Consider the following 144179-nt stretch of genomic DNA (forward strand, 5'->3'; position numbering starts at 1 on the left):
TAAGCTTCAAAGCATGATTGAGTGCGCAACAATAGCTTACCATGTCATCATCCATCCCTGCCAATGTAAGCCTGTTTTGAGGAAAAGGGGTGTTACTCATCCACATGGGACGCCTTGTTAGAATCTCATAAGGGGAGAGACCAGTTGTCTTATGTGGCCGGCCTCTCATGAACATTAATGCGAGAGGTAACACGTCAACACATGATAGATTAGTTTCAGTCATTAGTTTAGTTTTTAACGTCTGGTTAGCCCTTTCCACTGCACCTCCACTTGCTGGGTGATAAGCACAGTGTGTTTTTAAGTTGATCCGAAGGCTTTCTGAAAGGCTTTGAATGACATTATTTACAAAATGAGAACCATTATCACTTGTCACTTTTGATGGCAGCCCCCATCGTGGAATGACTTCTCTCAACAGTGATTTCGTAACTGAGACAGCCGTTGCATGCCTACATGGGAAACATTTGATCCAACGTGAGAGCATGTTGACAATCACAAGGCAATACCTGTATAATTAGCATGGTTGCATGGCAAAGTTCAATAAAATCCATCATCAAATGTTCAAAAGGACCTTCAGGTTTAGGGAGGGCTGAGAGAGGTATTTGCACACATCTGCCAACATTGTTAGTAGCACAAATTACACATTTATTACAAAAATTTTCAGCAAAAATTGAACAACCTGGTGCATACCACAACCTATTTAAAATAGACATCATCCCTCCTTTTGACACATGGTCAGGACAATGTGTCAATTTGGCCAAGAAGGGAAAAATGGACTTAGTACTGGGGGGGGGGTGTCTGCATTTACCCAGACTCCAGAGAAAAGTTTTGTGCACCCTTTCCTCTGCCATAATGCTGTTTCCCCAGCATCAACTCCTGTTTGAAGCAAGGAGACATCATTATGGGAAAAAAGATCCTTTTGTACAGAGAGGGGCATCTGCAAAATGGGGGAGACAAGAGACAGAGCAGCTGCTTTTGCAGCAGCATCAGTTGTTGCATTTCCTTTTGTCACTGGGTCGTTAGCACCTGTATGGGCCTGACATTTGCATACGGCAAGAGAAGAAGGTAACAGTATTTCAGACAAAAGATTCATGATTAGAGTTCTGTTTAGGCAATAGGTTTACCTGTGGAAGTAAGAAACCCACAATTTTTACACAAAGCGTTGAAGTTGTGACACACATTGAATGCATACTGAGAGTCAGTGTAAACTGTGATGTCTTGTCCTTTTCCTAAGATGAAAGCACGGGTCAATGCAAATAGTTCGGCTGCCTGTGCCGACAAATTATTTGGAAGTTTGGTTATTTTTCATGTTGTTACTTAGCAGCATAACAGTCAAACTGCATTACTTGGATCTCAGACTTGCTGAAAAATAAAAAGTGAGTAAGTAGGCTTTCAAAGGTTCTGTGTGTAAATTTTCTTGCTCTCCCCTTCCTTTCCAAACATAAAATAATATATACATACACGTATGCACCCCGAATATTTTGCAGTGCATTTTTTAAATATAAACAGCAGCAACAAGATAATATTGTTTCATCTTCATTTAATGAGTCTGACATTTGGGAAACAGTCCATCTTGACTGAGTTTGAGCACCAATTACCATCGATTTTGTCTTGCTGGAATTGCGCTGAGAGCTCGGAACATGGACCACCTGCCGAGTGCCTGATCCGGGATGTTGATGGACCAAGTCTCCGTAAAGATGAGAGTACAACAGTCTCTGTTGTCCATTGCTTGGCCAACGTGTCCCATTCTATCCACACCTGACCTTTACTAGCAGCCTTGAGCTATTATTATTATTGTTATTGCTAATTCATAGTTTTCACGTGATGATTCAGAAGGGGGACATAAAACAGACCAATGGACAAAGAAGATGATATTTCAATACAACAGATGAATACAAACCAGAAGACATAACTCTGGACCTCTGAACAACTGTCAGACTCTGATCTGAAGACCTGAGACTACAACAAAGTTGTTTTGAGCCAATGAAGTAGGGCTAAAATAATATAATGCTAGTTTTAGTAAAAGCAGAGTTCTGGAACAGTTGGAGCTGAGCCGTTGCAGACTGACTGAGGCAGGTGAACAGGTTTTACAGCAGTCAAGACATGATGTGATAAAAGCATGAATGCTTTTTTCCAAATCCTTGGTTTTCATCCTGATAGATTAGTTACTCACTAACACACTCCATCCATTTCTGTGAGTCACATTAGAATATGTGCCCACTCTGAGAGATCAATGCCTCTGTCCCTCATCCTTTCTCTACCCAGATAATGGGGTCTCAGATAATGCGGCCGCTCCCCTGAGATCAATCCAGTATGAGATGTGATGAGGTGCAGGGTTTCTGTGGGCTGGAGGTGGGGTGTTCGCCATGGGTTCGTTTTGGGACTGAAACTAACACATAATTTAATCAGCATATTTAATCGACAAGGCCACATTGCAGTATTAATCAGAGTAAGGTTACACAACAGATCATCTGCACATGGACTAAGAGAGACTGGGGTCTCCATCTCTGTCACTCCTCACAGGAAATCAATATGCACTGTAGTCAATGGACAGACAGGGTGTCCTCTGTCTTACATTGAACGCTGAACCAGGGGTGTTCAAAGTCTAAGACTGTGGGTCTCCCCTCAGACAAAGCTTGGCAAAAGGCGCCCTCTTACCCCCCTTTAGTTGACTTGCTTAGTTTCACTCAGTTCCTGTCTATGTCTATGGGATCACAATTATGTTATTTGATCTCATAGACACTTACTGACAATTGAGCCAAGATAGGCTAATATTACTGTTTGAAAAACAGACAAAACTGGACATTGCTTGGAGAAAGCGAGGAAGTTGAACACCTGGTGAGTTCATCAAACATGTGTCTATACGTGTTACTTTATTCTAGGCATCGTTGTACTTTACTGTGAACAAGTTAGCATATCATAGCCCTGACCGATCCAAACTCCATTCAGAAAACATTTTAAGTTGTTGTTCTGCCCTCACAAAGCATGAATTCACATGTTTAACAAATCTGTATCATGTTGTAGTTATTTCTGCATCAGTTTGATCTGTTTCTTGCTATTTAAATGTTTACTTTGGGTTCAAACAGCTGTAGTAATCGCGGGTTGTGTTTATTCGCATTATCGCGTTGTGAACAGTAGTCCGGCTATAAAACCCCCTCGAGGAAAGTGACGCAAGGATTAAATTCAAGTTTGGTCTGAATGCACAGAAAGGCATTCATTAGGTTCCTGCCCTTCAAAACATCTGCTTTAGACTTTACAGCACGATTAAACATGATTTGAATCTCAAATATTCAAACAGTCATGTAGAAATTTGATTTAAATTAGTTTTGGTTAACTTTTGTAATTTTTTCTATACAGTCATTTTTGTCGGTCTATACACCAAATATATAGTTCTTTTTTTCACCAGGTCTGACTTATCATTTTGTAAATCCAAACTGCTAGAAACAAATTTGAACCATTGATGTAGAAATTTGGAAATCTTGAATGATAATCATTAAAATAAATGTCTGTTGAGTCTGATGTCTAATGAGGCAATACAATGATGATTAATTAATCTGACCAAACATCGGCCATACAAAGCAAATAATCCATGTAAATTGCTTCACATTCTTACATATTGCGTCTTTATCCACAAACAGGCACAAAATCTTTGAATCGCCTGATTTCTCACTCCACTGGCAGCCTCCACTGTATATCTCTCCAAAACCAAGAGCACAGCTGCTTTCCAAACACAAATTCCACTTAACCTAATTGTAAAACAATGCCAAAAAACTACTTAAGAGAACTAAGATCAAAAGTAGATTACTTTGTTTTCTGGCCAAGAGAAAATTCTGGATTGGCAGAATATCTCTTTACTTTCAGGGGTTAAGATGAGAAGCAAAGGCTCCGAACCCATTTGGCAAATGAAAAGGAGGATATATCTCTGCTCAGCTGTGAATGATGCTATGAAGTCTAACTGTATAACAATTTTTTAACAGCATAAGGAAACTATTTTATAAATGAATTTACTGTCTCTGACAAACAATTATTGAAAAAACACCTCATTGTTTTGTTTTTTTAAATAATATATATATATGCACTAGGGAAGAAGGGTAGGTCAGTGACACGAGATGTGTCTGCTTCCTCTCCTACCACCCTCCCCGATCCTCAACCCAACCCCCCACTACTTACTCAATCACATCTTTTAATCTTTTACTGAAATCTCTGTAACAGACCTGTCCACCATAGTCACCAGCATCAAGTCCTCAACCTGTGTCCTTGACCCTATCCCTTCATCTCTAGTCAAGACCTGAAATAAATCTGAAATCTTCATCATCGGCTGTAACACCCTACCCAGGCAGGCCTTTTGACTCATAACCTTACCCTAAATTAAAGTCTTCACTCTAAAATATAATGATACATTGTGGGGACTTGCATTTTGTCCCCAGAAGGCAGGTGAGTCCCCACAATGTGACTGACAGAATATCTTATCTGCAGTAATCTGTGCCAGTTAAGAATACATGCACCATTTGTTTGTTTAGCAGTTGGAAGTAGAAGAAGTTGCCACATAGAATGAGCTGCACAGATGTACTTTATATATTTAATATTTAAGTCAATATTTTTTGTAGTTTTGCTTAACATTGGGTTTGACGTGTTTACCATTTCAATAGCTGTGTTGTATCTTGCATTGTATCATTTCTTACACTGGAGTCATGTTGAACCCTGAGCTCCTCACTGTCAGTATGGAAAGGAGGCAGGATTGCAATGACCACTAATACTTTGCAGTATATTGTATGAGTATTATGTGAACCCATCCTTTAAGAAGATTTGAGTGAGTGAATGAAAAATAATACAAATAGGATTTTTAAATATGGAAATTATGCCATACTTACTTAAAGGAGCCCTGTGGATTTTACTTCTGTCTTTTTTATGTTTATATTCAGTATTTCTCACCCAAACGTATTGTGTGTATCCTTGAGGTCTGAACATGAATCAGTTTCCTTCCTCATAAAACATTTTCAAAGTAGATTTTTCAAAGTTTGAAATCTTGCATTGTTCACATCAATAGTTGCTAGCTTGCTTTTCTTCACAGTCTTTGTTATCTATTTTTCTTGGTCCGTTACCTTCACTGACTCAATAGCATGAAATCAATGGCAGAACGTGAATTACATTGCTCCTGTGTGTTTGAACAATACATACAAACTGGGGACTCATTAAAACATTGCTAATTTCTAAAAGTAGTCATTTAACTGTTCCGTAAGCCCCACCCCGTTTAGTTACTGCTGCTATTCCTCCCAAGCATTCTCACATGCACTTGATGGTTAAATACATGATGCTAGAAGTCTGAGGCTAAATCTACACGTTCCTGTCAAAATGTCAGTATCCTTATTATCTTAATAATCCAGAGAAGACATAAGAAGAAATAAAAGAGCAACAATGTTTGTCTATTACTCTGGTAAAACTAGCATTACGCTATGTTTTTAAATAAATATGTGATTCAAATGTTCTTCATTCTAATATAAGCCTTGGATGATTTGGATGCTTGCTATAGAAAAACTAGAAAACAAGTATCAGTGGTTAGATTTATCCTTTTAATGTTGTACAGTATATATACAGTTTGCTTCCCTTTAACAAGAGAAAGGATATGAGGATGAGGAATAACAGAAAAGTTTGGCAAACATAACACCATCTAACACAAGGACAAGGCATGCTAACGTTAGCTAGAGCAGATAAAAACACAGGCCCAATCTCAATGTCCCCCCTAAACCCTAAGCCCTCAACCCTTAGACTTAACTGACGTCACGTGGTGATTGAGTGCAAGAGGCTGTAAGGGTTCAAAATGCTGTAAACAAGAATGGGACAGCACTTTGCCACGTCACGTTACCTTGATGACGCTAAAACATGCTGCAAGCTCTTGCCCGACAGAGTGGACGAAAGATAAATGTCAGTCTACATTTGTCAGTAATCAATGCACTAATGCGTCATTAAAACTAAAACTAAAATAAATAGTTAAATAAACTTAGTGTGAAATAAGGTGATTGCATTCCTCTGACTTCATGTGTTCTATGTACCATCTTAAATCGATGTAAAAAAAAAAATAGAACAATTTTAACATCAGCGTTGGTTTCCATGCTTATTTGTTTACCGTTCTTCTTCTCTTATTATGCGGATTTGCCGTGATTTTTCTCTCGCTTCCGGGCTTCCCCTGGTAACCCTCGTGTTTCATGTCACAATGCTATGAACTGTGGGCAATTCCCTCAGACTTAAAAAGGGGTTAGAAAAGGCTCCAAATGTCCGCAAGAGAGCCATCGTGCACTTGACAATTAGACAGTGGGACAGTCCTAAGCCCTCACGGACTTACCAGGAACACGCCTCAAAGTCGGGCTACAGTTTAATCCATTCCTTAGACTCTTGCACTGATGTTTTTGTCTATGAAGGGTTCTCAGTCATCCAGGTCATAGTTATCCAACGAAGGTTAAAATCAAGGTCAACTGGACTTTGTTGAAGATACTGGAAGACGTTTCGTCCCTCATCCAAAGGACTGCTTCAGTTCTGACTGACTGGCAGGGGAAACTCAGCTATTTAACCTCAGTGGGGTCGTTGGCCCGGGTCATCGATACCGCTGGTTCGTTAGTGTTGCTGGTTGCTGTGACAACAGTCGTTACAGTCGTTAAGACTACCGGTGGCCAAGACTGAACGACCATCATTGGTATCTTCACCTGAGGCCAATAGGTTACGTTTGTTGAGTTTCCTGGGAAGTGATGAATGGACAGCATTGTAAGTGGGGGATAAGTGGTGGCGTAGACCCCCTCCCCTGTTCAATGACGGCTTCTCAACCCTGGTGTAGATGGCTTCCTTGACACCTCTTTCAAACCATCCATCTTCTCTGTCTAAAATGTGCACCTGGTGGTCCTCAAACGAGTGTCCTCTGTCCTTCAGATGTAAGTAGACTGCAGAGTCTTGACCTGAGAAGTTGGCCCTTCTGTGTTGAGCCATGCGTTTGTGTAGTGGTTGTTTAGTCTCCCCAATATACAGGTCTGTGCATTCCTCACTGCATTGGACCGCATACACTAGATTGCTTTTCTTGTGTTTGGGTGTGCGGTCTTTGGGGTGTACCAGCATCTGTCTTAGTGTGTTCTTGGGTTTAAAAAACACAGGGATGTTATGTTTGTTGAAAATCCTCCTGAGTTTCTCTGATACTCCAGACACATATGGAATCACAATGTTGTTGCGTTTGACCTTCTTTTCCTCCTCCCCTGTAGTTTTTTACTTGGATCTTGTGGCTGTTTTCACAAAGGTCCATTTAGGGTATCCACAGGCTGTAAGTGCCCCCTTCAGGTGGTTCTGTTCCTTCTCTCTGGCTTGGGCGCTTGTTGGTATGTTTTCCGCTCTGTGGTGCAGTGTTCTCATGACCCCTAGCTTGTGCTCCAGTGGGTGGTGTGAATCGAAGAGTAGGTATTGGTCTGTGTGTGTGGGTTTTCTGTAAACACGAATCTGCAGGCTCCTGTCCTCTTCAATGTGTACAGCGCAGTCCAGGTGGGCAAACTGTTGTTGTGAACATCTTCTCGTGTGAACTTGATGTTACTGTCCACAGAGTTGATGTGTTCTGTGAAGGCTTGCACTTCATGGCTTTTAATTTTGACCCAGGTGTCGTCCACATATCTGTACCAGTGGCTCGGTGCTATTCCTCTGAAGGAGTTGAGGGCTTTATTCTCCACTTCTTCCATGTAGATGTTTGCCACAATCGGGGATACCGGTGAGCCCATGGCACAGCCATGCTTCTGTCTGTAGAATCCACCGTTGTACTGGAAGTAGGTGGTGTACATAGGTCGAGTAATTTGTAGATTTGGTCAGGGCTGAGGCTAGTTCTGTTGTGCAGGGTGTTGTCTTGTGTTAGCAATTTCGTAACGGTTTCTACTGCCTCTATGGTGGGGATGCAGGTGAACAAAGAACATCAAGTCATAGGATACCATGGTTTCATCTGGATCCAGTTTTAGTCCTCGAACTTTGTTTACAAAGTCAATAGAGTTTTGGACGTGGTGAGGCGTGTTTCCCACCAATGGAGCTAAGATTGTAGAAATGTGTTTGGCAATGTTGTAGGTGACCGAGTTAATGCTGCTGATAATCGGCCTGAGTGGGGCTCCTTCTTTGTGTATCTTGGGTAGTCCATAAATGCATGGAATGGCTTCTCCAGGATACAAACGGTAATATTGTTCACGGGTGATGGTGTTGTCCTTCTGTAACTGTTGTAGACATTCTATGGCCTTTTTCTTGTATCCGCTGGTAGGGTCTCGTCTCAGTGTCTCATATGTGTTTGTGTCCATTAGTAGTGTGTTGACTTTGTTCTGGTAGTCAGCTGTGTTAAGTACTACCGTGCATCTTCCTTTGTCAGCAGGTAGGATAGTGATGTTTTGATCCTTGCTCAGAGATGTCACAGCCTTCCTTTCTTGGATGGTGAGGTTGGAAGGGGGGGCCTTTGCATTAGAAAGGGCTGCAGATACCTTTAGTCTGAGCTGTTCCGCTTCTGTTTCTGTTAATTTGTTTTTCCTAATGGCCGATTCTGTGGCTGTGATGAGGTCTACTATAGGTAGTTGCTGTGGTGTAATGGCGAAGTTTAATGCTTTGGCCAGAACGTCTTTCTCTGGTTGGGTGAGTTCCCTATCTGACAGGTTTTTCACCCATCTGTTGTCTGTTTCAAGTGTTGTGGGGTTGTTGTCCTTTCTCGTCCAAGACAATTATCCTGTTCTGTTAGTGCAGCTCGCTCTGGACTGTAGGTTTTGGAATTTCCGGGTCTGTCTTTCTTTGCTTTTGTTGTGCTGAGATAGCTGTGCTTTCTTGATGAAGTCCATGACCTTTCCCAGTGATGTACTGGGCAGATATGTTTCTAGTTTGTGGTGTATGTTGTCCATTTCTTTGTTCAGGGCTTCAATTGTGAAGTGTATCTGTCTCACTCTCTTGTTCAGTAGCTGGTGTTGTGCTTTCTCCAGGATTATTCCGGCTTTGTGTCCTTTTACCGTGGAGCCTAAGTGTAGGCTGTTGGGAATAAGTTTGTCTTGTCGGCACCTCAGGTTGAATCGTAGATGGTTCCTGTAGTCTGCAATTTTCCTGGCTGTCCTTTCATACTCCCGTACCAATCTGAGGGTGTTCATCCCAAAATGATTAGCAAGATGTCTATGAAGATTCTCAGTCATCCAGGTCATAGTTATCCAACAAAGGTTAAAATCAAGGGCAACTGGACTTGGTTGAAGATACTGGAAGACGTTTTGTCCCTCATCCAAAGGACTTCTGGTGTTTTTGGTTTTAGAAAGGGGATTTAAAAAGCTCCATGCATGTGGAGAAATCCAGAGTTTGACAGGCCTGCCGTGCCAAGATACTGCTGCTAAGCTATGATTTGACAATTGTTGTTAGGTGACGGGGGTTAAGTAACCTGTCAACTCTGTTTGCACAGTTAACAGGAAGCATATATTTGTATTTATTCATTTTTATTAAAATGTGATATCTGTACATATAAGAACTCCAAAGACCACAGAGACAGCTCTATTGTTCTGTCCACTAAAAACATGAAGCTTAAGACTGTTCTCCACAGGTTGACTGATTTTTACACTTGTGACTCATCACAGGAGATGGGCTGCTAGTTGCCAAGATGACCAGTCAGTCTCACCTGCCAAATTTCTAATCAGGCATTATTTAAATAAATTGACCATTAGAAATTTAAATGTTTACTTTCTCACCTGAAAAAATATCTTGTGTTGTAATTTTTCTAGTTTCTCTTTGTGTTTTGTTTTCCCTCTGTCTCTGGGCCTTTCCAAAACTAGACCCTTGCCACTTCCACTCTGTCACAGAGTGGACTCTGGTCAGAGTCACCCTTACAGCCCAATCGAGATCCCTTAATGTGTAGGGTATAAATACAGCGGCCAACTATCTGATGAACTTCCCTGTCCCTAGTGCAAATAGGATCTGAATGCACTGATATCACCCACTGATATCATATATCTTTATCAAACAAACAACAGTTGTATAAGATTCAGGACTGATGTTGAGGTGAGTGTTTTGCAGTAACAAAACTGAAACTATTTGTCATTTATTTTATTATTGTATTGGGACCAAATTATTTTGGTTGGATTTAGAATATTTCTTTAGGACGTTGACTGTTTCAGCTATTAATTTATGAAAAAGAGACATTATGTTATTTTAATATAAGATTGATATAGATTGTAAAAGACTAGGCTATATATTTTGAACCTCTTTATCTCATATGGAAAACATTACATTAAAAAAAAAATAGCAAACAACATAACCTTTAGACTACGTTGCTAACCTGTGTACGGTAAAATTGAAATGTTAGTGTATTTTCGGAATTTAAAAATCACACATTTTTATGGGCATAGTCACACGGAGCTCACATTTGAGAGAAGGGTCCTCCATCCACTACTACTCAGCGCTAATTGGTTTGGATGGCACTCAATGTGGTGGACTCCCCACGTGAACGCGCAAACACAGTGCAAGTAGGTAGGGGGAGGGAGAAGATCCACTCCAGCTCCTGGATCCTGGTTACCTGTTGATTATGCACACCTGCCTCTGTTCTTCAGTCACTCAGCCAGATTGTTCAGTCAGCTACCTTGGGAGTTAACTGTCAGGCCTCCTCGTAAAGTCCCTTGCTTGTTTTGTATGAATTACCTGTAAACTTGTTTTCCATGAGTGACACCTCTCTTGTGCTGCAGGACCACACCCACCTGCCTGCTCGTTGAAACCATGCCCCTCCAATGCCACCAAGCCACACCAACTATCCTGCCAGCTCTGATTACTCCAGTCCAGCCCACTATCTGCCATCCTCTGCGTGTTCCCAGCAACACCCATCTCCCTTTACAATAAACACATTTTACACTTTTACACTGCCTTGTCTGAATTCTGCTTTTGGGTCCTAAATCTGCTAAACATAACATATACACAAGTTGAACCCATTTAATAATTACTTTTGCAAATTATTTACAAATATTAATTATAGCCATTTTCAGCACATCCACAAATCATATTGAACATCTTAAAGTCATTTAGACTTCTTTTTCATCCTTTTTTAATACAATACACTTTAGTTACACAATACAATTTCATATGCATTCCCACTTTTACAATGCATTGCAACAGTTATTTTACTTTTTATTTATTATTGAAGACACTCCAATACAAATAATAGTAAATCAAATAAAAATGCAAATCATGATTCTCACTATTTAACCATTAAACTCCTGCACAAGAAGAGTGGTGCTCAGGAAAACAGCTGAAACCCTGAGATGGGTTGATGGGGTTAAGAGGACCAGAAGACACAACTTGCCTAAACACAACTTGGTGACTAATAGTCACCAAACAATAAGAGGAGAGGGAAATATGTGTGATAGAGAGATGAAAATATCTTATCATGGCTCAGCACAACACTGCTAAAATTGACGCAGTTAATTAGAAAATAATTGGAAATTTATTAAATGCAAAAAGTGATACTGAGGATACATTATATGACTGATGTTTGACTATTGTTAATCAAACACTCCACACTGCAGCACACACTCTGCTGTGTTTCTACTTCTATTTTGAACCAATTTTAACTTTCATCTTCAATGCTCATTCTGATTGTGCAGCCTGTCTTTCTGTCCCACAGCAAAAATGACATGTTTGTGTTTTACCAATCTCCAAAGCAGACAAACAAGGCAGCTGACCATTCAAAGATGGGGGGGGGACTGTCCTGGCTGCAATCAAAGCTCCCTGCTGGCAATCTCACTCAAGCACAAGAAGGCTTTGTAAAACAAATAGGTCGAGAGTGTTCTTTCTTTTACTTTTTACTTTTATTTTACTTTCTCTCTCTATCTAATTTTAGCCAAGCAGGAGCTGGTTGTCTCAGCAGGGAGTTTTCTAACATTGTAGCGGTTTTTATATACAAACTGAAGATTAAACCACAAACCAAAGATTAACATTGTTTAGATTTCCTCCTATGACCAAAGAATTTGGTGACCACAGCACTGGACATCAGTTTTTTTCTACACAGTTAGCTTAATGTGGGTTTCACACCCAACTCAAATTTTAAATTGCTATTGCGTTTATCACGTGAGCTCAACTGCTGGACTACTCGCACAAGTGTTCACACACATCGTGCCAACGCGAATAAACATAACCCGCCATTAACACAGCTGTATAAACCCAAAATAATCATTTTGCTATGATTTAGTTGCAATAAACGGATCAAACTGATGCTGAAAAAACTACACCATGATGCAGATTTGTTAAAAATATTAAGTCATACTTTGTCAGGTCTGTCACCAAGGTGACAAGCTTACAACTTTAAAAATGCATGTTTTCTGAATGGAGTTGGAGTCAATCAAGACTATGCTATGCTAACTTATTTCATAGTAAAGTACAACGATAGCTGGAATCAAGTAAGAGACTATTTTATATATATTTTTAGAACCTACCCTGTAGTTCAAGGTGTTCGCTGACTTTTCTCCCAGCATTCTCCTGTTTCGTCCAGTCTGTATAAATATGAAGTAGTCCTTCAGAGCTCAATAACAACAGTAGCTGTGTTTCCATGAACGTTTTTTAATGCACATTTTGAAGTATCGCATTAGAAAAGGTTGATGGAAACAGCAAAACTTGAGGTGGTTTTTGCCTTTGTCGAAAAAGAGTAAATGCGTTAAATTGGAGATGGAAAAACTCACGGCTGTTAACGCTCATTTGTGCTGAGGAAAGAGGTGGATGCAAATCTCGGCAGGTAGCCTTCATCATCTCAGATTCTTTGCACACTGATCAAACGTGGTTATCACCACATATTCTCAATGAATGCTACTTCTACTGAGTGTAATTAAATATTAAGGACTCTAGACGTTCATAGAATAGGCTATATACCCCACAAAGGATATTATAGCGTTAAAAGCATTATTTGGAGGTGCATGCAAAACTCGGGAGGCGCTGGATATTCCCATAACGTGCGGAGACATGGCTGGTAAGAGTTTGTCCACTTGAAACACATTTCTGAGGACCTCTCTCCATTTTCAGTGGCCTTCAGGTTCATGCGACTGGTTTTGTTTCTGGTTTGGAACTCATTTGTCTTGTTTATTACAGCCATGTATAACGTCAACTACTGACGTAACGACGCTTGCCGTAGCCTGGTTTATTCGCTCCTGCTGATGGAAACGCACATATTTCGCAACATATTTCTGTTTTGCAAAATTTCAAAAGTACGCTTAAAATTTGCATGACAATTGGATGGAAACATCGCTAGTGGGGACAGAAATACAGCAGCTTGCTGCTGAGAAGCGCGAGTGAAAATAAATCAATGTTTTAATCCCCAAAAATACAAGTAAAAAGTTAATTTAATAATAGCAGTTAACTCTGAGCTCCTCCTCCGTTATCTGAGCAGAATCCGACTGCGGGTGTTGATTTGTCCAAATCCTCTGCACTGTCCCAGCTCTCTCCTCCAGAGCTATCCGTAGCTCAGTAGCTGTTTTCCGGCGAGCCGAGGCTCTGTCCCTCCGCTCTGCCTGGTCTCCTGTGACAGAGCCGACCCATTAATGCAATGCACTGGCAAACACTGCGGCTAAGCTGTTAATCAGAACCAAGAGTAGAGAGCACATTAGTCCAGTTTTTGCTGCTCTGCATTGGCTTCCTGAAACATTTAGAATACATTTTAAGGTCCTACACCTTATCTACAGAAACCTTAAATGGCTTCATAAAATTATTGGTAAATGGAATTAATCAATCAGTTCTTCGGTGTTTAGAATTCTCTTCATGTTTTAAATTATGGTGCAGGTCACTTTAAATAATCAGCCAGGTACAAAGGAACAGATGCTGTGAAATATCTTTTTGCAACGTGACACAACATGAATTACCAGACTTAATTCCTCTTAAACCTGCTGGAAACCTGTATCATAAACACCTTTTACAATTTTAGGATGGTGATGGAGTGCTAAAAGCGTCTCTGGAGATAAGTAGAAATAGTGTTTATGAAGATGTGGCTGCCATATGCCTGTTCCTGTTCCAAGTCACTTCCAAGGCTCAGATGGACATGAATCTCTCCTGGTTGAATCATACATACAATAAGATGTACACCTGCTTAGTATAGTATTATAATTATTATTACTTTTTGGTACTTCAGTGACCAGTGACCAGCAGATCCTGGGGCAAAAGCTGCTCTCTCACATTCCTTGTCAGTCTGCTGGTGCAAGCAGCAACCTTCAGGTCTCAAGTTCAACTCCACTGCTGACGTAAGTGCTATGAACATGAAAAACTTCAATCCCAAAAAACCTCGATCGATCCTTGGGTAAGATGTTGTACTCCAAGTCATTATAACTGGAGTATAACCTTTTCCTTTGAAGACAACAAACAAACTTTCATGGGTGTCTGTTTCACTGATCACTGGAACACAACAAACAGATTTACATTAAAAAGTGATTTATTACCATACTAATTAACTGGAAAAATAGTGTTAATGTAGTTGGTTGTTCTCTGCAATGCTATTTCAGTCTAACCTGGCATCTGCCCTGGGACACCATGCCCTCATGGGCACCAGAATACCCCATGTTCTATGTGTGTATGGTTAGTGGTAATTTGATTCATTCCAGAAGAGTTTGAGAATGTGCACCAATATATTACAGTGTGAATGAGTGAGTTTTTACCACTAGTAACAGCACGAGTAAAGATTTTATGAGCTTGTCCAGAGGGATATGAATGACGACACACATGAATCCGCGCTAGCATGTGGTGGCGCAACACACTTTCCTGCAGATGGTATCATATCATCCTTAATGAAGGCTGCTGGCAGTAACAGGCCAGGAAATATAGGGACGTGCCTGCTAGGGGTGACCCTGGGCAGCCTAAGATTTAAATAAACATGTGAAAAGAAAGAAGCTTTTAATAAATCTTTTTAAAGTGCGTGAATAAATCCAAAATTGTAACTCTAACCCTTAAGGGGTGTGTGTGTGTGGTAGAAGAGGAGGAGAGACAGAGCTCTAGCTGCGCCTGTGTTGTGCTGAGTTGTGCGTGTCGGTGACACCTATGGGCTGCAAAAGGTAACGAAGAAGGCGACTGCCGGCAAGCAAACACGGATGTAAATAATACAAGTCACAGATGTTTTTTTTTTTTAAGGTTTTGCAAATGTTATATGATGGAAATGCATGTAAATGTTTGTAAGGCCTCAATGAAGCATACAATGCGTTTTGGAGAGAAACACTTAATGTTTTACTTTTTATATAACTTTTTTAGTTGGAGTAGAGGTTTATTTCTCTGACTTGAAAAATTTCATTGCACAATCACTCTTATAGAAACCTCATCCGTGAAAATGACGATTACACAAAAGGCACAAGCTGGGCCTACATATCAGCCAACACTGATATTCCACCATGAACCCTTTTTGGGTTAGCTAAATCTGTCTTCGTTTGACCAGTGAAAGGACGGATAGCCCACCAGGGTGACAGCATTGGCTCTAGGCTAAAAGAGCCTCTCAGGTTACGTGGCAGGCTTTTAGCCATCATTAACATCAGCAGTATTGATTGTGCTGCTCTGATCAACAGATGGAAGCAGCCTTAGGGGAGAGCAGAGTCTGGCCTGTCTGTCATTCACCACCTGCGAGTATGATACTGTAAAACATGAACAATGGTGGACTGGCTGAGCCATCATTAATGATATAAGTCACTGTGAGAAGGGTCTGTAATACCCAATTGTCCTACCAGAGAAACAGACTGTAGTTACTGTGCTTAAATGTACATACGTTGGTAAAAATGAATGCTTTTATGCCTATTCTGCACACTTCATACATTTGGGGAAGATTATGGCTCGCTGGGAATGTATCAATGAAAATTGTTCTCTTGCACCAAGAAATGTTTGTGTTGCCTTAGGTCAACAAGGTGCTATAAAACAAGCAAGGAAAGTCGGATAGTTTAAGAACGTTTATTACGTGAAATGCTGTGCATTTGAAATAAGCACTCTTTTCATTTGGTATAGTATTTGTTCAGAACATTTGTTTTGTGCAGCAAACAGTTTTGTAAGTGAATGTCACCAAGAAGGCCCAGCAGAGGATGTACTTCCTGCTGCAGCTGAAGAAGTTCAGCCTGCCAAAGATAATGATGGTGCACTTCTACACCGCCATCATTGAGTCCATCCTCACCTCCTCCATCACCATCTGGTACGCTGCTGCCACTGCCAGGGACAAGGGCAGGCTGCAGCGCATCATTCGCTCTGCAGAGAAGGTGATTGGCTGCAATCTTCCATCTCTTCTGGACCTGTACTCCTCGAGGACTCTGAGGTGTGCAGGAAAGATTGCAGCTGACTCCTCCCACCCCAGACACAAACTGTTTCAGACTCTCCCCTCTAGCAGGAGGCTGCGGTCCATCAGGACCAAAACCTCTCGCCACAAAAACAGCTTCTTCCCGTCTGCAGCTAGCCTCATTAACAAGGCCCGGGTCCCCTACTGACACTCCCCCCTTGCAAATGATACAAATGTCTCTACACATGTAAATACTGTTTCATCTCGTGTCGGGCTCAGACCCGGCACGTCACACATATTTGTTGTTGATTGTTGATCTTTGTTGTTGTATATTTTTATGTTGTCAGTTTATATATTTATATGTACACAATATTCTCTTCCGTTGCGTTACTTCTGCACGGCACAGACCCAGAATAATGCACATGTATATATCTGCAACGTTGTTCTTCTATTCCATATTTATATATTTCTACATTTATTTATGTTGACTGTATGTTTGTCTACGTGTAGCACCTTATCACCACAGCAAATTCCTTGTATGTGTAAAACACTCCTTGGCAATAAAGCTCCTTCTGATTCTGATTCTGATTCTGATTCTGAATTGTAACAGATTGTGCAGAAAGTCAAGATCTTCATTTTCCATTATGTTACAAGTCCTTTACTGAGCACAATGCTACTCTGAAAAACAATAAAACAAGCAAAGAATTACTGATTTAGACATTTTCAGAAATGCTCCAATAAAATATAGTTTAAGATTAAAATTTTCTCTAGTGAATCCCCAAATGTCTTCTCAGCACACTGTGAGCTGTTTTGTTGTATTTTTTAAATTACTATTGAACTTCATTACAGTGCCGGCCGTGGCATAGGTTGCCTAATATAGGTTGCCTAGGGCACAAATTGTCAGGGGGCGCAGCAAGAGAAGGTTTTCGACTGGGCATGAATCATCTCTGCCCAGCTGCTGCGACACCAGTGTACACCGTGATAGTAATTAGAGAGTCCAGACAGTTGTGATGAGTCGTGTCGTCTTGTAAAGTTTTGCAACATCTAAAACCTGAGGCGCAGCCTTGCTCTGTTTGGGACTGTGAGCTGCTTAAATTAACTTACGTGTGGATTTGTGGTGTTTTCCAGTTGGTTTTGGTTTCGCATGCAGTCTGTGCGCTGTCAAACAGTCTAAAGGGGATCCTTTCAGCGGAGCAATAACCAGCCAAATGCACAGCAGAGTATAGGACAGGTAGAGTTAAAAAATATTATGAATTCTAATTAAATAATGATGCCAGTCTCGTATTGTTATGACTTTGATATTGGGAGAGATTCTGAATTTGCAGAAAGTTTTGAACATGAGCAGAAAACATTATGAAACATAGGAGCTATTAAAGTCCAGGAATTTATAATTAAAATGAAAATTAACTTATTTGAGGTGAAAAGGTGCCACATGCACATCCCCAAACAAGACACAAAAGAGGAGGGAAGACTGAATCATGCCTGCATGTATGCTGACTCTGCAGGGATTTTATAAATTAGAAAAGTTGATCTACAGGAGAAACAGAAGCTACAGAATGCATGACTGCATTAAATTCCATAAGGTTTTTACATTTAGAATTGTCACCAGCTGCCTGAATTTTGTGTTTCCCTTTACATAAATAAAGACTTTTCCACCATAAATTGAGGCAGAAAAGGCAAAAATTGGTGCAGATATTTTCACCAGAATGCAGGAAATTAAGTCTTCAGCGCTTAAAATTTTCTGGGGGAGGACAGACCCTCCTCTTCATTTCTGTCCCATCCACCATTGAAACTAAACAAATGCTCTTGCATTTCAAGAAATCTACCCGATACCGCAAGAAAATATTCTCTGGATTGACACACAGTTTATGGAGGAACACATGTAGGTTTGGTCTCCCAATTTAGGCTATGATGTGATCACACATTATTGAAAATGATTACTGACTTGGCTGTTACATTTTTTGCTGTACATGCTAAAATTGTGAGTTTGGCTGCTCAATGTTTAAAACAATTCCTGTGGATAGAGGAGTGATGACCCCAACCGCTGCGGTGGACTTGTAGGATTGGACATGGTGGTGAGGGCGCCAATTTAAAATCTAGCCTAGGGCGCCAACATTGCCCTGCTTCATTACCATGTTGCGGTACAAAGAACAAGCCAAATCTTAATAAATTTCCATATTTCCTTATTCTCCATGATTCTCAGAGTTGTGCTGTTGCCTGAACTCTAGTGCTGGTGCACAGACAAACCAGTGTCTCTGGCGTCTGGTATGCTGTGGCAAGCTGACAGCTACCATCCACAGGTCACACAGAGTCTTCGTGTATGTTATAACATTGTTAATACATAGTTTCAGGATGTCCCTAGGGGTTAATAGCTCTAGGGGTTAATAGCTCTATGAATGAAAGCGCTATATTAATGCAGTCTATTTCATTTTTTAATGTCTTCATGCATTCTTATCTCCAGATCAAAGGAACCCGCAGACCAGCCTCTCTCATGACTTCTTGTACATATTTTTATAATATATTATGATATGTTTTAGCAGTCAGTTTTCACTATAGACTGTGGTAGACACAGGTAATTGAATCAGTGTGGTTATGTACCAAACCAATCATGTTTAGATTATGACATGCCACACTGCCTCTCCAAACACCTGAACCTCACTACAAAACTATTGAAAGCACGGCAGATAATAAATGGAGTATGATTATGGAACTGAATTGCTTGGTTTTTCCTTCAAACAGCTCTAAAACGAGCACAGGAAGAATTAATCTTGATGTCTGAGTGAAGGAGAGAACTGTCAATCATCTGGTGTCCAGCCAAAATCAAATGAGATCTGCCTCAAGCTGATTCATCCGTGTGTGTGGCCAACAGACCACAATTAGCAAAACAAAAAATGCGGGATTGGATTTCCTGACTTATTATTTTATAACAGTGTGGGGGTGTTATCAAAAAGTACATCTAAATATTCAAATTTTTAAGATGCAGTAAATGATATTCAGTTATCTAACGTGGCAAAGGTCAGCAAGTCCCTGATCTAGTCCTTGTATGTATGCTAATAGAGTGGAAGACACATAAGGTTACAAATTATATTTCTTTACACTGTCACTCTAGGAAACAAATATCTTCAAACTTAATTTCGTCGTGATACATTTGTCACTGGCGACATATTGAATTAATATGCTCTTGCTGCACATCACTGTTTGTCAACCTCATTTGATAAATCTGACATCACCAGCACACACACACACACACACAAACACACATACACACACACACACGACAACCAGCCCGGGGAAGATGACATGTGACAGTTGGTAGATAATTTGTGGATGCTGATGGCTGAATTGTGTGGATGAAGCACAAATGAAAATTAATAGGACAGTAGGGAACACAGAGGGCAGACAGTAGAGGGGTGTTGGGGGTGCGTGGTGGTGGGGCTAAAACACAGACAGGGATGATTAGGTGAGGAGGTGAGTATAACCAAATACCCAAAGGAGGAGCAGTGAGGCAGACAAACAAAAACCAACATATTTTGTTTGTATTGTGTTTTCACAGTATGAATAGACAACTTTGTCTCCTTCAAAAAGCAAAGTTGAGACTACACCCGTAGTGGCAATCTGTCCTCAAGATCAAACCGCTACAGTGGCACCTAAGGAACAAATCTTACGTAGAGGAAAATAAGTCCATTGTCCAGGAAAACGTTTATTTCCATTTCCACCAAGCAAACAAACAAACAAATGGCATCTGGAAGAGGTCCAAGGGGAGAGGGCAGGGTGGCTAGCCCAGCTGATGGAACGGAGGAAGGAGGTGAGTGAACCTGGAGGGGAGACGGACAGACAGGGTGAGACATTGGGGGAAACAGAGTACAGGGAAACAGAAATGACGCAGAATATTCAGAGCTTGAGTGGTGAAGTGGCACCGTGTAAGGAGCAACAACGATCAAGCAGGGGTTGACTGGAGAACCGGGGTAGAAGTACTTTCAGAGGTGAGGCTGACTGCTTTCAGAGGAGGTGGCTGACGAGGTGCAGGCGCGGGTCGTTGGCTGGGCTCAGGAGCAGAGGGAGAGAGAGAGGGAGAGCACACGCAGGGGAGGAGACACAGGGAGGCAGGCAGAGTACAGGAAAACACCATGGGAAAACAGAATCACAAGCAAAAAGAGAAATAAACAGGACACTCACCGTCAGCCGGGCGATGAACAATTGAGTTTGCAAAAACTAAAACTGTTATGCTTTCAAGAAGGAAATTAATTTTCATAGCTATTACAAATATAACTTGAGCAAAAAACAGGAAAGCTGATACTTTACTCCTCAGTAGCCTACCTTTGTAGTGTAATAATGAAAACCATTTATTAAAAAAAGAAGCCAGCAGCCAGCTGTTTACTGAATGGGGTTGGTACCTCGCTACAGCTCAGACCTCTTACAAGTTTACACCCCCTCACGGTCAACTCAACTTCAGCTGGTCGCTCCAAAAACCAGGTTAACTGTGTGGTCTTATGATGTTTTATGTGTTCTATGAGTTTTTATGTTTTATTTCTTGTCCAGCACTTTGTAAACCATAGTTTTTTAAATGTGCTATATAAATAAAATGGATTGGATTGGATTATATTATATTCACACCAACACAGCCCAGTCCCTGCCTTCATGACGTTTTTAACATTGGAGTTACTTGCTGTAATTTTCCCCATTGATAGACTAACTGCTTGTCAGTGGCAATTAAAGAACAAGAAGACAAGAAGTATTTTGCCTTGCCTGATGATTTAATGTCAGTGTGAGGAGTAGGTGTTTTCAATTCAATCACTGCCTTTCAGCAATTCAGCTGCTTCATCAAATGGTGTGTTCGTTGCTGCTGAGTTCTGTCAACCCATTAAGATAATTAAGAATGCCAGGGACCAGGTCTATATAAGGGTCAGACAATGCTTGACCAGATTCGTATTCTCCACAAGTATTATGTCCAACAATACAGCAACTTGTGCACTTGCGTTGTGGGATATGCTCCAGAGACAACAAGAGCAGTCACAACGCAGGTGATGACGATTGCTGCGTGCAATCCTGTTTAACCTACAGATAATCATCTCACAAATATAATACTTTTCAGAATGTAAACTAACACAAATACAGTAGACACACTGAGCTGTTGGTTGTCTAATCAGACATCATGGCATTTTGCTAGAGTACATGTAGCCTACAAGCTTTGACACAAAGTGGAATATCTGAGCCAGGTGGCTAGATGAAAGAAAGCCTTACAATATGGTTTCATATTTTATGATCCAGGTAGCCCTGACAAATGTTATTCCATGAAGAAGTGTGGGAAGCAACACTTTTCCTTAATTTTCTTAGATTGACCGTTCTACAGTCTGCAGATTTCAGCCCTTCGCCAGGAGGTCATCAAAGTGTCCAAAGCTGAAGCACTGGGTGAGGTTGGCCAAGACTTTGCATAGCTGGCCAATAGCCCAGTGTTCTCCAGGTGTGTGGGCTCCATTGATGGCTGCCATGTCCGCATCAAGACCCCACCAGGACCCGGTGGCCAGGATTACCTCATCAGAAAGCTCTTCCCATCCATAAAACTGCAGGCTTTATGCGATGGGAAGGGCTCCTTCATGAACACCTTTGTGATGTATCCTGGCTCTGTCCTACACTAGAGTCTTAACAGCAGGATCTACAGAGATGCTCTGTATTCTCTCTTAGGTAAGACGTAAGTAACTACCTAATAAATTAATATCCATCTATAACTATAAATATCTTTCTCTTTGGTTTTTCCTCTCTCTGCACGTGATGGTGGCTACCCTACCTGTGGCCATCATAACCCCATACAGAGAACCACTGCAAAGGAGGGTGCAGAGCCGCTTCAACCACCATCATAGAGCAGGCCTTTGGCATGTTGAAAGCACGTTGGACAACGCTGTTCTTCAGGGCTCAGGAGGTCAACCACACCTTTGTCCTGTCATTCATCACAACCTGTGCAGTGCTACACAACATCTGCCTCACAGCGGGGGACTTCATTCAGCCTGAAGATGTCCAGGACATTGGTGTGGTTCCACCACGTCCAGTGAAAGGGGGGGTTGGGGGAGGCGGACATGGCCAACGAGACCGACTGGCAGGGCTGCTCTCTGCTCCACGTGTGCACCCTGTGGAGCTGCAGGAACATGATTTGTAGATCTTGGGGACATGCTTAAGGCCTGGGACACCACACTTTACGATAAGCAGTGCAACTTAAGGCCCTTTGTTCAGGTTATTTTCCTGAGTTTTGCTACACTTGTCTGTTGAGCATTACCTGGAAAAGAAAGACTGTAGTTTGTTATGCTCTTCAACAGCCGGTAAATGTCCTGTACACATAGTTGAAAAGACAATAATAGTATGTGCCCTTAAGTTAAACATGGTAACCCAAGTAATTGCTCAGTAAATTCAATTGCTGAGTTTGGATTATTTGTAGGCTAGAATATGTTAACACAATTGCTTGTTTTACACAAAGAATCTCAACAACAGATTCAAGAATGTTTAATGTTTAACACATTCACGCACATATACACACATAACACGTTCCTCTTCCTCCTCACATGCCTAGTACCGGCTCCAGACCCAGGAGATGATGAGCCACCGCCACCACTAAAGACCACTTCAGCCACAGGCTCATGGTTTCCCTCAATGCATGAGTCCATCAGGACTGGGGGCTCCATGGAGGGCCGCATTGCGATGGCCTCATGCATTAAGGAAAACCGTGGCTGCCGTGGCCTCACCCCCATCTGTCCCTGTCGGTGGATGTTTGAGCTCCTGGATCAAATCAAATAAGGGATTTATCAGTGAGTTGTAGACACACTGACACCACTAGAATGTGATGCACTATGTTAAATACATTACAAATGCTAATGGATGCACTGCGGTCATATTACATACAAAATCTCACCTTATATTTCCTCTTCAAATTGTCCCACTTTTTGGACACGTGTGTGTGTGTTAATTGGCCCTCCAATCCCTTCATCCTTATGACTGCACTGTGGAGCACAACATGTCACTTTCTTGCATCCCAGTATGATTAGATGTAATATTGTTTTCAGTAGCCCGTTTGTAAAAGTGTATCTGTTATTACGGTAAGTGACATGCCTAAACATTCAACATTCAAATGTGGAACTTTATTATTAATAGGCATATATTAATAGGCATACTGTTATTAGTAGGGTTTATCTTCACATGTCATTTTACTCACGAGTCTCACATGCAATGTGACAGGAAGAGCCTTAATGAACAAATAGCAAAATAATTAGGTGATTAATCAGCAAACACGGCATGTGGACAATGGTGGTAGCACAGGTAAATGTGCTGGTAAGGAAAATAACACTGAGGACTCACCCCTAGGCCTTCTTTGCAGTATGTCTCTTTCCTGTAAAGAGGTGGTCATTTTCTGACCTGTGCTTTATTAAGCAGGTTGTCTGTCCCTGTTAAATGTGACATTTCAGAGACATTTCTTTTATAACCCATTATCACTCACATAATGCAGAACAATTTCTGATAGGGCAATATGTATGGTTTACATCACTGACAGTTAATGAGCAGCTGAACAAAACAGTTTCTAACATGACGGTAAATTACAGCAATTCAAAGCAAAGACACAAATAATAGGCACTTACACTTAAACAGTTTTTCTGATATCCCGTTCAAATGTGCCAGATGTAGAGACGGACTTGGGCTTTTTACAGGCTAGTCGTAGCGTTCAGCTGATATTGCAAATCAGAGCTTTGGGACGGTCCGCAAGATGGCGGAGCAGAACAACTTCCGGTTTAAGCGAGGATCGAGGAAACGACAAATAAGAGACTTGAGAAGCAGCCTGTGGCACCTTTTCACCTCAATGATAAATTAATTCATTTTAATTCAGTTAAACTCCCTGACTTTAATAGCTCCTGAGTGACATGTCTGGGTGGAGTTGATTCACTCTGCAGGTGGACGTTATCAGTTATGTTTTGAGAAAACTGATGTGTGGCGTGACAGCGTGGCATGTTAAATATGTTAACTGCGTGAGTCTCTCAAGACAGCTTTTAACCTGAAAATCTCATCACGGTTGTAATCTAGTCCCACCTCTAGTTCTCAGCATTAGTGACTTCTTAATTTTGTGTGTTTTCTGTTTGTTTCTTGTGTATCCTAAACGCTACTTAATACACAAGTGCCAGAATAAACTGGAACCAGAGGCTGCTATACAAGTATAGAAATGTAAAATTGTATTTATATTGCATCAAAACAAAACAAAAACAGAACACACAATTCAGGACTGGACTGCATTAACAGGGAAACTGCTGTAGAGTTGAGCACAAAAATCAATTATAACCAAACCGGTAGGCAAATTAAAAAATAAACCACACACTCAAACCAAATTAAATCATACCATTAAATTACACTAAATTTAACTGCATACAGCACACAAAGTTGCCCCAAACTACACATTCTACCCTCCAGTTTCCCCCTTTAATACAGCCAGAAACACAAGATATGACCCATTCAATGACCTAGGGGGAGCGCAATAAATCTACCATAGGTGGGAAAAACAGTGGTTGGCTCTCCTAATAACGTCTATTTAAAACATAAAAGAAAAACAGCAACACATTAGTACAGAAAAAAGAAAATTTTAAAAGAAACATTCCACAAAACATGAGCAATTTAACAAATATCATACCTTGCTTGACTTGGAGGCACTTTCCCCTCCCCCAGCTAAAAATGATTCATGGCTCTAGATCTAGACATGCATTATTAACATTGGGTTTTAAAACATATTTTTAAAAATGAAACCTAAAAATAAAGCCTACCAAACAAAGGCTGGCCTCAGCTGCTCTCTCAGGTGTGTCTGACTGCAGGAAGAAGGAGCCAGGTGAGCTTCCATCCTCACTGCCTGCTTTCAAGCAAAGAAAAAATATGATGGAAAAAAGTCACATAAAAGCTACACTGCGGAGACTAGACATATAAGTCTTTTGCAAAATTCAAAATTTTTTTCGAGTCATTAGATGGCGGGCCAGAACATAGTCAATTTATCATTTATAATTCCTAATTTACTGTTAGCTGTTAGCTCAGTCAGCAGTGCAAAGGACTCCAGTTTGAAGGGTTGTGTGTTCAGTTGCAGCTGGTATTATTTTACCAAATTGAATATGAAGAGATCGTTTTACATGTTCACAATTAAGCATGTGAAGGAGTGTGTGCCTCCCGGCGATTGGTCCACATCAACTTGTGGAGCTTATTTTCATTTCCCCAGTATCTCCAGGCAGAGGAAATCCCTGCCTTCTCATTCAGGTGAATCTGATTTCTCGATGCCTTTTTCAGATGTGTGTCAAGCAAGCCAGAGACTCTTTTCTTTTCAAAGTAAAGGATCTCAATTAAACACGGCTTAAAGTACTACTGCAAAGATGTTCTTGCGCTATTATTTTGTAGGCACAATCACTTAAGAGGAAGTGATTATGTGAGTAACTTTTGCTGTCATGACTGAGGTCTGTTTTAGCACCAGCCACTATAATGTTCTTTTGTATGTGTTTTTTTGCTTCAATCAAAGTATTCTGGCCACCTGCCATTTATTATTGCTGGCGGGCCAGCTTTGGCCCACGGGCCGCCTTTTGCCAAACACTGGCCTAGACACTGAGAGATGGGAGGTCTGGAGTCCAGCAAACAGTGCTATGAAGTCAAAGTCTGGAAGTGGCCTGTGAAAGCAGCAAGAAAGGATTATGGGAGTTGTGATAAAAAGCAGATGAGTAGAGGTGTGTGTGTGTTTAACTTACTGGTTTCCGTTTGTGTTTTGGATGTTGAGATCTGAATAATCATTTAAAGAAGCTCAGATGGGAGTGGTTCAGAGAAAAGATGGCACTCACATCAAATACGTGTGTAAAAGGATAAAATCAAGAGCGGGCAAATAAAAGCTCCTGGGACATGGCCCAAAAAAATGTATTTGAAATTCTTCCATGGCAACCACTCAGGGTATTTGATGTCATCCTGTACCTCGTTTAACTCAATTGCCTGTGACTATAAAAAGCTGGTACAGACAGCAAGCATTTGTTGACATGACAGAAAAAACTGACATCCCACTTAGCATAAATCATTCTTCCATATAGATATGTGCATATTGGAAAAGCTTAATATAACATTAAAAAACATTTTTAAAATATGTAACTACTGTTTAACTTAATATCAGTGTAAGTAGCCTATGCTCTTTACCATGCTCAACTATTGTTTAATTTCTTTTTTTTTTTTTAAATAAAGCAATATTACAAAGCAAACTGGAAAGCAATACTTGATGATGGGTCTCAAGCAAAAGACCTAGTACATTACAAACATAACTACAATATAGAAAGACCAAAAAAGAGAGAAAAATCAATAACATCAGCATTAGTTAGCAGGTCTACCATCTTCATAATTTAGATTATTAACATTCTTAACATTTTCTTGTTAGCACTAAACACAAAGTACAGCTGAGGCTGATGGGAATGTCTTTAGTGTTATCTTACATTATATTTAATGTCATAGACCTAGCATTCGAGAGATGGCTGCCTCGGTGTGTGGTGCACATTGTTTTGGAGACTCGGCTGTGATAGCGCTTTCTCCACAGAAGAGCATATGAACATCAGAGAAACAACACCAGTAGATTTATTTTCCTGCTTTTCTTGCGTCATCAGTGGAATTATTGGAATTATCCGCCAGGTCACATTGCGCTACCAGGAATATTTCTATCCAACAGGTGCTCACTGTGCAACAAACTGGAAGAACTTCAGCTACTCATATATATAAAATGTCTGACAGAGTGAAACATCTGGCAAATGAAGCGTGGTATGTTGGAGAAGAGTTCACCATATTTAAAGAGGTCATATTATGCTCATTTTCAGGTTCAAAATCTTATTTAGGGGTTTACCAGAACAGGTTTACATGGTTTGGTATTGTTTAGCCCCATGGTGGAAGGAGGAGACATGGATTCAGGAGTTCTTCAACTGGTGCTCTAATTTATTTCTTCACCAGACACGTGGAAAGTGCAGTAGTGCACTATTCAAATTATCATTACAAATTGATATTGAACAACAAAAAACACTATATTATGCCCCAACTAGCACAAGTGTCCTTCCAGGCCAAAGCTGTTCTGCCAGAGGAGCCTCTGCCTCCTTCCTTTATACAGGAAGCCCCTCCTACTAGACAAACCAAAGTTAATTGGAAATCAATCACACAACATCATGCTACCTCAACATTTCTGGCTGCATCAATAGACAATATATCAACTATAAAACCAGAAACTAAATGTTACATGCTGAACAAGTTTCTCAAAACAGAAAACTTTAGGTAAGCCAGTACACCCCTCTGTACTGGCTTACACTTGGACCATTCCAGGTCCTCCCCCCCTATAAATCATTTTGCCACTTTGGCCCAGATCCCTGCTTGAAGATGAGAACAGGTGAATGAAATATGCAAACATTTTGATGACCTTGGGTAAATCCAATAACCTGAGATAAATGACTTGTATGTGTTGTGTTTATCTAATCATGATTACTATTCTTTCGATTAGTACTTAACTAAAATGACAAGCCATGTGTCCATTGATGCTAAAGGTAATGCTAATGCTCACGCTAAAGTTAGCTTAGCAAAGACCAATGCTACCACTGGTTTAAATGAAGGCATGGGGCAGCCCCATGACAGGTTTCATTTTCAAAAACACCATATATTTCTCAAACTGCACATTGCTGCAGCTCCTCTTTTCACCCTGTGTTTTGAACGCTTCATTTTAGCTATGTAGTGATACATCTTGCCTCTACAAGATCTTTGTTGGGAGTTGCACATACGCAGTTCCTCCTACTACCACTACTAGCCAATCAGAAGCAGAGTAGGACGGGCCGTGTGAAGCTGGTAAACACGGCTTCGGTTCAGCTGTACATGTTCCCCTTACCAACTTAGCAACATGGACTGGAGCAAGAGTTTGAGTGGTGAGGTTATTATTTTATAACAAATGTATGTTTCATCTTTAAAGTTTGAACTGAGCTCTGTCTCTACATCACAGTAACAACTTTGTCATTTGACTGCCTGGAGGGTAGCTAGTGTTTGGAAGGAACGGGGAATGCAGCAGGCGGACGTCTTGTCACCGTGTGCTGCAGCTCGGAGTGTTTTTCACCAGTGCTTTTGAGGGCTTGTCGGACTAGCCGCTTGGCGAGCGTTAGGGAAGAGGCTGGACTACAAACGAGCTGTCCGGCAGTTCAGAGCAGTGTTTTCTGTGGGAGACGCAAACTCTCTTTGGGGTGGACTTGGAGCTTTTTAACTTTGTAAACCTAATACATGCACAAAAATGTATATAACTCAATAAAGGAGAGGGAAAAGCCAAAAAGCATAATATGACCTCTTTAATTTTGATGGACCTTTATATTATGGAGTAGCTTTATATAAAAACTTTTCAATCAGCTTCCTCCCACAGAAGACATTTTCACAAATCACAGTAGGGAAAGCAGATGTTAAATAATAAAATGAATGATGGTGGAATTCCATGCAGCTGCTTCAATTTCAGGGTCCTGGTATCGTGCATGCTGGCCCACTTTCACACTGTCTCTGTCTAACTGGGACAATTTAATTGAATCAAGCCATCATTAATGTTGTTGCTGATGTGAAGAGGACTAAATACGCCAAACAAATAAGATATTAGCACAGTTACCATTGTGTGCAGATGCGGTGGCCATTAGCTCTTTCAAACAATTTTTCCCCCCACCTTTGTTACTGAATTATGCCTATAGCAGAAATACACTCATCGGCATTTGAAAAGATAGTGTCAGGATTGGATTAAGTGCAGTGGAACCTGGGCAACATGTTCATCAAATATGGCAGCTTGGTCAGTGGCCCTTCACTATAATGCTCTACGTACGCCTCCAGCATCAGTTTTGCATGTGCAGGGCTCAGTGGTCAAGTTACCAATAATAAATATGCATCGTCAAGTTAGCCACATATTTTATTTTGGAGTCTAACATCGAGAAACTTCTGCAGCTTGGTTAGGTTTAGGCACCAAAACTACATGGTTAGAAAAAGATTATGGTTTGGGATGGAGATCTCATCATTGTATCTTTTTTTGAGTTCATTAGTATCTTGCTTATTGCTCCTAAAAAGCCGTTAGGGGCACTGGGGAGATTTTAATGAGCTTGATTGTACTGCGTTACAGTCTAGCGGGCAGGACGCGACACAAAGCTGGTGATTTTCTATTCAATAAATATATTTGTTCGACAGGGAAGCTGTGCACAAACAAGAATATATGTATATTCATTTTTTTTTTTTGAAAAAGCACCCCCCACTTTCTCTCAAGGAAGAAAAAGGGCAGGTGCTCAAACCCTGTTTGATGTCTATGTGTGCATGCGCCTGCTAGCTGGTAGAATTTTGCAAACTAAACATCTAAAATCTGAGGTTCACTTTACCAGAGGTGCTGAAGTTAATGTGTGTGGGATCGTGTGTGAGATCTGAATGAGCGGAAAGTGATGAAGATTGTGATGGTCATGACGTTGAGAGAAGGGAACAGGATGCCGTGGGAGGCATAAAAAGCTTTGAAGCTATTCCATGAGTGAAGCCCTGTATAAGGTAGTACGAACTGACGATCTGGGTGATTCTTTAAGGCTGTGGCCAGTGCATGGATTTGAACGGGGGTGTTGAGATACTCACACTTGCTGTGCTGGGTTGGGTTGTGGGGCAAGATTGTTCTGGCGTGGGTCTCGCCGCAGAAACAGCATTAGTGCAAAAATCTGCAACTAGAAACAGACCAGCCTAGGTCATAGAAATTGTTGCACACCATCCTCCCTGCCTGGAAAAGGACTGGTCTGCCTTTCCTATCTACGCCTTGAGGGAGAGTGCCACGGGTGGTGGGCTGCGTGCAGGCTGGTTTGGGGGTGACTGACGGTGGGGGGGCTTTGAGGGGCTGATGGTTGAACGAAGGGTTGGGGGATGGGGCATGAGGCAGAGGGACGGCGAGGGTGCAAGGACAGATGTGATGGCGCACCACAAAGGTTGCAGTTCAGGGAGGGTCATGCTGCAAAGACGTGGCAGTAAAGCTTGGGGTCTAGGGTGCCCCAGTATGTCGCTTGATTAAACTGCTGCACGCGTCCAGCAGCTAGGGATGAAAAGAGGATGTGGTAGGTGTAGAAACCATTTCCACCGAACCGCAAGGCTAAGTCTAAAATCAGGGACAAGTAATCGTCCAGCTCTGACCTGCGGTCGGGAAAGACTGAACAAATGGTGTCGCGGTACAGGGAAAAAGAGAAAGCAAATTCTGCTGGCGTAAGCTCTTTTTGGTTGCTTAAGTTCTATAGGGCCGAAAGCGGTTTGTAGTTCCCTAGGAATAAGCGGGTTATGTAAAGATGGAGTGATGAGGGAGGCGAGGTCAATGTGGTTACCGGCTAGAATCTGTTGCCTGAGTGAGGGTGACACTGGGGATGGTCTGGCTGGGCCCACGAGGTGCATGGGAGGTGTTGTTGAAGACCGGTAGTAGTGGCTGTGGCTGGAGCTGAGGAGAAAAGGAGTGCGTTAGAGGAGGGAACAATCACATCGGATGCATTTGGGATATGGGGTGGCTGCGGGGGGATGCATGTTGTAGCGATTCCTTGTACCGTACTGTCAGAGTGATGGAAGGAGATGTCTTTCCGATTATCTCGAGCGCATGGACCTTGAGCGGGCCGGCAAACGGTGACTGGTCGATGCTGTGTGCTCGGAGCGGCGAAGCCTGTATCTCCCCCTGGTGCTGCTGGCAGGCGAAGGCCCGACAGTGTCGAAATTGTCGGAGATGGCTGGCGGAGAACGCTGGGGATTGTGGATTGCTGAACGCAGCCGACGTTTCAGATGAGGTTGGTCGGGGGAAGAAGAAGACTCCGATTTCTCTGATGTCGGATGCTCGTCGAACATGTTGCTGAAGGATTTAGGACGAGTTCAGATTCCATTGATGAAGTTAGGTGATTAGGTTGTTTGTCACACTCATGAGAAAGCTGAGTCAAGGGGAGGTGTATGGAACGGGTGTGCTTAAATACTTGGTGTGTGGAAATTAGGTGAGTTCAAGGCGTGGTCTTGGTTCCCGAATCTAGTTTATGAAACTTAATTTACATTTTAAATTGTCACTTGCCATCTGAATTTTGTGTTTCCCTTAAATATCAATAAAGATTAATAACACCCACAAGATCCCCTCTAGCAACCTCAAGAAAATGGACTTAAACACTGGTCAGCAGCACATCACAAGTAATAGGATGCAGCTGCAAAGATGATCACAATATAAAAAGCTACGCATGTGAGTCTCTGTTTACATTACTATTATTATCATCCTTCCAGCTGACACATCCATATATACAGTATTTCAGTTCTGTACACAATTTGACCAATACTTTGATCAATGCAGCCCTAAAGATTGAATTGAAAGGTAAAAGTAGGAATGTAACTGTCACAGTCTAATTTGAAAGAATTTTTTTTTTATTAAAACTGACTTGACCTTTTGTGCTTTATAATCATATTGAGTATATTCTCTGTGAGCAAAGCAGAGCATGGTCTGGATGAGTCTACAACGCTGAATTTGGAAATGGTTGTTAGGGACTCCATGTTTGATGTTTAAACGTGTTCAAAGTTGATGGACAATATTCTCAACAGTATCTTGTTGCTGCTGTTTACATTCCCCCAGATGCAAGTAAAAAATGCCTCAGAGAATTATTACATTTTGTGTGTATAAGTCACATGTATATATGTAAATAATAGTATGTATTGGTTTTTTTTATACAATATTTGTGTGTTATATATGTGTTTAGCATGAAGGGGCTACAACTTACGTTTCAATGTGTGTGTTTTAAAATCAGCTTGATTGAAGAAAAAATATTTTTGCACCAAAGGATTACATCAGCAAAAGAAACATTGTGTGACTCCTTGAGTGGTCTGGATGCAGGAAGTTGCATGCAGGCTAATTATTCAGCAAGCAAAACAACAGTGTGAATTATTGCTGATTAATTAAGCACATACCAGTCTTCCTTGAGGCAGTGTAACTTGACTAATTACCAATTAGCCAGGACCCGATCATGCTGTCTCTGCATGCTGTCTGTTGCTGTGTGTTGTCATAATATGACCCTGTCTGTTTAATTTGTGGCACTTTGCATGTTGCCTGTTCTGCTCTGATGACCCTGTGGGTGAAACATGGAATTATAAAACTGGATCAGTGCTCATTACTCACTCAGTAATGCATTCTGACAAGATTCCACTCCCATGCTGTCACTTTTACAACTGTTTGTTTTATGGTTTTCTCTCCTGTGAATGATCACAGTTGCAATGATAAAGGGGTTCATAATAACAGTGTCAGTGTTGCACCCAAACATGGTCAAACGTTTGTTATTCTACATTCTCCCCTTTTAATATTAACTAATACACAATTCTTCACAAGGACAACAGGGCTGTGTATTGTTATGTCTTATTTAGTGCATGAATATAATATAAAAATAATCTTTGGGCGTCCTGCAGTTTGCCTACCAGGCAAACAGGTCAGTAGAGGATGCAGTCGCCATAAGACTCAATACATCCTGCAGCACCTCAACACCTCAGGGTACATATGCAAGGATCTTGTTTGTGCACTTAAACTTGGAATTCAACACAGTTGTCCCAGAAATCCTCCGCTCTAAACGGACCAAGCTCATTGTCCTAGCCCCCACCTGTCAGTGGATCACAAACTTAATTCCACAAATCACCTGGACAGTCCTCTTCCTTTACTACACAAACAACTGCACCTCAGGACGTCTGTCTGTTAAACACCTGAGGTTTCCAGATGACATCTGAATCGGTTCTACACTGCAATCATCCCGGCTTTTCTCCGTACATCCATCACTGTGTGGTTTGGATCAGCCACCAAACAGGACAGGAACACACTACAACAAAGAGCCAAGGCTACAGAAAAATCCTTCATGCCAAACCGCCCTCATTCAGAACTTATACATGTCCAGAGTCAGGAAACAGGCCGCGGACATCACTGCCGACCCATAACACAGACCCATAACACAATGGACACAAACTGTTCATCTCCGCTGTGGTAGGCGCTACAGAGCACTGGATGCCAAAACAACCAGACACAAGAACAATTTCAATCATACAGTGTCAATAACCCTGTCACAATAAAACAGCCACTTACCTACAAATTAGAAGTTATATTTACAGTTTAAAATACACACTATTTTCATCATCCATCAATGTCAAATAAAAACCCTGCATGGCTATAGACATGTATAGTGTTTATAACCGTATGTAACCAGCCACTTCATGTATTTCCTTTCATTGTTTTTTTTTTTAAATATAAAACACATAATTTAGCCTTATTGTATACTGTTGGTCATTGTTGCTTTTTAAACACTTGTTTTTTTTCACCTAGTAGTTAGGTTATGTATATAATATATAATTTAAATTTTACCTATCATTGTTCTGCTCTATTGGAACTAACATTGACAGCAACGAAAAACCGGAGTCAAATTGCTTGTGTGTGCACATGCTTGGACAATAAAGCTGAGTCTGATCCCAATCTGTCTCCTTGCAGTGTTTAATTGGAGGGCTCTCTTTCTCCTCACGGGTCCCCGGGGAGCAGGGGTGTGGAGGAGGCAGGGAGACGCACCTGGCGCCTCTGTGCTTCACTTTCAGGCAGCCGAGCGCACACAACAAAAGGAGATGCAATCTGCAGCCGTTCCATTTAAAACAAGTTGGATCAAGCTTGCCGGGGAAGCGAGAAAACCACCGGAAGCTTCTCCTTCAAAATAAAGGTCTGGGATTGACGCTCTGTGCCGAGGCTTTATTCTATAACCTTCTTTGGTTTATAGTAAAGAGGCGCCCAAGCTCATATAATACTGAAAAAAACTATATGCACATGAAGACAAAAATTGTACGATTGATTGATTATGGTGTTCATAGACACCAAAACGTCCATTTTAATATTTATTATAAAAATGAACTATCACAGCAGATGTGTGAAGAACTGTAGGCCCACACTGTGGTAAGATCGTTCTGACAAAACTATGAGAAGAAACAAATATTTTATTTATTTTAATTATTGTAAAACATTGGAGGCCTACTTGTTTTTCACATTGCTTTGGCAATTGGCAAGATAAACCAACAAGCTAAAAACAACTAAATAGTGCTGTCAATATACAGTCTTTGATTAAAGCAGACAGAATACGTTACTGAAATACACTGCTGCAAAGTTATTCATGGGCACCCCATCAGTAGCCTACATTTACTCCACTGGCCGAGGGGAAACACCTGGTGGTAATAAAAAAAATACCAAGATTACAGGGTAGACAGAGGTCTAACAGGGTGCAGTAGCATAACAGGGTGGACAAATGACCACCCAATTAATGTCTACCCTGTTGAAAAACTAACAGGGTGGACATTTTGAGCTAAAGTTAAACTTTTCCTGCCTGTGTTAGCATAACGGCTCGCAGGACCTCCCTCTAATTTTTCACAAACAGTTGTTGAAATTATTTTATTTGACTGATCTCCTCAAAACTTAGGCCTAACAGGATGGACACATTATGTTCAAGCACATTAAACTAACTTATGAAAATGTCAAAATCCGATAGTTGAGCTAGAAATTCACACAGCTAAATTTCCCTCCACTGGTGTGGTGCCACCAGATCACCTAATGAGAGTGATGTCAGTTAAAAAAAAAGCTTTTCCACTTAAAGGAGCAGTGCAACTCAGCAGGGTGGACATGGTCGTTGGTGACAAATATAAAACCTTATTTTTTTGTACAGAAGTGAACAATTTTGATAAAAACAACATTTGATGAAATTGATTTTGACTAGGAAAACTAAATAATAATAAAATGTTTGCAAATACACATTTTTATAAGTTATTTTTTTTAATCTAAGTTCAATGATTAACACTGGGGACATTGCTAAATCCCATAGTAGCCTACCTCTTAAACCAAAGCTTTTAAAATGCACAAAAACAACAACTTAGAAGCCAATCTCATTGTAATCATAAAAATGAACATGAAAAACCAAATGGAACTAGTATTTGTTTAAATTTAAACAAAATACAAGATGATTTGGACTGGGGACGCAAAAGGCACCACATAAAAAATTGACCCTAATGTATCTTTAAAAATGCTAAAATTATAGTGATTCTAGCCGGACGTGGAGAGGTTTACTATGCAATGGACGCCGGAAGTACTTTTGCTGTTTTTCGCGGGCTTGACACTGGTGAAAGGAAACCAGAAGGTGCTCGAAAGAAAGCAGGGATGCAGAGCAGAGTGAAAATTAGAGCGACAGAGAGGGAGGGAGAGAGAGAGAAGCGCACCATCGCTGAATGCGGCCCGGCTATAATTTCCTAGCGGAGAGGAGGAGAAGAGAAGACAGGGCATCCAGAGAAGAAAGACAAGACAGAGAGATAAGGAGGGGAGACGAGCGCTTCTATCATCTGAAACACTGTGTTGTTTTCACGGACGTAGCGTGCAGCATCACCTCGCTTTCTACGCATCATCCGCCCGGGAAGAGGACTGTCCGCATCTCGGTAAGGTAAACAAACCCACCTCTCGCACAGTTAAACATTTCGCCCTCTCTTTTTCTCATAATAAGCGCATGGAAAATATAACGTTAATGGCAGACCCCAGTTTTTGTGCGATGTTGTTGAAAGCTGTTCTTGTCAATTTCACCGGGCCAATAGTCTTCAGTACGGACGGGTATCCCGCGTATTACTGTTTTTGACGCAATAGCACAAGTGTCCCTCTGCAAGACAGGGAGAAACCCAACAACAGTTAACGTTACAAAACGTGTTTTTTATTGTTGTTTTTTTTATCCCACGTAAGGTTGCGAACGTTACGCCAAACTTCACATCAGTGCAGCCTGTCTTCGTCGGCTTAAATAAGCAGCGTTTCATTTGGTTATATTTCGACTGTGAACGTCTTTAATGCCCTCATATGTGCACGTGCGTAATGTTAGTGAATGAACTGACATTTTATTGAAATAGGTGCTGCTTGCTGAACATGTCGAACACTAAATTAACTGTTTCCAGCTTGGCTTAAATACTGTTAAATTCTACATGTGTAGGCCTAATCTACGTTTCGCTGTTAATCAACGCGAATTCCCTTTTTTCCTACCAGTTTTGGTTTGACATCCAGGCATAAACTGCGTGCACGCTGGGAGCACGTCAGGAGACCGTGTTGTACTCAGACTGGCAGAGCACACAGTGGGTGGCTCAGCTTTATAATTACGGTTTGTGCTCATTTGGGGAACTGAACCAGTCTGAGCAGTGCTTTCCAAAAATGGGGCCCATGGGAGGTTTATTAAGGTGTGTGTAGGAGACCTGGACAGCAAAATTACAAATCATTTATTTCACTATAATGTCATTCCATATAAAGGCTACAAATTAGAGAAAGAGTTGGTAATTCAGTATCTGTTGGTATGCCTCCGTACATGTGAAAACAACTTGATAGTTATTTCATGAATGATGCATGTCACAGCATGAGAAATGCTTTTTGAAATTATAGTGTGGTTGTAATTACACACAAGAGTTGTTTCCCATGTACTTCATATCTGTGCTGATATAACACTGTAATAATTAGCACTATAATAATTGCCTACCTCCCACCCCATCAGTGACTCTTGGCATCACAAGGTTCAGGTTCTGAACTATTGTTACCCACTGTAGGGAGCAGACAGTTATATTCAGTGCTGTACAAATACATTTCCACTCCTGTGAACCTTTATGACCAAATGGGGTCTTAAATGAATCTGTCTGGGGTTCTGAGACATGGAAAGGTTTGTGTTAAAGGATTGGGTTGTCGCGTCTTCTTCAGTAATCACATGATGTGTCGGCATTGATGGTGTGGTATTGTTGTGCACTGTACACCCATTTACAGTTACATACAGTTACACCCTTTTCCTTCTACTTTTAGTGCGCTGTACTACACACTTTTAGTAGGCCATAAAAATAATATAATAATTTCATAGCGCATTTTTTTTCAAATACTGCTCTATTGTGTCTTCACAATATCTACTTAAAAATATCTTATATATTCTATTATTAGTATAAATAAAAATGATGTGGAAGCTACTGTTCAGTTTTTTAATCGGTCATCCTAAATGCTGGAAAATGCTCCAGGTTCCTTTAGTGTGAGAGTACTCCGCTGTCAGCCAGGACTGGAACAACTTCACAAGCCAGGACTAGCACTGTGTGTAGAGAATGGAAAGCATACATGTGCTAATTTTTGTGCATTAAAAAACAGCACAGTAAAAGTCACAGTGCAGTGTACGATATTGATCTACAGCCGTACATTTGATTTAATTAAAGGCAGTGGTAAAAAGAAAGGTCTTCAGTCTTGATTTAAAAGAAACTGACAGCTGAGTTTCAGCAGACCTGCAGTTAGGAGCCTTTTCTTCATACAGTTTTATAAATAAGGACCCAGGTCTATTTTGAGAAAAAAAAACCTTGTTTTATTTTTAAATCACAGTGTTCATTGCTGTGTTGGGGGAAAATGACCTCAGCAAATATAAAGACCTTTATTGCCTTCACATAGTCAGCAGGTGTTTGCTAGTATACAGAATAACAAAATGTAGTCTGGTGTTAGGCTGGTGCTCATAAGTCACTTATTCATGTGTAAGCAACTGGTATGAAACAGAGGAGGTAAATAACTGCGAAGACCGCAGAGATGCCCATCACGCTAAGCTTAAGTTACAGCGACTGGAATCGGGTGGTTGCTAATGATTTCAGCAGTGCACTGAAGCTGAAAGCAGTCGTGGTTGCCAATCATTTTGTAGGCCCATTGTCCTGAAATCATAATTAGATTATATTGTTGTCAGAGCAGCATTATTTCATTGTACCAAATGGTGGCTTTAATGGTAACATGCAGACAGACATCCTCCTCTGAAGCGCAGCTGACTTTTGTTCTGTTCATCTTCTGGGACGCCTCTTTCTCTCAAGGCTGAGAGGAATGACCATGATGAAACCTCTTCTGGCATAATCCTGAAATATCTGTAATAAGCTGCAATTGGCTAATAATATTGTCTATGTCAATGTATCGGTCCATGTAACTGTTATTTAGAGATGACGACGCAATGAAGTTATGCTCATGAAACAGTAGCCCGTTATATTAACCCAGATAGTTAAGTCATGAGCTTGAGATAACAGGCTTTAAAAATAAATATGAGCAACCACAGGAGCTGTCAGCTTCTGTAAGAGTGCTATCTGCTTTTTCTGTATTTTATTCCCCATGTCCCTCACCCTTCCATCTATGCTGTCTGCGACTCTGCTGCCTCATGTCTCCATATCAAGGCTTCTATCGATCCACCAGTTGAATGGACCAGACTCCATTTATGGTTCACATGACATGCTTTGAGCTGGAGTGGATTTTCATGTCAGTGTGTCCAGCCTGCTCAACAGCTCTTTGTGCTCTAATAAGGGGTATGACCAGAGAGGGCAATCCCTCCATCTCAAGAAGATATGAGCCACAGCACCCGGTCATGACTGCTGAACCTCTGTGCTGCTCAGATAGATGTGGAGATATGGAGCTGACAGGAAGGAGAATGCTTTGCTTTGCTCAGAGAAATCACCCTGATAGCTGATTAAGGAGCACATCTGCAAGGGGAACGGCATCTTCTGAAACTAGACATTCCACAGTGAGATTCCACAGCTTTTTTTTTTATATATATAGTACAGAGATGGCATTCATACATTCTCCCTAAAACACAAGGCACAAGAACAGCTTTATGTTGTCTGCTGGTGTGTTTTTCAAAGCGCTAAGTGACTTACTATAACTTCAGATGCAAATATTTCATAATAACTTAATAACAGCTGCATGGAGTTTAGTCACAAAAATTAAATGTAGAAATCAGGAACAAAATGTCTTTAATGTAAAATATTCAGCGTTAATCAAATGCATCACCTGATATACAGGTTGTTACCTTTACAGCACAGTGTACTGTATAAGCAAATTACGTCATTTTGTCTAATATAGTTTTGGTGTTGTTGTTATTTTTTAATTGTCTTATGTCTGCATGGCAGAGGACACAAAGACTCACACTGTGGGCAAGTCCTACCTGCTCCTCAAATTCCATGTTTATCTTTCACTGCTGTTCTCAGTGGCTGTCATACCCAGAGTGCACTGAGGCCTGCGTGGTCACAGTGAACGTGAACACACACACACCATGAGGGGAACGGTTATATTCTAAAAAAAAATATTTAAACAAAGTCAACTGATATTATTCTGCTGCCACTGTTGTGAAATCAACGTTAATTTAGGAAAACAGTTATTTATATGCACATGTTGCTACTACAGTCTGTGTGCGCACTGTGTTGTGTAGGCTTGTTTAATTTAGTTGGTATCGTGCGGCTGTCATGAACCCATATTTTGCTGAGGTGCACACAAAGCGTGTGTCATGATGTGATTATTTGTAAGGAGAATTTGCGTTTTGCTTAAGAAATTAGCTCTGCTGTTTTCTCATTTCATTAACTGGACTGAGTTAGCGTCTTAGTTTTGATTCAGAGCTGGAATTATCATAGCTACTTTTGCAGTGCTATAGGAGAGGAGAGAGTAAGTTGTGCTGGTAGTTTGCTTTTTTTCCTAATGAGCGAAGGGGGTCAGAGGGCCATGTTTAAGAATCACTATTTGTTATTAAACGTAATTGTTAGAAAATGTCAGCCTTTATTTTGTATTTTCTCCAATACTAACTAATTTGGTGCAAATATAATAAATAAAAAATATGGTTATTTGTGGTGGAGGGAGGGTCATGCATTTTCCCCCAGTCAAGATAAAAATAAGTCACCCTAAATTTAGGTCGGTAAGAGATTCACCGTGTCGGTTATCCAATAAATTCTGTTATCTTCCAGACCAGAGAATCAGAGGACATTAATTGACAAAAAGTGAACATATCTAAAAACCTCTGTTTTGTCACAAAATAACCTTTAAATAACCTCCTTAAAACCCCTCAGTCAGGGTGGAGTGTGATTATTATAATGTACTTTGAACTCAGTTTTTTTTTTTTCATTTATATGTGATTGGCTGATTGCTTAAAAGCCTCATTTCCTGCTTTTGCTTTATTTCTATCATTTCTTGCTAATGTTTTTTTCAACCACACACACACCAAGCGGGTTAGAAAAGTGAAGCCAATATGGAAGTGCCTTGAATCTATATTCTTTCTAACTGCCAGCAGGGTCCACGCGGTGAAGTAATTTCCACCGTGGCAATATGTTGGGGCTCAACAGTATGCGGTATTTTTGCATTTTTCATCAATGAAGTAATCTGGTGCCACATTGCAGAGTAAGAGTGTCTGTATCTGTCACCTCACTGCACAGCGTGCCACTAACAGCAGCTTTATGGTCGGAGCAAGCTAGCTGCTGGGTGCTACTCAACAACATTGCCAAGCAAACTCCTTTTTGTAGTTTGACAGTGTCTTTTTCAGACGTAGCTATATATATCATTACCTTCAGGGCATGTCTATCAAGTCAGTTTAAATACTGCAGCAACGCAGGTGATTTAAAAATAAAAACTTGTTTTATTTTTAAATCACAGTGTTCATTGCTAGACAGATGGAGTGTGGTGTGTTGTAGGACTCTATCAAGGTATTATGGCATATCAGGTATATAAGTATAGACATCCCAACAGCGTGACTTTCGATACCGTCAAAAATACAGACGCTCTTCATTTCTGTTAATTTCTGACAATTTACTATAATAAACAAAAATGTTTATTAAAGTAAATCTTTTTTTTTAAATTTGAAGCTTGGGAGGTCCCGATCCGTGTCATTTAAAACTGAGTATCTCCAGTGTGTGTTGCTTTAGTGCAGCCTTTGCCTAAAGCAGTCGATATTGACTATTCTAACATTGACACAAACTTGAGGCTAGGGGCGGTTGATTTGGCAAAATATCATATCACAATTTATTTCAGGCAAGATCCCAATTTACGATGTTATCACAATTCATTTTCATGTTGGTTTTTAAGACTATTTTGCAAGTTATTGGTTTGTTGGTTTAAAACAGAAAAATAACACTACTTTATTAATCGTATACATTGTAGCGTAATCATTCATTCAAACAACAAAGAACTGATTCATTTTGAATACAGGGCCGAGCAAGGGGGTTTTCTTGGCGGGTTTCGCTCTTTGCAACCCGGCTCTGACTCAGCTAATAGGACAGCTAGCAGTACGGCTAACCGAGCTAACTAGCCACCGATAAAGATGCAAAAGTAAACGTATCTCTTCATCAAGAAACTCTGTGAAGCACCTCTGTACTACATTCCCTATTGGTCTCTGTGTTTAGTCTCGTTCATGCCGTGTTCACTGGGAGGCTGCTGAATGCGGTTTCTTTGCCCGCTAGCTCAGCTCTGGTTCTGGTGCCCAATCTGGCACCGCTCGACATTATCCCGGCCTAAAAACCTTCAGTGCTTGAGTAGAGGTGTAACGCAGTAAACACAGTAAACTCCCCAGTAGGGATACACAATACTGAAAAAATGTGATGTTGCGATATTGATCAGGAATATTGCAATAATGATATTGATTTTGATATTCTTAAACATAAGTAAAAATACAAGTGTGTGGGCCTTGTTTCTGATATATTTCCTCTTTGATCTCTGTTGTTTTGTTGTCTCCCTGAGCCGCACTATCTTCTTGCTTTTCTGTCCTTTCTTTTCTTTTGCTTCCCTGACACGCTTTGCTTTTTTTGTTTTCTCTTTCTCTTCACTCACACGCTATCAAAGTATGCACACACCTGTCATGTGGTAAGCCCCATAGTGAAGTGGACCTATTTGCTCACACTTTAATACGATAGGGCAATGAACTAAGCTCTAAATCAAACTCAACCAAACGGATGCATTTGTCCACAAATGAAATGGAATATTGCGTACTTTCTGCAACATTTTTGATATGATATTATCCAACGTGATATTGCAGTAACAATATTGAGTCAATTTATTGCGCAACCCTACTTCCCAGGTGCTCCAAGCTCCCAGTCCGGGCAGAGTTAGCGGTGACCACTAGGCTAACTGAGCTAATTAAATAACAGCCGCTAGTTAGCCAGGGTTAGCAGTTACTTTAGCAATAAGTCAATCAATCAATCAAACACAAAATGTATTCATAGAGCACTTTAAATATCCAAAGTGGACAGAAAGTGCTGTACAGAAAAATAAATACACATAATACATAGTTCACATGACGTTAGGCATTTAAAAGCAAATAAAATAATCTTAAAGTGGATCCTATAATGTACACTCAGCTAGTGGAGTGAGGCTAAAATGGGGGATATGTGCTCACCCCCACGTACAGTGCATTATAGTAATCCAATCGAGTTGTTACAAAGACGTGGATTACGGTCTCAAAGTGCGACCTAGAAAGAACTGGCTTTATTTTGGCCAGTGGCCACAACTGAAAAAAAGCTTGTCTTTACGACTGACCTTATCTGTCAAAGTAAGTCAGAGTCTTAAAGTCGATAGAGTCGATTTTAAACCCGAGGTTAGTGATCGTTGGCTTGATGTACTGACTCAAGGAACCCAGATCGACACGGGGTGTCCCAGTGGTGCCACCAAAAAACATCAGTTCTGTCTTACTTTCATTAAGACTTAAAAAGTTAGGAGCAATCCAGGCCTTTATGTCGTCAAGACACTTAAGTAACGGTCCAAAAGTTTCATTCTTTTTAAGAGGCACATAGATTTAACTCGTCCACATAACAGTGGAATGACATACCAAGCTAAGTAGGGAACCAAGCGGGAGCAAATATAGAGAGAAGAGGGCCTAAAATTGAGCCCTGTGGGACCCCACAAGAGAGAGGATCAGAGGAGGACACAGAATCTCCACAGTTGACACAGAAATTTCTACCTTCTAAATAAGACTTGAACCATTTGAGTGCTATGCCCTTGATGCCCACCCACCGCTCCAAATGAGAGATCAGGATTTCCAACAAACAATCTAATTGTGGTTCTCAAGGTGTCTAGGGGTATCGGGACATAAACATAAACCAGATATATTTGGTATTGAAAGGATATTTATTTAAAATAAAGCTAACAGAGCTCACAACAGAAAATGGGCCAATGGGTGCTGTGGAAATCAACAAAGGAATATAACAGAAGGAGGTTCTCAAAAGGAGGATTACTAATCTAACTACAGGCAAAAATAAAAGCAGTAAACCAAAAACCTCAATGCTTTGCCAAAACCAAAACACAAAGCGCACAGCACCCCTGAACCTAGTGGCAACTAACATAAAAGACAACTACTGTGGGTGCAAGAATGGTGTCAGTTTTTAGATCTTAAACCCTGGCCCACTTCCTTATTTTTACACAGTTTTAACAAAGTCACGTACACAATGTCTAAACAACACTAAATACAACAACAAGCTCTGAGACATGTGGCACCGAGGCAAGCAAATCGGGTGTGACAGCTGCCTCGACTGGCAGACCAAGCAGGCTTTTTAAACAGATGGTGGACTTCGCTGGAGCTCCTTGATTGGCATGCTGCACCAATCAGCGTCAGCGTCAGGGTCACAGGAACCCAGGAACCCAGGAAGTAGGTGGGACCTTCCTTTTTCGCACAGCCAATCTGCAGCGTGGGTTGGCACAATCTACTCAGCATAATAGATAGAAATGCACAGCCAGCCGTAACAGTCCACTGTGTCAAATGCTGCAGTCAGATCAAGAAGCACAAGAATAACACAATCCCCAGAGTCAGTAGCTAAAAGGATATAATTAAAAAGTTTTAGAAGAGCTGATTCGCTGGTATACAGGTTATGTAAGTAACACTTCTGTTTCTCAGCAAACTCCGTAAATCACAGAGAGTTGAGGCAGAGGCAGCCAGGGGACATGGGGAACTTTAATGTTTATTTTATGACGTCCAACAGTTACAGTGCTGCCTTTGTAGACAGCGGAGGACCCAGGCAGCGAGGCTGCTGATTTGCTATGTTGACAGAATAGTGTGGGCACTGTAACACAATATTAACGATCTCTCTGAAAAGGCAGATTGTGGAGACATTTTAATCGTTCACGATCTAATATCGTAAAATCGCACACCGCTACTTGAGGCTTCAAAATGGTAGTTCACAAACCAATGGGTGACGGTGTGGTGGCTACGTCCATTTCTTTTATATAGTCTATAACAAACAATCAAGTGCAGAGAGACATGCCTTTATTCCTAAGTCACTCTGTTTGATAAGTATATTTGGTTACATTTAGTATGAAGCTTCCTTCTTTTCTGATCTGCTCTCTTTTGCCCTGTTAAAGATGCCGTTTGTTCAGTTTTTGTAGTTTTTTAGCTATAAGATGTTCGCAGTAACCAGGCAAAGGCTGCTATGGTTTAAGTCTCTAAATGATCTCTGATGATGAATAGTCTCTGATGATACACGGGGCAACTTTTTGAGCAATGTTGCTGGGCAGTCTTGCTAGTGGCAAGTCCGACTATGTTTTGAACGGATAGCGGCGGTGCGGGACGGGTGGCGGAGTGGTGGGAGAAGGGGATTACGGTAGTAATCTTTACTCATTACCATTGACAGCAACGTTGCCCTGCACGATTGCTCTTTAGAGAAAAGATAAAAACTAAATTGAAAAAAAAATCAGAAACACTGTTTATTTTAACAGCAGTAAATAGAGTAGAAAAATTATCTGCATTTGAAATTAATTATTTTGTCTAAGAAAAAATCCACAATTAAGGCAACAGGATTAAACTTTTCTTTAGGCCTCTATCAGTTTTGGGCACTTTGGATTGTTTGTTTTACATCTTCATTTCCTCAGAGCTCTGACAGGATTTATGTTTATCATCATGAAGCTCTGGTTGCTCTGAGTAACTGGAGATACGTCCACAGATTATACAGATTATTTCCAGATTATTCCCATACAAATGCATGTCCTGCTTTCCTACATGGCATTATAACTTTTATTAAAAATAGAATCAACTCTGGAAAGGTAGCTGTGATATGACGATATGATGTTATATGAGGGCTGCCCTGCTAGTAGTAACACTGTGTCCCTTAATCATAAAGACATCTGTAATTTTACAGCACTTAACGGCACTTTCCTCCTGCCTTTTCTCCATCTCAGCTCTGCCTTTTCTCTTTCTCTCGTTCTCCTGCGCATTTTGTCTCCACACTGCTCGTCCACTCACACTCACGCACTGACTGAACGCTGTGTGATGTGTGTCGCGTGTGATGACAGAGATCATACCATCAGGTTAAAAGCAGGTGGGAGGCTGACAGTCTACAGATCTGAGCGACTGTGGCTGCCCTGTGACAGATTCAACTTTTATATTCTTGTTTTGCAAAAGTCTGGATGTCGTATTTGGCGCAGCGGCACTGCAGGAGAGAGAGACACGCCTGTGATCTGGATTCTCCTATTAAAAATAGGATAGCTATATCATCGCTGCCACTGGTGAAGCTGATAATAACAGTTGATAATTAATAATAACAGCAGACTAAAACAGCCCTCGGACCGACAAGGCCAGTCCGCGAGTTTAATCTCCACAGAGTCTTCTTGTTTACAGTGTCGTCGGTCACTAGCATGCAAAACAATAGCCTTCACTCTTGGACTCTTGGATTTTTCAACACGCCTAAGTGGCCAGTGGGAGTGACTGTGTTATCCGTCACGGCCAAAATCCACCCACCAAACAGTTGGGTTGGCGGGTGTTAATGTGAAGCCCTGATTGTTTTTAGGACTAATTAAATAAATATACAGTACACTGTATAATGCTACATGATAAATATACCCACAAATAGACCCAGTGATCGATGATCAACCCAAAAAATCCTGATTGGACACCTCTACTAATAGCCTTCATAAAGAACTCAATGGCGCTGTGGAAAACAAGTCTGGAAGCCAACTCAAAGCCAGTTGCACAAGATCATCACAAAGACTGGCTACGGATACCAGTTCCGAAGTGAAAGATGTATACCAGGAATGAGCGAGACATCAACATCTCACTGATCCACACTACCAGGATGTATAGCAACGACACTGGAATGTCTTTCAGACTGTACAAGTGATGTCGGATGGTATCAAAAAGAGGGAAAAGAATGAAAACTGAGGGGATTGAACTACCAGAAAGCAACATTGCAGATGTTCAGGACAGCTGCATATATCTTTGGGGTCCCACAGGCTAACGGAAACCATGAGGAAAAGATGGTAATGTTATCCTGTAGGATTCAGACCAGATTGCTTTTAATTCTCAAGTATACTGTATGCCTTTGCTGGAGTATTTGTATTCATAAATCTTCTCAATTAATTATATAATTTTTGAAGTTTGAAAGTTTAAGTCTGAAGTATGAGATAAGTGGACTGAATGGAATCTACAAATTACAGTAGTCTCTTTTTTAAACTACTTGTGTAACAATTTCTGTGTAAATAACAACTTTGAAGAGGGAGGCGGGAAAATGATGAACATTTTTACCAACATTGTAGGAGTCCTTACGCACGGAATAGGGAGAGGTTACATTTACAGTCTACCACCTGTGAATTCCCCACTGTCCACTTTGAATAAAAGGCAGTTTTATGGAGTTTTACACTGACTGGACTATTTTTACTTGCCCCTGCCCCTATTCAGTATAATGAAACATTCAGTTTTAAGATGAATACGAAGTGGAAAGTAGGTTTAAACATCACACCTTGTTTACAATAACGTTATGAGGATGAGAACCTGGATAAGGTAGAAGGGATCTACCTGCCATCTGGGGTCTTGTGTCTCATTTTACCACACGGGGTAATACTCTTTACTTCGCTTCTTCTCGCTCCATCCATTGTATCAATGGGAAAATTTAAAAATTTTCCTTCAAAACTACACATTCTGTTACTTCTGGAGTGGTGATGAAACTTCTGTTTCCTCATCTCAGCTGGAAAAGCTGTAGAAAGGTGACACAGTGGTTGGCTTTTTGCAAATATTGTGAGATTTTACTGAAGATACCACGTTATGTGGGCAAGAATTTCACAGGCCATAGTCGCAAAACATCATAAGTCAAAAACTAGCTCCTAACTGGCAGAGTTAAGAGGAACTCAACTAATAAGGGCAGTGTCAGTTCTACTTTTCATACTCTTAAGTTTTTGGTCTAAGAGTAATTTACAAAACATTTCAAATTGTATCACTTAAAGAAGCCCCTGAGTAGGCTTCTAACAGCATATTTTGATTGTGGCAATTTTATTGGGATCCAATCAGCTCGCCAAAAAAGCCATTTAAAAAGACTTCTAGAGATCGCCTCCTTGGATCTTGCATCTTCCAGCCTAGTTGAAGGAAGACAATTTTTTTCTGATTTGTGTGATTACAGAGATATTTACTGCTTTTATATTTCACACAGCAATCAACTTGATTGAACAGAAGTAAATTTATTCTCTGTAGAGATGAATAACTGTTCAATACTTTACAGGCAATTGTTTTTGCAACTTTCAGAGTTTTAATGGGATATCAACAGACAATCCGATTTATGTTTCTCTTCCGATAGGACAGTAGTTTCACAGGTAACTGCTACACTTCAGTTTATTCAAGGCAAACATTTTCTGTTTGGTGATGCTCTGTCTACACTGCGGTTGTGAAATGTTGATCAGGTTTGTCGTGTTGCACAATACGTGTCTCGCTAACTTCATCAACCATGTAAATTACATGTATACCTTGAAAGGTTACTGCAAGCTATGAAATGTTCCAGACCAACAACCACAAGGTAAAACAGCTTTTGTCTTTGTTATAGTTTCACCTATGGAATATCACAGATTTGAGCCCAGCCGATGCACTTGGATTGGATTTCAAGGCCGATACCAATAACGACATTTTAAACTTTGAAGAAATCTGCAAATGGTATATTGATCAATATAAATTTTTTAACAAAACATAACATGGTCAAACTTTTAATCCATTTTCTGTAAGGATACCTTATAATTTGTTATCCAGTTTAATTGGTTATTTTTACCAAGATAAGAACTGAATAGGACATTTTGCGGTTAACAATACACTTGCCAGCAACACTGTTTCTAAATTACCTGACACATATAAAAATATACAAAATACACTTGATATGATAAAATCAGCAGATAATATTGGCCAGGCTGATGTATCGGAAAACAGAATTCAGGTTTAACTAGAAAAGCTGGGAGGGTTAAAGATAAAGTAGAAAATGGGAAAAATACACAATTTGAAAATGTCACGTTTTCTGCTAGAATGGCAAAATAAATCATGATTAATCATTGCAATATACTGTAAACTCAAGATGATCAGGTGTTCACCATAATCAGTGCCTTTTCTGAGTGCAGTTTTAGAATCCTGACACAAAAAAAATGGGTGTTGTGTCTCATTTTACCACACAGTAAGGGTAATGTGAGTGTAGGTATGGAACAAGTTTACTCCTGGGGGGAATAAAATGACTTAAAGGTCCATTTTTATCCTCTTCAGGCATTTCACTAAAGTCATAGCAGCATGTCAGCACAGATAGTCTGATCTCTTTCAAGGAACATAACGTGATACTTTCCATTTTCAGCAAGAGTGCATCTCCTCTTTAGTGTCATGCGTTGGGGGTGGGAGGTGGCCAAGTGAAAACACAGAAATCTATTATCATATTATAATCTATTTAACTCTGTTGAGTTCTTTCTAGAGCTGTAGTCAACCAAAGAAATTCTTGGTCAACTGGAATTCTTCCAGTCAGACAAGGGAATGCCCACATAAAATACTAGTGAGGGCAGAATAACGCGGCACAGGTGAAACTAATAAGGGCGGAGCAGACAATGACACAAACACATGGAGACAGGAAGTGAAATAACTGAAACTAGACGAGTATAGTATATACTTATATGTATTACTAAATACATCACTAAATACTGTGTGTCTTCTTCTCGCTCCATCTCTCTTGGCACTGGTTGTGTGCAGTGTGACAGATGAGCTAGGACAACCAGACCAATATTAAAAGGGATGGTTCTCCACAAGGACTCAGAGGTCTCCAGATGGTATGGCTGGGTGGGGGAACTTACCTATTTTAATGCTGACTGTGTGACATGGGGATGCAGGAGATAAGCAGCATCATCACTAGCAGTATTACAGTTAAGTGTATGTCTTGATATTGTATTGTCTGTTTTGGCTTTATAATGATGCTGCACGCTTTTCATGAGGTTTGGTGCAGGGATATACTAGGATTGTAAAGATTTACAGTCTCTCCGTTGAAGGCAATAACTGAAGCCATACGTGGAATTGTTGGGACTTGGGAACTGGCCTAAATGAAATCCTGTTGATAAAGACCCTGATGTGTGGCAGGAGAAATGCTGTAATTGTCTGTTTTATGTTTGATTTAGCACATCATCTGAGAGGGAGAGATACACACCCCTTCAATACACAGGAGGAGATTTTAGACCTAACTCTGATGTTACCCTAAGGTTTTTGTTAATCTGCCTACACCATTTAAAAAAAACAGAAAAGAAAAGAAAGCCTTCATTAAGAAAAATATGGGATTATATTAATTATTGGAAAATGTTCCTAACTAGAAAGTGTGACATTGTTGCAGTAGTTGCAGTAGTTGTTCCTCATGTCCAAAATCCACAGCCAAACAAAAATACATTCTGAAGTTCAGCTGAAGATAATATGAGGCTTCATCAGTCTGTGTTAGACAAATCAAGTTGATATCTTTTCTAAAAATTAGTTAGAAATTGTGTTTCCTTGCTGAGCTGTGGTGGAGGAATAGTAACACGAAGAGGGACATTTACACTAAGAAGACTTCAGAATACCCACCTGATGTGCCTAACTAACTCATATTCACTTCAGCTGACCTTCAGAATGTATTATTGCACATAAAGATGGTGGATTTTGTCCCACATTGCTTTGATTCAAACTGTGCTATGGCCAGAGTCAGACCCGTTGAAAAAGAGAGTTGCAGCACATGGTTCCTGTAGATCTCAATAGTTCGAGGCAAAGCGCTGCTGTCAACCTGTTTGAATGGTTTCCGATGGATGATATATAATGCCAAAATCAAAACAAAGAAAAGTCATGGATATTCCACTTACAATCTAATATACATGACTATCTTAACTAGTACCTTTTACCTAGTTTTAGATTGATTTTTTTATTACTTAATGAACTAGAAAAATACATTGGGTTATACTTTAGATTTCAGAATGTGACTGGTATGTCATTCAGCTGCATTATTTTCTACAGCATAACAATAACAATAGCCATTAATGGTTTTAGATTAGATTAGCTGTCATTTAGGATGGGAGAAACATGTTAACATTTAGAAAAGATGATGGTGACTGAGGAAATTTAAAAATTTTGCGTACGTTAGCTAGCTGCAATTAGAATCTATCGCCACTATCATATGATAAACATGAATTAATGTTGGCAACAAAAAACACCATTATTGACCAAAGTCATGAGAGGTCAGGTAATGTGTTAAAAAAAAATTGCATCAACTTACCAGTGTGCGTTCTTGGGAAACTTGAAATTGAATGCGGTTTAATGCTGGAACTATGCAGTGTTTGGAATTGCTGCTTGGCCCATGACACACAAGGCTTGCTGGAAGTGTCTCAACTCTCTGTTTCAACAGTTCTGGCCTGTATCGAATGCTTACATAAACCAAATACGGTGTTAATGTATATATGACCATGTGAATATTGGATAAAGACAGACAAAAATGTGAACCTGACCTTCAAGTATCCAAATGGTCACTGTGTTTGCTCTTCATTTTTGTTGCCAAATGCCAGCACAATTGCAAGAACACAGTTTATTTCGCTGAATGGATGTGATTGCATGGCCATTGATAAATCATGCTTCTCTTCTAAATTCTGAAGCAGGAAGGATGACTTTCCAAGGTTAAGAAAGCATACGCATACTCTTATGTCTAAAAGTAGGACCAAATGTGTGTCACTAATTTTGGGTCACTTTTTGGGCTGGTTTCCTTCTCCGAGACATTTGATAAATAAAGGCCCTGAAAGAGAGAACGGTGATCTCTTAAGAACTTCAAAGGCTGAACTGTCCATCCATGGCACCGGGTGCACCGCTGACCTTATTCCACCAAACAGCCTTCTCTGGCCTGAAGTTGGCTTTAAGTCAGTCCTATCTGTAATCAGGACAGGAAGTCAGAGGAGATGATGATGACATCTGAGGTCAGAATTCTGTGGTCCTGTGGCTATAGGCCACAATACTTCACGAGTTAATTTGTCCTGTTTGTCTAACCAACAGTTCAAATTTAATTAATTAATGGATATCAGTACACATTTTCTATCAGCTGAAACATTGATTAATTGTTTTAGCTGAATTCAGGTAGAAATGATTTCCATTATTTTGTTTTGCCCACAACCCTGTACGCAGGATAAGCGGTTGATGATGGATGGATAGTTTGTTATGGATCTAATCACTACCAAAATTCATGTATTGTCTTGGTGACAGTATTGACTACAGAGTAATGTGCTGAGGTAGAGACGACAAAGAACCTGTTTTCATCAACCCAGTTCTGCACTCACGTCATGTCAAGTGACTGAGATTTGACCATGTTCTGTGAGTACTGCTGCAATGGTACCGTAGCTGGCCGCTGTGTAAGTGCCCTTTGTGTCTGTGTGTGTGTATCGGTGTTGTAAGTGTGGATAGCACTTCAGTCAGTGGTTCTGTTTAACAGGGCCAGAAGTGGCAAAAGGGACTCACAGACCCACTATTGTCCCCTAATGATCAGACACACACACAGACTCACACAGATAAAAGATGTGTTTCTCTGTGTCCTGATGAAGTCAGCCGCAGTGTGCATGAAGTCATTCTGCTCTCAAACGCCACGCACCCCTTGTTAGTGGATGGGAAACTAATGGTTGGTTCAGGGTGCAACAAGCAGCCGGGAGTTTTTATCTCACCCTCGGTTGGCGGCGTGGGTACAGACTCTTTAGCTAGGAACTACAGTTCAGCATGTCTCGAGATAATCGCAGCATGGACATTTTTTCCATACATTAATGTTGCAGTAATTGTATCTTTCCCTACATGTGGTCAGTCAATGAATGCCTAACTTACATAAAGTGGTGCAGGAGTTACCCTGGGGTGCTAATTAGATGCTTGATCTGCTTGTTGGTCTAAATTTATATTCACATTTTATGGTACTTTATTTTTTTGATGGATAAGAACAGGATGCAGCTTGTTTTAGGCGAAAAGATTAGCTTTGTTTTAGTCAAGTGCAGCTGTAAAGGCTTTGTTCATTATTTTTTAATGACCAATTGTAACATTTAGTTGTGTGGTTGTGTTTAGTGATAGTAATCAATTAATTACAGCAAAATGATTTGATTATTAAGACTCAGGAGGTTGAAACATGCACGGATGTGTTTCCAAGAGGTTCTCCCCCCACATCCCTTCAAGTGGATCCATCCATCCATGTAATGTCAGAGGTCAAGCGGGAAATAATAAAATGAAATCAAGACAGAAAGAGTGGAGTTTAAATTGAAAATTCAAATGAAATGGGCAGAAAAGGTGGAAAAGACTCTCTCTCTCTCTCTCTCTCTCTCTCTCTTTCTCTCTCTTTCTTTTAACTATTTGACAAATAGAATCACTCCAAGGCAGTGTCAGAAATACCACCCCGCTATTTGAAATATATCAGAAAGCCATGGTCAATAGTACCAAAGGCTAGACTGAGGTTAAGCAGCTCTGTACTGATGGAGGCATTGGCGGCATTAAATGCACAAAAGCTTCTGAAAATGTAAGCAAGGAAACTAGCAAAAATGACTTGCTAGGTTAAAACGGCCAGAAAGGTCCACATCTAAATAGTGGTAAAATGAGTTTGTTTGAACATCAGTATGCCACAGAGAGATTGTAGTCATAGCCCTCTTTTTGTCTGGTCCTGACTTGTAAAACCAAGAAGTCACTTGGCAGAATTCTCCAGAAAGATAAATGTGTCTGAAGGACACTGTGATGAGACCGTAAAGGACAGTTCTTTGGGCCCTGGCCCAAAGCCGGGGCGAGGTTTTAATCTTTAATTATGAAATCAGCTTAATGGCACAAGCAGTCTACTAGCCAGCTGATACATATGAAACCTCATTTGAAACAGAAAGGACCTTTTTTTCTGAATAGAAGCAAAAAAAAGAGAATATCTCTGCTTCCTCCTGGCAGTAATGCTCTGGCATTGTGTAAGCTGAAGCATAGAAATACTGTACTTTCAACAGAATCGCAGCAGTGGTGTAAAGAGCTGGTTTCTAGATAGAAAATTCAAGGAAGGGCCTTGTGTGAAGGTCAACTTCAGAACAAACTTAGACATATAGGCTACATAAATAAAGATCTTTAGAGAGAATTTAAAAAGTCATACACACTTGCAGACCTTACAAAGGCTCCAAATCATTTAGCACAGACATTTTGATTTTTGAACTAGGCATTTTCAGATGTTGAATTTAAGTATTCTCACAAAGATAGAAACCCCATGGTGGGGTCAGATGCACAGTTAACCTCACAGACATTTGGTCTAAATGCAAAAGAATCCCTCTAGTGATACTTTTCAAAGGTCAAGTATTTCTTTTCTGCTTTTCAAAAGGGCAACTTCACACAACAGTGCTTGACAGGAGAGATTTAACTAATGTGATTCATTACTAACACACACATATATCCCTACACACTCTCCACAGTGTATTCATATGGTCAGTACGGCACTGACCAACAGAACTGAGCATCTTGCTGACCATCTGCATTGTATGAGAGATGGAGGGACCGTAGGGATGAGGTCTGCTGGCTGCCCAGCTATTTCATGCATGACTGCCAGACAAAGGAGAGCAGGGCAGCTGGTCCACCACGTAGCCATACCAGTGTTTACAATTTTCAGGAGAGCCAAATACTGGTAGATACCAAACGTGATGGGCAAAATAACATACCACATGACTAGGAATTCATCTTAAATTGGAAGTAAATAAATCAGAGTTAGTGGGGCAGCTTGGTAGCGAGTTTAAGTGAAGGTACCAATATCAGTTTTAAAAGTAAAAAAATGTTTATATACTGTTTATATATGTCTATGTTTATATACTGTTGTTCACTCAGGGAACATAAAATAATTGTGACAGCAGAGAAACCAGAAGATGGTAACAACAAATCTTGTCTCTAAAGCTACATTAGATGTAGCCAGACACCACATTGCTCTATCATGTGGAATCTGGGCCCAGCACCAGCCACCGTGTGGTAATGGCCATACGGTGGCTGGTGCTGGGCAAACATTTTAATTAATGAGTTCTGCAGAGTGAGCTGACAACAATCATTATCATTGTTTGATTTGACTACAGTGACTTTGTGTGACAAACTGCACAAATTTACAAAATTTTAAAAACATATACATACAATGATAAACACTAGTAGAGCCCAACTGATTTATCAAATATTATTGGCAGATATGAGCTAATTGCAGATAAATCGGTATCTGCATTGTTTACTTTTAAGAATTGCTGGTGAACATAGTGGAGCCTTTAGCTTGGAATCGTAAAAGAAAGAGAAGCCACAGTGAAGGGATTTGCCCTTAATTGACCCTCTCTTAGTTACTGTTGCTAAGTTCGACAAACTGTCGGACCTGTCGAATTTATCACGGCGCTGCCACTGTCTGTAACTGCAATAAATTCTGTAAATTTTTAGAAAAATGAATAAAGCGATCTCAGAAAGGGGACAGAAATGCTTGCATTATACATTTGAAGGTTGTATTCAGGCTGTTAAACTGATGTGAAACATATAAAGACAGAAGCAAAATCACAGAGAAAAAGGGAACCACCGCATCACCTGGCGACTGAGACAAAGCTGTGCTCTCAAACTAAAGAGTACAAACGTTCATCCCAAGTGCTGTCAGTCCAAATAATAAAATCGAGAAGCTACGTCTTAACGTCCTAACTGGACTTTTCCAACCTTAATAAATACTATTTTGCTGCATTGATGAGTGAGTGTGTGGTCCCGGAGGGAGTGTGTGTTTCATTGGCAGATGTCCACACAGCCCTAAAAGCCCCATGGCCTTGGGGCTCCTTTTATGGAGCATGAAGGGGAAGAAAGAGAGAGAGATGCATTGTAGTGAAGGACAGATAAAGAGAGTGTCCCACAGTTTAATTGTGAATTTAGACCTTTCCTGCTGCTGTCTTTAAGTGCCCTTGAGCAGCTTCAACTTCAGAGCAGAAAATAAAGAGTTAAGGACAGATTGCAGCTTCTTAAGATGAAGCAGCCGCTTTGAAGCAATGCACTATGTTTGTGGGTTATACCGCCGGTCAAATAGCCGTTATTTGATGACACCAAAATCATCAATCTGTGGCTCTGTAGTAGGTAACATACGGTACTGTGCTATGCTACTTATGCAGGTGTGGAAAAAGTAAGAATGCTTTCAAAAATAGACATGTAAATAGATTATATTTATCAGTTGACCAAATGCTAAGTAAGTGAACATAAAAAGACACTACAAATCAGTCATTATTTGGTGTGACTACCCTTTGTCTCAACACACCATCAATTTTGTAGGCCTTTTCATCAGGTGCATGATTAAACAATTATACCAAACAGGTGGTCAGCTGGGATTGGCTGCCACCCGCGACCCTGTACGCAGGATAAGCGGTTGACGGTGGATGGATGGATGGATGGATGGATGGACCAAACAGGTGCTCATAATCACACAGTAAGTGGAAAAACAATCATTAACTGAAACAGAAACAGCTGTGTAGGAGGAATACAATTGGGAATGGCCAAACTCAGCTAACAAGGCGAGGTTGCTGAAGACAGTTTACTGTCAAAAGTCATACACCATGGCAAGACATTTCAAGGGAGACGGGGGTTTCTGGATGTGCTGCCCAAGTTCTTTTTAAGAAATACAAAGAAATGGGCAACACTGAGGACCCAGAATTGGAAGAGGTCCAGCAGTGCCATCGGCTCAGAACTGGCAGAAAACAGCGATCTACTGTCCAGAGAAGTCTGGTCAGAAGTGGCCTTCATTGAAGACTTGCCTACCTCTGCCATGAAAACAAGGCCAAGAGACTTAATGATGCACAGAAACACAGGACCTGGGGTGCAGAAAATGGCAGCAGGTGCTCTGGAGTCAAAATTTGATAGATCTGGCTGTAACAGAAGGCAGTTTGTTCACTGAACGGCTTGGGAGCAGTACAAGAATGAAGGGTCTGCAGGCAACAGTGAAGCATGGTGGAGGTTCCTTGCAAGTTTGGGGAAAAAGATTTGGGGATTTGGTTGGATTTAATGCTGACAAGTACAGACACATACTTATTCATCATGTAATACTATCAGGGAGGCATCTGTTTGGCCCCACATTTATTCTGCAGCATCACAATGACCTTAAACATACAGCCAAAGTCATTAAAAACTGTCTTCATTGTAAAGAAGAACAAGGAGTCCTGGAAGTGATGGTATGGCCCCCACAGAGCTCTGAGTCTGTCTGATATTACATGAAGAGAGAGAAGCGACCTGGTGCGGCCAGAACAGTCTGGAGCTCAACGCTCTGAAGACAGTGGAGATGGTCGTGGACTTCAGGAAGAGCCCAGCCCCACCCTCCCCCATCATCCTGTGTGACTCCCCAGTCACCACTGTGGACTCTGAACATCACCTCCCTCACCAAGAAGGCCCAGCAGAGGATGTACTTCCTGCGGCAGCTCAAGAAGTTCGTCCGGGCCACGCTGCTTACCTGTGCATTTACATGATGGCCACCTCACTGCTGCTGGTCACACACGCATGGCACTTCACAGAGATAAGCTGGATAAAAAGAATAAATAAAGCGAGAATAACAACAAGAAAATAAGCAGGCGGCTCAGATAAAAACAGGATATGCTTTCTGATAAAAGTGCGTTATTAGAACAGACTTAAAAGACACTGATGCGTGCTCAGCCCTCTCCCGAACTCCCTGCTCACGCACAACTGTGTGGTCACCCACAGCTCCAATACCATGATTAAGTGGTGTGGCTGTTATCGGCCTGCTCACTGATGACAATTAGATGGCCGATAGAGAGTAGGTCAGAGACCTGACATCTGTGTGCCAGGACAACTTCCATCTCAACATCAGAAAAACAAAGAAGCTGATTATGGACTAGTACAAGTGACAGGGAGAAGGACACGCCCCCATCCCCATCAATGGGTCTATTATAAAGACAGCGAGACAACGGATCTTCATCCTCGGCAGGCTGAGGAGGCTGAACATGGACTCAAGATACTCTGCTGCATCTCAGGTGCATCACTGAGACCATCCTGGCTAGCTGAATTACCGCCTGGTATAGCAATTACACCGCCCTCAACCGAAAGGCATTACAGAGGGTGGTGAACTGCACAGCAAATCACCATGATGAAGATGCCATCCATGAAAGAGCTCTACACCCACCAGAGCAGGGGGCACAACAGTTTCCAGTCCTGTAACACCACGGTCAGGGACAGCTTCATCCCGCAGGCCATAAGACTCTTGAACTCTTCTGCTTTCAAACTCAACCTAGTTACAAAAATAAAGCCTTTGGTCTCCAATTCATTTAGCTGATTCCATTTATTACTGAAACATATTAATTTGCAAAGAACACTCCTCTTTGTACACGCTAGTGTATTATAAAACAAAAAGATAAAAGATTGATGAAAGCGGATCATGTTTATTGGGATATAGCCTCAACAGATAAAGTAGTGAAAAGTAAAATGATATTAATAATAATGATAGATATTAAAATAATAAAATATAAGAAAAATAAAGACTTATTTAATATCTGATGTGATATGATCTGATATGATATATGTAATGTTGTTTTTATTTGGTATATAAAATGTGAGAGTGCTAAAATGCAACTCTCTCATCCTGTTTAGTTGCTCCAAGCACATTTAATTGTCCAATAACAGACTGCACTAAAAATCTAGGGAAGTGTGGAACAACAGCTGCTATCCTGGCCACACAGACCATCTCTGCCCAGTATTATACAGACATTGTGGAATAAACATTCTGGATCACTGCTACATGCCATTCAAGAACAGCTACTGAGCACTACATTCGTGAAGAGCATCATGCGGCCATCTGGCTGCGGACCAAGTGTGAAAAATGGCTGCCTTGCCTGCCCCACTGTGACACGAATGGTCACAAAATGGTCAGGCCAATCAGAAGCCACCCTGCAGAGTGTTACAAAAGTTTCTCTTGTAGGCTTAGAGCCACTGGGTTATTAGATGTATTGACACATGAACCTACCAAGTCTCGACTGAATAACAAGGGTTCTTTCATGGTACAAGCCTGTAGAACCACCTCCAGCGCTCTGTATAGAGACATTTGTGTTAGAGAACCTTGGAAGTATCTTGACTGAATATTTTACAAGGTACAAGTACAAGGTACAAGGTTATTTATTAGTCATTTTGATACATAAATTAATTTTAGGTTCCTACAAAGTTTTGAAATACTTATGTGGGAATGGTTGTGGTGGTGTGTGTGTGTGTGTGTGTGTGTGTGTGTGTGTGTGTTGAGGGTGGGAGGGGCTAGACCATTGGGAAAAAGTGTAGTTGAAAAAAACTTGAATGGATCACATATCTGGGCACAGAACAGAGACAAGGGTACTCTGATGCTGGCAAGTCTAACTAATTCAGATTATCAAGATTCATTCACAAAACAAAATCACATGTAGAGTTTAAGATGAACCGATGTTTAACAGGAAAGGAAATATTTTCAGCTGCTAAAGGGAGACACTGCTCAACAGTATGATCTGTGTCTGCCATGAGAGCCATGTCACTAAAAATGTATTTTCAATCATAACTGGACAATACTTGAAGAACCCTACTTGGATAGCAGAGTCAAGCTTCACTTGTAATGTAATGAGAAGTTCCAATGTTGGTACCTACTTGTGTTAGATATGAAATAACATTTAATTATTAGGACAGTTTGATAACTGGATGATTAAAGAAAAAGAAAAATATATTAATGTAGACATCTACAGTAATATATTTTTCTTTTGTTAATAAGGGATCAAGGCTGTCTCAACAAAATGCAAGTTGGACATAAAAATCTTTCTGTTATTATCACCACCTTGACTTATTTTGAAAGGTGGAGACTAAAAATACCATTGCTTTGAATTAAATCTGGGAATAGTCAATATATTATGCTGATAAAATGTTAATTGTAATGCTTTCTTGCTAAAGAACATCTGGTGATTTTAGTCATGAATGGGATGTCGTCTTTGATTACACATCACGCAATCAAAGCTTAATTCAATCAATTCTTCCATATAATTGTAGGAATTCTCATGTAGTCTTGTTCTTCTTTTTCCTGCACAGGCCCAGGTTTTGATCCCATCTGCTTCTGATCTGTTTGTGATCCTGCTGAAATCCACCGGGATCCAGATGATGGAGCGCTTGCTGTGTCTGCTGGTCCTCAGCTCAGTGGCCCTGAAGGAGGCTCTCTGTAAGTTCTGCTTTAACTGAATCACACGCATATTCACACACACACATGCATGTCCACAGAGGTTTTCAGACTGATTGCAGAATCAGTGTTGGTGTTGATGATTAACATTAGAACTAGGTTAAACTCTGATTCTCCAGTTGGTGCCATTAAACCAAAAGGAAGAAGATGAGATGACATATTAAAAGAGTGCCAGTCAAATCTGGTGAATAACCGTTTCTGTTTATTTTATGTATTAATCAGAGGATGTTACAGTCTCCTCATCGGCTCCTTATGTACGTCGTGATTTTTTCGCTGTTACATTTTGTACTTTCGCTGTTACATTTTGTACTTTCTAAAATATTTATGGTGTTTGCATTCTTATTTTTCTAATTGAAAATAAGTGTAAAAACAGGTGGATGGATACACACTTATTGAATGAAATCCTAATGTTACTGTAAAGCAGCTGACAAATAGGGCTGGCCGGAATGTCATTTCCCCTCAGCGGTCACGTTATGCCGATTGCTTAGTCTTTTGATAAGCAGGTTGTCATTTCACGACAACATGTTATTATACAAAATTGCCTTTTAACTTTTATTATAGCCTACTAAATGATCTCCTTCTACAATGGGCCTAACATAATTATTTAATCTGTTCATTATGTTGTTTGTTTGTTGTAGCCTGAAGCAAACTGATTGATGGCATAACTGCCACACTGCCGTTGTCATCACCAAAGTTAAAGTGCTCCCACAAAGCTGAGGGCTTCATATTGTTTTCACTTTGATGTTAACTGGAATGTTACGTTCACTGCTGTGAGTGGAGCTCAGGCGTGTTCAGAATTGAAAGTTCAATGCGTACCCAACGATCGAATATTTGAATATTCGGTCCAGCCCTCGTGACAAATGCAAAACACTTCCTGACATTACTTTTCAGATGGTTTGATATCATCATTATCTCTTCTGCACAGCTTATTATAGTCATCCCTACTTTGTTGGCACAGCTTGTTGCACTTGTACAGTGTGAACTATGAATTTAACATTAGTGATAGACCAATTAATCTGGCCAATATCTGGCATTTTGAGATAATCAGCATCAGCTGGTACCTGCACTCATGAGGCTGATACATCATGCTTAATGACAGCATATCTAATCTAAAACTATTACTGGCTACCATTATATTGTTATACTGTTTAATTGTTATACCGTAGGGAATAATGCAGTTGAATGACACTGTACCACACTCTCCCTTAAACACCAGTCACATTCTGAAATCTACAGTATAACTCATACCCAAGGAGGTGTATTGAGTCAGGATGCTGTTTAATAAGTGAAAATATAAAGTTAACTATCAAAGAAATCACATAAAATAAAATATAGGGGACATCAGATTACTGCATACCATGTGAAAGATTTAATAACAATGACATTGATCTACTAATTTACAGTAATCCAATTATTAATGTACTCATTCATATTCAAAAACACACCTACATGTCATCAGAACTTTATTTAGCATGAAAATAACAAAAATAAATGACATTAACTTTAAGTCTGGCACTTGGTGGCCATGGTGATAAAGGTTATTACTAATAATCCAGGGTTTCACCTAATAATTTATTAGCCTGCTCACCACAGTAGTGCACTAAAGTAGACTGAACACACATAACTCCATACACCTCGTCTGCGGAGGTCTGAGCTCTACTGATCACATTTTCTAGTTTTCTATTTAGTCAAAATAGATTTTAAAATGACAACGAGAACAGGCTCTGTTGTAAAGTTGTTTACAATCTACAGTAGATAGGATATTTTCATTTTTTTATTTAATAACAAAGGCATCCTATTGAAACCATAATTTTGGTATCATGACAACACATCATGATTATCATTGCTATTATTGTTACAGGTTTTTAATATATTATTTATTTTATGTACGTCCACCTAACCATGGATGTTTTTTCATGCACCAAATTATTGACTGCAATGTAAGACTATATTCAATGAATACAAATCAGTGACAATGAGATGTAGTTTTATTGCCTAAACCTAACCAAACTTTCACAACGTTAACCACAAGTTTGACGTCACGCCTGTCTCTGTTTTAGGGAACATCATATAAGTTTGGGAGTCATTAGCAATCAGCCTAAATGTCGTTTAGGTGTGAAGACGTGTTGACATTTCTTGCTATTTGCTGCTGGTGCAGTGTTCATGCTGAGAAGTATTGTGGAATCATTAAGCTTTAAGTTTCCAAACAGTTACGTGGTCAGGTTTTACTCCTGCAGACAATAATGCTCTTTGCTTCAAAGAGAGACTGTAGCACCTGTCTTTAGTGACTTCACTTAAAGATGCTTGTCTTCCAGTAGACCTGCATTGAAAGCTATTTTAGCAGTACAATGTGATTCTATCTATAAATCCATTTAGAACCGCTGTATTGTTTTGTCCAAATCTCTGGTAACCTAAATGCTGTAAAGATATACATTTACCTACTTTTACTTTTACTTTTATTTATTTACATGCATGTTTTTTGCAATGGTAAATATACTGTACATTTTTAAATATACTTTTTTTTTAAGAAGAGAGAGCCTTCCTTCTTTATTTGATAGAAACACAGAGAACAGGAAACAGCACAAACATAGGCAAGATTGTTAAATCGTAGGTGTAAGCTTTTCAAAGTCAGAAATCAAGGATTAAGAAACTTCAATTAATAAGGCTAAAATATATTTAAAAAAAAGATCTAGGAAAAAGTCATGGCTGATAGGAATTACTGTATATGAGTCCACAATAGAAATGTCCAGCAGAGCTTGGTGTCGTATTATTGTGTTGTTGAAAATGTTGTTTCCAGGTGGAGACGTGTGTGTATCAGGTCATGACAGTGGGCCAGTGTTTGAAGAACAGCCAAGCAGTTTAATTTACCCAGAGGGCCTGAGTGAAGGCAAGGTGACCCTCAGCTGTCAGGCCAGAGCCAGCCCAGCTGCCTCTTACAGGTGGGTAAAACACACACACATCACCCCAACTAAGTATTAACTGCTGTACATGCTCATACTTTTCATGTTCATACTTTTCAGTTGGCCAACATTTCTAAAAATCCTTTTTTTGTATTGGTCTTAAGTAATATTCTAATTTTCAGAGATACTGAATGTGGGATTTTCATTAGTTGTCAGTTTTAATCATCACAATTAAATGAAATAAACATTTGAATTATATCAGTCTGTGTGTAATGAATGAATATAATATCCAAGTTTCACTTTTTGAATGGAATTACTGAAATAAATCAACTTTTTGATGATATTCTAATTATATGACCAGCACCTGTAATACTAAATACTCAAAAAAGTACACAAAAAATGACTTTGTTACAGTAATGAAAGTGTCAGGCTCAGCCTTTAATTTTGTAATGTCAGCCCTGTTTATTATGTCCTGTTTGCTGTGTTCTTATCAGATTGCCCTGCTCTTTGTCTTGCAGATGGCTTGTGAATGGCACAGAGGTCCCGCTGGGTTTGGACCTGCGCTACACCCTGGTGGCCGGCAACCTCGTGATCAGTAGCCCTGAGCCTATTCGAGACACAGGCTCTTATCAGTGTCTGGCCATCAACCGGTGTGGCACCATCATTAGCCGAGCTGCTAACCTCAAATTTGGCTGTGAGTGAAAAAAGGCCTTTTAGTCCTTTGCCCTGAGCCGCCTGAATGGCTCACTGTGGCAGAGATAAAAAGCATTAGATAATCAATAAAGATTCAGAAGTTTTACTTTACACTAACTCTCCCCAAATGTACTTTGTTTACAGTATTAACTGTGTATAATTGCTACTTCTGCAACGATCTGAATGTAACAGTTATCTTTTTTTCTGTTTCTTTGCATGCATCACCAGACCTCCATGACTTCCCTCCAGATAGCAGGAGTCCTCAGACAGCATATGAAGGCATAGGCACTTTCCTGGCCTGCCAGCCCCCTCCACATTACCCAGGTATCCACTCTACTTCAACAATCCTCTGCATCCTATGACTTTGCTGACTATTTCCATATTGAAGTGTGAACACCAGCAGGATGGCATTAAGTACAACCCTGTACTTTCTGACTGTATGACCAACTTTTCCCTTTTCCAGCTCTGTCCTACCGCTGGTTAATCAATGAATTTCCCAACTTCATCAAAAAGGACGACGGCCGCTGGTTTGTGTCGCAGGTAACAGGGAACTTGTACTTGGCCAAAGCAGAGCCAAATGATACCGGGAACTACTTCTGCTTCACCACCATCAACATGGAAATCAGCACCAAGAGCACTTTCAGCAAGGCCAACCAGCTCACGGTGCTTTCTGATGGTATGAATCTCTTGCAGATGCAAGACTGATCCACTAGCAGCCACATGTAGCTTCACCATGGAGGTTTGCAGAAACTCTGGCTGTGTAATTGTTGACTAAATATGAATAGAGGAAGATCTGAAAAGATTTTGGTTTGGTGGTTGTATTATTTAGTGGTTGTATTGATAATGCAAGTGAGTTATTTATCAACCTACTGGTTATTCAGCAGGCCTGGTTTTTGGAGTTAAAATGTTTTCGATGGTTTGGTTTTTCAAAGCTTTACTTTGCTGAATATATAAGACAATGTTAAATATGTCATACAAAATGTTATGTATTTCTAAAATATATATTTTATATATTATATATTTTAACTTAAATCACTTAAGTATATACTTCACAATTCAGTTATTACTCAACAACTATTGAGGTTTGATCCCCAGCCTTAATGGGTAACTTTGTTCTTTTTCAACCTGCCACCTTATTGTCCCCATGTTTTTGTGTCTATGTGACTAATTGCCACAACAGTTTTTGAAACTATTCCAGTGGGAGCAGGGGTGGGCATTTATGTTTGTGTACAGTAACCTTTGCAGACATAATTCTTAAATAATGACAACCTGTACTTCCCCTGTTGTATGTTTCATTATCACCTCAAAAGATTTAACTATTTTATCTTATGAACACAACAATGCCAAAATGGACTAGTAAAGGCTGTTCTCAATTATTCCTGAACATCTGAAAGTTTTAAGAGTTTTAGTGTTAACAAGACTTAATGTTTAGCCCTTCTACCAAACCCCAGCAATTACAGTGTTTATTCCACCCCACACTATGAAAATGCTGGATTGGTAGACCAAGATACTGACAATTAAGCTGTGGTTAGAGTCTTGCTAGGGCTGACTAGTGTTCAGATGGACAGGGTTCATAATCTGAAGCACATAATGTGTTCACAAGATTTCAAGAAACATGGTGAAATCACTAATGGCACGTTTAAACTAGATAAGAGGTGCACAATCTGAGGGGGATTTAATCTAAATATTAACTGTGTTTTATTTCAGCCAACCCCAGGAAGTCAGCTCCGAGCATTAAAGTGCGCTTCCCAGCAGAGACCTATGCCCTAGCAGGACACACCACTCAGTTAGAGTGCTTCGCCTATGGAAAGTAAGTTTCCAACTCTGAAATCATTGCACAATGTGCTATTTTGTTTTGTCTATCTTCCTCTCAGACTTCTTTAATTATACTTAATTGTACTATACTGTGCTGTTTAATTTCACATTCTCTTCCTTTACTTAAGCTTCAACTCATCTCGCTATTCTTTGTCTCATAGTCCAGTCCCAAAACTGCGATGGAGGAAGGTGGACGGTTTGATGCCGTCCAAGGCGGGCTTCAGTGCTAATGGTCCCACCCTTATCCTGCCAGATCTCTCCTTTGATGATGAGGGTGTTTACGAGTGTGAAGCCTACAACTCAGAAGGAAGTGACACTTACCAGGGACGCATCAATGTGCAAGGTGAAGGAAAATGTTTTCTGTGAACGTCTGTTTAAATTGTAGCAAATCACATATTTTATCAGGTTAGTGAGTAATGTTTTTACACCCCCTTTCACATTGGTTTGACGTCAATTTAACATGTCAGGCTCATGTCTGAATAATCATCCTGGTCAGCGGTCACTTCTACTTAAAAGTCACGATGGCAATCTTACTAGGCCAGATCTCGAAGCAGAGTAAAACAAATTTCACAGCTTTTCCATTTTCAATTTTCTCTGGTCATACAAAGCTCTTATGAGTATGTGAAAATGGAAATGCAAATTGTATAAATGCTTTTCTGAATGACAAAAAGCCATCACTTTAATAGATAGATGAAGACAGTATTGTAACATATTCCATGTCTGAAAATGTTTTGTTGCTTTTTTTCCCCCTTGTCTTTCTCCTTTAACCTTCAGCTCAGCCGGAGTGGTTGCAGGTGATGAGTGACTCAGAGGTAGAGATCAGTTCAGAGCTTCACTGGAGTTGTGTTGCTGCTGGTAAACCACGACCTTCCATACGCTGGCTACGCAATGGACAGCCACTCCGCACACAGGTAACACACAACAAATACACAATATGAGGCATCAATGAGTTTGTGGTGTACTTTAGAACAGCCACCATAATGTCTGCTTTAGACTACTGTTTAAAATTTGAACTGAAACAGACACATGAATGATTCATTTTACACCGCTGAGCTCTGTGTCACCTGCCTTGTGGTAACAGCACATGCTGTGAGTACTAAATGTGGGATGGATCACAGAGGATTATGTTTGCCTCTTTAAGTATACACTGTTCAAAGACAGACTGAAGGTTATGATGATCTTTCTGAGCAATGAGTTTCATCATAGTCTGAACCAAATGCGATACATTTTATTTTGATGTTACAGTAAGTTTCCCAAACCAACCTCATTCCCTACCCGATTGTTCTCTCCAAAACTAAGACAAATTAAAACTCTTTTTATTTTATTTTAAGTTTTTGTGGTGATTTGTGCACCAATCAGAAACTGCCTTATTACTGGATGCTAGATGTTTTTATCATCATGCCTATAAAGTAAATTTAACATATCAGAATGATCTGAGTATTTGACCGATCTATGTTATCCGAACTTGTGGTGGTTGGTTAACGTAATCATTTACGTTCCTCTGACTGCCATCAGCGTTAATTATTATCGTCGGCTGCAAACAGGTTACAGGTTTATTGTTGATCATGCAACATCACAGTTTTATTTAGTTAACGTTACACTTGGTTTGAGAGTCTGGGGAATGTGTTGACTTACAGTAGTTTATAAGCTGTCATTAATTGCATTGCACATAACATGGTTGTGCTCTGTGAAAAACAGGTTACAGTTACAGAATTCCTTAGCTATGCAGTTTTATAAGCAGACTGGATTGAACGCAGCAGGTGATACAACATTCATTAAAACCACAAGAGACTTGTGAGCATCTCTGATCTTGATGGACATGTAGCCAACCAAACCACTTCTCCAATAGCCCAGACGCACAATACAAAATGATTGTTCCTAAAGCAACTGTGAACATAATCTTTACAATGTAAAAAAAATATTGTCGCAATGACACAGGAGCAGCCCGTTGTTGAATAAAGTAGGTAAGCCCATATACAGAGGGGTACCTGTGCGTCACTCGTAAAGCCCAAAAGGTCAGTTTTATCCAGCCATATTTGCCGTCTCCTTCTGCTTCTAAAAAATGATGGAGTGCTGGACAGCTGGAGTGAAATCCAAGATCGGCAGATCTACAAGGGTAGATTTAATATGCACAACATAAGAGATAACTATACATATGCACAATACATCTATGCCATCGTCATTTCCCTTCACTCACGTCCTTTTCTCTCTCTTTTCCTGCCTCCCACATTCCCTTTCCCTCTGATCCCTCAGGACCGGTTAGAGGTGAACGGAGCTCGTCTTAAGATCAGTAACCTGGCCCTGGAGGATTCTGGGATGTACCAGTGTGTGGCAGAGAACAAACATGGCACCATCTACTCCACTGCTGAGCTCAGAGTCCAAGGTAGAAGTCCAAGGAGAACTGTCTTTAGTTTCCCTTATATGAACCAACATTCAACATATTGTTGATTTTTATGTATTTTCAAATTTGAAAAGATGTATTTTTTATTCCCAAACTTACATTTTACAATGAAGTCTCATGTTAAATCTAATAACACCATTAAAAAGTCAGACCAAATCAGTAAAGAACACAAGGTGTAGTAAGTTAATAATGTGCCACTCTCTTGCCCGTGTCAGTGTCTGTGCTGTAATTCTGACTCCATCCGGTCTTCTCTCCTTCCAGTTCAGGCTCCAGACTTCAGGTTAAATCCAGTAAGGAAACTAATCCCAGCAGCCAGAGGGGGGCAGGTAATGATCGAGTGTCGTCCTCGAGCTGCCCCAAAGCCCAGCCTGTTCTGGAGCCGTGGGACGGAGCTGCTCACCAACAGCAGCAGGTAGAATTGAGTCAGCTTGATTACCATTCATAGTGCAGTGCAGTTGCTTCTGGTCATTTTGATATGTTCATATCCCTCAGCTCCTTCATGTGGGTATTTAAGTGAGGAAGACTTGTAATTGGTCGATATGTTGCTAATTAAAAGGAGCTAAATAACATACAATATAGAATATACACAAAATAGAGAAAATAAAAAGTTGCAGTATAACATACAGCATAAAATTAACAGGATGCCAGAGTACGCATACTGGAAATTATAGATTGCTGTATCATATACTGGAGGGTAAGGCCATGTAACTCAGTGCTTTACTAAATGACAATGTGCTACACAAACTTCCGAGTCTGAAAAGTGCAGAAGTGCCTTAAACCCGTATTCTTTATAATGGCCAGCAGCGGGCGACTCCACTGGTTGCAAAAAGAAGTCCAATTGTATTGCAGTCAATGACAAAACTACTTCTCACTTGATTTATTATCTATCTTTAGTCTATTAGTTTCTTTAGATAGATATATTAAGAAATTATATTTACTTAATTATTCAGTAAAAACATATGTTATTGTGACTTGGCCACCGACAGATAACATGGAAAATGTAAGCCAAGAGTGTCACTGTTTCTGCACCACAGTCCATTATAAACCACACATTAGATAAAGTTTATACAAACATTGACAAGAGAAACATGTTAATTCTCTCTGTGATTATGGACCCTCGCCAAAACTGCCCGCCAACAATATCATCTGGCCCGCTGCCAAATTATGGTGCTTTCACCTGCAAAATAAAAGCGCAAGAGTGTTTTTTGCAGCTTTATTTTGAGTTTAGTTGAGAGCTTTTACTAAAAATTCTGAAGGACATTCAAAAGAGTTTGTAGCCTGCTCGACACACCTCTGAAAGAGCCAAAAGCGTGATTCCCCTAAATGTCCTCTGCCTGGAGATACTGGGGAAATGAAAAAGCGTCTACAGGTTGTGGATCAAACACCAGAACAGAACCTGTGCAGCACATGCTTTGTTGTGAGCATGTGAAACAGTCGCTTCATAATCAATTTGTTGAAGAGGGGGGAAAAAAATTCTCCCGACGTGGGATCAAACTTGCAACCTTCTAGGTGAGAGTCCTGCACTTTATCAACTGAGCTAACCAAACTCCGTATCATTTAATTTAAATTTTATGTCTTATATTCTCACCCATCATCTAATGGTTAAAAAATTGCTACGATGTAAAACATATTTGCAGAAACCAGTTGTAGATTATTACTTCTTCTTCTTCTTCTTCGAATTTACACATTGAACGTTATGAGCATCTACACTGCCAGAATTCTACAAAAAGAAGAACGTAGTGACGAAACGTGCTCTGTAGAGCAGTTTTTCAGTTTTGGGCCTGCTGTAGAAACATGGCGGTGCAACATGGCGACGTCCATGTAAGGCGGGACCCATACTTATGTAAATAGAAATGTCTCATTCTAAGGTAATAAAAATATAATGGTTTATTTTTTAAGGTCTTTATACACCACTGAAAACATAGTTATGGAGATTAGATTGCATTTCTGTCAATAGATCCTCAGAAATACTAAACACTGGACCTTTAACTACGAGCCATGAAATTTTTGGTCTAGTCGGTGTTTACTTTGGTACTCTCACAGTGTGTTTTCAGTTCATGAAAATTAATTGTAACATTTTGGTTGCCTAAAAATGTCTTGTTCAGCGTTCAGCTGTACTAAAAGACTCTTAAGGAGTCGGCTGTTCATTTGTTTAAGTAAGTACGTCTTGTTTTAAGCCTGTTCCTTTGATAATGATTATACCATGAACAACAAGAATTCTGCATTCTGATTGGCTGGAAGGTCTAGATTAACTTTAAGGAGCCGGACAGTATATCTGGACACCTATGATGTGCATGTTTGAATGCAAAATTTAAATGTTTATTTGTTCATTTAAAGGATCCCCATCAGCGAGGGCCTTAGCAATCAGATGATCTTCCTGGGGTCCACAGCTGACATACTACTTAACACAATAAATTGCATTAATAAAACCACCTCAATATATTGTACATTAATATACATTTTAAAAAAGAATGCATGTATACAATTTAAAACATATATAATACTGATATATGGAATACTGATTAGATAAATGAATGTGCCAGTATTAAACTCTAGGTAGAGATACCAACAGTGAGGCTTAGAGAGCAAGTGTTATTTATGTAACCAACGACAGCAACATGAACATTTGGATAAATAGTAATTAGTGAAAACCAAGCAAGTTAACTTTAAATAGGGTTTGGCGATATGTTAACATTTGGCCAACTAGCCCAACAACGGTATATTCATACAGATGTGTGTAATAGTTTTTAGCATTTTGCACATGAAGACAGGGTTGTGAAAGATAATCTTTGTAGAGATAGTCTCATAAAGCAGTTCATACAGTTTGCCCGACTTCTCTTAATATAAATCAAGATCCAGCTAAGGTGGAAACCTGAAGGCGTAAGTCCCAGACGCACACGCATTCACTGCTTCAGGTGCAAGTGACTAAGCTATGATGAGAATGTTTCTGACTGAATTACAGATTACTATTACATATGTCTGTAATTTACTCATGTAGCAGAAGACACGTAATTCTCTTGATAGTGAGGTTAATGCCTCAGTCTCACTCTACTTCAGGCAAACAATAAAAATCACACCTGTCTACTCTTCCGATTCAAGCAATCAACCAAAGCTACAATAAATGTCTGCAGGATGAGCAATCCCTCAGTTTCTGCAGCACCTGACAGGTGTACTCATGCATCACTATCTATCACTCGCTATTGAAAGATTTAGGAAACCCCAAGGCGCTCATTACTTCGAGGTGAGATCAAAAGTGACTTCCCACAGTGTGGTGTGTATGTATCAGAGGATTGCTGTTGATTTCATCAGATTTTGTCGCAGCTGCATGAAAAATCTGTAACCACCCCAGTATTTGTGTGCATCATATTGACTCAGCTGTGCATTCATCATTGTCTCTTTGCTCAGAAGTGTCATCTGTTTGACATCCTTTCACTCTTACATTGCTTGTTCAACTTAAGAGGCAATTACTCAGTTACCCATTTAGTTTAACTGTGTTTAGATTGATAGCGTCTAATGGACTAGCGCTCCATGCCATCCTCCTTTTGTCCACATCAGTCACGTTCAATCATTCAGTGCTGAAGCAGCAGCGTGGGTGCTAAGACGAGTAGCTGTTCATATCAGTCTGCAGCATGTTAGTGATACTTATATCCACTGTTTAAAGTTATGAGTGAATATGTGGTATGTACAGGAATCCATGTGTTCAGCCAGCCTGAGTCTTGCAGTCTATCATTCCTAGCTGTTCAGATAATTTACTCACCAAAGTCTTTGCTGAGATGTGAGTGACATAGCTTTACCACAAAATCCAAAAGGTAAAACACAGGTGACAGATCAGATTTTTTCTGAAATATCTAAGGCAGTTATTTGGCAGTGAAGCTGCATTCCGATTGACCACTGCCCTGTGAAACAGCAGGCGTGCACAGATGAACCAAAGTTACACTGCTACATCTAATCTAATCAAATCTATAAGATGTATTAAAGAGGCGTTGTTCCAACTTGAGCCCCCTTTTTCTTTGTTCCCTGCTGTAATCAGGTTTCTCTTGTAAACAAGATCTTCATATCAATGATATTACTTGATTAACTAAAGGTTATATATGATGCTCATCATTAGCTCCCTGTATGGAAGCATCTGCATCTGTTATATTTCTAAATTCTATTATTCAGCCTTTTCCTTTTGTTTATCACTCATCTGTACATGTAACCAACACCCTGTACTGTATGTCCAAGGCATTATATGTAAGCTGCCATACTTCTGCTACTCCTCTCACTGCGTGCAATACTGCGTTATTACACGGCGTCTGCTCTATGTGCTTCGCCACATCCCCAGATCTGATCAGTTAGGTTGGAGATTAAAATTGTTGTAAGTTGTTGTAAGCAGCTAAAATGATCACTTGTACAGCAGCAGTCTGTGGGTTAGAGCAGTGGGCGAGCCTGAAACCAGCAGACCAGCTGGGAATATGTAGGTGGGAAAGTGAATGAATAGCATTAAGCTTTCAGAGTGGGGTATCAAATGAATGTGCAGCAGGATGCAGCGTGGATGACTGTATAAAGGTTAAAGAATGAAGGGGGTAGAGGAGGACGCAGTGATGACAACATCTGTTCAACACACAATCCAATACTGTTGAACTTCCACAAATACTATCTTTGGATATCTATAATGTCCATCTTATGTGATTATATTATATAGTTTGTGATGTTGTGTAAGATTACCTGTGAGATGTTTCCAATATTTTGTCCACCCCCAAGAATGCGGGCACTGTTTACCGCCTGTGTGCTTGTGTGTTCTCAGAGTCACAGTAACTCCAGACGGCATCTTGTGGATCTACAACATCAGCAGGGCAGACGAAGGGAAATACACCTGCTTCGCTGAAAACTACCTGGGGAAAGCCAATAGCACCGGACATCTGTCTGTCAGAGGTATACACACACACACACACACACACACCAGAAAAACCCTTGTTTCTGGCTTGATATTAAATGGTGCAGACAAAAAAAAGGCACTCCACATAACATCGACGCTGCTCTCTCAAGACTGCTTAAATATCACACTACATGCAAAGCTTTGCCAAAATGTCTGCTGTGAAAAATGTCTGAAAGGTGTGAAAATTTGCCTCACTCACTTACAATCAGTACCATCAAGCTTTTCTTCCTCTTTTCATTTTTGTCTAAACCATGCAGATGCCACAAAGATCACGCTGGCTCCTTCGAACGCCGACATCAATCAGGGAGAGGATGTGACGCTGCAGTGTCACGCCTCCCACGACCCCACCATGGACCTGACCTTCACCTGGGCCCTCAACGGGGTCCTGCTGGACCTGGAGGACTCTGCTGGGCCATACCACCGGGTGGAGGGGGTGAGTTTTGCGATGCATGGTGGAGAGAAGTTGGTTGTGATTATACTTTGCGTGTAGTACTGCAGGGGGGCTAAAAATGTTTGTTCAGATTTGGGTGTGTGAGTTGGTGGTTTTCTGAGGCAGTGTAGGGGAAGCGGGGGGGATCATTAATAACTTAGGCTGTCATGCATTCTCATTAGTTCCATCTCGGCTTCAAAACATCAAACAACAAATACCATTAGCAGAATCCACCTCAGCTTTGACATGTTGTTAGTGTTAGTTATTCTCAAGAAAAGGCTGCAAAAACATCACTCCACCTTTGATCAAATGTTCTGCATCTGGCTTTACTGAAAAGGGTAAATGGGGAGTTTTTTTGTGATTCTATATTTTTATTTGCCTTATACCCTTTCCACATTACTCAAACAGGAGGAAATAGTTTATTTGTTGGCGACTGTTTTCAGTGGTTAATCCACGGGTGACGCTCTAGAGAGTAGTTGGGGCAGCAGGACGGTGTATGTGGGGTTCATTCAAAATAAACTACAGTGTTTGTGTTCATTATTATGAAGGAACATGTCACCCAGTGTAACAGTGTGGCTCACTGATATGACTTTGGACAACGGTGGAGCTCAGTGGCACAGAGGAAAATCATCAGACCTATGCTTAAAGGCTCAGCCTCTGACTGTCTACACTTCACACCATGTCCTAACAGCAAGCGAGTCTTATAATCGCTTGAATAATCATGTACTTGTTAAACACAAAACATGTTTTATATTGTGAAATGTATATGTTTCTTTACTGGAAATAACATACAAAATGGCCAACCGCAAGGAGGTTGTTTTTGCGATACTCATTTAGGTTACTGTAGTTAAATGAAGAGGTATCAGCGTAGAAAACTCCACATTTCAACTTCATTAATCAACAGTTCCCTGTTCACGATTCAGCGCTTTTAACATGGTCAACAAGAATAAGTATAAACAGGGGATCTGACTAAATTTCAGCTCAAAGTGGCGAGCCACACCCAGGTCATGCTGCGCAATGTCGCTCATAGCCAGTTAGGACAGTCCCATAGAAAACAATGCAATCAAATTTTGTGGTTGACTTTCGCTCACGTTGCATTTTATGATGAGTTTCTGAAGATTCTGCCACCTATTTAGTCTGTGATACTGATGATTCAGTTCACCTTGGATCTGCTGTTAAAGATTTGTTCCTTCCTCTACTAAACAATTTTAGATTTCCCTCCAAGTCCCAATGAAATGCATTGCAGAGTATGGTAGATACTGCCCTTAACACCGCTGGTCTTACTTCATTAAAATGCTAATTTCTTTTCACCTGTATTTATTTCCAGTAGATCTGGTGCCAAAACACTTACACTGACACTAAAGTTTGGAGGGACCACAATAGACAACATTTTTCCCAGCATTTTCTTAAACAGCAAACTCAAATAGACGACTGCAAGATATTTTCCAACTATAATTAGTTCATTTCGGACAACAAGTGGAACATTTCACACTACCTGAGCACAGAGCCAGGGAGAATTAAGCTCCTAAATGAGATTAACTATGCATTTCATATTGCTGCTCCTTTATGTCTAAATGTTTAATGAATGTTGATGAGATATGACACTGCAATTAGCTGGTTGTGGGTCTAGCTGAAAATGAGCTCCTGTAATGTTCACCTCAGCTAGTTATGGTCACCACTATAATGTTCTGCTGCAGCATGCAGCTTTTAGTCAGTGTATTTTATTCTGTCTGTTATGATGCTGAATAACAGAGTGTTTTCTGCTTTGTTATCTGGATTGCTTTGTCTGTGCCCTTTCAGAAGGAAAACATTGGTGACCTGTTGATTGTGAATGCTCAGCTGAGTCAAGCAGGGATGTACACCTGCACAGCTCAGACTGTGGTGGACAGCGCCGCAGCTTCAGCTAAACTAGTGGTTCGAGGTAAGGTGCATGCCATTTTCTCAAGACCATTGCATTTATTATTGCAGAAATGAGAAGACAAAAAAATTATAAACAGAATTGTTAAAGCATGTTGTTGATTCCAGCTCTTTCTGATATGGATGTCACATCCGTATTATTTTCATTATCATAACAATGGCTCCATTTTTTTCGGCTAGGGAAAAATATAGTGTTTCAATAGGTAAATATGATGTTGGTGAATAGTCATTTTAGAGCACTGTACAGCAATAATGACTATGCCCTCACTTTAGCACCAATTTTGCCCTAAGTAAGTAAGTTGTAGTACTCCCAGCAGGGCATGAATTTGGCCATTTTTCATTAGGCTATGAAGGCTATGGCAGCCGTGCCCTCTCAGTTCGGCAATATGCCCATCCAAAATCTATATGCCCTGGGGCCAACAGTGGCCTTGATGCCCTGCTCGCTCTGCCCCAGCTGATTTTGCTGTTTTGTCCTCTGCTTCTTTCCTGTCATACCGTTTTTAGAAAGCACCATCTTTTGTTGAGATTCTGAATTATTATTGGGCAACATCAATTACAAGCCTGTTATGAAATACAACTTTACATAAAGTCAATGTGCTTATCACTGCTTGTCAGTTTTTGTGAACTGATCATAACTTGGATGGGGAAGGGGCATTATAAAAAGTTGACATACTAGATTTAACCTTGAAATGCATGAACGGTTATGATTATTGACAAGTTAGTACTTAACATTGACAAATGAAAAAAAATTTAAGTAAAAATAAAATAATTTTAAACTCTTAAATAAATTTCATGATTTCCTTGGAATTACTGGAATTTGCTCCTCAAAAAATTGACAACACCAAGACCACATGGCCGTGACCCTAAAATGATGACATTCCAGACCTGTTCCAAGCACGTCCAGTTTTGTTTGATGTTTTAGGTCTTTAAGAGAGAAAGACATGGGTCTTGTTGAGGTGCCAAACACAGTGTGGGAGTAAGCTCTGTCCAATAAGACAAACAAAGAAAGTCACAGACATGTTAACATTATGCTTTATTAAGGACAAATGCTGGATCTGAATTGGAATAATTTATGTGAAAAACATCATAGAACCATTTTTTGTAGAACTTAATGGGAGAATTTGCATTCATTATTGGAATTGCAAAGAAAGGACCATGTGGCACTGCCGTATAGTAGGGGAAGGAAGTACACAGGTGCTATAGATAAATAACATGCTGTGAAAAGAAGGGATGATTTAAATGATTTGGATGGTGTTCATTTAAATAATTTATTCCAGTAAAAGAAGCAGGGTCATGACAGTAAAATGTGTTCAGTATCAAAAGTGAAGTACTGATTCTGATGGTTTCTTCTGGAGTGTCAGCTGTTTTATTGTAGTATAGATGGTCCATTACACCTAACTAACAGTATGATTGCTTCAACTTTGTCAATATATCACATTTTAAGAGAATAGTTACTCCAAAAAAAGTATAAAGGTATATCAAATGTAGAAAAAGTGTCACAGTTGTTTTTGCAGTATGTACAGTAGAGAGCAGCATTGGGATTGGGATCCCACGAGACCCAACACAAATTGCACGAGAGCGGGCGGTTTAAAAAGATACTGCGGGTCCCACAGTAGTGATGATAAGTTGAAGTCAACAAACGAAGTTGAAAAGAAGATAAAATGTGTTAGCGGCTGCTTCTGAGAATGTACTGCACGAGCCTGTCTTGAACCAGCAACTTACATGCAGACACACTGATGAGGAGGCTAAACCCCGTGGGCACTTGTGTTAGTCGCCAGCGTGTCTGTTAATATGAATCATTTAATTAACTAACAGTAACATATTTTTCTTGTGTCCAGGCCCCCCGGGTCCCCCTGGAGGTTTACTGGTGAAGAATGTTGCTGAGACATCAGTGGAGCTCAGGTGGAGTCGTGGCTACGATAACCACAGTCCCATAGGCAAATATGTCATCATGGGCAGATCGTCACTCTCATCAGAATGGAAGAAGATGAGGACAGGTGTGTGTGTGTGTGTGTGTGTGTGTGTGTGTGTGTGTACAACTTTAAATTGTGGAAGTAATTATGACAGTATTTAAAACATACTGCTTTAGTGCTTTTCATATGTGTGCTTTGGGAATTTGTTGATCAGAAAAAAGAACCTTATAAAGAGATTGGATATTGATGCTTCGCATATCGTTCCATGTAAATAAACACACGTCGCCTCACTATGCACCAGACCCGGTGAACATCGAGGGTAACGCGGAGTCGGCTCGTGTGATGGGACTGATGCCCTGGGTGGATTATGAATTCCAGGTTATCGCCAGCAACATCCTGGGTAGCGGAGAGCCCAGCATGCCCTCACACACCATCCGCACACAGCAAGCAGGTGAGGGGCCACAGCTGGCATCCACTCCTTGAAATCCAATGGCAAGCGGTCACAGAAAGTCCCTTCACATCTAGGTTTGCCTCGAAACATAGATATACTGTATTATTTTTAAAAATCAGTCCTCAGCTTGAAACGAGTCACTTCAGACTCTCTGGAGCCATAAAGGGCATTATATAACTTTTTCACATATGCAGTAGTCCTCGTAGGGCTAGTTCTGTCCTGGACTGCCCTCTAGACCCCATAGAGGAGGTGGGTGAGAGGAGTATGTTAACCAAGCTGACGTCTATCATGGACAACGCCTCTCACCCCCTGCATGAGACTGTGAGGTCCTTTAGCCACAGACTGCTGCACCCACAGTGCAGGAAGGAGCGTTACCGCAGGTCCTTTATTCCAGCGGCTGTCAATCTCTACAACACAGCTATGGCAAAATATAGTACTCTGTCACATCAGCACTCATCACTGTCACTCATCTCGTTTTTCCTCATACCATTAATGTGCAATTACATAATATATAATTTACATTAAACTATACTGAATATATTTTTATCCTGTGCAATCATATGTTTTTCTTTATTTTCTACTGTGTATAGTGTATATCAATTATTCTTCTTATTTTCTTCTAATTCTACTATATAGTGTTTTTTTCAATTCTATTTTTTATCTAATGTGTATTTTTCTATCTGTTGTGTGTATCTGGAGCTACAGTAACAAGTGAATTTCCCCAGTGCAGGATCAATAAAGTCTATTTTATTTATCTTATCTTATCTCCCCAACCCCTGGACACAGACTTTAATGTGTAAACTGGGTGGACTTCTATTATACGCCTACAGATCCCAAAAAACGTACAGCTGACATCCATCAGTCATTTAAATATTATTACTTCCATTCTATTAATACACATCAGTCTTCTAAATGTACCAAACAAATAGATAATAAAAGGAACCATCAGTCTGTACAGTTTTTCACATCGAGAAATCCTTTCAGTCTCAGACATTAAAAAACAAAACAATTATTTGGGTTGTTGTGAGGGAACTGAAAGCACAGTATCTTTTGAAAACATAATATGTGTTTTGCACCCTTACTACTTTCCACTGATCCACTTCTGTAGATTATATCTTGTGTATCATCTTATGTTTGTATATTTGACCCTCAGCTCCCACAGTGGCACCCAGTGGACTTGGAGGAGGCGGAGGAGACCGCAATGAACTCATTGTTACCTGGACGGTGAGTGGATGACTCCGAGTAGTGTTTGTGCGCTCTGTGTACGTATTATATTGTATATACATGTATAGCATAGGGTTGGGTGATATGGCAAAAATATTAAATCACAATTTATTTGATTCACGATCTTATCATGAATCATTTTAATGTTGGTTTTTTAGACTATTTTGCATGTTATTGGTTTATTGGAGCTCCCTGCCGTTATCCTGGCCTAAAAACCTCCAGTCCTTGAGTAGAGGTGTAAACACAGGTCCCAGTCCGGGCTGAGTGAGCTCTGACCAGTGTTGCACAGTTAACTGAGCTATTTAGGTAACGGCAGCCAACATTAGTTAGCCGCGGTTAGAGGTTACTTTAGCAACAAGGAACGCTATCTGTTCACCAGCAAACTCCATGATTGAGCCATAGAACTAAAACTGATAGAATGTGCACTGTAGCACGATACTAACGATCTCTCTGAAAAGGGAAGATCATGTAGACATTTTAATCGTTCACAATCTAATATCGCACAATGTGTAGACTATTGCCTAATCATATTTCCATAATCAAATTAATTAATTGTAGTAGTATTGCACTTCCATAAAAGTTGTGGTCTTGCAAGAAACAAATGAAAAAAGAATGGTCAAACTTGAAGCAGCAGAGGCCAGGGTATCCTAACTTTTAGTCTCTTGTATGGATCAAATTTTCTGGATCCTACACGTTCCAATATGCAACTTGATTGTGTCTTTCAGTAGTCGTCTTAAGTTGTGAGTTATCTACAGAGTTAACTGTCTAATTTGCATGTGATTATTGCATCTTAGTGTCAAGCATTGCGGTCTACCACATTGTTTTTATATACTCTATACTAGGAGTCCCTAGATTCACGTTTTCAAGTCTATGTTAAAACAATACTCATATACCCAAATAGATTTTTCTTGCTGTTATCATAAAGTGATCTCTTCCTAATGCTCTTCCAATGTAAGTGACCCACTTACATAAAATCCACAGTGCATTTATTTGCAGTTCAAAGTTGTGCTGAAGATGATATGAGCCTTCTGCAGTCGAAATGAGTCTGATCAAGTGGATGTCTTCCAGTTAGAAAGTAAGAAATTCCTTCTTTGTTTCCTCAGTCAACATTTTATTGCTGAGCAGTGGTGATGGAATAGTTATATAAAGGGGGTGTTTTGTTCTAAACTTTGGAAAATATCCTGATTTGATTTGTCTCAAACTGCTCGAATGCATTTTTCCACAAAATGAGGACTGTGGAATTTGTCCCCACTTCACTTGCATTGGAAGCGCATTACAGTAGGGAGGGTTCTCCTATGAACAGAAGGAAGGTTTACAGCAAGCAAAATCTGCATCAGTATTGATATTGCACCTGACATTTTTTTTCAAAGACAGACTTGTAGGAAAAATGTGAACCTATCCTTTAAGAAACATATGCACAAAGGGCTGAAAATGTCTGTGTGGGACAGGACTAAGCATACATATACATACAAACACACACACACACCTAACACACACACACACACATACAAGGAAGCTGTGTTTTTTTTTTTCTTTGAGGTTCACATCTTATTTCACTGCTGAACCTTCCAGCCCATGGCCAGAGAGTACCAGAATGGTGATGGCTTTGGCTACATCCTGGCATTCAGGAAGAAAGACACATCATCTTGGACAGTGGTGCGGATTCCTCACGTGGAGTCATCCCGATATGTTCACTATAATGACAGCCTGACACCATACAGTCCCTTCGAGGTGAAGATCAAAGCTTATAACCGCAGAGGAGAAGGTCCTTTCAGCCAGATTGCTGCGGTCCACTCTGCAGAGGAAGGTGAGTCAAATCCAAAAGAAGTCCTTTTGGGTTGGTGATAACGTGTTTGGACAGGCTGCCAAAATCATTTCTGTTTGGGAAATGTTTTCTCACAAATAATTTGCACTACTGCTCAGCAGCCCAACAACAACACAAGCAGAAGGACAATATAAATGTTAATGTATGATGTGGAAGGATGTCCGTAAACAGGAGGCATCTGGGAAGAGTGCTTTTAAACAAAATGAAGGCACATCAAGTGCAATATTAACCTTGACAACAGTCCATGTTTTTCAGTTCCTCAGCGATAAGAATTTTCAAATATTCCTCAATAAGCAATGCCAGGCCTGTAATCTAGTAGGTTGAGTGTTGTTCAGTCTGTCGTACATTCAAGGTTTACTGTGTTAAGCAGACTATTTATTCAGAGTGATTGCATACATTTTGCACATGTTTTAAAATTGTTTTCTTGGCAGCCGTAAATCCAGAAAATTACATTTCCATTGGGTTAACTTCAGATTAATATGAGAATCATCATTAAGAAAGAGACAAGGATTGGGTACATAGACAATTTCCATAAGATCCACTAACCCTCTGTTAACATGAATCCAAAACTTTTCAACCCTGGACACTTCCAGAACATGTAAGTTGTGTTGAGTTGTAAAAGTGTAACGGTGTAACTGGGTTTCACTTTCATCTGGAATCTTATGTAAGGCGTAGCGTATGCTCTATGGATAATAGATGTTCCACATGTTCCATGTTTTTATATTGTTGTTTATGTAGTAAAATATTTGGCGACAAATTAAAAAATCTAAGATTCAATAAGGCTAGCAGAAAGGTTAACTGTCTCCAGCTGCAGTATCTGCTGTCACCACTAGAGGGCAACCACTACTCTTAGTAGTGAGGTGACCGCAGTCAGTCACTTATTAATTCACTAATAGTAATGACAGTGTTCATCATGAAGCATGTTGCATATTCTGACCTCTCACTGACTCCCCACAGAGCCAACAGTGGGACCGTCAAACATCAATGCTACGGCACTGACCGCCTTCGAGATCCAGGTTTCATGGGAGCCCGTCCAGCAGCTCAGCGCTAATGGAATCCTTAGAGGATACGAGGTGATGGTATAGGATTTAAAAAAGTGATGCAGCTAAATTCAGAGGGTCTAAAGATCCCTGGATGAAGTAATATATTGATCAATCTGTTTAACAAAGTACAGAGAAATGTGATATTTATAGGTCATACGTTTCCTGTGTAAATATCATCTATTTAAATCATGTCTAGAAACACAATGTTCTCCCTCAGCAGCTACTTGCTATACCACAAGCAGGGTAAGACAGTGTTATTCTTTGAGCTGACAAAGGGAAAACCTCAAACTTTGGTCTCATGAGGTCCTCATGGTATGTAGGAGAGGTTTATTCATACAGATTCCTCTGACCTGCCGTTACATATCTGATGATTTTATTAGCTGTTCTTAGTCCACAAACTGACATAGTTAAAGTTGACAATATCAACTTTGATTGTATTAATCCCCACGATCATAACAAATATATTAGTTTATTAGTGCCATGATGGCTGATATCAGCATGCTCTACATGTCTAGTGCGTGTTGGTAAAGTTGAGATAATCAGTTTCATTTCCCTTATTGATAAAGATGGCTGGCCTCATCCCCACCACCCTGTATGCAGGATAAGCGGTTGATGATGATGGATGGCCTCATAAGCCACTACAACCTATAGACAGACACACACACACACACACACACACACACCCCAAAGAATATTCATGTATTTACTGCATCCACTGCTCTAAATATGAGGAGATTTCTGAATGGGTATTTCATCTTAAAGCTGAGTTATAATCTGGCGCTGCAACCTGTTTAGGTTAGGTTTGTAATTGTCTTTTTGACATCATGTGTGTCCTCAGATCCGGTACTGGCGGCAGCATGAACGGGAAGCGGCAGCAGACCGAGTGCGGACAGCAGGACTGGAAACCACAGCCAGAGTGTCTGGACTTCGGCCCAGCACTCGATACCACATTGCTGTTCTGGCATACAACAGCGCTGGCACCGGGCCGCCCTCACCACGCACCACCGTCACCACCAGGAAACCACGTATGGATGGAGCGCTCACACACATATACACTGTCACACACATATGTGGAAGTTTATTAAGAACAAAACTACTCAGTGAGCAAACAAAAATCTGCAAGCAAGATTTGTGAGCATAAAGGTACAGATTTTTTAAATTGGTTTGCTTTTAGTTCAGCAACAGTAAGGGGAAGAGTCTGAACATTTGAGAATGTGAGACAGCGCTTGTCAAAAGTCCAACAGGATTACAGGATCAGTTTAATAAGGGTGTTTTCATACCTTACCTTAACCATACTAAGACCACTTTAAAAGGTGTGTCTTCTTCTAACTGGACAGAGTGGTTTGGTTTGTTTGTGATGTGAAAGTAAAGCAGACTAACTACAAGACTGTATGACTGTAGATATGTAACTTTAAACTCAAACTCAGCAAAACTGCTATTAAATCCATCTGCTGGTTGTTATCAGAAAGCGATCAGTATAAGCATTGTATATACAGATCATTAGGTAATCATATTTTAACTTTTGCTTATCGCGGTTATATAATTGTTATGCTGTACCTGATAAAAGCTAGTTCATAATATACACATTTATAACAGCTAGCTCAAACCATATACAGAGAACATAAACAGCATATTGAGATATGTACATTAAAGTTTTATTTCTTCTTTTTTTGATACTCTTTTGACTATTTTTTTTTTTCTACACCAACAATCTTTTATTTTATTTTCATTTTTTGAAACGTAACTGTTTCCTTTACAGCTCCTAATCGTCGTCCAGGCAACGTGTCATGGAAGACTGACAGCTCATCTGTAACAGTGAGGTGGGACCACGTGAAGGCCTTGCACAATGAGTCAGCTGTACTGGGCTACAAAGTAAGTCAGCTGTCTAGCTAAAAACAGGTGTATATGTGTTTGTCTGCATGTTTGTCCGTATCATTCCCTTACAAGGTTCTCAGATAGTTTACAAAAGTGTTGTTTTAAGTCAGTGACACTTCTCACAGCTGTGAGACTTGACCTACTTGAAACTTGACTTTTATCTTGGAGCCAGTACCAGGCAAGCCTTGAATATTTTATTATTAGGTCTATTATTAAGACTAGGCCTCAACTATTTAAAAATCACTACTCACTTGATTTGGACTTGTCCCAAATGACTTAAACACCTCTGGTATGTTATGTATGGACACATAAACACTAGCACAGATACATTAAAAACAGGAACAATCAGATTGAAGATCTTTTGATTTTGAAAATCAAATGAATTTCATTTTTGAAGACTATGTGTCGTGATATCACTAAGAATGTACAAACAAATGTAGCTGTCAAGATAATATGATGATCATGTTAAGAGGCTAAATAATAATTATCCTAATAGGGCTGGACGATATGGCCAAAAATGTTATCACGATAAAAAGTTTCATATCTTTCGATATCGATAATTATCACCTCGTTACATCTGATTTTTTTTTTTATATTGTTATTGAAAAAAGTATATCGTGATAATTAGTCATTGTTTTATTGTCCAGCCCTAAACCCTCATATAGCTTTGACATGAGTAGACATAATGCTGGCTGATGTTTTGCTTTTGCTATGTCAGATCATGATACTTGTAACCTCCTCTGCATGTGAGATATGAGAAGCAATAAAAAGGCTATATAACAAAATCAAAGAACATGTTTATAAGCCTTGTACCAGCTCATGCATGGGGAAAATATCAAAAGTCATCAAAAGATAACTGCTTGAACAATGGTCCTTTGATTTCAACACAAACAATGACATTGCAGTAAACAAATTGGTAAAATAACTGATCTGATGCTGTAAAAACCATGTAAATTTGCCTTTTATGTTGCAATTTTGAGGTCTGAACTAATATGTAGACCTGCTGTGTTCTGTGTGTCAGGTTCTGTACAAACATGAGGGCCAGGCAGCGCTAAAGGTTCTGGACAAGGCAAAGACGTCGGTGAGCCTGCCGCTGCCAAAAGACAACGGTTACGTTGTGCTGGAGATTCGGTCCTGGGGTGAGGGCGGGGATGGGCCAGCACACGAGATTATTGTGTCCCGGGACTCAGGTGAGACACTAAGAAACACACACCAAAGCTTTGTCTGAGTGACAGGGATGTTATGTAATAAGCAGAGAGTGAAGTAGTCACTGATGACAGAGCTTTAGAGATCTTTAGGAAACATTCAACAACACAATCAAACACCTACAGAACTCCATTCCTCTCAGGCTAGGATGGCCTATATTTTACATCCACGTCACTTGTAGCCGAGACAGGTTCAGCTCTGGCACCAACACATGCAAACAGTATGTTTATCATCATTAGCTGATGGATCATGTGGAAGAAAATACTTACTACGTATACTTACTATATACTACGCAAAAGACTTAAGATAGTGGTCTGCTCTGCTAGTTATGTTTAAATTACATTAGAAACAACACTGTGTTGTAAAATGATAAATAAATCTACCTTGCACTGTGTAAATACATACATATACAGCAGGAATAATGCAGTTTTGAAGCTCTGTTTTGAATACTGGTTTAGAAAGTGAGAATTGAATGACAGAAATCTGAAATGGATGTATTATGGTCACGCTGTACTTAAGGAGTGGGCAATATAAATAAAATATTATAACATCGGCCTGTGGGTTGAGTCACTGACCATGAACTGCAATTTTCCTACTTGACATCTGGCCAGGGACCGTCTCTCTCTCCCTTCATTACTACCTATTACAGGCATAAAATTGATATGTTGTATATGGTGATATAATAAATTACCAATGGAAAATCATTTGAGGAACTAGATAAAATAACCAAGCATGTATCTCTGTTTTCAATTATTTCAGCTATACTTGACTAAAGCTATTTTATTCCTGTAAATCCAACAGAGATTATCAAAATCACCCAAATCCGCCATCTGTAAAAATATTACTGAAGTGATCAATAAGAGAAGCATCTACCATGTGACCCCTGAGGGACTCCATACATTAACCTGTATTTTTGTTTGCTTTGTCTGATGATACTATGATCATAAAGTAATGATTTAATCTGCAATTTAGCAGTTTGGTAATTATGAGCCACCATCAGATTTCATACACGATCTGTTGTCTGACAGCGGTCTAGCAATCTGTGCACATGGGTTTAATTACCACCCGATCAAACAGATCAGTAATTTTTCCTAATGAACAGGAGAACAAGAATGCAGTCTTTTTAATCTGCGCATTGAAAAGTAAAATCGAATGACGACTCAATGAGACCATTGATGAAAAAATTAAAAGATGATGTAGAATGTGAGTAGGGTGATGATAACGGGATGACCTCTAATAATACTGTTAGATGTAAGTTATAGGCAGTGCTTTAAGAAAAGTATGTCTATTATTCATCCAAGGCCATGTTATCTTAGCGATATGAACATTAGGCTATCTATTATGTTGATCATAAACATGTCAGCAGTATCTAAAACAAATATAGGGCTGTGAGAGTTATATGGTTTTGTATGGTGCGATATGTAAGGTCTTTGGTCATGAAGGAAAGGTTAAAAGATTAAAGCCAATATGTAAGGTGTGGAGAAAGTAACAGCAGATTTTTTTTCTTGATTTGAAAGGTCCATTTCCATTTTTCCAACACCTCTGCTTCCATAAAACAGAGGGACCTCATGCAGTGTCTGTACTTATAGATTACCTTATGGAGATCACCCTCATTCACAGTGCATTGAAGGGGTGCAGTAAACAGTACTGTATTTATGGTATGTAATGCACAAGACATTTTCCATTGATGTGGTCATGAAGTATTTTCCACTTGCTACAGCCTAAAGTGTTCTAGTTTTGTTAAAAAAATGAAAAAAATGCCTGTAGTCAGGAGACTACTGGCCAAACATGTGGGGAATCATTGAAACATTGTCACATATAGGGATGGGCATCTTTTGAAAGATAATATGATACCAAAGTTTTGGTAGAAACACCAGAACTTATTTTTTTATTTAACTAAGTTTATTAAATCTTGTCCAAACATAAGCACTGTCTTCATCTGTTCCAATCTGGAACGATCTTATGAGATAGAAAACATTTGATGCCACCTTTAGCTACATTTTTTGATACTATGGACATACCTGGAATTATTTCTGTTGGAGTTGTTACATACTGTCTCTTTCTCTGTCTCACAGGAACTGGTATGATGGTGCAGAACAAGGCCTCCTTCACACTGCCCAGTAACCCTTTCTACCTGATCGCTAGCTTGGTGCTACTCACTCTTGTGTCGTCGCCAGGCCTGTGATCTCAGCCACTCGGTGGACTTTTTACTTGTAATGGCTTGAAACTAAAGCCCCTGTGTCTCGGTCTGTGTTTTGGGTCAGGGTGGGTCTCAGTGGTTGGGGAAGGTTGTAGCACTGCAGGGATTAGAAGGGTGGGGGACGAAGGAGGGGTTTTGGTTTTCTTTTTTTTTATTGTATATATATATAAAACAAAGAAAGTCTTTTTCATTTTTTTTAAACTTCAGGTGGGTTGAAAGGGGTGGGGGAGCAGAGCAGTCCTGTCTGGTTGTGTATTTGTGCACCACTGTCAGTAAAACCATGCCTTATGGGGACCATCACATCTGTGGCTGACGCATCTCATACCTGCGTCCTCCAAACTGTAGCTGGCGAGACACAGACTTCAGGTGTAAATTATTCATAGAATCAGTGTATATAACTTGTGTACATGTGATGGGTGTCTGCCTGTTCGCACTGAGAGCAGCTTGACTGATAAGTCTCAGTTGTGGGTGGTGTGAGAGCTGTAAAGATCCGCATCTAAAATATTAAGAACATCTTCATGTTTTTCCTGTCATAATTATATGGTCAGAGCTCCCCATACCCTGAAAAACCTGCAGTTTTTTAATGCAGCTTTTCAGTATTGACTCAGTTAGTATTTAAATTAAAATAGGACGGCTCCATAGACTTACTTTCATTTCCAAAGTTGAAACCAGTTGTCAGACTTCAAGTTTAAGTTCAGGATATCTGGAGCCTGGTCCGTTCCACAAAAAGAAACATTATCAGTCTAAATGTCTTTGACAATGTCCTGGAAATGTGTATAATGTACATTGATAATGTACACATCAAAATATTTACAGTGTTTACATCATGAAAGTCAAACATTTCAGTTTGATATCAATCAATAGGATGCAATTTAATACTTTATTCCCTAAAAGCAAGATCATCTGAATATAGTTATAGGATGAATATCATAAATACATCTTACTAAGAAGATTTGGACACATGTTACCATAGTGATAAACATGTTAGACACATGCCATTGTATCAGGATACATTATTACCCTGGCTCCCTCAATTCTCCCAAAAAGCAGCATCACATTTTCTCCCTGGACTGGTAGATCCCCGCTACTGTGCCTTGACTACATTGTTCCTTTTCTTCATTTTCTCCTTCTTTACTTTGTAATGCATGGCTTCAAATCCAAAACATTTGTAAAGTTGCATCCACACTTTCTTGTCTACATTAGCCAGCCTGATAACCCAAATATTACTCACACAGGATTTATGTTTCCTGTTTCTTTTCTCTGAAAACACACATTTTGAGCATCTACCCAACTGAGCTTGTTTGACTTGCTGGTCGTGTTGCTCACAGTTTGAACGCAGTCACTCGCTGAAGCACTGAAGAACTTTTTATTGTTGATTTTTAGCTGTGTCTTTATGCTTGTTTGTGTCTCTGCTGTAATTATAACTACAGAAATATGTCACTGTTCCAAATTGATGTTTATATTTTCTATTGTTTATGGCTGATCAGGGGGAAGTATTTTATTGATTGTTTACATTTGTGGTGCCTACATTGTTTGAATAATTCCAACAACAATGTAAAAAATGCTTTTGTTTAGTGTTTATTGGTTTTAGTGCAGCTGCTTTTGTGCTAGTAGGTAGATCTAAAATGCCCGGGGCAGCAGGGCTAAATCACTGGTAGAGATGAAAGAGTTGGTCACCATGGTTATCAGAGAGTACAGTTAACAGTGTCATATATCGTCCTCACTGTAATCCTGTCAGCAGCTATCAGCTCTTATGTAACATGTCTGGCTCGTTGCAGTTCACAGGAAGAATGTCGGCAGTATTGGTTTGTCCACAGTTATCCTGTCCAGGTGAGGTCTGGTCAGCATGTCAGACAGACATCAAGTGCTTACAATTTGTGTCTTTTGTTGTCGTTGCCTTACTTTTTTGGTTGATTAGCTTAATAATTATCTGACTGCCTGTTTAAAGTGTAACTGATGCTTTGAGTTTAGATTGTTGTCCAATAGTCACTAAAAGGTGTGATACATGGTTTTGGTTTTCTATAACTGCCAACACAAAACTAAAAAAAGTAATTATTTTATGTTCTATAATAAGTGTATTTTAGTGGCTATTATCTCAATATATTCTAAATCTTAACAAAATACATTGTAGAAGTTCATTTCTTGACCCTGGAAACAATAATTAGATTTTTTTTTTTTTCAAGCAGCCAAAACATCCGAACATCATTAAAAAAAAAACTCATTTCAGGCTAGTAGTATGTTGTAGTTTTCAGTTGTCTGTAAATTAGCTGCTAGATGGCCGCCATGTTTCCAAGTCACCTGCTTCTTAGACTAGTTCAAAGCCAAAGCATCAGAGGTTGGTTAATCACATGAGAAACGCCAGGATCCTTTAGATACTGGTTAATCTGTTTGTTTGTTTTTCAGGTCTGCATACATGTGCTGTGACAGTGTATTAGGGCCATTGTTCATAAAAAAACAATAACAACAAATGAAGGGGGTAATGTTCCAAGAACAAAATTTGAATTTCCAAGATAAAGTTGTACATTTACGAGAAAAAAACTCTGAAATTCTCAGAGATTAAAGTGGGACATTTTTTTCATTTCATTAATAAAACAATCGAAGAGTGCAGGCATAAGAGAGGAGGCGGAGCTTTCAGACAGTTAGGTAGATATGAGGGACTGCAACAAAGCCACTTAAAAGCATGTGTCACATCTTACTCATATAGAAATGTCTGCAGTTCTTCCCCAATTGTTATGCTTTTGGTCTTTAAACAGAAGGAAGTATCTTATAATACTGGTTGCTGAAAGTTTTGACTTATTCTTATTAACATCTGCTTATCCGGCTTTTAATAGAGTACTAATAACCACACGTTTGCACATGCATGTGAATTTTTTTCTCGTAAATGAGTGACTTTAATAAATGTTTTTCTCTGAATATTACCCCTGTATTTTTTGTACGTACAATGGAAGATTTGAATTGAAGGTTCTCTGGATAGAAGATCCAAATGAACTCTTCTTCTTTATTGTTGTTGTTGTTGTTGTTGTATTGTATTTAAACATTTTCATGGTCTGGATTAACCAAAACAGTTTTATGTTACTTCAGTATTACATTTTATACTTTGCAAGTGGTTGAATGATAAGCCTCTTGATTGTACAAAGATGATCTTATTTTTGTTAGACAAAAGTAATTTTTTTTTATGCGCTTCATACTTGACACCAAAATGTTTACTTTATCATTTTATTGACGTTAGTTTGGCTGTAGAAAAAACAAGTTCTCCCTGAATTTCACTTTGTGGAATATTAGCTGTAGACACATTATTATTATAATTGCTCACATGTTGTTTGATTAGTAAAAAATTAGGTTGAAGTTTGGTTAGACCAATATACCAGTGTACTCATATTTGGAGCCGTCAAATCTCAGCTGTGGTGTCAGCATGGTCTACCTCCAGGCCTACAATTTTTTAGATATAATGTCCCATAATAGTTTAAATACTGATTGTGGGTTTGGTGTCAGTTTCAGAGCTGACTTATAGTAGTGTCGGCCTTCAAAAACATTTGTTCCAAACCTGATTTTAAATCACCATCACTGTCTTTTGCTCAGAAAGGTTGAGTTTCACACAATTGCTTCATCTCTGCACTAGTCCAGAAGCTGGAAATTTTCAGAACCATTGAACAATGTCCTGGTTTGTGTTTTTGTGCTTTACAAAGTAAAAAGTGTTTTCCCAATGCCTTTAGTATTCATTGAAGAGCCATAATGTCATTTCACCATGTCTGGTGCCCAGTCTCTGAATGTTCTGGTTTTGGTTCATTGATCTGGACTCTGCCGGCACACAGATTTCATCCCTCACTTAAGGTGGTAACAGCGAGTCTGTGTTCATATGGCTGGACTGAATGCACTGGATCAATTGCCTTTGGGCCTTTTCAAAATTGTGATTGAATGAAAATGTAAGGGAGGGGTGCTACTTGTAAATATGATTTAAATAAAAACCTTGGGATTGTATTTCAGCAAGTGTGCATTTACTACATTCACAATCCTGTATATTGAATGACTACCCACATAGACCACAGTAGTTACACATTTTGGTGTGAGGGCAGTGAGAGAAGAAGCAGTTTGAGCACTTTCACAGTCTGATTTCTCTGGCTACTGTCAAAAGATCCATTATAGTCTGTAGCTTGCTTATTTGAATAAGACTGTAGTAGTATTATACATGTTTTGGCTAAAACTCGGGTCTTGTCTCAAACTCATATACAAGAACAAAATTGAACTTAACTGCAGAACAGACATCATGTGGAGTAATTATAACTAAAGTTCAGGAACTAGACCACACCTCCCTGTCGCATTATTCCAGCCACCTGTACTTCACTCATTCCATCCACCTGTGCCTCTCTAATCCAATCACCTGCACATGTACTGTATATACTATATATAAACCCGTCCAACCCCTTTCTCTCTCAGTTCTCACGACCGTTTGTCTAGTCCGACACACAAAAAAGTTAATTATAACTTTTGTTCACCTTAATATGCATCACAAACTGGTTCTCAGCCTCTCGGACTGCCACAGCCAGCCGTGGAGTTCCATGTCATGGACCCACTTCATTTCCTCCTGTCCTTTCCCTGTTCCCCTCCCTCTCCAGCGCCCCACCTCTACATTCCCCTGCATTTTCCGTTCCTACAGTAACCCCTGGTCTTCCCGCTACACCCATCTTCAATCCCACGACCACCAGCAATTTCACTTTTGCCTCTGCCATTCCCCCGTCCTCCCACTTTTAGTCGTATGCCCCTCTCCCTCCTCCTTTCACCTTCTGTTAGACAACAAATCCTCTCAGGTACTTACCTCAACCTCGTACTTCTTCCCCAGCCATTCATCAGCACCACCACCAGCCCCAGGGAGCTCTTAACACCCCATGGGACGACCCACTTATACGTCCCCCACCTTCACGTTCTAGAGAAATCACAGCTGTAGAATTTGCCTTAGATTTTTCCTTTTATCACCATACCATCTGTTCAGTCTTCCCCAACCGCAGGGCCAAGTTGGACGACTACCTCTCCATCATCTTGGATTTGGCTCTGCGTTTCAGGTTTTTTTTCCCACATATCTTGTCCTATTTCCATCCCAGGCCACAGGGCAATTTAATAAGGGCACCTACTGGGGCACCCTTGTCTCAGAACTTTACTGCAGAGTATTCACAGCATGCTCCTCCTTGGCTTGCAACCTGCAGGGCGCCCCTTCTCCTCCAGCCACCAGCTGTGTCATTGCTACTCCTTTACCCCAAGCCTCCATCTCCTATTATCCCCAAACCACTAACCCTCCTACCAAGAAAACATTGCACCCCATAACCCCACCCAGCGCAGTTTCTGACCATGCAGGAAACTCAAAACACTGATCTCATCCATGCCCTAAAATCCACCAGTTCCCCATCCACACTTTCACTTCCAGTTTCCATCCAGGCATCGAGGTTATCCCAGATCCACTATAGCTTCCAGTCCGTCCTCGCCAAGCCTCTACAGTGGCCAAGCCCCCCCTTCCCCAATTCACCTCACCAACCATACCAGCATCACAACCAGAACTTAGCAAAGACCATCTCCCCCCCACGTCTCAGTACAGATATCATGCACCATGCAACAAGCTCACACGACACCAACCTCAAACATCTTGTCTCTCTCTTTTTGTCAACATTGAGGACGCATCCATCTTGTTTGAATGAACTTCTTTCAGTGTGAGCTCCACGTTGTGGTCTCTCAGTTGATCTGTACAGTGTGAGCATTAAAATTGCAGGTTTTGGCTGAGCAGAAAGGCCGACTAACACGTGTCTTAGAACACCCAGGGCACATGTCCGTCCTTATCCAACCATCTGCCCTGATACCAAGGTTTTGTTTTCACCAGGAAACAAAACCAGATTCCCAGCAGGAAGATGCAAGCTCTATTTCAGGTTTCAGGTACATTGAGGCTGTCTACATCTATCACCTATTTACCACCCCTACTATTTCATTAACACTTATCATTATTTCCTAATATTAATTCATGCACACTTATCATTGAATTGAACTGAAAGCTCATTTCAAATCTTGTCTGATTCTTTCATTGCTTTGCCCAGTGTTACCTGGAAGTGGGGTTATTTGGCAATCAGACTTAAAGCCCTTATCAGCTGCACTTTGACACCAGCTATTAGTCATTAATGAGTCAAATATAAATCTGACCCAAGTTCCCTGAGCTCTGGACTCTGCTTCTGTTCCTCTTGAAGAAAGGTAATGAGATTAACACCATTTTTGGAATTGTGTCATATACAGCTAGCATTTTGCTACAAGTTGATTCATAAAATGGTTACATTCCATTGTACTACAATTATTAGAAGATAAGAATTATTTTCATTATTGACTAACTCAAGGATTATTGTTTTGAATAATCAAAACGTCGTTTACCATATAAAATGTTAAAGAATAGTATGAAATGTTCATCAAACAGCATCTGACTGAAGTTATGTCTTTAGAACAGCTTATTCTGTCTCAGAAAAAAAAAAAGCCATTTCATTTACTATAATATGAAATGCAGAAAAAAATCATCACTTAACGCACAATTGTTTCAGCTGGAGTTTTTCATACGTTTTATCTCATCTTTTAGAGGTTCACTGCTGCAGCAGCAAATTGGTTGGATCTCCAGAGAACACAATGGCGAGACTCCTCTCAGGTAAATACCATTCACTCTTAAATTCAGTATTTCTATATACCAGATGAGTGTGTGTGTGTATGTGTGGGTGTAAAAAACATACATTTATTATTCATTTTATCATTTAGCTAGCCATTTTGGAAGGAAATATATCAGTTAGCGTATTTTGGTACCATTATTATTCTTATTTATCTCATGTTTCACAAATTTCAAATGTATTCAGGCTAATTTTAGTATCTAAAGTAATATCCTATATTCAAATCTTACAGAAATGATATTGAGAAATAAATTGCTTAAATTGGTAACTACATAGAAAACATACAGTTTTTGCACTCACAAAAAAAGATATTGTATTAATTGGATGTTGTTTACCAGGTGAATATATGCAGTTTTTCTTGCATCAGTTTTATTTGTAGTTGGTTGTTCTTTTGCACACTACGTCCCCTGTTATGTTTTTCTTTGCAGCTCTGGGCGTTCTGCTCGTTCTGCATGTCGGTAAGCATTAGTTGTGAACAACAACAGGCAGTGGCTCTTCTTCACACTAATATGATCAATGTGTCAGAACAAACGCAGGAGCTCTTAAAAGTCTCATCGCTGATGTCCTACTGTCTTCCCTCAGCCTCATCCGCTAAACTGGTGTGCCACATGACCAACTGGGCCCAGTACAGACCCAGCAGTGCGAAATTCACCCCAGACAACATCGACCCCTTCCTGTGCACACACGTCATCTACGCTCTGGCAACCATCAACAGCTTCAACCAGATCCACCCCATCGAGTGGAACGATGAGCAGCAGTACAGCAGGCTCAACAACCTCAGGAATGTGTGAGTTAACGCAGTCTGTACACTCAACCATTATGGACGCCAACAATCTGCTGATGTGGCTTATTTAAGCCTAACACCTATTTTCAAAAAACATGGAAGGATATTTTGATTGATTATATACGGATACATATCTAATTCAGTTAATGCATTTTTATAAGACAAGTGTATCAAAGAAAAATCTTCTGCACAATAATTTTCTGAACTTCAGAACTGGGACATAAAAGGCCTGTCATTTAGACCATCATGAGGCCAAGCCTAGCATTAAAATTACATAATGAACGGAGGAACTATCACCATATTAGCTATGTCTTATAATGAATGAAGGGCTAATTTGCAACTCAGTGAAAGTAAATATACTGATCATATAACACCACCGTAGATAAACAAAATGTGTTAATGTACAGACTTTATGAGCTGACATGAGAGCTTGGGACAACACTCTACAACATAAAATGCATTTTGACTTTGCAACCTCCACTCTCAGATTGTTCCTGATTTTATGTTGCACAAGGTTGACCTGTTTCAAGTTTAAGTTCAAATTCAAGTTCCCATTTATTTATAATCCACATTTCATACAAATGTATCTCGAAGTGCTTTCTGGACTATTCATACATTTTAACTATGTAAATGTTCTATAGGCACTGTTTAAAAGAAGTGTCTTAAATTTTAAACAAGTATAATACAGAGACACTTCTCAGGTCAGCAGGCTGACTGTTCCATCTGCTCCAGGACAAACACTAAAAACAGACTGTGTTTTCTACAATAGTAAGATCTTTTCTTTGCCTAGCTCCAAATGATCAGATATGAACCCTGGAGCAAAAGGCTTTTATGTGGCAATCATACAGTCATTAAGTGTGAGTTGTAACATAGACAGCTGCATTCTTGATTAGCTGCAATTTCCTCGTGGATGTTTGGCAAGTCCAGAAAGAAAGCATTAGTCTTAATTATGGGATTTTAGATCTTAGAACTGTAGTAAGACTTCAGTCCCATCACTATTTAAAACTTCCAGCTAATGAAATAGTATTTAATCGGCAGAACTGTTTTGTGTTAATAATGTGAAATTATTTAAGGTTATGTTTGTCTCTCTCTTTGCTATTAGCAATCCTGCACTGAAAACTCTACTGTCTGTTGGTGGCACAGTCAATGGAATAAGCCCGTAAGTTCAAATATGACCCCAGGTCTCAGGGTCTCCCACACACAACCCAATATCCTTGACATACAGTTAACACAGACAGAAACCTTCCTCTACCACTTGGTATTGCCAGAATGAAGGCCACAGGATATGTTTTATTCATCTCGCTAGATTCATCGCCATGGTTGCCAGGCCCGAGGGTCGTGCAGCCTTCATCAGGTCGGCCATCAGCTTCCTGCGCACCCATAACTTTGACGGGCTGAACCTGGCCTGGGAATATCCTGGACACAATGGCAGCCCACGGGAGGACAAGGAGAAGTTCACCCTGCTGGTCACGGTTAGCATGAACTTCATATGTCACCAAGAGTTGTTGTTAATGGTGGTGTATTTGAGTGTTTCCCATATGGGTTGCATTTCAACCAGCCTAAAAGCTATAAGTGTCGAACCTTTTTGTGAAAAAGGAAACGACATTCTCCTAAAAAATGGTGCAGTTCATGTAACTTTCAGTCTCATCATCTCAGTGTCTTCATGCAGGATCCATGGGGGCATATGCATTGCCATCTGCCACACAGTTGCTCGCTGAGGCTAAAGCATAATTTAGAATAAAATATGTGCTCAGTTGTACTTTTTATACTGTGTGACAAACTAATGAACAAATGAACAAGACCAAGAGACTACAGCCATGGTGGTGCTTTGAGCTAAATGCTAATGTCAGGATGATAACATGCTCACAATGACAGTTCTAGACTAATGTTTCCCATGTTCACCATTATAGTGTAGCATATTAATATTCTAACTATTGTTAATTAGCACTATACACAGAGTAAAGCTAAAATGAATGTCCTCAGTTTGGAAGCATTTGGAAAAATGGATGAGAAGTCAGTAGGTCATCAATGTTATTACTATTTATTCTCATGGTGGCGCTAGAGGATCATCAAAGCCAGCAGGATTCATCTAATATCCATCCAATGTCCATCCATCCATCAAATCGTCAACCGCTTATGCTGCGTACAGGGTCGCGGGGGCCTGGAGCCAATCCCAGCTGACATTGGGTGAAAGGCGGGGTACACCCTGGACAGGTCGTCTGTCCATCGCAGGGCCACACATAGACAAACAACCACACACACTCACGACAATGTTAGAGAAACCAATTAACCTAGCCTGCATGTCTGGATGGTGGGAGGAAGCCGGAGCACCCGGAGAGAACCCACACAGACACGGCGAGAACATGCAAACTCCACACAGAAAGGCCGGGGCAGCAGGGGTTTCGTCCAAAATGTAACAATAATAATTTATAAATAATGAGATACTGTATCTCACCTGCTGATGGTGCTAGAATATCATCTTAGCCCTTAGGTCCTCAAGGCACCATCAACATCTGTACAAAATGTCATGGCAATCCATCCAATAGTTGCTGAGATATTTCAGTCTGCCTGTCTGTATTGTGCAATCAATATTAGTCTTACACAGAGTGTGAATGCAAGCAGTCACATACGCATACTAAGAGAAAAACCTGCTCCTCTGTCTCATACCCATCAATCTTTCAGGCCCTCTTAGCAATTTCTGCTGTTTTCCAAAAGAGTTGTCAAAACAAACTCATATGTTATTTAATCTGGCCTTGATTATCTCGAATCTGGGCTGGACGCCCAAGCCAAGCTTGAACACACGTCTCCCTTGATTCCTCCCAAATCATCATGACCCTCAGATGTTCCTGTCTGCCTCTTTCATGTAAGACAAACAGAAAGTATACACACAGTAGCCTATAGATCATCCCTCACCCTCTTCTTATACATATAGTCAGGTACATAATGAAACATAAAACACCTACCCTGATGAAAACACTTTTTTTGTATTGTTGTGTTCCAGACAGTTACTGCGGTCAGTGTGTCCTTTTTCCAGGAACTGTTGAGCGCTATCTTCAGCTTTCCCACTAGAAACCATCTGTGTATTTGACTGCTTTTATATTTATCACTTCTTGCCTGTGGCTTCACTACACAGTGTATTTTGGCACAGAGATTTAACTCAGCGACCAAACTCTCCTAGGCCTCTCTTAACATGTATGGACCTTAAATGACTTAATATGACATCCGATACATGGTACATATTTTACACTGTTGTAACAGCACATCTGACCTGTCCTGATTTTACCACACTAGCATGGCTAAAATCATGGTACACATTATGAAATACATGTGTAGCCCCCTGTGGGCTGTTTTTAAAATAGTATTCTAAATACCACCCTTGAGCCAGCATTATTTTATTGTTTTAAATGCACATTGTCCTGTGTGACAAACTAATAAAAAAGAAAGTGAAATGTAATTCAAATGGTAATATTACACAACGAATGACTGAACAACCAAAGTGCTGTGAGACACATCATTCTGTCTTCACCAAAAGACTGTGGTTGTAGAAGGACACAGACAGAAACTATCAGATGTGGAGGATCAGAGGTGTTTTTGTTCATTCTGCCTGCAGGAGCTGTCCAAGGCCTTTGAGGATGATGCCAGAGACAACAGGAAAACTCAGCTGCTGCTGTCCGCCAATGTTGCTGCTTTCCGTCCCAACATCGACAGAGCCTATGAGGTCAACAAGATTGCACCGTAAGTTTGATTTCACTAGACTCAATGTACGTTTATGTTCAGAGGAGTAAGGTATCCAAAAAAGTATAGGTTTGTTATCGGTAGTGAAACATATGACACCCAGCTCTACTTACTGTGAAAGACAGATAGGGGTGTCAGTATCTTGCTCAAGGACATCTGGTAGATAAATAAGAACATGAGACCAGCGTTCACTGATAGGACAGAAGTTTGAAAGATCACTGAACTTTTCTAATTTTTTTACTAATGTGCGTCTTATTGTTCGGAGTTGCAGAGAACCTTTACTGTTAAACCCAATAGTTTGCATGTGCTGTATACTATATCCATCTTCTATGGCTAATCTAAACACAAATGTTTAAAATCAACAGACACCTTGACTTCATCAACGTCATGACCTATGACTTCCATGGATCCTGGGAGGCAGTTACTGGACACAACAGCCCACTGTACCGCAGCTCTGTGGACTCCGGCTCGCACATTCATCACAATATCGTAAGACACACAATAGACAGACGCCTGTAAACTACACACACTTCGTGACATTCGTCCATGTGTTAGTATTGTCAAATTGTCCAAAATGCATTTCAAGAAACTTTATCTCACTGATGAGAACAACATTTAGCGTAAATACTTTAACACAAGGGGACAGAGGGTCTCACAAAAACCTAGGACAATGAGTTGTGTTATAATATTTAATATAGATATCACGTTTTTGTCAGCAAATACTTACATATTCAACAGCCACAGGGTGGCATTAGCATTCATCTGGAGTCATGTTCCTAGCCAGCATTTGAATGTAATTCCAGTATTCACTCCTGTTTTAGCTTTATTTTGTTCTCTAACGCTTGCTTTTTAGCTGCTACACCTTTAAACTTAAATAATGTGCTGAGATTCACAGTATCTGCAGTAGTGACAGACATTTACATTACAGAGAGGCATCAGATTCAATGTTAAAATCAAAAATATACATTTTGTACTCTAGTATTTACATCTCCTTTGTCCTTTTCTATAGAACTCCTCTGTATCCTACTGGCTGGCTCTGGGAGCCCCAGCTGAGAAGCTGCTGCTGGGTTTCCCCACCTACGGACGAACCTACCGCCTTAGCAGCGCAGTTACCGTCCTAGGAGCACCGGCTAATGGCCCCGCAGACGCCGGACCCTACACTCGCACTGCTGGCTTCTGGGCATACTATGAGGTACAACACATTCATATAATGCCTAGATGAGTTAAAGTCAATAATTCCCCAGGATTGGCCGCTGCATCTGTGTGCAATGATGTGAAAATGTAAAATCTCACACAATACTGTGCCAGTTAAGCCTCACTGGAACGTCTGTAATAAAAGAAACACCCTAAAGTCAGATGTATTGTGATTGCTGTCTGTACTGTGAAAGACATTACATTTTAGAATTGTGTTCAACCTGTTACATGACCAGAACTTAAAAAAACAGCGACTTTAGAACAGGCCCCAAAACAATGTACATAAGTTCCAGTTGACACTATACATTTAGTACACAAGGGGGATCTGCTGGGGTCAATTTTGTTAACAACTTAAGGTGTTCTGTGAGTCTGTGTAGTATCTGATGTTGTATTACCTTTCTATTACGAAGAAAAGGGAGTGAGAGGCTCGAATACAAATATCCTCTTCCTATCCTTTTCATATCCTTCCTCCTAAACTCCACTGTAACAACATGATTCAACATCAATATGACTTGTGATCATCTACATTTGACCAAGAAACAAATACACCTCTGAAAAACAAGGGGAACCAAAATTATAAATGTAAAAATAAGGGTTGACCTTCAGTAAATATGGAAACTTCCCAATCCCTGAGTTTTCTCATGTAACTGTTTATGTGTGTGTTTCCAGATCTGTGACTTCACATCCAGTGCAACTCTTGGATGGATCTCTGAACAGGAGGTTCCTTATGCTTCTTATGGCAGTTCCTGGGTGGGCTATGATGACAAGCGCAGCTATTCTTCCAAGGTAGCCAACAGCACCATTACTACTATAATAATGTTATTAGGCAACACATTTCCACTCTTATCAGTGATGAAAGGTTCTGGTGAAGTTCTTGCTTTTATGATCTGAAGTATGTTTGGAGGATAAATAACAGGCCCTCCAACAAGAGTTAATTCTAGTATTTTTAGTTCATGTGTCTCCATTCTAGGTCTATTTCATAGATCTGTAGCTGCTGCTATTTAATCATCTCTGTTACTGATGTGGTCGTCCTGTAGGTCCAGTGGATGACTGCCCACAGCCTGGGAGGTGCACATGTGTGGACTCTGGACATGGATGACTTTGGTGGATACTTCTGCTCAGCTGGAACTTACCCGCTCATCAACCACCTCAGGACGTCAATGGGTAAATACCATAGTTCAGCTAATTTACAAAGCCATCTTTGCTCACAGTCATGGCCTTTCCTTTCTTATTTAATCAACTCATCGATCAGTCCCAGAATCTTGAAAGCAATTAAACTTGCCTTCCTGTATTTGATAGTTTTTAAAAAAAAATAAAAATTAGGTTTGTGTTTCACTTTTGGTGCAGTTTGTAGTCACGTGTCAAAATAGGTTGGTTTAGCCTCTGGTTATTGTATTTCATTTTTATTTTTATTTATTATTTCTAACTCACAACTTTCTTCATATCTGATTCTGCAGGCTTCTCTCCAAAGCCCACCACCACCCCAGGCCCCACTACCACCAGGAACCCCATCACCGACTTCTGCCGTGGCCGCCCCGATGGCCTGTATGAGAATATCGCTGATAAGACCACCTACTTCCAGTGCTTCCAGGGAAACACCTACCTGCACCGCTGCCAGCCTGGCCTGATCTACTGGGACTCCTGCAAGTGCTGCAACTGGCCCTGAGCTACAAAAACTTGAATTACAAGCACACAGTCCATGAGAAAATCGCTCTTTGCAGCTGGCTCACTGCGTTCCTAAACAAAATAAACAAAACCATATCATTACATGCCCTGGTGAAAGATATGACTATTACTTTTGTGTTTTGTAAGAAAAGTGAACATTTCTCTACACTTCATACATATTAAATTCATTTTATACTCAGCTTATCTACATTTTAATTTGGTGACTCCAGTTTTAAGTGAAGGTTACTGGTGTGTTTCCAGTGTTTGTGTCCACTCCACTATAACACTCTCAACAGTAATATATTCTTATGTATGTCTGTCCACATACTTTCAGCAGTAACTCGTTATAGTATTGTAAGATACACAAAAACCTTCAGTTGTAGGCTAGTTGATGAGCAAATTGGTAACGATTCAAAAACTAACTGAGAATTGATACATCATTCTCATCTCAATGCGTCATAACTTGACGCTTTCAGATAGCGTGACAAAACGTAAGGATTTTACACTAAAGGTACCCTTCAGCATCCGTATGAAACGCCCCCGTTTCCTACGTTGCAGCAACACAAGGGAGGCTAATAGTGATGGCAAGTTCGACTCTTTTGACAGACTCGAATCTTCAAATCTCGTTCAATAAATTGAACTAATCTTTTCTTGAGTCATTTCTTTCATTTCGTTCATTTGAACTAGGCTGGTTATTGTGGCGCTGCAGCCCTCTAGTGGGCGATTATAAAACAGCGCCATTCTCAAACACGGAAGGCTGCCTGGCTTGCTTTAATTGACAAAGTATAATGCACAAATTCACCTCTTGATCACTCTCTATCATCATTATTATTACTATCATTATATACACACCCCTGGGCCCACAACCAAATTCAAACCATGGAAAAACCACAGAAATATGTTGTCTATATGCAGTCCACTACTCCAGCTAAATCGAGTAGTATACAACCAGACCAGCCATATAAAGGCTTATGTATATAATTACTATCATTATCTCTGAAGTGCTCATTCATACAGCAGCCTAACGTCCTTATCCATGAGTAAAATATTAATATCAGATTTGCGTATATAGAAGGAATACACTTCCAACCAATTTAATAATAATCTTGATCAACCACCAAGTTCTTAAAGAACTCCAGCACAGAGAGAGGAACAAAGCAATATTAACACATTATATAAACGCAGCAGTTTGGCAGGTCTGGACGCAGAATGGGCCACATCAGGTCCGGATTCTGCAGACAGAGAAACACACATGAGCACATCGCTCTCAAACACTGCAGGTTGTTCACCAGTCAGGAGCTGTGAAACAACAGCACAGCTCTGTTGGTAAATAAAAAGGAAAAGTTACGTTGCGTTCTCTGGCGGACCTGGATCAGCTGTTAGCTGTTTACAGGGCTAACACTAACGTTACTATGTGGCTGTGTTTTAATGTTTTAATGACCGGGTCTGTTTGTTTTGGAGAGGAGACAACCTCGGAGGTAATTCGGCTCCAGGTAGAACCCTGTCAGGGAACAATTCTCATCAGCTGTTGGCTGGAAACACTAGCAGGACTAAAGTTACAGTGCGGCTGTGTTAAAACTATAACTTATCACAACATCACTGCACTGCAATAACGTTATGCTTTATTAAATGTCACATAATTAACAAAATAGCTAGCACTTCCGGTCTGTACGGGACGCCCCCAGAACGTCTCATAGAGATATGTGTGAATCAACTGACCACTTCCTTAATAAGTTTCCCCTAAAAATCTCAGAACCAGCAGCTGAACTACTCATTACTCACTAATTACTCAAACCTTAGTCAAAACATAGATACTATATAATACTCTATAATTTAATTCATGAGGAAGAGGATGTTGCGTCATTTTGGATAATGGCCGTGCCTTCCCATTTATGAGCCCTAGTCTGTGAAACAAACTGCCCCGCCTCCTCCGATGTGCACCCTACTGAATTTTTATTTTTTTTAATTGAATTGGAATTCTTTATTTCGAACGTGCAAGAGAAAGTATAAAAAATAAAACAATGTTTAAAAACATAGCAGAAAAAAACAACAGATGAGCAGCAAACAAAGTACCCTTCCTGTGTTAACATACTCAATCATTCAAAGCACAGCTCAAGGCCCACCTCTTTTCTTTGGCTTTTAAAGGGATAGTAAGCGATTCTGCAGAAAGATTGTTGATATTTGAACTCAACTCACAAACAAATACACCCCTCCCTTCAGTGCTCTCTCAGACGCTCCGTCCCCCAAAATCAGGACATGCATGCATTGCCAAGGTGACCAGTACTGATCTTTGATGAAATATGGCAGAATTTAAGTTAGACTCAATGAGGCTTTTTTTTTTTGCAGTACTGTAGAAAATATGACAACAAATCTGTCAACATTTAAATACTTAGCCATGGAGTCTAGGTATCGTAAGATTACCTACAAGTTGCGTCATTACTAGTTTAACTACATTCCTCAGTAGTGTGGTAGCATTGCTGTTTTCTGAATCACAGCTTTTCAGTTGCAGGCTTTTTTTTTTGATCAAGTAGTGTGATAGCACACACACGTTACATTTTCACAAGAATTTCTGAAGCTCAAGTCTAAATAACTATATAACTAACTAGTTACTTTTATCACAAAGTAATAAGTAAAGTAACACTACTTTTTTAAGGAGTAATAAGTAACTAGTAACTAGTACAGCATTTCTTATTATGAATCAACCCAAATCATCCCACCGTCCTAGCAAAACTTCGTGACCATAAAACCCTTTGCAAACTTTTTATGGACAAATACTATCATATAACATTAGAGTGGAAAACACACAGAAAGTAATGTAACTTCTCTTAGTTCAGTTTGGGGTGAGCAAACTGTCTCTACTGCTGCAGCACAGCTAACAAAGCTAACCAATTGGGATCAGCCATCACAAGCATGACAACAAGCGGACAAGACAATACTGACCTAAGGTTTGTGTGAAACAGCAAAGCTAACGTTAACATGGGACTTCACCATCGCCTGGTCATGTAACTTTTCAGAGTGTGTGCACTTCAGAGACTCTTCTTCCTTTTTGACTTCTTCTTAAGCATTTCTCCCTCTGGACAAACAGAGAGCTAGCGTACCACAAGGTGAAGGTGAATTTGCTAAATTTAACAAAAGTGTAATGAATTACACTTGCTTACAATCCCTTTAAATGAACCTAAATTTCAATTGTATCTTGCTCTCCACCTACATATATACATGATTTGTTGTAGATTGTTGCTCTGTTGACCTGTTACCTTCTGCATACATTTGTAAAGCACGTTGGTCAGCCCATGTTGTTTTAAATGTGCTACATACATAAATATGACTTGCCTTGACTGATAAATAATAAATGCAGCACATATATTTGTCTTGGATGATGATGATACAAACACTGTCAATGCTATTGATATAATATGCTATTATGATATTGTGGCTATTTATTCCATGTGATTTAGAATTTTGCACTTAAAACAGTCCCAGACTCTCACAATACACCATAGGCAAGGTCAGTGACTAAATAGATTTACAATACAAGTACAATCGTGAGCCTGAGGTGTTGGAGAAACAATTCAGTTCTAAAAAGCTGAAACCTTTTTTATGGGAAACACAGGTGGGTGTGGCTACCTGCTAGGTATTATCGCCTGCCACACCTCCAATGGTGCCCTTTGGTCAGATGTGGAGTCATCAGCCAAGGGACCACAAATCATCAACGTTTGCTCCTTTAACATTGTGGAGCAGTGGAATGCATGTTACACACGTAGCTCCGCTTTAATCTTGAGAAGCTGCAGAGCTACAGTCTCTTTTCATTGCATTTACACTGTAAATTTCCAGCTAAACTGAGGCGCTCTCTCTCTCTCTCTCTGTCTCGCCTGTCATTCACCGGTCTTGTGCAGAGTTTTACGTGCATTACTGCTGCCAACAACTGCATGCACGCCGCGGTTCCTCGCGGGTCTATTTCAAGTAGCCGGCTATTTAAAAACAATATAATATTCTTTGTGTGGTTCATCAACGGTGATAAATTATCACAAAGTCCCGCGAGGCGTGAACAACTCGGCACGAACAGCTCAGCACGAACAGCTCGGCACAACACCGGTGAAGCCGGGGCTCCATCACTTCAGCAAGTGTTCCTCTTCCACCACCACACACACACACACACGCTACGCCTACAGATGCACACTGACGACCCAGGGTTGGGGTTACAATTTTGGATTTATTCAGGCACTTCAAAAACATTGAAAGTTTTATACTTTTAACATGTAGTACTCTGACGTTGAGCACCCCCATATCGCCAAAATGGCATGATCCTTGTTTTGCTGCGAAGCTTCGACTGTGAGACTGACAAATCAGGCTCCGCCCATCGAAGCATTGAATGTTTGACTATTAGTGGTCAGCCCTACTGTACACATACCCAATAAAAACCTCAAAGTTATCAAATTGCACAACTGAAAGATCTTTCCATTCATTAATTAATCTTTTTTTATAACCACTTAAGGGTAGTATACACTATACTTAGACTGAAAGATAGCAGGGAGAAAAATAATCTTAAATTGTATGGTGGTATAATTAGCCACTTTCAAAACTGATTAAATGTCCTTACATTGGAGTCTAGAGTTGCTGCTTTTTTTTTTTTTGTATTATACAGTGAGAATTGTAGTTTCAGAAGATGAAACACAAGTTGTGGGATTGTTAAATGCAAAGATTATAAATATATTAATGTATAATAATCATAATAATAATCAAAACCATCATCATGGTTACACAGAGCTTATATTGGTAGTAGTAACTGACTTGATCAAACCATCAGCTTTCAAATATCAAATAAGGAAAACATGAACAAGAACAGTAGTTTCATTTTATACATGTGGCTTTACAGTGTAGGCAGGAACTGCTTCTGCTGCGACAGTGATAAGGGAAATAAGGATAGGTCATGATTTTCAAATAGTATATGCAACTATCGTCTTAAAAATGATGTGTATGCATGTGTGCAGGTGCTGTTCATTATGAAACTGTTCTGAAAATTACAAAACCATGTGAAATACACTACCGTGTCACACCCAACACACACATAAGTGAGTTATATAACATTGTTATCAATACAAAGATTAATCATTTATTCGTTATCACAGAACCATTTACTAATGAGATGGGGTCTTAGTGGTTGGAAAAAGTTATGTTCATCAGTTTCTGGCTATAAAACAGAGATACAGCAATCTAGATGTTAGCTGTAAACTTTTCAGTTCAGCAACTTTATGTACAATGGATGCTATGCATCAGCATTTAAGGAGAGCCAGAGATCAAATCAAATTGTCTACATAGTTCAGTTTCCATTAATGTACAAGAGACAAGGTGAAGAGTTGCCAGTTGAAAGCTGAATCAAAGGAATAGCTCACTTTTGAGAAATGTGCTTATTCACTTTCTTTTATAAGAGAGAGGAGAGGATCAATCTCATTCTCATATCTGTGAGTAAAACACAAAGCTACTGTAGAGACATGAGGTGGTTAGCCTAACTTAACTTAGAGACGGAAAGCACACGTAAACAGCTAGCCTGCCTCTGTCTAATCTGAAGAACAAAACGTACTCCTACATGTTTTAGTGAACCAACCAGTGATTATTTAATTATGTTATGCCAAAAAGAAATAATCTAGCATCACTCTCTTTGTCTCCCCTAAGAGAAGGTGAGATGAGTTATTTTACCCAAGGAGGGCCTCATCCCAAGATTTGGCTTTTGTGACCTGCCCTGGAAAGACACAGCTTTGGTTGTGTAAAAGGACCCCTGCACAGACTCAAACAGACATGCTAGGCTCAAAACTGTTTGGATTATTTGGAGATGCATCTGACCGCTCTGACCGTAAAGGTGCCACTGCAGACACTCTCCGGGAAGACCAAAAGGGCAGGGTAACCATAGTAACGACGTTCCCCTTTTCAAATTACCTCAGACATCAAAGAACCCCTTTCTTTCAGTCCTAATTCTCTACATCACCAAAGAGCCATTAACATGGACTCTAACATGCCCTCTCTCCTTTTCATGCCGATGTGTCGAACTGATAAAGAAAGTCAGATAATCTTTAACAGTTATTCAGTAGTTCTCGACTTCAATTTGAGTAGTTTTATTACTATGTTATTATTTAGAAACTATGTTGAAAAGAAGGAACCACAAAGAAAGTTTATTTAAAGTGCTTTTCATTCTCCTGAGGCTCATTTACCTTCCTGCCTGTGTTCTTTGTTAAACTAATGCTTCAGCACCTTTATATACTTTCTTAGAAATGATATGCCAAGTTCTTATAACTTCCTTATATATTTTCTAAGTAAGAATGTTTAATTATCACTATTCTCCTGGAAGTTAAGTTTATTTAAGATGTTCTTCCTAACTTCTATGAACACTATGAAATATTTTAACTGGTAACTATTATAATTGTTATTGACAATTAACAATAACTTTTCCTTTCCTTTTATCAAATGCTTAAAACTAAGAACTGTATAACGGTTTAGGACATTTAAGAGTTGCTTGTGGAAAGGTATTTGATTAAAAAACGCGCAAATAGACTTTAAGAACATATTAAAGTTAAGACACAGCCCTCCTCCTGGTAGAAATGCCCCAGGAGACAAGCTGGAGCTTGGTCTTGCTCCTAGCAAAGTCCAGCACCCAAGAGGTCCGGCCCAGAATCTCCAAGACCCGAAGTTTTCTTTTGTCTCACAGCAACTTACTTAGCCATCACGCGAACCTTCATTGAATTTACTTTTGTATTGTTTGTTAAAGTTATCAGACCATTTAAGTTACGCAACTTTGAATAAAAAAAAAACAAGTTTCTTTTAAGCTTTATTTCAGTCAAATTAACTTCCACTACTCCCTCCGAAGTTCAGACTCAGCCACGTGGGTTAGTCACGCCAGCTGTAACACCGAGGACATCAGCCAGCTGGCCAATGCCCAAGCACTGCAGAGTTTTCCGCAACCACCAGCCAGTCAAATGATTCCTGGATAACACGGAGGCCCTAATGACAATGAATGAGCCAAGCCGACTGTGAGCCTTTGTCATCCAGTAAGGCAAAACCAAAGTCCTGCATTCTGTGGCCAAGTTGATGTCCTCTAGCTTTTAATCCTTTAGCCTAAAACTCCTAGCCAAATTTTACTTAGTTATGATCTAAAACTTTCTACCTAACTTTACTGTTTAAAATGTCAACACAGAGTAGAGCACTTGCTCTGTATGAAGAGAAGGCTGAAGCAGGTAGAGAGAGAGGACAGACTGGCCCTATGTGGGTTCATGAGATTTTGTGGGTGAGTTGGATGAAGCCCGGTTGCAGGATAGTAACCGTTGCTACTCTCTCTACTGTGATTGGACAGCTGGGTAACCGCAAGGTACACCTTCCTAGTACCAGATTGGATCCCCTTTTACCTTCAGAACTGCCTTAATTATTCATAACATAGGCTGTGGCATTTAAACAATGCTCACTTGGTGTTAAGGGGCCCAAAGTGTGCCAAGAAAATATCCCCACCATCATTACAGCACCACCACCAACCTGAACCTTTGATACGCGGCAGGATTGAATCTAATTGTGTACACCAAATTCTGACCCTACCATCTGAATGTCGCAGCTGAAATCAAGACTCATCAGACCAGACAGCGTTTTTCCAATCTTCTATTGTCCAGTTTTGGTGAGCCTGTGTGAATTGTAGCCTCAGTTTCCTGTTCTTAGCTGACAGGAGTGGTACCCGGTGTGGTCTGTAGCCCATCTGTTTCAAGGTTCAGAGATGGTATTCTGCATACCTTGGTTGTAACGAGTGGTTATTTGAATTACTGTTGCCTGTCTGTCATCTCGAACCAGTCCGCCTATTCTGTTCTGACCTCTGACATCAACAAGGCATTTTCGTCCACACAACTGACACTTACTGGATATCTTCTCTTCTCTATTAAACTGTATGTAGAGATTTACAGGGCTTTTTTACACATCTCATTGATATTATGAGAGACTGTATGTGGTCCACTTGCAGTTTTTTCTAATAAACATAAACAACTGCATTTCCTTTTTGTGACTGTTGTGGATAAGATGCTGATTTCACATTTTGTTGATTTGAGTAATTAAGTAAAGCAATAATCAATTTAAGCTGTACATCAAATGCAAAAGACAATTTACAGTGTTAAAGGTTATGATGCTCACTATACATGTGACCCATCATAAAAGGTCTGGTAATGGTAATTATTCATTGTTAAAATGGAGAATACACTGAGAAAATGCTTTGTTTGAAGCAATAGACTGAAATGCTTTTATTTTGACAGGGAAGCTTTAATTTTGAAGCTTCAGGGGGCTGACGTCACTTGGAAAGTGATTGAGTGCAAGAGGGTGCAAGAGCTCAAAATGCTGTAAACAGGAACGGGACAGCCCTTTGCCACTTTATCACATTACCTTGACGTTGCTGAAACACATTGCGCACTTTTATTTTATGTTTTTGCCTGATTTTTAATTCCTGCAGGCTCTTGTCCTACAGAGTGGAGGAGAGGTAGCCTAAATGTCAATATATATTTGTAATTAATCAACACACTATTGTTGGTCAAATAGCATCATTAAGCAAAAACTAAAATAAATTGTTGAATAAACTAATTGTGTAATAGGGTGATTGCATTCCTCTGACTTCATGTGTTCTATATAGCATCTTAAGTTAAGAAAACTTTTTTTGACATTTTGACATCAGCGTTGGTGTCGATGCTTGTTTGTTTACTCAACGAAGGTTAAAATCAAGGGCAACTGGACTTGGTTGAAGATACTGGAAGACGTTTCGTCCCTCATCCAAAGGACTTCTTCAGTTCTGACTGACTGGCAGGGAAACTCAGCTATTTAACCTCAGTGGGGTCGTTATCTCGGGTCATCGATACCGCTGGTTCGTTAGTGTTCCTTGTTGCTGTGACGACAGTCGTTACAGTCGTTAAGACTACCTGTGGCCAAGACTGAACGACCATCGTTGGTATCTTCACCTGAGGCCAATAGGTTACGTTTGTTGAGTTTCCTGGGAAGTGATGAAAGGACAGCATTGTAAGTGGGGGATAAGTGGTGGCGTAGACCCCCTCCTCTGTTCAATGACGGCTTCTCAACCCTGGTGTAGATGGCTTCCTTGACACCTCTTTCAAACCATCCATCTTCTCTGTCTAAAATGTGCACCTGGTGGTCCTCAAACGAGTGTCCTCTGTCCTTCAGATGTAAGTAGACAGCAGAGTCTTGACCTGAGGAGTTGGCCCTTCTGTGTTGAGCCATGCGTTTGTGTAGTGGTTGTTCAGTCTCCCCAATATACAGGTCTGTGCATTCCTCACTGCATTGGACCGCATACACTAGATTGCTTTTCTTGTGTTTGGGTGCGCGGTCTTTGGGGTGGACCAGCATCTGTCTTAGTGTGTTCTTGGGTTTTAAAAAAAACACAGGGATGTTATGTTTGTTGAAAATCCTCCTGAGTTTCTCTGATACTCCAGACACGTATGGAATCACTATGTTGTTGCGTTTGACCTTCTTTTCCTCCTCCCCTGTAGTTTTGTTCTTCTTGGATCTTGTGGCTGTTTTCACAAAGGTATTGTTGCAATATTATGCAAAATGAGGTCCAAAGCAGAGAGAGAGCACTTGAGCTTACCAGACCAGGTAATACTCAAAGGGACGTTCCGCCAAGTAACAGACCATTCAGTAAGCCAGCATCCTTCAGTGAAAATAGACCTAAAAAACTAAGCATGCCCTCAGCAGCTGCGTTGCATACGGCAAGTACTGTTCCTCAGACGTGTGTATATTATGACAGTGCCAACCACAAACCAGAACATTGTGCAGAAACTTCTGTGGCTGCTCACAAAGACATTGAGAACATTGGGAAGATGCTACGTGTGCCTAGGTCCAAAACACATAGCCAAATTCTGCAGAGTTAAGGGTGTTTCATGTGCCTTGTGTAGTCGCAGACACCACCAGTCAGTTTGTGATCAAGGTGAAACAAGGCCAGATACCAGTGGCAGTAAAGACACTATGGTGTCCTCTGTGTCCAGCACAGTAAAACTGAAACCAATGTCCAGAACACAGTACTGCTCCAGACAGTTAAGGCATGGACAGAGGGCACAGCAGGAAGAAAATTCGCACGCTGCTTATTAGATGGAGGCAGCCTGAGAAGCTTTGTTGATGAAGGTGTAGTTAGAGCACTAACGGTGCTTTCAGACCAAAAGCGAAGCGAGCGTTCGGGGCGGTGAGTTTACATAGAAAGTCAATGCAAAGACGCAGAAAACAAAAAAAAGTAGTCAAATTTTATTTGTATCACCTTTCAACTTAAGAAAAAGAAAGATTTGAACACAAACTGCAAGTGTTGCGCATATCTGATTCATATAACGTTACAGCATCCGCGCCGCATTTCTACCGTCCCTGCCGCCGCTCGACTGCGATAATGTTTACTTTTACCTTCTGGGGAGTCCCTCACCTAAACCAGCCCTTACTTGTCTCCTCGATTAGTAAATCTGAAAGCACAACAACCATCCAGCATTTTGTCAACTCAAAAAGTAACAAACTCAAAGTAACAGTGTATCACTTGATTATTGGTTGGCAGGCAACAGAAAATAACGTCTTTTTGCCCTTGGAGTGTGACGTCACGTGAAAACTATGAATTGCTATTTAATTACAGCAAAATGTTTACTTTGGGTTCATACAGCTGCAGCAATGGCGAGTTGTGTTTATTCGCGTTATTGCATTGTGTGTGAACACTCAGCAGTTGTCCAGCAATAAAAACCTTGGCAAGGCAAGCGTTGCATGGATTAAATTTGCTGGTAAGACTACCAGTTGTGAGGCAAGAGACACTGCATCTGCACACCTTTGGATCCACTACTCCTGTGACAACACAGCGCAACATTGTGAGGGTATCCCTGGAGAATGTGTGGAACACACAGCAAAGAGTTGAGGTCGAAACAGTGGAGACACCTCAAGTATATACTGCTGTAATAAAGCTCGCTGATCTTCCACTAGAAGGCGCTAATGAACCAGAACTGTCAGTTTTAATTAGAGTAGATTATTAGTCGTGTCTGGCAAAGTCCAGAGGATAACAGAGGCACTGGTAGCCATAGAAAGCAGCTTTGGTTGGGCTTTACAAGGGCCAGTTTCAACATCCAGTCTTACTGATGCCACTTGCATGCACATTAGTCTAGACACCCAGATCTCCAAACAGCTGCATGGCTTCTGGGAGGTGGAGTCGCTGGGCATTGTCAAAGAGCAAACGCAGAACCCAGAGGAAGCAGATGCTCTTCAGAGTTTTGAACAGTCTTCTACACACAAGGATGGCTGCTTCCAAGTGAAGTTAACATGGCGACCTGACAGATCAGATCTTCCAGTTAACTTCAGAGTTGCAAAAAGACGATTCGAAGGCCTCAAGAGGAGACTATAAAGAGATCTATAACCTTGTACACAAGGTACAATGATGTGATACAGGATTATCTGTGAGGATGTACCAAACGGCGATTCAGTGGCAGAGCAGCCCAACACAGTGAAATACTACATGCCACATCATGCCGTTCTTCGAGAGAACAAGGTGACCGCTAAACTGAGAGTAGCGTTTGATGCATCATCACATGAGGAGGGCTGCCTATCCCCAAATGACTGTTTACTGTTTTTCACCTCTTGGCATATTATTAAATGATGATCAAGTGCTATATATAACCTCATATGTGCATGTCCACCTTTGCCGTGGTGTCAGATGCCACAGACTTATGTGTGTAAAACTACAAACTGCAGTCAGTAGTTTTACACACAAATGTCTGTAGCAAGCATTATACTATAAGGTATACGGTGAAATATAAAAAAAAATTATTTGGTATTTGTGTCACCTAGCTACATGAGTGCAGTGATGATTGCTGGGTAATATGTCAATGGCTGCCCAATCTAAAGTTTCTATTTGATCATTTGACAAGACGATGGGACTAGCAAAATCTGGCCAGTAGACTAACAGACCACATGTGCGCGCTGGAAGTCGATGCTATTCACACATAAAAGTAGTTATAAGAAGAGATCTCGCTCAATGCAGGCTCGTTGGATGCCATTCAAATAAGTGAGTTACTTTACAAGTACTTTTTCAGCTTGGATTTGATGTGGCTGCCGTGCTGTTGTTTTACAGGCTGTTATCATTTCGTGGTCAGGTCGCCGCTGAGTAGGCCTACATGTTTAATTGTGTGGATGTGCGTGGCTGTGTGCGTGCTGTAGCTGGCCTGTTTCCAGAACATGGTGTTATTTTATAAGTTGGCCACTTTTCTTTCTTATTCACCACCATAATGCCATGCCTCTCTGTCGAAGAGGGATGTGGTTGTCCGGATTCGAGAGGTTATTGTACTGAAGTTGCCCGAAAAAGTCGGCGTCTTTTCAGCACTGTGGACAATGAGAGCACTGGCCATGCTCCTTATAACTTTCTCTTCGACTTCTGTACTTTGCAAATACAAAAGTCTAGGTGACACAGTCTGACTCTGAAATCCATCACATAATGGTACTTTACTTTAGACTGCTGCGTCCAGGCGCAGCAATACAGCTGCTGCAGCAGCGTGTGTGTGTGTGTTGGAGAGAGGCGCACACAAAGAGAACTGTTGAATTTAATATGTTAATATGGAAATAATAAATCAATTTAAGGAGCTTTAAATAAGGTATTTACGGCATCTAATCGTATCAGTAGTTAAACCGTGACAAAATGAGGAAATAAGGCACATGAATTTGCCATTCCCTTTTAGACACAAACGCAGTGTGTGTTTGCGTGTGCTTCCTAGCGGCGGTGTATCATCATGTACCATCATAACAGCCTGCACTGGGGCCCGTTGTTACTACCTTACACAGCTGTTCACTGTAGATATTACCTAGGCTTTCTCGCAGATCGCTCTAACAGAAAGGGATAAAGATGCTGTTAGGTACCTGTGGCTACATTGACCTCCAACGAAAGACTGTAAAAATGAGATTGTGTAGAGTGGTTTTTGGAGTCTCGCCTAGCCCATTCCTGTTAGCTGCAACAATAAGAAAACACATGAAGCAGTATGAAACAGAGCAGCCTAAGCCAGCGGAAGCATTGAGAGAGTACAGCTCAGGAGATGTGGATGAAGCCCTTTCAGTTAACAGATCTTAGAGCCAAGTGGACAGAGAATGGAGTGGATACTGCAACCGAAGCAGACTATGTTGGAAATGTGCTGAAGGTGTTAGGGTTGGTGTGGAGACCAGAAAGGGATGACTTTGTGTTTGATCCAAAGCGACTGCTAGACATTCTAAACGGTAAAGAAAAATGTGCTGCAAACATCAGCTCGCATCTTTGATCCCGTCGGTTTCCTTACTCCATTCACCATACACGTAAAGTGTCTGTTTCAAGAACTGTGGGAGAGGGGAATCAGTTGGGATGAGCAGCTCCCTCCAGACTTGGCTGAAAAATGGGATCAGTGGTGTGCGGAGCTGCTGAAGCTCCACCTGGCAGCCATTCCAAGATGGTACCAAATTGAGATTCAGTCAAACTCAAAGACAATCAAACTGCATGTTTCCTGTGATGCTAGTGAAAGAGCATACAGTCCTGTTGCCTATCTTCAAGGACCAGCTTTGTTGCATCCAAGTCAAAGCTGGCCCCATTAAAGAAAATGACCTTACCATGCTTGGAGCTGATGGGTGCACTGATTGGAGCATGGTTAGGGAATAATCTACTCAAGCCGCTGAAGATGGAAATAAATCAGCTCAACATGTGGATGGATTCCATGATTGTTGTTCATTGGATACGCAGCGCAGCACAAAGGTGGAAGCCATTTGTGGCAAACAGAGTGACTGAAATACAATATAAATATTCTAGAGAAACCAGGTGGTTCACATTAGTGGAGTTATTGTTGAATCACTTTCATTATTTTATTGGCCATATGCTTTGAATTCATAATAGTTACTGTCAAGTTATTAGATTACATTACAATCATCTTAATCCAATGAATAAGCAATCATATATTCATTTTGTTTGTCTTTGTTTTTTCTCTTCACAAATCTGTTAATTTAGTCCAGAAAAAAGAAGTTGAAGTTGTGAGCTTTGAAATCAAGATGACCAAGCTCACTAGGTAAACTGTTCACATCATAACGCCTTGATAATGTAAGACATTAAGACTTATGTATTGTAGCGACAAGTGGCCCACTGCAAGGAACCCCGCTAACATAAATAAAAAAATTGACATTAGATAGAAAATAGACTCCCTTTTCTCAAACAGTGATTGGCAATCAGGACTTGATCATCACATTGGTTGTTTTTTTTACATTACTTTTCCTTTTATGGGTAGATGGTCCTTCTGTCCAGTAGTAGCAACGCCCCTTCGCCTCAGTTCATAAACAATTCTCCAAATAAGGTAATAAAACATATCATGCAGGCCTCTCTAACTCATGTTAGTATAATACTTTAAATGTTTAACGCATAAAGGCCAAATATAATGGGCCACACCTCTCAAACAAAATATATGAACATCCCTTCTCTTACATAATGTTGCATGCATTCTATTCTTCTCATCTCTTTCTGCCTTCAAAAGGAGAGAAAGGCCTCCCCTGCTCCTACAGTCACAAAATGAAGATGCTTGCCTCTTCTCAACTGTTGATATCACATTAGCAAATAGTGCCTTCTTTGCTGATCAAAACAATTATTCAGACATCCTCAGGGGATACATATAAATTATGTTCTCTCAAATAGAAAATAATAATAATAAAAACAATGCTGACCACAGATTTGCTTTCACTGATCTCTAGCCAGAGCTGACCTTTGACCTTTGGGGGCCCTAATTAAAATTTAGTTGGAGGCCCCTCTGACTATTGGGCGTTGCCACTATATATGACACAGAAACAACATCTCTTGTTTTTAAATAAGACCCGATCAGTCTTTCTTACATTCTTAAACCTGCCATTTGCCTAACCTACTTGGCAATAAAGCTGATTCTGATTAAAAACAATAACTGGACTATTCTCTATATTATTACACCTACTATGTACCAGTGCTACTGAGCTTAATGGCAGTGCAAGACCCAGTAGACACCGATGAACTTAGTTCTGATAAACTGATTATGACTGACCAAAGCTGAAATCTTTAATAACAGCCAAACAAGAGTTAAAGAGACAAAAACTACAAAACAGTTGATAGCATCCTTTTTCTCAGCCAGCTTCTTATGCGTGATCTAAACATGTAATGATAAAAAAGACTTTTACTGTCTGAGTGTCTTTTTGGAGTCAAAATGTCTCTCTCAACATGTGTTGGTTTTACTGCTCACCACATCAATGTGTAACTGATCATTAAGGACTGAAGACCAGTCAGCTGGATCCACTGGATAATCAGTCCATGGCAATAATCAGTCCTTTAAAACAGCTACTACACACTCCCTACCTGACAGATTTGATTTATAATCAAAGAACAGGGCATCTCTAGGTTTAACTAAAACACATAACTTACCAGCTTTTTAGGGTGACATGGCCGTGTTCAAACCTGGCCTATCTGGTATGTTATAATACTAAAACTATACCAGTTTTATGCAGTTTGTAAAAGCTTTGATGCACGTGGTTAGCATGTTAGCAAGTATAACGTTAGCATTGTTAATAACAGCACCAGCTAACTAAGGCTAATGTAAGACCTTTTGTTCAGATTATCTAAAAATACAGGCATAGGAAAAGGGAGCCTGTGGGCTTTCGTACATTCATCCTCTTGCCTCCTCTCTTCTTCGAGGCTCTTCTCTTGTCTTTTTACATGTCCAGACAAATACGCTCTTCTCTTGTCAGATATCAAGCCTGACTGATCCAGCTTAACGAATAATGAGTCAGTCAAGGTCAGGAGTCAGGTCCAAGTGAGCTGACCAATCAGGGCAGTGGATTTCCTATAGTATATAACTAAATCAAATAACCACTATGCTTATTATTGTACCTAATATAGAGAGCGGTCTTTCATTTTATTTTATTGTTACGTTTCTTTTCAGTGAATTTTTTTTCCACCACAAGCAAGCAGTGACTGTAGGGGGGGCCCTCTGCTGAACACGGGACCCTATGCCACGACAAAGGTCGCTCAGTGGCTCCGCCTGCTCTGCTGACTGACATCTCAATTCTGACTCTACAAACTGAATGCCTCTGAGAAAATATCTAGTTTAGTGCTGTTAATAAAAACATAAAAAGATGTAACCTTGTGATGTTCAGAGAACAGCTTGTAAAGTAGAAGTGAAGTGAAATTCAAAGTGTGATGTTCAGTCACAATAACCATATTATGGCAAATCAAACACTTATTTAAAGCACAAAATATGTTTTCACCTTGCCCTACACATTACTGTATGTTGCATATGAATTCTATCAATTATATAAACAATGAAGAAATGCAGAATAAATACTCTAAATGCTTTTGGGGTGGGGGGGGGTCAAACCATACAAATATTTATATATTTATATATGCTCAGACCACACCCATCTTTGAACTCGCCCTTCATTTTGATCTCAACTACACCTGTGAAAAATTTTGTCTTCATCTTGTCATGCTACAATTTGCATGACACACACATATACACACACACAGACTCATAAGGTGACAACAATGCCAGCCATGCTGTCGCAGCTGGTAATAATTAACTAACTGCTGTTTAGCAAGTTACACCACAGGGATTTCTTATGAAGCTTCAATAAAGCTACCAAAGTCACTGCTACCAAATCTTCACAAAAGCATTTGCTGTTGTAATTTCAAGACCTCTTAAACATACAGAATTCATAAAACACATTTTGTCCAAGAAAAAACATTGTTATTTAAGTAATTTAATAGAGCTTATTACAGATCAACCTACCTGGGGACAGGATCCAGCAAACTGGTAATGGAGTTTGGGGCAGACCCTTCTGTAGGGGCCCCACAGAAGGTGCTCATGTGACACACAGCAGTCCCAGTGAGAAATTAATAATAATACATTAACATTCAAAAATATTAACCAAAATAAACTAGTAAATAACATAATATTAAAAGAGGAGTGACTAATGAAAAGTAAAGTAAAGTAAATTAACAGCAGTAATGGCAATTATTGTGGAATTATTCAGTCTGCTAAATACAGGCATTCGGCATGACAGTCCTGCCAACAGTTCATGTTCCACTGATTGACAGGTGTGGCAGTACAGTAAAGTACAGTATATATACTGTAATGCTGATCTGTGTCATGTAGGCTGACTTGAAATGTATAAAAATGAGTGTACAGAAAGACATTTTTCATTCGCCCTCCACAAACCATAAGCTGCAATGTTTATTTCCTCTGAAGCTCTTTACTACACAGACCTATGACACTGGCCTTTGCATTTCTTTGCTAGTTCATTTGCTGAAGCCATACAATTTCAAATGACAGAGGCATGACTACAAAACACAGTTTAAATAATAAATCCCCTCACAGCTGAATTTTGCATTTTATCAACCACTACAAGAAAGAGATGACATAGATTAGATCCAAAACTGTCTGTGCAGAATTGTATTATACCATTGGGCTTAGACTAAAGCGTGGCTGGAAGTGTTTTCAGCATTGTTTTTATTTCTGCCTGAAGACCTTTGCATTTATATTTAGGCAAGTGTGTCGGCACCATTCCCCGTCACCATATCACACATGCCCTTCGGCACTATGTAAACAGCTTGGATCTAGAAATTGGGACCAATAAAAACACCTTCAGATTATTGCTATTATTGCTGTGTAGAGATTTCTGCATCAAATGACCACTTTACCACTTCACTAATTGCTTTCAGTCAATAATCGCAGAAGGTTTAAGATAATTCTTTCAAGGTGAATGCAAAAGTAATTTTGGGTCTGAAATATTCCCCATACGAAGCCAGAATAGTTGGCTATGGAAAGAAGCACATCATGAAACTTATACCCAAATAGAAAACCCCTTTTGTTTCTGGGCATTGCAATTACAATAAATCATTCATAATAATCATCCAAAGAAGGCTTTGGTGTAGTTTCCTTGCAGCATTTTTGTTATAGTTAGTTAGTTATAGTTATAGTGTTAGAGTAAGGCTGGGAGGAACTGAAAGCTGTAGCTACTGCAGGTGGGAAATGTGTAGAATAATTGCTTAGAACAACTGCAACCCTACCAGATGGTAGAAGATGTCTACTCAACTCTACTTCTATTAGGAATGCAGTTTTATGCAGCAACACCTGGTGCTGTTGCAGCTGTATGGCTCTGTTTTTAAAGTGAAGCAGCTACTCTCTGCCTCCTTGTGCAGCCCCCCCCCCCCCATTCCCCTTGCTGTCTGTTGAGGCACCCACCTTAACTACAAAAGAATAAATCAATTGGGATCATATGTGACCAACTTGAACCGTTTCTTTGTTGTATTTTGTTGCTTTATATTTTAAGGGGTGTACAATCAAAGCTTTTCTGTTATGATAACAGTACCTTTTCCCTTTGACTGACTGTATCACATGAGGATTATTGTGAAATGGCAAAACAAGCTGCCAGCAGTGGAACATTTTTGTGATCAATGGTCATGGCCGGTGTTCAACAAAAGAAAAAGATAAAGTAATCAAAGCTGTTAATCTAGGAACTGGAACAGGAGAGTCTCAAGATAAACCAAGATGTTTCATAATTCCTCTTAGTTCATTATCTCCGCCAGGTGTACGCCTGGAGGGGATCATGTGTTTTGTTGTGTGTGTGTATGTCAGCAGCTAATCTCGCACCATGGCCTAATATGTTTTGTGCACATTTCTGACTGTACAGACACAGATCCAGACTTATAGCTACAAATCACTCTAGCACAGATAAGGCATGGGACATTTTATGAAACACACATTTTTGGATTTTGTGCAAAGCAGCACACTAGAAGATCCATATGAATAGGTGAAGATTCACAAATATATTTCCATTGAAAAATGCAAGTTGACGTTCAAATTCTGATATACAAGTTATAAATTATAGACACATACAGATACAGATTTACATATACATATAACTCTACATTTATTTGTGCATTGTGTTTTATGAGTTATGTATCTTGATATTTGTTTAGGAATACTTATGTAATCCTGTACTAGACACACCTGGCAGAGATCTGCACATCTGTTTTGATAATTATTGTGTAGACATTTGGGCTTTTCTCCCAGTAAATAGGGGAGTTTCTGTGTGTCTGATATGAATTTGAATTCGGGGTATATTTGGGAAATGTTTGCAAAGTGTTTTTGTCTTAGTGTTTTATATTTAGGGCATGAGGTTAAAAAGTGCAGCTCTGTCTCTACCTGTCCCCCTGTCACACTGGCAGCAGAGTCTCTCCTCTTGTGGTAGCCAGCTCTGTCTGTGGCGACCCTTTTTTATGGCCAGGCTGTGTTCACTCAGTCTGGATGTTGTCAACATTTTTCTTAGTTTGGACATTTTATTGTGCTCAGGTAATTTGCCATTGTGAATTATCTTTTTAGGGTCAGATAACATTGGAATTTACTTTGTGTTTTGGTTGTTTCTTTCCAGTATTCAATATATTTTCTTTTTGCTTGTTGATAATTTTTGTTTGGCCTGCTTGAGTTGGTCAGTCAGAGTCAGGAGTCACGGGGAGGTCCGAGCGAGCTGACCAATCAGGGCAGTGGATTTTCCATAGTATATAACTAAATCAAATAACCACTATGCTTATTATGGTGCGTAATATAGAGAGCTGTTTTTCATTTTATTTTATTATGTATCGTGATAATTGTTTGTGAATACTTGAGAGAGCATGAGACTGCTTTAATCCTGTACCAGACACACCTGGCAGAGACCTGCACATCTGTTTTGATAATTATTGTGTAGTCAGTCAAAACATATTAGGCCACATGGTGAATATAACATCATCTCTCTTGTTTACTTTAATTTGAAATGTGACAAGTTTATCACTAGTTGTAGTAAATTTTGTGTTAATTGCTTATTTATTAATTTAGGTGTCAATCCATGAAGTCATTTATTTCATATTGCACAACCATCAATAAAACATTCCTAATGTCTAATATGCCATTCCATTGTTGGATGCCTTCTCCCTCTCTCTCCCTACGTTTTCTGAGTGCATCACTATTCTACTATAAACTATCCAATGAAGGCAAAATGTCTTTAAAATTTTTATTTACAGTCAAAATGTTTAATTTTTTAATTTAATAATGATAAGATTTTGATAAAAAATGTGACATGGATGTGAGACCTTGACCTTTACGTATGGTTCATGTTTAATTTTATAATCAATTATTATTATTATTATGTGTAAAATAATGACTACCATGTGGCTCAAAGTGATGTCTTTAAATGACTTGTTTTGTCAGAGTAACAGTAAACACCAAACCCAGGTGTTTAATTTTGATCAAATCAAAACCGAAAATGTGACTGAAACCAGCTCGTATTTGGGTTTTACTGGATAATAAACTAATAACTGTATTTTTTTAGATCAAATATTATTTTTCAATTGACTCAATGGATTTGATTCATCAATTTAAAAGTCATATTTTAACCTCTAGTGAAGTTACCATGACAACAATTTCAACAAGACGCTTATCCAAATGAAGGTAAAATATCAGGACTATGATCCACTGTATGCCGTGTGATTTGGATGATTAACAATTTGATAATGAGTGACATGTAAACTGACCTAAATTACAATCGGTTCATTTGTTCAGTGCATGCTGTGAACAGTGCTGCACTCAGTCAATTATTGTCTACATGCGTCTCACTTTACAGGATCTTATCAAAACGTGTACTAATAATCATTATATTTATTGCCCCAATTTATCAAAGTCTACTACACCTCTTTCCTTCTATGTGCATAAAAGGCCCAACTTTGCTGCTGTTGTTTGGGTCTCTCATCTGCTCCCAAGGTGAGTTTATAAGGGAAGCCCATCCATCTAAGTTATCATTTCTTATTTTAACTATATTGATAATAGTATAGTTTTTGATTAAATCATAGACTCTGGTTCATTTTTTGTCTTACAGTAATCCTGTAAAGTTGTGAGAAGTGAATTCAACATGACCAGGCTCACAATTCTAGCAGGTATTTATCTTAATTTGGGGCTGTATGTATATATTACTCTTCTCTAACAGACTAATATTTTTTTATATTTAGATTGTGTGCCTTTATTTCTCTAATCCATTCTTTTCTATAATTCTTAGGCTTATGTCTGGTGATATGCCAGTTGGGTAAGTTGTAATACTTTTTGATCAACTAGCATCATTTGATTTATATTTTCACTGATATACAAATACTGGAACCAATACATCTTCTTTACAAGTTCCTTTACTTCAACACAGGATCTGCCACCCAAATGGTGTGTTACTTCACCAACTGGTCTCAGTACAGACCTGGTGAGGGAAAGTACATGCCACAAGATGTGGACCCCTTCCTGTGCACCACCCTGATCTATGCTTTCTCAATCATCAACCATAACAACGAGCTGGTTACCTACGAGTGGAATGACGACGTCCTCTACAAGTCTTTCAATGCCCTGAAGACCAAGTAAGTGGCCACAGTTGAGATACTCTTGTATCACATACAGTAGAGGTCAGAGGTGAGGCTAAGTAATAGTAACTCTGGAGCTGGCAGAAGTTGAGTGCCTTGCATAAGAAGTCTTCAACAGGGTAAAGCTTGGTGAAATGGGGACTATGCTGAAATACTGATTCAAGCCCAGAGATGTTCCTACTGTAAAATGTAAATGCACTAAATGAGCATAAACTGTGTATTGTTCTAGTAACCTGTTACAAGCAATTACAAGCTTGAACAAAGTGTGGTGGAAATGTCTTAACATACCCTCTGTGCTGTTTCTAGAAATCCTCATCTAAAGACTCTGCTGGCTGTTGGTGGATGGAACTTTGGTTCAACACAGTGAGTAACATTTGAAAATCTAAACCAATGCACCATATGCCTATACACAAATACAGAGTGCTTGGAGTTATGTTAACAATGTTCCATTCTTTACTAGTCTTAACTGTGGCGAAATGCAGACTAAATATAGCAGTTCTTTTTTGCTAGCTAGCTAACTGGCAAGTCGGCAGATTTAGCTGATGTTACAGTATCTTTAACATACAGCCCTTGTAATACTAGCTTCTACTTGCTACTACTGTATGTTTAGAAATATATACCTAAACAGCTCATATGTATATACCACATTGTATCCAAACCATCCCAAATATTAATAACATATTTCTTTAAATATGTGGTCAGTTGTTTCCTAAAAGTTAAGCACTTCTAAAGGCCAAAGGCTGTTTGCTTTCTCTACCTAAAATGTTTTTGGACTGTATTAAGTGGCTCAATTTTCATTGCAGGTTCTCCATCATGGTGTCCAATTCAGCTAACCGTCAAAAGTTCATCCAGTCTTCTATCAAATTCCTGAGGACTCATGGATTTGATGGTCTGGATCTGGATTGGGAGTACCCTGGTTCTCGTGGAAGTCCTCCAGAGGACAAACAGAAGTTCACTCTGCTCTGCAGGGTGGGCACAGATTTGTCTTCCTTGAGTTTCTAGCTGCAATTCATAGCTTCTGTTCTATGGTTTACATCATGTTGACTTCTTTCTGACTTCCTGTTTGGTGTGTATTTACAGGAACTCGTTGCTGCCTATGCAGCTGAGGCCAAGGCCACCGGCAATCCTCAGCTCATGGTGACTGCTGCAGTGTCTGCTGGAAAGGGAACCATTGATGCTGGATATGAGATTGCCGAGATTGCCAAGTGAGTGTGCTGTCTTGAATGCCTTCTGAGTTCTGAAAAGGTATTTGAAATTACAATTTCTGTTTTTTTCCTGTCTCCAGGGAACTGGACTTCATCAATGTAATGACCTATGACTTTCATGGAACTTGGGAGCAGTTCACTGGACACAACAGCCCACTGTTTCGTGGATCACAGGACCATGGTGACCTCATCTACTTTAACACTGTAAGTAAACATTTGGGACTGAAGAAAAATTCACTTGAAGCTTTTTAAAGAGTTTTACTTCACCTCTTCCATCAACTTTTGTAGGACTATGCCATGAAGTACTGGAGAGACAATGGCACCCCAGTGGAGAAGTTGCACATGGGATTCGCTGCTTATGGACGTACCTTCCGTCTGACATCACCAAACACTGATGTTGGAGCCCCAGCGAGTGGCCCTGCATCAGCTGGTCAATTCACACGTGAAGCTGGATTTTGGGCCTACTATGAGGTATACTTTAGAAAAGGCTGGCGTACACCCATTCAAAGATGATGTACAGTACATATCAATTACATTGGCATTACATACCCTGCTTGAAAATGCTCCGTATTTATATAAGACAATGTACAAATTTACTGTAAAGCTACACAAACCTTATGATATCGTCTATGGTCTAGATTTGCGGCTTTGTGAAGGACACCACCATTCATTGGATTGAGGACCAGAAGGTTCCCTATGCCAGCAAGAATAATGAGTGGGTGGGATTTGACACCAAGGAAAGCTATGAGATCAAGGTAGGTAGCACATCAGCTCTACATCTTAAACATATTAAGAGCATATTCAAAGCATTTACACCAATTTCTATTTACTTTTGCCCCAATAGGTGCGTTACCTGCAGGAGCAGAAGTTTGGTGGTGCCTTTGTGTGGGCCCTCGATTTGGATGACTTTGCTGGACGGTTCTGCGGAGAGGGCAAACACCCTCTGCTGGCTCATCTGCGCAAACTTCTTGATATTGGTAAGTCCAAGCCATTTTTATGCAGATGTTTTCCTTTAAAGGTATTGGATTACGGACAAGACACATAGTAACTCTCTAGTTGTCTGTACATAGATCATTATTACGCCTAGTGCTATATTACCCTGTCAGGAATAACTCTCTTTGGCTACCATATTAAACGTTTCCGCTGAGTTTAATCTTAAATTTTTATAATTTAAATCTTATTTAAATTGGCATCAGGTGTCACAAAGTTGACACCAGGTAATAAGGGAGTATATTAATTGTAGATGACATGATGGCATATACTACTACAGTCATTTACTATAGAAAGATTTTACCACCATGCATGTTTAAAATAGTATTTTACTTGTAATACTACTTTGAGAGGGCTGTTCAGCCTTACTGTTAACCTTAAGAGTGACCCACACTCTCAGTAGTTTCATGGAGTAATAAAGTCATAGACAGTACTGTCCAGAATTTTTAATGAATCAAGTAACAATCAAGATATGTAGACATTAATGGACATTTATTTATATGCTTTAAACCCCTTCTTCTCCGTCCCTTAAATTCAGTACTGCCCACACTGCCCCCTACCACCACCACCAAACCTGGACCTAGCACAGCCTCTCGTCCGACCACCACCTCCACTACCACCACCACCACCCACGCCCCAGGACCTGGCTTCTGCAATGGCAAACCTGATGGCCTGTACCCCCACCCAGACGACAGGACCAGCTTCTACATGTGCGCTGGTGGCATCACCCACGTGAGGAACTGCGGAAGTGGCTCTATCTTTGATGACAGCTGCAAGTGCTGCGTTTGGCCCTGAGCCATGAGTGAAGACAATGTGTATTAATACTGATGCAAACATTAGCTATTAAACATACTGTTAAAGTTCTCTTGCATCCACTGTGTATACAATCGTTTACCAAAATGACTCTATCATTAGTGTTGTAGAGAAGCAATGTATTTCCTTGTTAAATATGTAATATAGATGGAAAATTGCAAACAAAAACATTGAAGTACTTTGGTACAAATTGTTGAGTGTTGGTTTGTCATTTCAATCTACTGCTTTCTCCATACTTTACATGTTCCCACACGTTTTAACTGTAGAGTTGGTCATCATTTTTTCAGCACAGTTGTCAGTGTGAGTTTTTTGGACAAAATACAATGCTTTTTATATTCCTTCTTTCTTTTCTTTCTTCTCCTTACAAATACAGTACATCATTATATATAACCAAGTAAATACCAACAATGTGATATCATTGAGTCCCAGCTTTGAGTATCCACAAAGAACAGAGGTTCAATGGCAAAAAACAATGAATGGCACAATATCATATCATGATATGGTTAGTCACGTCACACAAAGAAGAAATAACTTAATATAACATAATATATAACAAAGAGCATGACACTGGGGCAGTGGTGGCCTAAACGTTAGAGAAGCAAGCTTGTGACTTGGAGGTCATTAGTCAGTCTCCGAACTGGCAGATTATATTTGGGTGGGAAAGCTTCACTTGCCCCTCCCTCATTACCATCACTGAGGTGCCCTTGAGCCAGGCCCTTAACCCTAACTGCTCAGTGGTTGCACTGTTCCTGCCACAGAGAGACTTCCTCCCAGGGAAATGTCCCTGAATAAATAATGGTTAACAATTGTCATCAGAAAACTTGGTAGTTAAGAAAGGTGAAAGTGGGGGCAGGACTCAGTAGAAACTTTAATGAGTCCAATTCAAAATAAAGAGAATTTAGTAAGGAGAGTGATGCAGGAAGGCAACTTTGCACGCTCATTTACAGAATGAAAGTGATTTAGCAGACTTTGTCCAGTTAACTTTCCAGAACCCACAAATAACAAAGACGTCACTGTTATTGATAAGTGTTCATTTTTATTATTCACATAAATTATTAGTGTACCAAGAGCCATTGCATCAAAGACACCTACATGATTTTTGTTACAGCTTTAATGTGGATGTTATTGACCTGCATTGCATGTATCTATCGGACTTTGTTCAACTGGTTTCCACAACCTTACAGAGAGAGAGAACATTTAAAGGAAAACTCCACGTGGCTCTGCTTGCTCCTTCACACTTGACAGCAGTTGTGGTCAACTTGAATTCACAACAGTTAGAATGAAAGTTTTGATTAATTCTTTCTCTGTTAGTCTGGGTCTATACTGGAATCTATGTGCATGGAATCCTAACTTTATAGAGCCAAGTTTACAAGAGGTCTGTTTTGACTCACTCTTCATGGGATTATTCCTTTAAACCTATCGAGAGATTTAGAAAGAAACCTGTAAGACCTGAAAGCAACACTTCTATTATTTATTTATCATTTTAATTATTTTACTGTGTTAACTTCTATCATTGCACATGTTACAAGTGATCGTGCAACTCACGTACTTGTAGAACTGGAGTGACATCCAAGTAACTTCCAGTTTGCTCTGTCAGAAACTGTCTGTCTCTCGTCTACAAGCACAGCATGCTAGCAAATTGTTACAAACAAGCATAAACACTTTTGTATGCAGCTGTGTAGCTTAGTTTGCTGTGAATTTTAAATTTTAAAATCTGGCAAATTCTTCAACCTTCAAACTTTGCTGCTGGCTGAGACAAACCAGCTGCTCCTCACTTTACCAGGCAGTGAATCATAGCAGCAGAGGTAGGAGGACAGGGGGAAGCACTGATGTCTGAGTTTTTCATTCTTCCTAAACTTCACTCAGTATTTTGATGTCAAGAACATCATTTATTTTATTGACATTTTAGATTGAGATATTGTTGAGTGTATACCGTGACTGTTTATTCTGATGTGCTTGTAGAAGCCATAAATTCAGCTCATCTGGATGAAATATCTCAAAGTGAGAATCTGTGGTTCTGAGGGTTCTGAATGAGTAAGAACTCTTTGTCAGTGGAACAACAATAAACTGCATCAGCTGATGACTTCCATATCTTACAGTTTTTCTCAATCGCTTTGGCACAATCATCAACTGACTACTAAACTTGTGACTATTTATATGAACATTAGGTCAGTTCTTCACATGACTATAGTATTTGCTTTGGCATATAATGCACTGAGTAAGCTCTGCAGATAAAAAAAAATTGTAATTTGTTTACTATTGAATCATATTTCTCTCAAATGTAATTATACATGTTCAGTGTATTAATCCCTACATGCTAAAAAGGTCGACCAACAATCACAAAAACCTGTCACAAATATATTAGATAAATAATAGTTATGGTATTGTTGTAAAAGTTGTCATATGGATAGACTTAGGCTAAATGGGAAACAATTCAATTTCCTCACAAATTAGAGCAATCACATGCAACTGCTGTCCAATTTAGCTGACAGGTAAAACTCAGAATCAATCAGTTCACAAACACATTTATACTGCAAGGGTAAGACTGACTGTTACAGCTATGGGATGTGGAACATGCAGGAGACAGTCAGCCAGGGAGCAAGAGTCTGCTAATGCAAGAGGAAGGGGCATTAGAGTGCGGGCTGGTAAGGTGAAGGGGGAAGAAAGAGGGAGAGGGGGGCACAGAGGACGAGGATGAGCCAGAGAAAGGCAAAGATAAAGATAAATCTCAAATGAGACACGGCAATTATGACAGAGGCTGGTCGCGGGGTGCAGCCTAATCTGGGCCGGTCCACAGTGTCCTCAAATAGGCTAAAGGTGTCGTTTGAAGTATAGTGTGTGCCATGGCTGACATCACTACTATTCAGCTGCCTAAAAATACAATGTTGGCAATTGGACAATATTACATGGTGGGTAACTATCACACTTTCAGAGTACACTGTCATTTGACAAGATGTCTTTGCATTTTGACTGTCTTGGTCTAAGCAATGATAAAGGAACCTTTTGTTTTGATGACAATGATTTATTCACTGGTGGATTTATTTGCATATTTGCAAGAAACATGAGTTCTTCTGATTGAGTAGGCCAATCATCTGTTGCAGGTCGCATAGAGTGGTGTGCTGAATGTACCACGTGGTGTGAGGATTGTACTTAGGGTCATGAGAATTGTAAGTTTGTTTCAGTAACTGTGCCAAATCGATTGAGAATAACTGTAGTGCGCAGAATTCCGGTTGTAAAGAAAACTTCAATTCAATTTTAGGGTGGCTTTTTCCTTTAACGTGGTTACGCTCCGTGAAACGCAGATTAACACCGAGATGCTTTCTGGGAAATTAAGTTTGAGGTGAATTTACAGCCGGTTTGCAGAAATATCTATCGAGACACCGTTTACTTCATTTCCCACAATTCCTACAGTCGTACTTCCTGGATAGATTACACGTAGCGTCACTGCTGTGTTACAGAGCTTCAGAGTAGAAAACTAGTTACAAGCGGCGAGTTTTACAGACTTACTTTATGCATTTACGATTGTTGTTCACTCGTGTTTATTTACTTCGATTATAATGAAGCCAGAGTGGCGCGTGTCGTTGTGTTTGGTCTCATATGTAGGCTAAGCTATGTTATCAAGCTATTATTAGCAGTCCTAGTTAGCAAGTAGGCTAACAATTAAGTTACTTGTGTTGTTTACATTTTTTCCAAGATGTATACTTTATTATCTGGATTATATAAGTATATGTTCCAAAAGGATGAATACTGTGTTTTGATCCTGGGACTGGATAATGCTGGGAAAACGGTAAGTTATGTTATCATGTCAAGAAATTACAACTGAGTTAGCGTTCACTCGTCGATCGTCTTATTTTCGGCGTCGTTCTGCTTTCACGGTGTTGTATGTTATTTGCTTTGTCGTCTGTCAGTCTTGATTTTTCAAAGCTACAGCGATCAACTGAGGCGTTACAGAGAATCCCAGTGGAATTCCACTCAGAACATCCCTGACTTATATAACCTAACCTGAGTACATATTTATGTGGGGGCTTAACGTTACATGCTTTTGTTTTTATTTCACGCTTTCATACCTTTAAAGTCGCTTTGGATTGGAAAAAACGACATCTATAAGTTTCATTAGCATATATGCTAATGATGTGAATAACTGAAGGTAAAGATTTACTCTCTATTTCACCGTTGTCTCTCTTTGCAGACCTTTCTGGAACAAACCAAAACAAAGTTTAGTAAGAACTATAAGGGAATGAATCTATCAAAGATCACAACCACAGTCGGTCTGAACAGTAAGTGGATGTTCTAGTATGTCTTCACTTGTGCTTGTCATGATGAGTAATGAGCTTCTCCAAACAGTGACTGCCCTGGGTGGTGAAATTGATAATAAAGCAGTTAAATTTAAGCTCCTTGTCAGCTGAGAGGACAATGACTACTTGTGGCCAAAGACCATGAAATTGTGATACAAGTCACCTCTTTTCCACTTTACCTCTATACTCTGAGATCACCTGATGCTGCTTGTCTTTTAATCGACAGTGAGTGCTGCGTTCCCCCCTGCTGCTTTTTTCTTATTGATGTCTCACTTTCCTTCACAGTTGGTACAATTGATGTGGGCAAGGCTCGTCTAATGTTCTGGGATCTGGGGGGTCAGGAGGAGCTCCAGTCTTTGTGGGACAAAGTGAGTTAAAAATGATACAACAATATCCAGAGGGAGATTCTTCACCAAACGCATACTGACACACTTATACACACACTTAATGTTTGGGCTGAAGGCGCTCTATGCGTTCAGCAGAGTGAAAGGATATCCCACTTCTTAGACAGACTTCTACTTTACATTCTCTGTTCTACTTTTTTACTTTTTACCTTTTTATGTATGAAAAAATGCATCATAGAGAAATAAGTCATAATACTGATCAGATTTTCATCTGGTGAGGGCAGTCTGTGTCAAATGAGGGATGTGGATGACCTGAATAAGCACTTCATGATAGACTTTCAGATCCTGAAATGAAATGAAACCTTTTTAAGCAGTGACTGGAGCACAGTAGGGACTTGGTGCTTTCCTATAACAGTCGCAGCAAAAGGTATCTTGACTGACAGCTGATTGAATACACCTCATCAGAACAACACAATCACTGTCGCTTTGATGATGTGTAGTCACTCAGCTGTGATGCAGGATCTTGCTCTGATGTCCTATGTGGTTTTCTTCATGTTTATATTTAGTATTATGCTGAGTCCCATGGAGTCATCTATGTGATAGATTCAACTGATGAAGAGCGCCTGTCAGAATCAAAGGAGGCCTTTGGTGAGTAATGTTGTGGCAATTTATCATATCATTCACACTGTTTTTATTAAAGTGTAGGTTGTGTTTTCTATATTTACCCATGACTTGTGTACCTTTCACTGAGGGAATGACAGTAGTCTGGCAACCTGCTTTATCTTGGGGGCACAGATGTGTCTAGCCGCAGGTGCCTGTGAACCTTCAGAATGTGAGACAGTCTAGTTTCAGTTGCTATTTTTCTAGGAGAAGTTCTTGTTGTCGTGACAATATCTAAAGGTCAGGCATATTTAAAAAGATGAATATCTTCAGTTGAACTTGTCTTTCTAAGAAGATTGCTATAAATATGGGCTACCTTGTATCACTCTTGCAAGTACTGTTGGATGCCTTCGAAGGATAGGTTCACACATTTTCAAGTCTGTCTTAAAACAAAGGTGAAACAGGTTTTGCTTCCTGGAATCGTTCCTCTTGTTCATACTGGCCACTAAATGATCCTTTCTTAATGCAGTTTTAATGGAAGTGATGGGGGACAAAAGCCACAGTACTAATTTGTTACAAAAATATATTATTCAACCTGCACCATATTTCCCCATGTTATTGTGTCGAATGGGGTAATGAGGGACGCCATTCTTTTGAAGATGTTCCAGTGTTGAGCAGGTGTGCTGCAGTTGGCAGCAGTGAAACAGGGCTGCAACATAATTCTTGTGGACAATTGCGCCCCGCCAAAGTACGTCCACTGCAGTGGACAAGCTCAGATTGATGTGGCAGGCTCAGAAGTGTCTGACAACATTATGAAAAGGATTGTTTTAAAATATTAAGATCCTTTTGTTTAACCAAAAACAGTCACTATATCACTCTGTCGAAAGCCTCCAGACTCCCTTGACAAAAACAGTGATTTTACCTCACACAGAGATGCTGGACTACTGCTTCCTCAACTGGTTAATAACACAAACAAACTAACCAATCGAGGCAGCGGTAGACCAGAGAGGTAAAATAACTGTTTAGTCACATGGGAAAATAGGGTCCAGGCTGAAAAATACAGAATTGCCCTTTAATTTAATTGACCTTTCTCCTCCAGAGAAAATGATCAGCAGTGAGGCGTTAGAAGGTGTCCCACTACTTGTGCTTGCCAACAAGCAGGATGTACCGGTACTGTATGATCTTTTTAAATTACTAGGACCATGTTTGAGTTTATGCAGATTCATTTTAAAACAAAGATTATTCTCTATGTTTTGACCTTGCATTTACACAAAGCCAGTGATTTATTGACAGTATGTCTGAGACATATATCAAGCAAAAATTCCAAAGCTTCTCTGGTTGAAACTCTTTGAAACTGTTAGTGGGACTCTATAAACAATAGAATGTGTCACCTCGGGGCATGTTATGTCATATTATTTGATATTGATAATTATCATGGTAAATGTGAAGTCATTATTTCTTTCAAGTTTATAGACAGATCTTTTCTCTCGATTCTAATGTATTAAATCAAACATTTATTGAACCCTTACTAAGACTAAAACTATATTAGAGATAATGATTGGTGTGGTTTTGGCAGTGTTGTCTTTGCTGTTGCAGCTTTCAGTCATGTCTCCTGTCTTCCCTGTTCTCAGAACTGTTTGTCAGTGCCGGACATTAAAACAGCCTTCAGTGACTCTGCCCCGAAGATTGGCAAGAGGGATTGTTTAGTCCAGCCTTGTACTGCACTCACAGGGTAAGACTGCTACTGTGTTAAATGGTACAATGAGTGTGAGAAGGGGGAAAAAAAAACATGATTCAAAATAATTAAGAAAAATAAATACTCACCACACACACCTCTGGAAAAATGGGAGACCTTTCTGTAAAAATGCTATGTCATCTTGACCTTTTTATGTACTAGGTATGAAGAAATTTAACTACTAAATGACTGACTTGCTTGTTTGTTTTAATTCAGGGATGGAGTGAACGAAGGCATTGAGTGGATGGTGAAGTGTGTGGTCAGAAACATTCACAGGCCACCCAGACAGAAGGACATCACGTAAGGTATCATCAGCACTCTTCACACTTCGTATGGACTGAGTTTCTCCTCGAGGATACTCTTTGTAAACCTGGAGCTGACAACTCTCCTCTCTTTGCTGTTACTCTGGAACCGTTTGGATTTCTGTCTCTAGGAGTTCATTACAGACGGCGTGTCATGGTATTTTTTTAATCACCAAGCATCATTTCAGATGTGCTTTGAATGGACTTCTGTGTGTTCCGCTTGTTACACCCTTTGAAGCGGTGTTATAATTTCTTCTTCTTCATGTGTGAGCAGCTGCCTCAGTCTCCGGTGCAGGCTGGAGCTTCACTACTGTCACCTTGCACTGTGATCACAAGAGCACAGAAACATCAGTTCTCACATAAAATATGCAAAACTACAATAGGGTGGTCCAGTGTTTGTTCACAGTACGCATTAACTGAACAATGTTTAGCTTACTTTTTAAAAGTTGAGTTGAAATGAGAATTGTCCTTCTTTCTGTGTAAGGAAATATCACCCAACAATGATACTGCATCTATTGTATACTTTTTTTTAAAAAGAAGATTTGAACATATTGTTTGGAAACCCTCGACAGCTTTGAGCGACGACAAAGAACGGGATTTGTTAGGCACATGCTGGTACTTCCTAGTTTGTTCGGTTTGTATTCCATTCGGGAAGTGGAAGCTAGTTAGCCTAGCTTGCTACCATTAGCACTGATTCCCACCTGCACACTGAGCGCTATGTTCATCCCACATCAGACAAAGGACGAGATCTTGACCATCGTAAGTTAGGAGCACAGATATCAGATAGTACAAAGCAAATGTGAACAACATGAAACCCCAACTGGTTAAGTGCCTGTGTGGCAGGTGAAATTGAAGTAATACAACAAACTGTTGTCTGGGCGGACGCTAAATATAGTGTCGCACCAGTCAACTGACATCAGAGTCATCCCCCATGAAGAATGGCACTGTAACTGCAAAAGGATAAATGAAACAAATTTCCTCCTTTTTAGTAATAAGTTAACAATTTTGTGCACTTATCAGTCACCAAGGACATAAATACAGTTTTATTTGCAAAAGTTTATTTTAATTTCAGTTCAACTTTTAGGTTTGAACTCTCTTACTTTACTTGCTGTTGACACATTTTTAGCTCTTAACAAACTTTTCTTGTAATATCATTCATCATGTTTTTGGCTTCAGAAATCTATCATAAGACAAATACATGATGGATAAATGAGGAACTTTTCAAAAGTTAGAGACATTTCTCACAACTTTTACCTTAAAGAGTTTTCCTGCGGCAGTTGTGTAACATTGAGAGTCCATATCCTAATAATGTGAGCTAAAATTGAGAATAAATACTCTACTAATAGTTTTGTGTACTTTACAGTGTTAAAAAGAATTTTTTGCATTCTTTTGATCATGGCAAAGGACAACTCAATGGGGCTCCAGAGAGACTGTGGTACAGCAGCCCAAACAGCACAGAGTCTTACAGACTTGTGTGAGTGGTACACATACAGTTCAACAGCCACCTAACTGTTGTTTTTTAGGTTTCTTTGTTACCTGTATATCATTTGACCTCTATAAAACATTCATAGTGTGATTAAAACTAAATCTTGACTTTGGAAATGATAATGTTAATAATTAGCAGATTCACTAAAGATGGTTGTTGCTGAGCACCCTGGGGAATTTTGCTGACATCTGCTGCCAGCAGTTTAACTTGAAATGTATGAAGCGGTTAAAGAAAATGAAGGTGATGTCCTCTGTAAGTCACATATATAGTAGATGATGATCATAATAAATTTGTGATTCAAGAAAATGTCATGTTTCAGTATATCAGTACTCACATATTCCTCACAACTCGACCCAGGACTGTATCTATCAGGCTATGAAGGTTAATGATATTATCAACTATGTGTTTTTAATTTATTTGTTTTGTTTACAAAACTACAGGAATTTATCTGCAACTGGATGAGTTTAAATGTAAAATGTTATTATATTGGACTCCCCAAAAACACAAATATAATCTAGTTTGTCATGCACAACTGTTCAATCTTTAACATTTTGTTCTGTGTTTAATATCTTAATTATATATGTAAATTGTTGATTATATAAAGGCACATGTAACTCTCAATATCAGTAAAGTCAAAGTTACAAAAGTCAAAAAAGCAGAATGGTGAATGACTTCATCACCATTTACCTGGAATTGTTTAAACAATTGTTAGTAAGATGAGAATGAATCAAACATATCTCCATAATATCATGGGAAACAAGTCATAAAGAAACTTGTTAATGATAGTCCTCTGGCCGGCCTTGGATCTGAATTTAAACAATCTGACATTTATCACTTTTATCAAAGCACTTTACAATTTAAATCTCATTTACCCCTTCGCTCGCACACCAGTGATATTGAGTGTCTTGACCAAGGATGCTTGGACATGTGGACGGGGATTGAATCTTTAACCTTGTAATTAGTGAGTGACGGCCACCTGACTTGATTTGATCTATCGCTATTTCAGTCATCTCACAGTGTAATGTTTTTCTCAAAATGTTGACGCGTTTAGTAGACGCCACACATACATAGAACTTGCAACTCCTATTTCATAGTCCTAAACTTGCTATTAAGATAAGCGTCAGTGTTTGAGAACTGCAGGGCTCTCAGTGCCAAAAATTTGGAAATTTGATTGTAGTCTGAACTATGATTAAAAAAAGAGCGTGTGTTCAATATAATTTATGTGAACGATCAAGGTTCAAGAATGGAGCAACAGCTAGTAGATGTAGTATGTATGTTTGTATAGTGTAATGCATGTCTGAGTCAGGAGTAGTAAAATATCTCATAGGGCTGGGCGATATGGCCAAAAATGTTATCACGATAAAAACATTTCATACCATTCGATATCAATAATTATCACGATAAATGTCAAATCATTATTTCTCTCAAGTTTAAAGGCTGATTTTTGCTCCTGAGTGAAAATTGAAGAAACCAGATGGTTAATCATGTGGTTAAACTTTTCTTTATGGTCAGACTGTGACAAACACTTGATGCCAAACAGCAAATCTGAGGTAGAACATTCAAAACTATTATGATAAAATCTTTTTCAACAAATTTGATTTGTATCTCTTTTTTCAGTCCCTTTTCCTCAACAAAATAAATATTTTAATAGAAAAATTAAGTGCTAATTTGTTCGTGATTCAAATGAATTAAACCAAATATTTATTGACGATATATTGAACATTTATTCTATTGTTATTGGGGGAAATTTTATTGCGATAATTATGGTTATTGCCCAGCCCTAATATTACATGTGATGAATAGCTAAATACATTTAATACATTCTAAAGGTATTTTCCGCCACATCTGCATGTTTCCAGAATCCAGAAAACAAACATGAAGAGACAGGAAATTTGAAGTTTGGAACTAATGAACGAGCACTTGGGAGTCAGTCAAAACAGAGACCGACACCCTCCTGACATTTTTGGGTATTAGCAACCTCCATTAGTTTTATTTCATAATAAATTAGACTTAAACGGTTGCCGTCCACCATGTATTATTTCAGCCAGCAGGAATCAATGGTCCATTTGAAATGCTAATGTTTCTGTGCCACACATGCATGGTGCTAAATTAAAGCAGTGTCTGGTGCTGTGATATATTTTTAATCAACATTATTCTCATTAATCACAACTAGGGAACTGCATGCTGTATTCTTCCTGTATGAATTGAATAACAAAAGAGAAAACTCTTATGAACTCTATGGGATGGAGTCATAAGAAAGGACTTACTGTGGGAAGTTTGCCCTGCTAACATCATTAAAATCCATTGGATATTTACTACAAAATCTCATCTCAGCGTGTCCTCAGTATGACTGCATCATTCCAATCTATAACATTGATTCACTTACAAGAAGTAACCTATCCCTGAGTCATATTCCTCATAACCTTTGACCCCTGCCCTTTCGCTCCGATGAATGATGGATGGTTCTCAGCTACTGACGTCAATTGTACACTAGAGGCTGACATTTTTCGGTAATCCTGTGGAATCTCGTTGGATGGGAGTCAGTTTCACCATTTATCACAGGACTAGGACGGGACAAGAAAAAAGGTAAACAGGAGCGGGCATGATGGGAATCATACATCAATTTATGATTATGCAGTTCTAATATGAATAAATGCAATTTTCTGATTCTTTTACTGGGAACGGGATGGGATGAGAGTCATTTTTCTGGTATTGGGACCCAACAGCAGTGAAAATCCACTCCTGTGTTACCCTCTTTTGTACACTACTTTAAAGGATGAATCGTGAGATAGTTTTTGACGAAGCTGAATAGTCCCACTAGACTTTTGGACAGCACCACAAAATTGCTAAAACACCATCAAGTAGACTAAATAGTGAATAGTTTAGGAATTCAGACTCAGCCATTGTCTCTTCATGGATTTTGGTTGGTCTGCTTTAGCCACGCAGTGATGATGTGTTTCCACAACAGCCGATAGCCACGCTGCTGTGACGGTCTCCTCCCAGCAGCTAAACTTGTGTGTCCGAGCTGGAGACTAGAGAGAAATAATAATAATCTAATAATAATAATCTTTATTTGTAGAGCACTTTTCAAAAACAAGTTACAAAGTACTTTAACAAGTGTAAAGACAATAATACCCAAAAGACAATAATACAAAAACAATAAAAGATAAAAGCAAGAAACATTGAAAAGACTAAAATACACGTTTAAGATAAATATAAAATAAGTAAAATAGAATAAAATAAAAGGGATAAAATAAAGTCAAATAAGGGAAAGGCTCTCCTATAAAAGTATGTTTTAAGAAGGGACTTAAAAGAGTTCACTGACTCAGCTGACCTGATTTCCTCGGGCAGGCTGTTCCAGAGCCTCGGGCCCTGACAGCAAACGCTCTGTCCCCTTTAGTTTTCAGTCGAGACTCTGGAACAGACAACAGACCTCTGCCCGAGGATCTCAAGGTACGTGCTGGTGCGTATGGGACTAAAAGGTCAGAAATATAACAAGGCGAGAGGCCATGAAGAGCTTTAAAAGTAATCAATAGAATTTTAAAGTAAATTCTAAAACATACTGGGAGCCAGTGTAATGAAGCTAAAATAGGAGTAATGTGGTCATATTTCTTTGTTCTGGTAAAAGCCTGGCAGCTGAGTTCTGGACAGTCTGGAGTCGATCAATAGATTTTTGGGTTAAACAGGTGAAAAGGCTGTTGCAATAATCCAGGCGTGATGAGATGAAGGCGTGTAAAATGGTCTCGGTGTCCTTAAAAGTTAACATAGATCGAATTTTTGCTATATTTCTAAGTTGATAAAAACATGATTGAACAAGCTTTGTGGTGTGCTGCTCGAAATTTAAATTACTAGCAAAACTTCCTATTTGACAGGTAGGATGAAAACCATTCTAGGGCAGTACCAGAGATCCCCACCCAGTGCCTCAGTCTGTCTAACATGATGTTGTGATCAATGGTGTCAAAAGCAGCGCTAAGGTCCAGGAGTACAAGGACTGAGCACATGCCTTCATCAGCAGACATTAAAAGGTCATTGGTGACTTTAAGCAGGGCAGTCTCCCGTGCTGTGGTACTTCCTGAAACTTTTCAAATATTTTGTTATTTTCCAGCACAGTGAGTAGCTGTTTGGACACAATTCTTTCTAGAATCTTTGCAATAAAAGGCAGTTTTGAAATTGGTCTAAAAGTATGTGGGATGGAGGGATCTAAACCTGGTTTCTTTAAAAGTGGGTTCACGCAAGCCGTTTTAAAATAATCAGGGACATAACCAGTAGATAGGGAGCTGTTGAAAACAGAGATCAAATGGGGCCCAACAGAATCCATTACTTTCAGTAAAAATTTTGTAGGTATTACATCAAGTGGGCTGGAGGACACTCTCATTTGTGATACTGTTTTTAAAAGCTCAGACAAGTCGATGGGATAAAACTGGTTAAAACTCTTGTTGCTGGTGAGGGACCTCTGAGTAAGAGGCCGCGGGGGTAATAGAGGCTCTGATTGACACCACCTTATTGGTAAAATAGGATAAAAACAATTCACAGTCATCATTACTTCCAGCTGAGGCACAAGGAGGGGTTGGGTTTACCAGCTGATCCACAGTCTTAAACAGAAACCTGGGATTGTGTTTATGTGTAGTAATGAGTTCAGAAAAATAGTGTGTTCTCGCCTCCTTAACCATGTTATTGTAGTTAATTAATAAATCCTTCAGACTGAGGTAATGGACTTGGAGATTGGATTTTTTCCATCTGTGCTCTGCTTTCCTGCATTCCCTTTTTAGGCTGCGAATGCGTCATTTATCCAGGGTTGCTTACTAGCTTTAGACGTAGGCCTAACCTTTAGAGGAGCAGTAATATTTAGTGACGAAAGGCAGATATGATTGAAGCGATCGACCAGATTGTTGGTGTTGGAATCAGACAGGTGTTGGCTTTGGCTCTGAAAGAATGCGCAAAACTTTGAAACATTTTTGTTCATTAAAGATGCGAGAACACACGGAGCTTGGTGAGGCGGCATGAGTAACAGGCAAATCGCAGCTAAAAACAATACATCTGTGGTCAGATATGGTCATGTCCACTAATTCCACAGAGGAAATGCTGACACCCAGGGTAAAAACCAAGTCCAGTGTATGACCACGGTTATGTGTTTGCCCTTTGACATGTTGTTTGAAGTTAAAAGAAGTGGCCATATTTAAAAAGTCAAGCATTAACATTGGTGGGGTCATCAACATGAATATTAAAACTCAAAGAACAATTCTGTCATAATTTAAAACTAGAGTAAATAAAAATTCAGGAAGTTCTGATAAAAATCCTCCAGGCGGTTTTGGGGGGCGATAAATTATAACAAATATGATAGGTTGCAGCCCTCCAACTTTAAGAGTGAGAACTTCAAAGGAGTTAAATTCATCATAACGTACTTGATGACATTTTAAATTTTTCCTATACACGCTCACTAGCCCACCACCACGACCACTGACCCTCGGTGGACTACAACAATCATATTGAGGCAGACACAGTTCAGCTAGCTGGCTATAGTCATTCATTTGCAACCATGATTCAGTTAAAAACATAAAATCATTTAAGATAAAAGTCTTACTTGACAGAGATCTCACATTGAAGAGAGCCATTTTAAATGAGTTTGTTCTGGGTGCTGGAGTTGGTGCAGTTGTCCTAATCCTTATAAAATTACTATGATTTCTGTGTGGGATGTGCACATTTCGGTTTACTGGTCTATGCGTGATGATGACAGGAATAGAAGTCTTTGGAACAGTGCTGGGAGCAGACGGCTTTACATGCCAGCAGGTGGAGACTGGAGAATGATTAGTCATTCACGTAAGTCATGTGTGGACCGCACCACATGCTGTATGTGCGCAGCTAATATTTTTGAGCCCCGTTTGTTTGGGTGAAGTCCGTCTGTCTTAAAAAGAGACATTCTTTGTCTGAAAATATTATAAATATTATATCGTTATCCACATAACACACACCGTGAGCCCTGCAGGTGGACTGGAGCCAGTCGTGGAGGCCAAGGAGTCTACTGAAGTGGCCAGCACCGCAACCAAATGTGGAAATGGGACCAGAGACTTTCCACACTGCTTTAAAAAGTTAAAAGACGGTTAAAATTTTATTTTGTCAGCTCAGACTGCTGAAGAGCTGTGACATTTGATGGAGGACGGGAGCGATGGCATTAGGTCCTGGTCCTTTATTTAAAATGTCAGCCATGGTGGCACCGGGGAAGCAGTGAGTGGTAGAAACGGATGTTTCTGGTTATGGAGTCACCAATTATTAGTGTGGTTGGGAAGAAAAGAGGACGAGGAGATGCCGGTTGTGGGGTTCCAGAGCAGGACTGAGCAGAATCTGCTTCAACACTGCGTGCGGACTAAGGATGGAGTGTGTGAGCTGCCGAGTGTTGTGTTGGAGTAGCAGTAACAGACCTGAGAGAAGCGCTACCTGACGGTGCTGGGTAGAGACGGCCTCCGGAGCGTCTGAGCACAGTCTCCTACAGGATCCTACGTCAGGAAGCAGAGGTTTTTGACCGGGATGACTGCCGCCGATCAGGCCCAGCGGCAGACCGGCGGCCCAGTCTGTCACTGTTTGCCGCCAGTGCAGGAGACCCGGTGAAGGAGATGTAGCCATATCAGGGAGACTCAAAGCCGCAGGTGCATCCGCTGGATGGAACGGAGTGTCGTCAGACAGGGCTGCATAGCAGTTGGAGAGGCCGATGTGCGGAGGAGAGGCAGCCCCATCCGAGCCTCTCTTGCAGCCACGAACCACCACTTCAGCCCAGGTTGACTGATGCTTCAGAGTCGAGCAGGATGAAAGCCTGGGAAGGCTAGAGGGGTCCCATAACACGGTGTCATGGATGTTAGCAGTTGCGCTAAGAGAAACAATCTGTTTGGCTTGTACTGAAGCCACATCAATAAAGCCAGTCAGCAGGGAATCTTTCTCTTTGAGTTCCTCTGAAAGTCGTCGAATGTCTTCCATAAGGTCAGCAATCTTTTTGTTCGCTTTCTTAAGGAGTGTGCAGTCCTCATGGGGCAGAGTTACTGTATCTTGATAGCCGCCGGAGCTTTGTTGTGGTAGCGTTGATAGCGTTTTTACGGTCATCTAGCTTAAAATCCATGTCGGATGACTAAAATTCTTAACCCACGTAAAACTTAAGTTAAATAAAAAGGATATAAATGGATTAAAACTGGATAAGAGTCCGGTTTAAGACAGAGCTTCCGACAGGTAGCTACAGACGCCAACGCATGCGCAGAGTGCAGATTACGGATGTGATGTGAGCCGTATGGTAAGACAGTGCCCCTCAAAAAAGATCTGCTCTTAAATGTTTCTTTGTGTTCAGCTCTCAGTACTTAGTACAGTCATATTAATACTCACATTCCTCGAGGCACAGGCCAAGGAGGTGGAGTTGCAGCCATCTTCAACTCTAGCCTACTAATCAGCTCTAAACCTAAACTAAACTATAACTCATTTGAAAGCCTTGTTCTTAGTCTTTCACACCCAAATTGGAAATCACTGCAACCAATTCTTTTCGTTATAGTGTACAGAGCACCTGGCCCGTACTCTGAATTCTTATCTGAATTTGCAGAGTTTTTGTCAACTTTAGTCCTTAAAATGGACAGTTATTATTGTAGGGGATTGTAATATTCACGTGGACGTTGAGAATGACAGCTTCAGTACTGCGTTTATCTCTCTGTTAGATTCCATTGGCTTCTCTCAGAGTGTTCATGAACCGACTCACTGTTTTAACCACACCCTCGACCTTGTTCTGTTATATGGTATTGAAATTGAACATTTAATAGTGTTCCCACAGAATCCCTCTTTATCTGACCACTGTTTGATAACTTTTGGGTTTGTATTGCTGAACTACACGCCATTGGGCAAAATTTCTATACAAGATGTCTATCTGATAGTGCCATAGCTAAATTTAAGGATGCGATTCCATCAGCTCTAAATACATTATCAAGTCACAAAGTAACTAATTTCAGTCCCTCCCAAATCGATCATCTTGTTGATAGTGCTGCAGGCTCGCTGCAAATGACAATCGACTCTGTAGCCCCTCTAAAAAAGAAAATACTAAAACAAAGACGGTTAGCTCCATGATATAATACTGAAACTCGCAAATTAAAGCAAATATCGCGGAAACTTGAGAAGAATTGGCGTTCCACCAAACTGGAAACTTCTCGTTTAATTTGGCAAGATAGTCTTAAAACTTATAGGAAGGCCCTCCGTAATGCCAGAGCAGCGTACTACTCGTCATTAATAGAGGAAAATAGGAACAACCCCAGGTTTCTTTTCAGCGCTGTAGCCAGGCTGACAGAGAGTCACAGCTCTATTGAGCAAAATATTCCCATAGCTCTCAGTAGTTACGACTTCATGAGCTTCTTTAATGATAAAATTCTAACTATTAGAAACAAAATTCACCAAGACCTTCCCTCGACTGGCACCAACTTATCTCTAAACTCAGGAACCTTAGAAACAGCTGTAGAACCAGATATATGTTTAGACTGTTTTGCCTCCCTCAACCTTTACCAACTAACTTCAATAATTTCTTTTCTAAACCATCAACCTGCCTCTTAGACCCCATCCCGACTAGGTTGCTTAAAGAAGTTTTACCCTTAGTCAGCAATTCTATACTAGATATGATCAATCTATCTTTATCAACAGGCTATGTACCACAGTACTTTAAAGTAGCTGTAATTAAACCTCTTCTGAAAAAGCCCAAACTTGATCCAGATGTTTTAGCCAACTATAGACCTATATCTAACCTTCCATTTCTCTCTAAGGTCCTGGAGAAAGCAGTTGCTAAACAGCTGTGTGACTTTCTACAGAGCAATAGTTTATTTGAGGATTTTCAGTCAGGATTTAGAGTTCATCATAGCACAGAGACAGCACTGGTGAAAATTTGCTAACGACCTCCTTATTGCATCAGACAAAGGACTTGTCTCTGTACTGGTTTTATTAGATCTTAGTGCTGCATTTGATACCATTGACCATCAGATCCTATTGCAGAGACTGGAACATTTCATTGGCATAAAAGGAACCGCTCTAAGCTGGTTTAAGTCCTATTTATCAGATCGATTTCAGTTTGTACATGTTAACAATGAGTCCTCCATGCATGCCAAAGTTAGTCATGGAGTTCCTCAAGGATCTGTCCTCGGACCAATCCTCCAACCCTTCACTTTATATATGCTTCCTTTAGGCAATATTATCAGGAAATATTCCATAAACTTTCATTGTTATGCAGATGATACTCAGTTATATCTATCGATCAAGCCACATGAAACTCATCAGTTAGCTAAACTTCAAATGTGCCTTCAGGATATTAAAACATGGATGACATGTAATTTTCTAATGTTAAACTCAGATAAAACTGAAGTTATTGTTCTGGGGCCCAAGCACCTCCGTGATGCATTATCTTAAGATATAGTTTCCCTTGATGGCATCGCCCTGGCCTCCAGCACCACTGTCGTTTAAGTCTCACATTAAGCAAATTTCAAGGACCGCCTTTCTTCACCTACGTAATATTGCGAAAATCAGGAATATCCTGTCTAAAAATGATGCAGAAAAACTAGTCCGTGCATTTGTTACTTCTAGGCTGGATTACTGCAATTCTTTATTACCAGGCTGCTTGAAAAAGTCCATTAAGACTCTTCAGCTGATTCAAAATGCTGCAGCATGTGTTCTGACTGTCACACTCTGCCTGTCTGCCATGCGGTGTTTTGCACTTTTGTGTTTAGTTAGCGTTATTTTGGTCTGTTGGGTTTTGGGGGTCTGTCTTGTCTTTCGTCTAGTATTCGTTAACCCTTGTCATGTCTGTTACCCCACTGATCCCTCTGCATGTCTGTCTCTGTTTTCCCCTGCTCTCTCTCTCTCTCTCCCTACCTGTGCCTCGTTAGCCTCATGTCTTTCACTTGTGTTGCTCCCGCCCTGCTCGTTAGTCCCTGTGTATATATACCTGGTGTTTCTGTCTTGTCTTTGTCGGGTCATTATTTATTGTCACCCAGTGTTGCAGTTTGTTCTCGTGTCTCCAGCCTTACTCACCGTGTCTCCCTGTTACCCTGCTCAGTTTTGGATTCTGGTTTTCACCCTTTTGGATTTCTGTTGGACAGCCTTTGTTTTTGGACTCAGTCAATCAGCCACTCTGTTTGTAAGTGTGCTCGCCTTTTGTTATATTAAAACCTTTCACTGAACTGCACCTGCTAGCCTTCGTGTCCTGCGTTTGGGTCCTCCAACCTGCTCAACCCTGCCTTCACCACAAAACCGTGACAGAATGACCCGACCAAACATGGACCCAGCGGACATAGTTAAGTTGCCCAGCACTTTGGAGGAATTAGGGGTGCCCAAGGAGGAGCTAACAGCAGAGGAGCCACAGTTTTTCAAACTGCTCTCAGTCATGTGGGGGACCGACCCCAGGATGGCTCTGCTCGTGGCCTCCTCCCGGTGGAGAAAGACTTTTGATTTAGAGACTGTGTCAAAACTCTGCTCTGCCACCCCCCAGTGTGAGATTGCTAAGCCTGCTAGCTTCGAACCCCGGCCTGTTAGTACTCCTGCGGCTAGCCTCCTGCCTGAAACCAGCTTGGCTAGCGCTGCTAGCCGCCAGCCTGAGCCCCGGCTTGCTAGCCCCCAGCCTGGTTCCCGGCCTGCTAGCGCTCCAGCGGCTAGCCCCCAGC

General features: G+C 40.0%; 4 protein-coding genes across 5 annotated transcripts; all 4 read left to right on the forward strand.

Moving 5' to 3' along the window:
• Positions 1 to 35386: 35386 nt before the first annotated feature.
• On the forward strand, positions 35387 to 88772 carry cntn2 (contactin 2). Of its 2 annotated transcripts, none has more exons than XM_038697472.1 (23): positions 35387 to 35698; positions 59311 to 59437; positions 62253 to 62394; positions 62874 to 63049; positions 63277 to 63372; positions 63512 to 63724; positions 64756 to 64858; positions 65025 to 65206; positions 65638 to 65774; positions 67117 to 67246; positions 67526 to 67676; positions 72051 to 72178; positions 72440 to 72615; positions 74413 to 74533; positions 76368 to 76526; positions 76744 to 76893; positions 78047 to 78117; positions 79690 to 79924; positions 80900 to 81015; positions 81824 to 82010; positions 82745 to 82857; positions 83882 to 84050; positions 86142 to 88772. In XM_038697472.1, the coding sequence occupies exons 1-23, from the start codon at positions 35495 to 35497 to the stop codon at positions 86249 to 86251; spliced, it is 3396 nt and encodes a 1131-aa protein (XP_038553400.1). In that variant the 5' UTR covers positions 35387 to 35494; the 3' UTR covers positions 86252 to 88772. The 2 variants fall into 2 exon arrangements, with proteins under 2 accessions (XP_038553400.1, XP_038553401.1); XM_038697473.1 differs by having other exon boundaries at positions 35577 to 35703.
• Positions 88773 to 92466: 3694 nt separating this feature from the next.
• On the forward strand, positions 92467 to 100973 carry chia.1 (chitinase, acidic.1). The gene is made up of 12 exons (XM_038697474.1): positions 92467 to 92491; positions 92865 to 92930; positions 93375 to 93404; positions 93529 to 93733; positions 94833 to 94889; positions 95037 to 95202; positions 97341 to 97465; positions 97831 to 97954; positions 98475 to 98657; positions 99329 to 99445; positions 99697 to 99823; positions 100117 to 100973. Exons 2-12 carry the CDS (start codon positions 92912 to 92914, stop codon positions 100323 to 100325), a joined length of 1362 nt encoding a protein of 453 aa, XP_038553402.1. The 5' UTR covers positions 92467 to 92491; positions 92865 to 92911; the 3' UTR covers positions 100326 to 100973.
• Positions 100974 to 121068: 20095 nt separating this feature from the next.
• LOC119886997 (acidic mammalian chitinase-like) lies at positions 121069 to 125097 on the forward strand. Its single transcript, XM_038698021.1, has 12 exons — positions 121069 to 121113; positions 121229 to 121286; positions 121406 to 121432; positions 121544 to 121748; positions 122058 to 122114; positions 122555 to 122720; positions 122832 to 122956; positions 123037 to 123160; positions 123245 to 123427; positions 123595 to 123711; positions 123801 to 123933; positions 124485 to 125097. Exons 2-12 carry the CDS (start codon positions 121262 to 121264, stop codon positions 124739 to 124741), a joined length of 1419 nt encoding a protein of 472 aa, XP_038553949.1. The 5' UTR covers positions 121069 to 121113; positions 121229 to 121261; the 3' UTR covers positions 124742 to 125097.
• Positions 125098 to 128168: 3071 nt separating this feature from the next.
• Positions 128169 to 133827, forward strand: LOC119886362 (ADP-ribosylation factor-related protein 1). Its single transcript, XM_038697044.1, has 7 exons — positions 128169 to 128546; positions 128949 to 129036; positions 129340 to 129422; positions 129965 to 130046; positions 131098 to 131168; positions 131630 to 131730; positions 131950 to 133827. Exons 1-7 carry the CDS (start codon positions 128454 to 128456, stop codon positions 132035 to 132037), a joined length of 606 nt encoding a protein of 201 aa, XP_038552972.1. The 5' UTR covers positions 128169 to 128453; the 3' UTR covers positions 132038 to 133827.
• Positions 133828 to 144179: the final 10352 nt, after the last annotated feature.

This window comes from Micropterus salmoides, unplaced genomic scaffold, assembly GCF_014851395.1.
Source record: "Micropterus salmoides isolate LMB-PRFRI ecotype aquatic unplaced genomic scaffold, ASM1485139v1 Ms_hic_scaffold_4, whole genome shotgun sequence".
NCBI classification, from domain to species: Eukaryota; Metazoa; Chordata; class Actinopteri; order Centrarchiformes; family Centrarchidae; genus Micropterus; species Micropterus salmoides.

Coding starts and splice junctions, on each gene's coding strand:
- cntn2 (XM_038697472.1), top strand. CDS start 35,495: ATGCGGCCCGGCTATAATTTCCTAGCGGAGAGGAGGAGAAGAGAAGAC. Junction 63,373..63,511: donor GCCCCCTCCACATTACCCAG/GTATCCACTCTA, acceptor TCCCTTTTCCAG/CTCTGTCCTACCGCTGGTTA. Junction 67,677..72,050: donor CTGCTCACCAACAGCAGCAG/GTAGAATTGAGT, acceptor GTGTGTTCTCAG/AGTCACAGTAACTCCAGACG.
- chia.1 (XM_038697474.1), top strand. Junction 98,658..99,328: donor GCTTCTGGGCATACTATGAG/GTACAACACATT, acceptor GTGTGTTTCCAG/ATCTGTGACTTCACATCCAG. Junction 99,446..99,696: donor AGCGCAGCTATTCTTCCAAG/GTAGCCAACAGC, acceptor GTCGTCCTGTAG/GTCCAGTGGATGACTGCCCA.
- LOC119886362 (XM_038697044.1), top strand. CDS start 128,454: ATGTATACTTTATTATCTGGATTATATAAGTATATGTTCCAAAAGGAT. Junction 131,169..131,629: donor CCAACAAGCAGGATGTACCG/GTACTGTATGAT, acceptor CCCTGTTCTCAG/AACTGTTTGTCAGTGCCGGA. Junction 131,731..131,949: donor CCTTGTACTGCACTCACAGG/GTAAGACTGCTA, acceptor GTTTTAATTCAG/GGATGGAGTGAACGAAGGCA.
- LOC119886997 (XM_038698021.1), top strand. CDS start 121,262: ATGACCAGGCTCACAATTCTAGCAG. Junction 123,428..123,594: donor GATTTTGGGCCTACTATGAG/GTATACTTTAGA, acceptor TCTATGGTCTAG/ATTTGCGGCTTTGTGAAGGA. Junction 123,934..124,484: donor GCGCAAACTTCTTGATATTG/GTAAGTCCAAGC, acceptor CCTTAAATTCAG/TACTGCCCACACTGCCCCCT.